Source organism: Leptosomus discolor, chromosome 17 (genome assembly GCF_034619465.1).
Source record: "Leptosomus discolor isolate bLepDis1 chromosome 17, bLepDis1.hap2, whole genome shotgun sequence".
Taxonomy (NCBI): domain Eukaryota; kingdom Metazoa; phylum Chordata; class Aves; order Leptosomiformes; family Leptosomidae; genus Leptosomus; species Leptosomus discolor.
Genome location: NC_141407.1, coordinates 16,085,936 through 16,227,068, shown reverse-complemented (window position 1 = coordinate 16,227,068; position 141,133 = coordinate 16,085,936). Strand labels below are relative to the sequence as shown.

The window sequence follows — 141,133 nt, the reverse complement described above, 5'->3', positions numbered from 1 at the left end:
GAATATATGGAGAGAGAGATTCTGCTCTATAATGGAGTATATTCTCCCCAGCGGGTACGGGATGACTTTGTACCCCTCCGAGCCTGAGTGGGCTAATTGCTTTAATTAATGATAGAGCAGAGCTGAGCAAACACTTTCTAGTCCCTTTGTGCAAGGACACCCCTTACACCCACATTTAGGGGCTGCTTTTGGAAGGATCAGCTCATTAAGCAGATAGCACCCGGGGGCACAGTGCTGCACCCATAGCAATGGGGGATGAATGGGGGCTTCGCTGGTTCAGGGGGGTCAGTCTCCCCGCGTGGATGTATTACAGTCTCCAGCAAAACATCTCCAGCTCTGCTCTTCATCCCAAAGCCAAATCCATTTCGCCCCAGAATGGTGCAGCGGGAGCAGCGCCGGTGGGACGGAGCAGCCAGGGGGGATTGGTGGAGCATCCAGTCTGGTTTCCCAGGACAAGGCCTGTCCTGGGTGTGTTGAGGAGAGGAAAATACATTTCATTTGTATTGATCAAGAAGCAGTAGTTTTAAAAGCAAGCAGATGGCAAGACCTGGGTAGATTTTCTTTTCGATTTTCCTCTCTTTGGAGCCTCTGAGTTGACTGCTACTCTCCTTACAGTTTGCTTTGGAGCAAGATTTCTGTGTTTTCCCTTTTTTTTTTAATAAACCTGGCTCTCTGGGCTCCATGTTACAGCTGGCAACTGGCTTTTGTTATCGGCCGGTTGCGTGTGCCGTTGGGAAACAGCCCTTCGTGTCACATTTTGTACTTGGCAGAAAGATCTGGAAGCCACCAAAGGCGGTGGAGCTGAAGGAGCTGCTGCCTCGGGACTCCACCAGCCCTCGTGGGACATCACAGATGGGTGATGGGGACAATGGGGCACCCCAATGCCCAGCCGGTGAGGCTTAACGCCGCTGCCAGATGCCCTCTGGGGATGCAACATCCCAGTGGCTTCAGGAATTTGGTCAATGGTGAGAAAGTCACCCAGCAGCCCCTTCCCCACCACCCTGCGCTGGAGCACGAAGCGATTCTCCTCCCGGGTGAGAAGACAGCGCTCGCTCCCGGCACGGCGGTAACATAGCGCTCCAGAGCCTGATCCTGCACCACTGAGGGGTTTGCTTCATTCTCCCTCTGTCGAGGACCTCTCGCTGCAGAGGAGGGGAGCGGGCACGACCTGTGCTCAGGCTCTGCCCTCCTCTTGCTCCTCCTGCGCTGCCTTTCGCCAGCTGGGTCGCTCGGTGCCAGGTTTGGGATTCAGGCAGCGTCCGCCCAGCGCAGGCAGCTGCTGCCACCTATGGATAAAAAATAGCCAAAATGTTCCCCCACCCCAGACGCTACATTAGGGCCACCTTCTCCTCTCTGCCTTTGCAGCCTCGCAGAGGTCAGAGCAAGAAACCAAACCCATGGTCGTGTGGTGGCCCAACGCAGATGCCTGGGCATCTTCCCCTTCCTCGGCTTTAAATCGGAAAAGGGGAGGTCCTGGAAATGCAAGGGGAGACTTGCCTTAAGCACAACACTTCAGCAGCCTGTTTGACCCGTCGGCTGGAAATTGTGCTCTGCTTTTCTGGGATATATGCAGCCGAGTGGCCCACGTGCCCCCTTAGCAGGAGAATAAACCCAAGTCGCCTCAGGGTGCGCACCAGTGTCCCCGCAGCGACGGGAGCGGCTCTGCTGTCCTCGCCTGCGGTTTGTGCCGAGGGGTGCAGGCCCCCGGGGCTGATTTCCCAAAAGGCTCATGGAACTGGCGTCAGGGCCCTTCAAAATTCCGAGTCTGGGCTGCAAATATGCACGTTGTGGAGAGAATGAGGTGGGAAGTCACAAACTGCCCGGTTTGCCTCTGCAAAAGGGATCCTGCAATTTGGAAAAAGCAAGGAAGAGAGACAACTGCTGCCTGCTGTAATCCAGAGGCTTTGGGTGAACTTGGTCCCACGAGACTTTTGGCCTGCTTGTTCCCCTGGGAGAACTGGAAAATCATCTTGTAGAAACCAGCAGTGGTGGTGAGCAGGATCCATCTCTCTACAGAAAACTCTTAGACCAGCATCTCCTTTGTGGGAGGAGATTTTGCTACCGTTCACTACCATCACATGCAAACAGATTCCTCACTAACGTGAATCCTTGGGCTTTGGTGGGGGTTGGTTCGGCAACAAATTTTCTCATCAAGTTCCCTCATCCTTGTTTCTCCCTCTGGATGCATCCAGAGCTCATGCTGTTAGCCAGAGATCTCCGTTAAGAGCCCTTCAACTAAAGCAATCAGAAGATATGGGCAGCCAGGGCTCTTTTCACTCGGTGGCCATGGTTTTTAATATGAAAAGCCATCCCCAGGATTAATTCAGGCTTTTCCTGACTCGGGGATGTGCACGGCTGCCAAAACAAACACATCAATCTGTTGTGGCTTGATACAGCACCAGACACCCTTGCTGTAAAACCAACGTGGTCCAGGAGCAACCCAGCATCCTGCAAACAGCATTAAACCACGGGGCAGAGGTGTTTCATCTCACCTGGGCTTGACCTCGATCAGGGTCTGGCCCTTCCTCGGCACATGGGGAGATTTACAGGATCAGCTTCTCGCAGCCCCCGCAGATGCTGCATCCAGGCGTCAGAAATATCAGGGTGGACCTGAAGAGATGCATTTGGAGTGGTGGTTTTCTCCTCCCCTGGAGTTAAAAAAAAAAAAAAGATTTAAAAATGTGTAAATGCCTGTCCTGGCTGCTTCCCAGGCAGACAGCAGCTCAGAAGGGCAGTTTTAGCCTCCCCAGCCTCCTTGCTGCCAGCAGCGTCTTGGAGAGCAGGAAGAAATAGAGTAGAAATATTAAAACAGCAGTGGGGAAGGGGAAGAGCAGTGCAGGAGTTAAAATCTTCAGAGAAAATCTGAGTTTAGGCGAGGAGCTGCTGTGTTTGACCTGGGGATGTGCACCCAAGGGTGTCTTATAACCCGTGGGGTGCTGCTGAGCTCAGAGAGGTGGCAGCCCCCGTCTCGACCCCGTAACTCAGCTGTTTGGTGGCAAATGAGGTTCTGGAGGAGCAAGCCCACAGCACGCCTGGACCCATGTGCTGCCACCCCTGCCCAGGGTGGATGGGGATGGTTTTGAAGGCCTGTAAGCATTGTCCCTTCAGCAGTCCTACCTCGGATCCCCTCGGGCACCTGATGGCTGTGGCCACGCTGAACCCCGTGGGGCAGGTCCCAGCAGAGTGAGCGTGATGGTGGGTCCTTGGGTGCGGGCTGGTGCAGCCCACCTCACAGCGCGCCGCTGTCCCATCAGGGGTGACACCAGACACCAGCTGGCCGGGTGGCTGGAGGGCTTGGGCATCTTGTTATCGCTCCCAAAGTTTATTTTTAAAACTCTGGCTCCAGTTTAAGGGTATCAGCAGCATGCACTGAGCGTCGGAGCTCAAAATACCCCCCTCCTCCTCCTTCCCCTCCCATCATTCTGTGCTCATCTCCCCTCTCCAGGTCTACAGCAGGAGCACGAGCTGAAAAACCTGCTTGTGTTAAAAGTTTCACAAAATCTCCTGTTTGGTGCCTTGGGCCAGGAGTGCTGCCAGGCAAACACAGAGAGAGAGGCCTGGAAAGGTTGCCCTCAAAGCGAACCCCACATAAACATGCTGTAGAAACCTCTGGGAGACGTAGCAGGGAATCCCATCCCGTCTTAATCCCGGTTAAGCTGGGGTTTAACTGACATGGGAATGCCTGGTTTATGTGCACCAGCACTGACGCTCAGGATTGCCATGGGATGGATGCTGTATAGACGAGGAGAGGATGGCCAATGTCTTGGTGTTTTGAGCTTGTCCACTTCCAGCAGGCGGTAAATGCTGAAACATCTGGGTGCAAATCCTCTGCGAAGCCTCCAAAACTCGTCTGGAAAGAGCTGGAAGCCTGACCACGGGAAGAAGGAAAGCAAACAGCATTCACCCCTTCCATAAAGCTGCCCTTTAGAGGACAAACCTCTGCCCTACATGCCTCTGGTCTGCTTTTCCGATGGCTGTTGCATGAGGCCCTGCATTTCTTCCTTTCAGGGAAAATATCTTTATGGCTTTGCATGGGAAGAAGGAAGAAAATAGCAGTTTATAGCCATTCCTGTGGCCAGCCCCAACTTTTTCCCTAGTGAGAGCAGGGCTTCTGGAGCGACATCAGGGCAAGCACCCTTGCTCTGCCTAGACCTGCACCTTAAAAGAAGACCTGATGCATTTTATAGCGACAAAACCACAAGTGCTCAGTTAGCTGAACGTGTTACTCACGGGAAGAAACACCCCCAGCGTGAAGGCAAATTCAGGCAGGCAGCCCGGGGTGTTTGCATCCCAGATACATACAAATTACCGGCACTGCGGATTATTCACTCTCCCAGTCACACCGCGCGGGGCCTCTTTGGGAAAACAAAAAAATCTCCATTATTCTGTCTGGGCAAATGGAAATTTTAACACGGCTTAAAGCATCAGATCCTAACCCTGGGGCTGGATGGGGTCGAGGTGATGATGAAGGGGGTGAGAGGTACCTGCCCCGCATGAGCGCAGCCTGCCCATCCCTTTGGGGGTGGCGTGTGTCTGTTTTCTTGAGTGACCCTAAATCATTTGGTGATGGTTTTTTGGGGAGGAGGAATCAAGCCTAAATAGGATGTACGGGAATTGTTTCAGCTGGGACCTGAATCTGAAGCCAGATGGATGGAGACGAGGCGCTGAACTTCAGCTGCCGTTGGATTTTGCCTGCTCAGGCCCCTCTTATTTTACATAGATGAACATTTAAAGACATTGCCACTATTTTCCGGGAGGGAAAACGGTTCCACTGGGGCGTGACGATCGTGCTTGATGGTTCACAGGGACCACACGTGTTTGGTGAAACCCTTTTCTCCAGGTGCTGGCTGGACCTGGGCACACAGCTGTGGCTTTAAGCTTCTCAGAGGCTGGGCGTAAGGTGGCTTAACCGAGCTGGGATTAGCCAGGTCTGACAGCCCTCTCTCCTGCTCGTGTCCTGTACTATTTATAGTCCGATGGGCTGTCAGGCTCTGTTTCACTGTAGAAGTAAAGCACAGTGCGCTGCCCAGTTCTCTTTTCCCTGCCTGGGAAAAGGGGTGAAAATTCAAATTCTCTTTCCTGGGAAAGGAACGGAGAGAGCAGAGCTCCATCACACACTCGCCTGGCCCGAGCGGCAGAGGGACCTGGGATTTACTCCATCTCTGTGAAGGCTGAAGTCTTCATTAGCAAATGCAGCCTCTGCCCTGCTGAGGGCAGTTCCCAGGCTGCCTGCAGCCCTCGTGTAAAAAAGGGGAGATTATTTCTTGTCAGAGCACTAAAATATGTATAGGAAGAATAAGGGATTTGTATACCCATCCCTCCTAGGAGTTATTGCACTTGGTGTCCATCCCTGGCACATCCAGACCCAGGGGTAACGCTGCTACTTCTATCCCAAAACAAGGCTGGGACAATCCCTTTAAATGCTGTCTTAGAGCCTTCCTCTTGGAAGTTTCTTTTTATTTTTTTTCTGGCACTCAGTGCATTTTGTGTTGTGTGAGGAATGATGCATAGAAGATGTCTTTCCTATCATATTTCTAAGAAAATACCAATGAACTATAACATTCATTAAAAAAATAGTCTCCCTTTAAGCATTAATGAGAGGTTAGTACCATTTTAATCTACATGACATGTAAGTTTTTAACCCTTAGACTATGAAGGTAAGAGTATCTTCAAAAGAATACCTAGGAGTACCTGATTTAGCTTTAAATTCACTGGAAAGATGGTCTGGGCTTGGCCTGGACTATTCCATAGCTTAATTCAACATTAGCTTTCTTTCGACCTATAGTTTTCTTTGGGACACAGAAAATTTTGCTTTAGCCTTGGGATTGCAGAAGTATAAATATTCTCACCACTACATGTTACTTTTTTTATGCAAAGAATGTTTCATGGTATTACCCAAGGAGATTACTTACGGTTTCCTTGTCCTCCTAGGACTTGAACCCCATCTCCCTTTCAATGACACGATGTTAATAAACCACAGATTCTTGAGCAGCCAACATACGTGTTGCAGGTGCAGAAATTTGTTTTGCTCTATTTGCCCCTTGCTTTGCTGTTGGCTCCTGAGCTAACGCGTTTCCACCGAGGCAGAAATGTGGGTCAGTGCCTGCAGGGCTCTGCCCAGGAACATGTTTGCCCCGTGTGCCGTGCAGCGACCCTTCTCCTCCCAGCACGTGTGGGAAAACAGCCCTTTTGCACCACTGGCCTCACTGGGGGCAGAGCAAGGGCTGTGGTACTCTGTGGCCCCCTCCAATTCCAGCCCTGTCCCTTCACCCTGAGGCTGCCCTAGGGGGTCCAAACCCTACTTGGCCCCCATCTACGCCACTCCCCTTGGACCAGCGTGTCCATCATTCCCCCTCTCTTCCAAAAAGCCCTTCCTTCCGCCTCCCTCTATCCCGCCATCTTCCTCCTATCCCTCTATCTCCAATCCCTCCATCTCCCCCGTCCCTCCATCTCCCTCTCATGCCTTCATCTTCCATCTCTCCATCTTTTATCCTTCCACCTTCCTCCCATCCCTCTATCCTCCATCCTCCTGTCTCCCTCCGACCTCTGCCTTCCGCCCTTCCACCTCCCCACCCCTCCCCATCTCCCACCGCTCCATCTCTCCCTCACCGCTCCGTTTCTCCCATCCCTCCTTTTCTCCCATCTTCCTCCCCTCCCTTTAGCACCCATCCTTCCACCTCCTTCCCATCCCCTCCATCTCCCACCCCTCCATCTCTCCCCCCACCTCTCCCTCCGCTTCTCCCATCTTCCTCCCCTCCCTTTAGCACCCATCCTTCCACCTCCTTCCCATCCCCTCCATCTCCCACCCCTCCATCTCTCCCCCCACCTCTCCCTCCGCTTCTCCCATCTTCCTCCCCTCCCTTTAGCACCCATCCTTCCACCTCCTTCCCATCCCCTCCATCTCCCACCCCTCCATCTCTCCCCCCACCTCTCCCTCCGCTTCTCCCATCTTCCTCCCCTCCCTTTAGCACCCATCCTTCCACCTCCTTCCCATCCCCTCCATCTCCCACCCCTCCATCTCTCCCCCACCTCTCCCTCCGCTTCTTCCATCTTCCTCCCCTCCCTTTAGCACCCATCCTTCCACCTCCTTCCCATCCCCTCCATCTCCCACCCCTCCATCTCTCCCCCCACCTCTCCCTCCGCTTCTCCCATCTTCCTCCCCCCCCCCCCCTTATCACCCATCCTTCCACCTCCTTCCCATCCCCTCCACCTTCCACCCCTCCATTCCTCCCATCCCTCCACCTTCCCTCTCTCCCAGCCCCGTCCCCCCGCCTCGCCCTCCTCCCTCCCTCCCTCCCTCCCTCCCTCCTCCTCCTCCTCCTCCTCCTCCTCCTCCTCCTCCTCCTCCTCCCCGCGGCGCGCCTCCTCCTCCCCCGCCCGGTACCGCATTGCCGTAGTGCGGGGGGGTCGCTGCATTGCGCTGCCGCCGTCAATAGGTGGGGGGCCCCTCCCGGGGAGATAAAGCCGCCGGAGCCCAAGCTGGCAGCCTCTGCCGCCCCGACCGCCGCTCCGGTAAGAGCTCCCGGGCCCCCCCCCCCGGGCCGCACCGGGATGGGGCCGCTGCGGGGGGCGGGCGGGGGGGAACTCAGGTTGTTGGGGTTTGGGTTTTTTGGGGTTTTTTTTTTTTTGGGTGTTGCTCTTCCCCAAGGGCTGCGGAGGTTCGGTACACACACCACACCACACCACCCCCCTCCGTGGGCTGGGGGTGCACGGGGTGCTGCTGGTCCCTGGGGTGGGGAGGGAGGACCCCCGGGGAGGGAGGGAGAGGATGGGGCTGGGCCATTCCTTCATCCCGCAGGTGCCTCTTCCCGCAGGTGGGGGGGGAAAAAAAACCCTTTCCCTCTTTCCCCCACCCCCAGCCTTTAGCTCTTTGGGGGGGAAAACCCAACCAACCAACCAACCCCCCCCAAAAAATGTTTCCCAAGCGACCCCGCATCTCCCATCCTGGGAGAGGGACCCGCACCCAGGGCTGGGCGCTGCCGGGGGCAGGAGCTGCAAAATGGCCAGATCCGGACTGGAGCTGTTCAAGGGCAGCGGAGGGACGGGGCCCGGAGAGGCTTTTCACGGGGGATGTGCTCGCCCGCATGACTGAATCGCTATTAGAGCGGCAAACTCCTCCTGACCTCCTTTACTTTTATGGGCAGATTCGTAAAATTGGATTTTATTAGACGTCAAATTAAAGCCCTTAATTGTGCCGGGATTGTGTAGCAGCTGCAGAGCCATGGTAACGCGGGGAGATGCCAGAACAGCTCCCTGGATATATCGACTTGCGTTTTTAGCCCTTTTCCCTCTGTTTCATCCAGATTCCCGGCAGCAAAATATAACGAACCCCCCCACTGCAGGCTCAGCCCGTGCCGCCGAGCTTTCGGCAGCCCCGCTATTTGCAGCCCTGCTCGGGGGAGCAGGCGAGGGCTATTTTTGTCCGTCCCGTTTTGCCGACACCATGTTGTCACCCAAACCGTGCACAGCTTGGGAGTGGCGAGGGCAGCCTGCAGGGACGGGCACCCACGGCTCCTCCCAGGGCACCCACAACATGGAGGAGATGCCCTCAGGTTTGGAAAGACCGAGAAGGCAGCGGGAGCAGCCAGCCCTGAGCTGGAGGAAGGTTTTCCGGGGAGGAAGGGCACCTTAGAGGCACCGATGACGTAGCCCTGGGAACTGGGGGTCTCCAGGAGGGTGGTGGAGGGCAAGACGCTGATAAATGCGATCTCTTGCTGAGACTTGGAGGCTGGACGTGGCGGCCAGAAATAGCCCGGCTGGCCTCCTCCTCCGAGGGCAAGCTGGCTCCGTCCCAGTGTGGGCAGAGCTGCCAGACAAAGCCGGGCACCTCCGGCTGGGATGGGGCGCGTGGTCCAGCAGGAAGGTGGGGCGAGGGGAGGAGAGCCATCCCCGACGGGCTGGGAGGGTGCTGTCACGGGGGGGTCTTTTGACACGCCTGCCTCTTCCCCTGCAGCCTCCCCAAAAACGCAGCTGCGTTCCCACAGCCCTCCCCATCGCCACCCACCCCGGCCAGCCCCACGTAGCCCACCAGCATGGGGAAGGAGAAGACGCATATCAACATCGTCGTCATTGGGCATGTGGACTCTGGGAAATCCACCACCACCGGGCACCTCATCTACAAATGCGGGGGCATTGACAAAAGGACCATTGAGAAATTTGAGAAGGAGGCTGCCGAGGTGAGGAGCCCGTCCCTCAGCGTGCCCCCCCACCCCACCCCACAATCCCACCCGCAGGGGTGCTCCACGCTGATGTCCCACCAGCGTCCCACGGGCAATATTTCCCTTTTCCTGGCACTGCCTTTCTCGTACCTTCTCTTTCTTCCTTTATTCCCATCTGTGTTTTTTTCCCTCTGCACCCCTGGGTCTTCCCGACTTCTCTGGCCTTGGGAAAATAGGCCATCTGGGCGCTCGCCACCCTCTTCTCTGGAGCTGGGGGACTCCCTTCCGTGGGCTGTTAATGAGGGCAGGGGCAGGGCGAGGACTGCAAGATGGGTTAGGGAACCGGCGGTCGTCACCAGAATTCTGGAAAGGCCTCAAACCGTGGTGCTTCAGGGCATGAAATTGCTTCTAAATATTGTGCATGAGGAGGAAAACCTGATAATCCCTCTCTGCCTAGTGCAGGGCGCTCTGAATTTCATTCTGAAGCATCTGCTTCCAGTGCCTGCTGGGGACAAGGTGCAGTATCAGCTGGATCACGCCTTTGATCCGGTTTGTTAGGAACCCCGATTCCCATTTTTCTCAGGCAGGTGGTCTGATGTGTAGCTTGATTGGTAGCCTTTAATATAGAAGAGCTGGCAAGAAGCATGAGCATTTAAGTTAAATTCTTTTGTTTAACTCCTATAATGGTGGCATTTATAGCAATTTAATGGTTCGTGTATTTAGCAGGCTGTCACACAGTAAAGTACCACCCAATAATGTGGCAAACACAGAGATTAAAGAGGAAGAAATAATCTTGCGAAGAAAAACGTGATTTGGAATCTCTCAGAATTTAATGATGGTAAATTCTAGAGAGGTGGGCGAGCCAGGAAAAGCCTGGCTGTGTTATTGATAGGGCAGATCTGGTCTCTCAGATGATGGCTTGTCGTCATCGTTCCAGGAATCTTTAATGCAGATATCCCTCCATTATTAATTTTTTTTTATTCTGGACAAGATCCCACATTTCAATGAGGGGAAATTAAAAAAAAAAAAAAGGTTTTCAGGACTGCCACTCTTGGTTAGATGCCTTGCTCTCTGTCTGTCTGTCGTAACCCTTTGAATTTGCTGGTTGCATCGAGCTAAACCGCCCATTTTCCTGCCTCGCTCTCGGCCCTTTTTTCCAGCCCTTCAGCGAAGAGCTTCTTCCTTCGTACAAAATGGTCTCTCCCCCCTCTTTTATCCCCAGCTCGTATCCCTCCATGTGTTTCCCCCCTTTACCTACAGCTCGGGTATGGCGTGAGTAGGTTATCGTCGATGCGATTGCGGCTATTTTAATTGAACAGCCACTTTCACTGACTTGCCAGAATACGCGGGGACTAGAAGCTGCTATTAATAGCCTATTGACTGAGCTTACAGCCTCCATTTTCTGGTGCAGGGCTGGGGAAGGGTTTTCTTCCATTAGGTGGCATTCGCAGGAAATGGAGGCCTGCGTGCACCCAAAAAGCCAACAAAAAAAAAAAAAAAACCCCAGGGTCTGATCATTTTTATTTTAAGAGAAAAGAGCGAGGATTTTTCTTTTTTTCTTTTGACTCGAGGTAATTGTAACAGTACCTCCAAAAGAAGAGTTGATCTATTTATTTTTCTTCTAAAAAAAATCAGCATTTGTGGTCTCCGAATAGAAAGCTGTCCCTCCGCTGGGGTTCGATCAAGGAAAATCAGGCTGTTTCTGGCGCTGAACAGGGAAGGTATTGTGCAAAGCTAGATAATACCCTGGGTTTTTTCAACAACAGCTCTGGGTAACAGAATATGCCCCGTGAAAGGAGGGAAACTGTTGGCTAAATAAAGGATCTCATTTGTCTTCAAGTTACATGTGATGCTGAGTTCTGGGGGGCGGGGGGGGGGTTTCACACGAGATGACTGGCTGTTTGTGTGCATGGACGTGGTCGCCTGCGATGAGGTGCCGATTCCCACTCAGCTCCCACAGGAGAGCCAGGGGGGGGTCTGCTCCGTGCCTCAGTTTCCCCATCCAGAAGTGAAGGAATAGGCTGCCGATGGGTGAAAGGCTGTGGGATGTGCTGATTGAGCTCCTGCCTAAGAACCAGCCGTTATTAATGCATGGCACAAAGCGCACCGTTCCTCGGTGTACCTTCACCGTTTCCAGCAGTAAATGGGCACGCCGTAACAACCCCCTCCTTTCTCCCCTGGCAAGAGAGGGCCTCAATGTGCGTGCTGGAAAGGGTTAACCTCTGAGCTCCTGCTCTGCCCCCCTCACTGAGCCAGATGCCAGGAGGATGCTTAGGAGCAGAGATTTGATTCTGGATTTTTCCACCCCACCACCCCCCCTCCCCACGACTGCCCTTCCTGCAGGCTCGAGAGCTCCCAGCGGGGATGGGGCATCGCCCTCTCGACCCAGCATCCCCTCCGAGGAGGGGGAGGCTTGCCCCTGGCTTTAGGATTGTGCCCCTAATCCTCCAGAGCGAGCTGCAAAGTCATCGCAGCGCTCGGCGGTTACGTAAAGGGGCCAGCACTGTTCATTCCTGGTGCCGGCCGGGTGCGGGGCTGGAGCGTGGGAGCGGGGGGGGGGGCAGAGCAGCCCCCAGGCATGGTGTGGGCAGGGCAGGTTCAGACGGGAGGTTGCCGTTGGCCTTCTTGGCGAGGAGCATCGCTGCCTGCAGTCGGGAAGCTCTTCCCCGGGGGCCAGTGACTTATAATTGGCCAGAATTAATTTTAGGCATTGATACTCCAGAAGAAACCACGGTTGCAGAGAACACCGGGATGGATGGAAGCGGGGTATCGCAGCTCCGTCCTTGCCCGGTGGTAGGAGCCCATTAAATCATCCACAAATGACCTAAATTCTGTTTTCCGTCTTAAAAACCCAACCCCTTGCATCTGAGGCCAAGAGCTGCCGATCAATGCCCATTAACCCTTTGCTTCAGCCAGGCTCCCCAGACTGCCCCAGCACACAGTGCGGTCAGCAAGGGGTGGTCTTGTCCTGGCCCATCTCCACATCAGCAGGATCCCAGCTCAAACTGGGAGGACCATCTCTGTGCTGGGGGGCGGGGGGGGGGGGGGGAAGTCCAGCTCTCCCTGACGGCATGATGTCAAAGGACACCGACCCAAAAGAGAAAGCGGTTCAGAAATGACGTTGTGGTTTTACCAAGGAATGTGCTTTATCACAGGGCGGAGAGATTTACTGTAGCTAATCTCACCCAGCATGATTTTATGCATTAAAATGTTGGCTGAGATTTTGGCCATTTGGCAACAACAGTTGGTCTGGCTGCAGCTCGCAGTAGCTTTTCGTGTGAATTCGCACACTGTGGCAAAAAAATCAATCACGTTTCTATTCTGCTCATAGCAACCATCTTGCATTTCATTTTCTTTTAACCCATTCCCCTCCTACACCCCATCGGTTATGGGCTCACTTGTGCACCAAAGCACGCTCTCACTAACCAGCTGCCTCACAGGTTCAGTTAATAGATGAAAATGCAACAGTAAGAAGATTTTCACTATTGCTCTGTAGTTCTGTAGCAGCATCGTTTCCTAGCAGTAGTGCAGGACTATGGCGTTCCATGGAGGAGACCTCGGAGGTCACTGGCTCCAGCTCCTGCCCATCCAGCCCCACTCACGCACTCCACAGCTCTTTTTCCAGCCTCTTCTCCATCCTGTTGAGGAATGTGTTGAGAGCAACATCTCCTTTCACCTGCATCTATTAGTAAATAGACCACGGCTGCCATTGAATTTAGGGAATTTTGCCTTCAATGTTTGCAATGTCACCCTCTGCCTACGTGAGCCTGGGATGTGCCCCGGAGGGTGGGTTACCAGCACCAGTGCTATGGGTTTGGGTTTCACACCAGCTCTTGCCTTTGTGTTGGCCAGATGGGGAAGGGGTCCTTCAAATACGCCTGGGTGCTGGACAAGCTGAAGGCCGAGCGTGAGCGTGGCATCACCATTGACATCTCGCTGTGGAAGTTTGAGACCACCAAGTACTACATCACCATCATTGACGCACCTGGCCACAGGGACTTCATCAAGAACATGATCACTGGGACCTCCCAGGTGAGAAATGGTGGCCAGGGGGTGGGGGGCTGCTGGAGGTGGGAAGCTGAAACTTGCTGAGAAGCCCAAGGTCACGTAGGTGCTGTTGGAGTCCTTTTGGAGGTGGGTGGTGGAGACAGCAGACATCAAGGAGCATTGAGAGGCTGGGTAGCACCAAGGAAGCCAGCACACTATGGTCCGGCACGTCCCTGGGTATCTGGGAGAAAGGGCCTCCTTGGGCACGAAAAGATGGTTTCTCCACCCTTTTTCCCCTGCTTGGAGGAGGTGAGGATGAATATGGCCTCCCTGGGAGGTGGGATGCTGTGAGCTACAGGACTCTGTGTGAGGATGTCTCCACATTATTTTAGCCTCAGCCAACTGAGGTATGCAAGACACTCCCAACAATCCCTTAGGCTTTATTGGCTAAAGGAAACTCCGTGGATATTTTCTCCTTCCTTTTTCTTGAAATAGCTGTCTTTGTCCCATAAACCACATCATATTGCCAAACTCAATGGTCTGCCCTTCCAGGGCGGTTTCCCCTCATGGCACTGCAGGACATTCCTGCGTCTCCCTGTGGTTGATGAGCCTCACTGCCTGCCCAGCAAGATTCCCGTTGTGATGCCAGTTGGGCTGGACACGGCTTTCTGTCAAACCCAGGCAGCTTCTGCTGTGCTCTGGGTACAGAAGTAATCTGGGGAACACAGTTTCCATGGCTGGAGTCTCACCCGTCTCCCAGGGAGATTATCTGCAAGACTTCAGTAGGGTTTTAGGTAAAGCCTTGTCTGTGCACCCCTGGATGATCAAGATGAGGTTCTAGTTAAGAGTCATGCAACCTGGAGGGATCCACCCTGGTTTCCAACCCATGCTGCAAACCCATACACAGTTGGGAAGTCTGAAATAACACAGTTAGGTCAGTTTTGAGGTAGATCAGCAGGGTTATGGGTAGCAGCTGGCAGGGATTCTGTCCAAGCCATGCTTATTCTGAGTAGTGTTCCTCTGGGACTTACTCGAAGCTCTCAGGGGTGTCACCAGGAGCAGCGCTCTCTGGGGCAGAAGCAGTTCATTAGCTCTCTCCTCCCAGGCTGACTGCGCCGTCCTGATTGTTGCGGCCGGCGTCGGTGAATTTGAAGCCGGCATCTCCAAGAACGGGCAGACCCGTGAGCACGCCCTGCTGGCTTACACCCTGGGGGTGAAGCAGCTCATCGTGGGCATCAACAAGATGGATTCCACAGAGCCCCCGTACAGTGAGAAACGCTACGATGAGATCGTCAAGGAGGTCAGCGCCTACATCAAGAAGATCGGCTACAACCCAGCCACAGTTCCCTTCGTGCCCATCTCAGGCTGGCATGGAGACAACATGCTGGAGCCCTCTCCCAATGTAAGTGTGTGTTGTGTTCGGCTTTTCCCGCCCCCATCCCGACTATCCTGATCCAAGTCGAAGCTGATCTCCGTGCTCTGAAAAGCGCGGGCACGTTTCATGCACCCGTTGGGCGTAACGCCCGGTGTTGCCAGCGCGGATGTGGTTGTCACGTAGCTCTGCTTTGCGCCGAGCCGGGATGAATGGGCACACTGTTCATGGGCACGCTGGTCGCTGTCCCATGGCCAGACACCCCAGCGGCTAAACACGAGCGTCTTCAGGAGATGGTCTATGTGGCTTTGCTTCAGGGATGTGATTTGAAGGTTTCACATCGTCAGACCCCGTGGTGGCGTTAGGGCCACTCGCGGCAATTGTCACTCTCAGCAGGGACATCATGTGTGGTTTTAGGGCGTTGTTTTCTGAGGGAAATAACACGATCTGGTCACAGAACGGCTCCCACCGCGCAGCCAGGCTCCCTCACGTTGGGTATCGGGTCCCCTTTCCCATTCGTGCTGTATGCCACTGTGGTGGCTGCACCTCTGGTTCCAGTGCTGGGATTTCACTCCTTAAGGTGACATTTTCTTGAGGAGGCACCAGGTTTCCCATGCCAAAACCATGGTTTCCTAGAGTATCCATTTGGGGCTGCCGCTTGTCCGGTTGATTTTTACAATGCCTCTCCCATCCGGTGATGGGGATGTCAGGGATACAAAGGCAGGGTGCTCTGGGTGAGCCCTTGCCGTTATTTCATATGACAGCAGGGGAGAAAGAAGAGCTTGAAGAAGGATGGGGGCTTCTTGGCAGACAGGCTGTCAGTAACGGTTGTTACTCCGACACTGGGTTTTTTGAAGAAAAAGCTACCCCATCTTTGGACATCTAAAGAAAGGATGAGCTGGGAAGTTTTGGCCAGAGGAAGGTCCCTGCTCTCCTGCTGGCTTCTGGGTGACCTTGAGCAAATCGCTCAGACCAGAACCCCCCAGCAATCTCTTGTGAAACCACTGGGAAATCTGATGCTTAAGGGGGCTTTAGGACTTCACCTGTGGATTATGGGTCAGGGCTCTACGACAAGGGAGGCAACGTCCGAGTATAGCAGCAACTGAGGGAGGTCAGGGATCACGAGCCTGAGCTAGAGGAGTGCTGCAACGCAAGCTCACACTGTCATGAAATGCAGCTCACCGCCTCGCACGGGAAAGGCAGCGCAATTGGGGCTGGCTTGGAAGGAAGGATTTTTTGGGGTGCTTGGGAGATTCCTGTCCCCTGCGGAGCAGAGCTGGGATAAAGGTCGGCTGCGGCCATGCCAAATAGTTCCTGGGTGCCTCAAATCAGACAGGCTCCAAATGTCAGCAGCTGCTGGGCTGGGAAGATGATCCCGAACAATCCTCCTATTAATAGGCTGCGGAGGGGAGGCACGGAGCGGGATGGGGCTTGCTGGTCCTCTTCCTCTGGATGGGTCTCAGAGCGTGTTCTCAGCATGATGCGCTGCCCGAGAGAAGGCAGGGGCCGACATGACTCATGCCTCTGCCATAAGGAGGCAGCTGGCACCAGGGTGGGTTCCCAGGAGCTGCCTGAGCTGGGGAATTGGGAAGAAAGTCTGGCCAGAGGTCTGGATCAGCATGAGGTTTGCTGGAGAGGGTGCAGGGCTCTCCCCATGCTGTGGTCCTCGGGAGGTCCCCATGCTGCCTTTGCCAGGACGCCGGCTTGGGACAGGATCCTCCTCCCCATATTGCAGCACATCTAGGAAACTCAAGCAGGAAGCTGGTGGAGATATCTCTCCTCTTGTTCCTCGCCCGAAAAAGCTCTGATTTTTTCCTTTGCAATTTCTGGCAGGGTTTCACTAAAGCACAAGGCAGTCAAGTGACTCGTCAGTCTGTCTGTCAGGGGACTTATCAGAAAGTGGGGGTTAGAGCCATGATGTCCCTGCAGCTCCTGTCACCTCCGAGCGAGAGGAGGTGCAGTTGTACATCAGGCTGGAGCCAGCTCTGAGTGGGAGACTCCAGCCCACGTCCCTGTTGCACAGCAGCCCAAGGCCAACTGCAAAAAATGACGCCTGGGCTGTGCTTGCCTCAAAGTTTGACATTTGAGAGCTTTTTGGCAAACGGGGTTTTACGAGAAGCCAGCTTCCTGTTGCTGCAGACGACAGAACTGGGCCATTCGCTGTGGTTTGGGAGACTTTCACCCCGTGGGGTGCTGCAACCCAAATGCACCTGATCTGCGGTGCAAGGGAGCGTGGTGGCCTGGGGCTGCAGCCTCGGTGTTGGGGTGTATGGGGTGAGCGTGTTGGGATGCTCACAGGCAGGTAAAGTGTTTTGCACTTGGGTTGCAAAAAAGTTGGAGCTCAGCTGTTATTTGTGGGGGCTTGAGGCTGCTGCTTGGCCTGTCTGGCTGCAGGGTTTGGTCGGATCCTGCTTTTGCCATAGGAGAGGTGGAATAGGAATTGCTTTTTGGGAAACGCCTTTGGGGAATACATAAGAGAGGTTTTACTTGGGTGGCCTTAGGAGGCAGCATAAACCAGGTTTTGCAGATGTTTCCCACCCTTGGGCCATGCCGAGGTTTCTCAGAGTGGGTTTGCTCCCGGAAGGTGTCAAAGTGCATCTTTATCTGATTCTTGGGATGTCAGAAGTTTTCTGGAGAAAGCATCAAAAGGAAAAAGGACGGCTCTGACAGCCAGGCATCACGGGGCAGAGGTTGCCGTATCTCCACGTCCCCAAGCCGTGCAGGGGCAGAGGGACGGGAGCTGCGGGCACATGGGTGGCCGTCACCCTCGAGAGCAGAGCCCGTGGGCAGGTGGCTGCCGGGGCAGCTGCTGACATGGGTGCCTGCCCGGCGTTTCAGGCCATGCGACAGCAGGCTGGAGGGAAGGTCTGAGTCATCCTGCGCATCACATGCGGCTCCGTCACCGGCTGGATGGATTTATCTTTTCGCCGAGCTGTTAGCCCAGTGCTGGGGCCGGCTGCCTAGCAATAGCTGCAGTGCCCTGGGAAGGATCCCTCTGCAAAAGTGTCCCCAGGCTTCTCCTGCCACTGTCACCAAGGAAGACAATTGGTGTCGGACGTGACTCTCCGAAGAAGAGACCTGAAGGTGTTCGATGCAGGCTGAGTTCCCTGGCTGGATCTGGCTCTTTCCCTCACTCCTTCCTGAAAGTGATGCAGACTGACAGATAGGAACGAGCCTTGGCATAGCCGTGTCCTCCAGGGATGGCTGTGAAACTGGGGGCACTTTGGGGGTCCTGTTTCACCTCTAGCCCCAGCCCCATACCAGTCACTGTGCCACTGGTGTTGGTGCCTAAGGGAAAAGCCACGTCCATAACGTCCGTGATGGAGCTGGGGGACACGGGCAGCGTTTTGCATCTGAGCAGGAAAATACAGTTTAAACCTCTCTGTGCAGAGGAAGGGGGAATGACCTTCCAGATTCTGATCTCTGTTGTATCAGGCTTGTTTCAGACCCAGGATTGATTTTTTTCTGGCCAGCAAACTCCAGGCGTTGCTACATCTTCCAGATGTACAGCATCACCCCAAGAAAGCACTGCAGTTCCCTGCATCAAAGCACAACCTCAGCTGAGCACATTTCCCTACCTCTCTGCCTCTTTTTTTCTGGACAATTTTAGCTTCAAAGGTCCTATCTGGGGCAGGAGCAGACAGCACCTGTGAAAAATGATCCTGCCCCTCAGCAGCCCTAGTGCAATCACTGGGTTTCCAGCATCCTCCCAACCCAGGGTTTAAAATCCAAACCCTGGAGGGGTGAGAGCAGGAGCGAGCGGGGAGGTGTCTGTCTGGGGCTTGCCTTGAAGAAACTTGGTTCCCAGGACTGAAGGTTGGGTGTTTTGTAGCTGGGACTTGGCTGGAGACCCTGTGGTCCCTGTGCTGGAGGCACCGTTGCTGGAGGGCAGGATCCAGGCAGCTGGTGTGGTATCCATGGGTTGGTGTTGGAAACGGGGGCCGTGAATTTGCTGGTTTTAACTGAATCCATCCTTTTCTGCTGTTAATGCATGTTTTCCACATTTCTAGAAGAGAGCAGGGAAGATTGAGCAAAGGGGTGCAGATAAGCCTGCAGGGCTGGTGGAGTGGAAAGAGCTCCCCAGCCCGCAGGTAAAGCCAGGACACGTTGGACTGACTCCATGAAGGTTGTCCGGGTGCGATGTCTCTCTAAGATCACCTCTGGGTGCTGAGGACAGGCACACTCAGCACATGTTCTTGCTGCTCTGTTTCCAGATGCCTTGGTTCAAAGGCTGGAAGGTGGAGCGTAAGGAAGGCAATGCCAGCGGGGTGTCCCTCTTGGAGGCCCTGGACACCATCCTGCCCCCGACCCGCCCCACAGATAAACCCCTGCGCCTGCCCCTCCAGGACGTCTACAAGATTGGAGGTGAGCAAAAGCCTTGCCACTGTCCCTCTTCCCTCTGCTTTAACCAGAGCCTTTGTTCCTTGGGAATTTGGGAATGACTTTTCCAGGTATCGGGAAACTGGAGGGATTGGACTCTTCAAACTGGAGATAATGTTGGGGATGAGGGTGGTAGCTCCAGGACAAAGAACCCATTTGAGACTGGGCCGTCTGGGGTGAGGGGAGACATGCCCAAAACTGCCCAGGGACTGGAGAGGAGCAGCAGGTTTGTGAGCGCTCCCCAGGGAACACGCGATGCCAAAATGGGTGCAAATTTGGGTGTCCCAGAGGTCACGGCTGGCAAGTCAAGTTGGAGGCAGCAAAAAACGTGCTGGGACCCAGATGAGGGACAAGACCAGCAGGGAGGGCCACTGGTGAGGCTGGTGTGCGTCAGCTTGGCCACCGTCTGCTCGTGCTTCCCAAATGCTGGTGTCCATCACCGGCACCTCCATCTGCCGAGCTGGACCGTGGTGCCAGCCATGTAGGGGGTGCAGCGGCTGGCGCGTCTCCCTTTCCCTCTGGAGCGGTGATGGGGACGCTTTTCTGAGCTATAAATACCCCGTGAGCTCTCTGACCTGCTGGCAGCAGCGGGCAGCCCTGCTGACTCACCCGGCTGCCGGATCAGGCAGGCACAGCCATTTCCAGCCCTTTTCCACACTTTTCCAAGGACACGTGCGCTGCACAAACCAGGCGGTGACTGAACATGCGTTTTAGCAGGCTTTTCAAAGCAGTCTTTTGTTTGCAATGGAGATGAAAGGTGGTGAGCAGGTCTGTGTCCTCCCCTAGCTCAGCTGGAGCAGAGAGATAAGGTTTTACCACGAGCCAGGTCCTCAGAGAGCAGAGACACTGTGGGAAGGGGGGGAGCTGGAGGCAGCAGGGTGGATGTGGAGGAGCAGATTGCTCCAGCCAACCTCCCCAACCTCTTTTCAAGGTTGTTTCTGTTAATGATTCTTCACCTGACTCCAAAGGTGAGTTTTCTCGAAGTTTCCTGATGACACAGGGTGTAAAAGGTCCCCTTCATTTAAGAAGCCACCCTCACTCCCTGGCACGGCTGGGCCTCATCCCATGCTGATGGTGTGGCCATCAGGGATGTGGAGTGTGTTGCTGCACGCGTGCTGTGATGTGCCCAGTCCTCCATACAGGAGATGCCACAGCTGCCACAAAGGAAGAGCTTTCAGGGCACGTGGATTGCTCAAGGCCTTCTGATTATGGTGTTACTCCTTTTTGACAAAATGTTGGGTAGAAAGGATGGACTCATGGTATTTTTGAAGACCCTAATATTGATCTTGCAGCTAAAACTTGGCTTTTTTGGGGCAAGAAGCAAATGTTGTTTTTGGTGAAAACCACTGGAGATATCTTGCTTTTGCTGCAGCCAGGCTCTGGCCCAGGGATATGCCAAGCAGGTTACGTTTTGCTCTGCTCTGTCCTTGTCCCTGCAGGAATCGGCACAGTCCCCGTGGGCCGGGTGGAGACCGGCATCCTGCGGCCTGGCATGGTGGTCACCTTTGCACCCGTGAACATCACCACCGAGGTGAAGTCCGTGGAGATGCACCACGAGGCCCTGAGTGAGGCTCTGCCTGGCGACAACGTTGGCTTCAACGTGAAGAACGTCTCCGTCAAGGACATCCGCCGTGGGAATGTCTGCGGGGACAGCAAGTCGGACCCGCCGCAGGAGGCGGCACAGTTCACATCCCAGGTCAGCAGAGCTGGTGGTGCCACCATACACGGTTTGCCACCGTCCACCAGCTCCCAGCCTTACCCTGACACCGCTCTGTCCCCCAGGTGATCATCCTGAACCACCCCGGCCAGATCAGCGCCGGCTACTCGCCCGTCATCGACTGCCACACCGCACACATCGCCTGCAAGTTCGCCGAGCTGAAGGAGAAGATCGACCGGCGCTCCGGCAAGAAGCTGGAGGACAACCCCAAGTCCCTGAAATCGGGTGATGCAGCCATCGTGGAGATGATCCCCGGCAAGCCGATGTGTGTGGAGAGCTTCTCCCAGTACCCACCCCTTGGTAAGGCAACAGCTCTTTGGAGGTCTCCTGTGGAGGAGCGTGAAAGCTCGATGAGTGTAGAGCTCACACCAGACGTACTGAGCCTCTCCCAGTATTGCCCCAGTTAGACTGGGGAGGGAGCTGAGGACATTTTATTGCTCCCTCATGTGCTGGGGGTGCAAAATGATGCACGAACTGTGTTAGGGGTGGGGTGGGCTTTCTGCTGAGCTGGATTTCCAAAGGCAGGGCTGGGTTTTCCCTCTGGGAGCAACGGGACCTTTCCTTCAAGGTTACTAAGCCCTGATAGTTTCTGAATGCAGAAACATTTTTCAGCTTCCCCATCTCTGCCCTAAAACACAACTGGTCAGGGGAAGAAAGAGAGGAATTTGCTCAGCAGAGGTCACTTTTCAATGCAGGGTAGGGCCGGGCTTTCCTTGGGTGATGTCGCACATCTGGAAGCTTTAGCAATGCCGGGAGCTTGCAGAGAGCAGATGTGATTTAAGTTTAATAAACAGTCATTTAAACAGAGAGGAGCATCAGGGCTAGCTTGGTGGTCAGAGCATGGGTTGATGGCTCAGGGCTTGTTCCTGCAAGAACCTGCTCCAAGGACGGGGGTACCACACGGCACCTCGAGTGGTGGGTGCAGATCCCACCGTCACCTCCCCAGGAGAGCTCAGCCTTAGGGAAGGCAAGGCGCCCGCGTTTCACTCACGTCCCCCTCCACTCTCCATCCCACAGGCCGCTTCGCTGTCCGTGACATGCGGCAGACCGTGGCCGTGGGCGTCATCAAGAACGTGGAGAAGAAAAGCGGCGGGGCCGGTAAAGTCACCAAGTCTGCCCAGAAGGCCCAGAAGGCTGGCAAATGAATCGTGGGCTCCCAGTGCATCGCGCAGAAACCATCCCTGACACCAGGACGCTGCCACCGTCTCCCCCGGGCGCATGTGTGCACATCAGCTTGTAAGAGTTTATATGTCAACGACTGGATGCTCACCATTAAGGTCCAGTGGAAATTCTTTAAAAGGAAAAGCATGTTCCAGCGTTTGTGAGGCTTCATGTTAATTTTACCAATAAAACTGGTACAACATCCACAGTGGAAAAAAACAAACAAACAAACAAAAAAGACAAAAAAACAAAACAAACCAACCAACCCAAAAGGTGTGGAGCTCTGTGTGTGCGTCTGTCATTAAGAAGGGCTGGTTTTGGTGGGGTTTGTGTAGTCCCACTTAGAGCAGGTGGTGCGGACGGGCACAGGCAGGGCTAGGATGGAAATTTGGAGGAAGGAGGAGAGCTTTGCACCTTCCCCAGCTCTCACCCCTCGACCGATGCAGGTGTCTCGTCTGATTCCCCCAGCCTAAAGCAGGGGCTGCTTTTACAGCAGTCTGGGTTTTTATACTCTCCTAAACCTGCTCAACCCTCTAATATCGATTTTTGGGGCCTTTATTATATTTTTTTCCATGCGTATTAAGCTTAAGTTAGCCCCCTAAAGTTATGCCATTTAAAGAGAGAAAATAGCATACCCCGTGCCTCCTGGAAGGGGCTTTTATTTTTTATAATACCCCACCATTTTGGGAGAAGTGGCCAAGGCTGCCTTCTCTCTACGCCTTTCTTTGCCTCACACATGGCGAAACCCCCAGCCCTTTCCAAACTACATGACAGGAATGTTTCTCCCCAGCTGAAGCCACGTGCTGGAGCCCAGACATGACTCCCCAAAAGCTCCCAAAAATCAGAGTCTTCACCCAGAATGGTGTCTTGGCTCGCATTGCAAACTTGCAGCCCGGGGCAAGGTCTGCGCCTCTCCCCACCCCACCCTGTGCCAGCTGCCCCGATCCAAAGGGTTGTGGTTGCCGAGTAGTTAGGACTGAGCAAAATCCAACAGCCAGGAGCTTTGATGGGGAAAGGGTGGGAGCACTGAGCGCGGGGAGGAGCAGGAGGTGGTACGGCGGGGCAGGGAGGTGGAGGGAGGAGGTGTGAGGGTGCTGCTCCCACCTCACCCCAGTGCTCTGGGGACATTTCCAAGGGACGTTTCCTCCTCGAAGGTGAGGTTCCCAGCGTGCTGGGGCATCCTGAGGTTGTCTGTGCTCATGACTTGGCTTTTAGGAGAAGCCACAGCGCTGGGAGCGGACGCCGTGCTCTGAAGGACAGCATCATGCAAGGTCCTTCCCAGGAGAGCTCCAGAGGCACAAGCCTCATTAGTGTTTGTGTTGCAGGAGCCTTTAATGATCCTAATTTACATGTGACACTCAGCAGTGCTGAGTGCCCCCAGGTAGAGCCTCAAGGAGCTGACAAGCTGAATTACAGACAGCACTGCGCCAAGCCGCTGCTGCCTGCTCCTCCAAAACTGCCCCCATCCCACGGCTTTGCCTGCTCCTCCAAAACTGCCCCCATCCCACGGCTTTGCCTGCTCCTCCAAAACTGCCCCCATCCCACGGCTTTGCCTGCTCCTCCAAAACTGCCCCCATCCCACGTCCCCGTCTGACGGCAGGCCCGGCTCACCGAGCCACGTTCCCCAAACCTGTGTGCGCTGGCCACCACTCCTCACCCCTCTTCACACCCCCAGCAGCCACCAGCTTCATCCGTAGAAATCGATTTGACGCCCAAGGTCTTTGGAGCATTTAGGCTTTATGAAGTGCCATGTCCTTGGCGCAGCCACAAATTGGAAAGGGACCTGGGGATCCCTCCAGGCACAGCATTGGAAGAGGCTGTTTTCCCACTGATAGTTTAATCTCATCTTGAGCTCCTGCTGCATTTCCCAGCTCCTGAGGCACGTTGTCCTTTAGCCAGCGTGGCAGACTTGTGCCTCTTCCTCGGTATTTCCAAGAGGGACAGGAGAACATCAGCATGTGCATGTTTTTCCTCCATCCTTAAAAGCAGCAGGAGCAGGATCCCCTGTGGGAACATCCCTCCCACGCCGTTCAGAAACCTCCAGCTCTCTGGTCCCCAATGGAAGCCAGTCCCTGGCACAGCAGGGGTGGGGACAACCTTGGGGTCAGGTGAGGGACAGAGGAGAGCAGGCACAAAACCCGCACCTGGTCCTCTACAGCTATTTTAAAAGCAAAAACAAGTTTGACAAAACCACAGCTACGTTTCCATAGAAATATGCCAGGGGAGCTGTGAAAGATGCTCGGGGAGCGATGCACAAGGGGTATGGTAATTACTGGTGTCGCTGCAGAAAAGGAAAAATATAAACCCCAGAGGATTTAACTCAAACTTGCTCATGGCTCACAGCAGGTCCAAATTTTCAGCCTGATTTCAGTGCAGTTAGTACCCCAGGTAAACTGCAGGATCAGAAAGAAGAGACAGGGCCTGAAGTGAGATGTCTGCAGCTGCAGCATCCCCCATTTGGGGAGGTTTGTGTTAGGCTCTGTAGAGAGCCAGAATAAACAGAAATGTTCAAATTTAGAACCACTTCAAAGCACGAGGTTCAAAAAAAAAAAATGAAAAACAAGTGTGCTGAACTTCTGGGGATCGCAAATCAAAATCCAATGGAGCCATAACCTGCTCCCACCCAAACCTTGGGCTTGGAGACTCATTGTGGACCCGGGTTTTGGTTCAAGGACCTGCCATGTGCAAATCGTTGTCTGACCCTGCAGGGCACAGAGGCACTCTGGAAACAATGCTTTGTTTGGGGTGGGTGACCCCTTTTGGGTTTCTACCAACATTTTAAGCAACCCCAACGTCACCCTGAACTGGGCCACAGATGGCTTTTGGCAAACCTTATAGCGAGCTCAAGATGATTCGAAAGCCACCAGCACCGTGGGAAAGGAGGTGGGTGTTGTGTAGCCCGTGGCAGATGATTTGTAGGGCTGTGCTGGTGAGATGCATTTTAAAACACCGACTTCTCCTCTAGTTCCTCCCTGCCATGGCCAGGTGTGCTGGGACCTCACAACCAAGAACTCAGATGCATTTTTTTTTTCCTAGCCGCTTCTTTTTTTTTTTTTTTTTTTTGGGGGGAGGCATTTTTCATCGCTGTCCTCCCTGCAGACGCCGCGGTGGATGCTTCCCCTCCATAGCAGTCTCAGCGATGCCATCTCGTGGAAACAAGGACAAAGTCCTTCTGGAGCAGCTGCCAAGGAGAGGAAACCCAGCCCCACGTCCCACCTCTGCAAAGCCTGGCCCTGGCAGGCAGCGAGTCCGTCGCGAAGCAAGGGGTACAGCCTCGGGAGCTGCAAAGTGCTTATTGTCATTTCTTTGGGGAACCAGAGTTTGCAAATGTGATTGTATTACCTGAAATTTAAAGCTCGTCGGGGAAAAATACTAGAGGTTGTAGGAAAGTCAAAAAGCATCAGGAATGGCTCTCCTGTACTGCTTGTATATCAGCTCTTCAAGAGGTTGTTTGAGAAATAAATGGAGCTGGGAAGAAGAGGGAAGGAGAGGGAGGGGTGGGTGTACGTGGGGGGCTGAACGTGGACCACATCCACTTGCCAAAAGGGGCATCATCTCCACAACGCAAGCACGCCCCCCACACAGTATAGCACTGGTGCCTTGTTGGGGGTTTCCTGATGGAGAAGGGAAGACCCCACGAATGGGGCCATCTTCCAAGGAGTGAACGGACACCTCTACCCATCCCCAGCCTGGTGCTGGCTGCTCTCCCGGCACCCACTGGAGAAGGAGGAATGAGTAACTTCTCCTTTCCCACCTCTACCCCATGGGCCTCGTGTCTGGCTATGTGCTGTTAATAATTTAAGGTAAGTTTCCTTAATCCACCGGAGCTGATTGGCCGACTCAGCAGGCACTTTGGGCTGCTTTAAAAAATTTATAAGGCTTTTGCAAGAGTGCAAGTGCAATCCATGCTGCAGATGCTGAGCTGGGTGAATTTGAGCCACCCGCTGCCCTTCCATGCTCGGAGACGAGTTAAAGCATCAGCCGCAACCACTCGTCTGCCTGGGCACATCCCTGCAGAGACCCGGCATGGGCAGCACGTCTCCAGGCAGGCTGCTGGTCCCCGGCATGCCGGTACGAAGCATCTCGTGGCAGCTTGGACGCGTGAGAAAGCCACTCCAGCCAAGGCAGGGCCTTTCCCATGGCTCCCTTCATCTGTCACCAGTCTCCCAGTATGTTTTGCTGAACCTTAACCCCACGTGGGCAGGGAGGTCCTGCCTGTCTCGTGTTGACTCAAAAGTCTTGATGACATCTGGAACGTTTCAATAGCATTTGAAAATGCACTCCACTATGGGGGAAGACCAAGCAGAGATCTCCTGACCCTCCATCCTATTCCTGCTACCTCAGAAGCCGATACCACTGAGTGCCAGGGTGGCCAAGGTACATTCCAGCCCCCTGAACACCAGCATCACCAGAGGGCATCACCCAAGTGGGTCCTGCCATTGCCTGCTGGTGACGGAGATGCTGAATCACCTATGGTGGAGTGGGATGATGCGTATGGAACGAGGAAGATGCCGCATGAAGCCCATGACTACGCAACCTCGGAAAGTGAGTTCACCACTGACCAACATCTTTGCCTGAGGGTTGTGTCCCAACAGCAGCCACTTGCCTTCTCCTTGGGCAGTTTCACAGCACATTTCGCCTTGCAAAGCCAGTGTGCAGCTCTCCATCCGCCATGGCCATAAATCCCTGCTGCTCCTCTCCCCAGCCCACGTTGCTGGGCTTGGCCTCTTTGCCGGAGCAGATCTGGACGGTGCTGAGCATCCAGGTCTGAGCAGATGGGGTTGAGGCTCCCAGCCTAGGCAGTGCCTGGCTCAGCAGGGCTAAGGAGAGCTGCAGGCAGGAGCTTTGTTCTCGCTGGGCTTTTCATCCTTGGGACTGGCTTTCTCTCCAGCAAGCTGGTAAAAACCCCCAGAGTAAACCTCCTCAGCAAACAGATGATGGGCCAGATCAGAAGAGGGGGGGAAAAGCTGATCAAGGCAGAGGAGAACCTCCCACAACTGTGTGGGTCTCGTCTCTCCATCCTGCTTCCCCTCTGCCCCATTCGCAAAGTGCACCAGCCGCCCTTGGCCAAATCCTGCCCTAGAGAGGTACAAATTCAGGGAGGAGGGTAACAAACCAGACTCCCCCCTAGCATTTTGGAACACGTCAAGGACCAAATCTGGGAGGTTTTTCCTCATTTCCTTTAACCACCTCCCTCTGCATCCCCCCACTTGAGATCCGCATTTTTGGTGAGAGTTCAAGGTGCGTTCGCGGCCGGGGGAGCACAAAGCAGCGGCTCTGGCCAGGGCGATGCACAGTGCCCCGTCCTCCTCTTGGCATGTGCGTTCACCCCTGTGCAAAGATATTGCTGATCTGAAGGAGAAAGCCAAGCTGTAACACAGCCCAGGGACAAGATCCCAGCCAGACACCCCCCTCCCGCCCGCCCGCCTCCGAGTGCTCGGGTATCATTTAGCCACAGCTACGCAGAGATACTGCAGCATCTTCAAATAGTTCATTTCAGCTCCGTTCACAAATACGCCTTCCATGTGTCAGGCTGCCTGCAAATTTAGGATGGCCTGCTTTTGCCTAGTCTAAATGATTTCTAATCACCCCTTTTCTGGTGCTATTTTCATGCCTTGTATCTGCTAAATGCTTTTTCGCAATCCCAGCCAGCCGCAGCGAGCGCCTGCCCGCTGAGCACTTAGGAGCGATGAGTCTGGAAGCAGCCAGCCGTTGGGATGGGGCTGCAAGAAGGGGAAAGAGTCAGGGGGGCTGATGCCCAGATATCATCTCTGCGGGGAGATGATGGGCGTGACAGCAGCCACTTAGCGAAGTCTGCAGGTTTCTGAGCCTGTGTTTTGGGGTGGAGTGGGTGTAACAGGGGGGTTCATGGTCTGTGCCAGCCCCTGGCACCGCTCACCCATCAGCAGGATGGATGGGAAGATCCTCTCTGATGTGTGCCAGCTCCAAGGGCACAGTGTGGACTTTTCCTCTGGCACCGACCTGCAGCATCGTGGTGATGAGCGAGGGGAGCCCGTGCCAGGCGGGAGGTGGCTGTGATTAACGGAGCTGCATCGGCATCTTGGATGCTCTGAGCGTTTCCCATTAAAGCAATTGCAGCGAGGGAAGCGTGCCACTGCAGGTCAATACGCTTTGGTGCCTCAGGACACCTCCGGCCATACATCTCCACGGGGACCCTGGGAAACCTGCGGGAGAGGGGGGACAGGGAGGAGTGGCTGAGGCTGACCGCATCTTCAGGTGGAGATGAAGTCGCTCTTGCAGGGTGGCCTGGGCAGCGGAGCCATTGCCAGCCGGCAGCTCGCTGTCAGGCTAGAAACACAGCTCATTTTTAAAACCGCCCTCCCCTGCTCTGCCCGTGCACACAGAGATGCTGAATGAGGTGTTTTGCGGGCACAGCCAGAACATCCGGATGCCCAAAGGACAGGAACGTCCTTTGGACCGACGTGAGCAAGACAAAGTTGCGAGAACAAAACAGGGGCTGCATGAAAATAAGGCTAGAAGCGAGGAAATGTCACCCTGCAGACACAGCATTGGCTTCACCGGCGGGAACCTGCCCCTCAGACTGGCTCCTGCCTGCCTTGTCAAATACCCAGGCACTGAGATACTTAGCAGAGGCTCGCTGCCCCTCCAGAGCTCCCCACATGGGATCCAAAAGGAGCCTACATTTTCATGAGCAGCAGAAACAGAGGGGAGGGGTCCCATTTTCCTTGAATCTGTGTTTTCAGAAGTCATGGGTGGGTTCTCTGATGGCCAATACAGCTGTGTGCATGCATCACCATCTCCCTCAGCAGGGAGGCTTCAGGGTTTCTGCTACAAGTGAAAATATGTGATCAGAGAGGGGATGATCTGAAATGTCGCCCATACCTTTAAGGAACCAAGACAAAAATTGCCCAAAAGCTCTGCAGTTAGGAAGGAGGGAAGAGAGAGGCAGATGCACATACATCAGCTTTCCTTAGGACCTCAGGTTAAAGATAAATAAATCATAAACTCTTGTCCCTTCATGTTCTCTTGATTTCCCGGGTGTCCAGGCTGAAAGACTGAAGCAAGCCTGCAGCAAAAGCTCACGGCACAGGGAAACTAAGGATTTAGTTACTTCGAGAATTTTTCTTTGCCTATGACACGCTATGCTGTGACAGAGGCAGGAGCATAGACACAACCGGGACAGCCTGGCAGTTCCCCAACAGAATACTTGCATTTTTTTAACCTGGAACATTGATCGAAAGCAACCCTGTTAATTAAAACCAAAACCTAATCTTCCCTTTAACAGTTTTGAAAAGAAGAAAAGCCACATGAAAAGATTGGAAAGCAGATTTTTACATTTAGAAGGTTTTTTAAAATCTCTCTTTCAATAATGAAGGGATAAAATCATTAGCCTTAAAGCTTTTCAGTATTTTAGTGATTGAGTTCCGCTGTCTTGCTTGACAAACCTGGAGATTTTGCCATTTCAGCAAGAAAAAAAAACCCCAAAACCAGAAAAAAAAAGTGTGCAACAAAACCAAGTATTTCCTCCATGCAGGTTTGGAGCTGCTGCATCTCTAAAGCCATAGGTACCGTTGCTCCCTATGCTGCCCCCCTCCTGCTTGCAGAGACCCTCCCCCGGGCAGTACATCACACCCCATTTCCCTACTCATCCCAGGGGCTGACCCACCCCTAGCTGCCCCTACCCCCGGGCCAGGATGGGCTCATCTCCTCCAAAGACCCCCCTGTGATCCAGCATAGCTCCCAAAATGCTGTACACCAGCAAAACAGATATCTCCCCACCTCCTGCACCAGCATCAGCTACCCTGCTCCCCAAAGCCCCTTTTATCCCCACAGCAGCCTGCCAAGGTGGAGCCCAGCTCTGGAAGGTCCCTCCCCTCCTAACCCAGGACACCTGGGACCATTTGGAGCTTCTTTATTTTAGTTGGTTCCCCTCACTCCCCCTGCCTGGAGCAGTCTAGTGTGCTCTTGTGCTGCTCAGCTCTTGGTTGTGTTGGAGGTGGTTTTTTTTGTTTTTTTTTTTTTTTTTGCTATTTCAGTATGGGCTTTTTCTTTCTGGTGCCAACCTCCAATCCCTAAATATTCATGCAGGTTTCAATTCAGCTTCAAAGTTTGTGGGAGGCAGGCACTTGAATGGGAACAAAGCACCTAGTGGGCTTTGTGGGACTGGGTCCCAGCCAGGATGCAGTTATGGTCCTGGGAGATGCTTTACTGGGAGCAGAGTCAATTCAGAGATGGACCCCAAGCTCCTGAGACCTGGCAAGACTGGAAGACCTCATCTGCAAAACCAGGTTAGTTTTATGGGTGTAAAGCTGTGCGTTGTAAAGAGCAAAGCACTGGTTTAGAGAAACTGGAAGGGGGCTGCTTATGGGAAATCTTTGAAGTCAATCCACATCTCTGAGGGGTCACCCCCAAAGAACTTGTGGTCATCCTAGGGGTGGGGGCATGAGGTTCTGGGGCAGCCTTGTCTCAGGGAATGAGGTCTAAGAGCACAGCAGCGGCAGCAGTTTGCAGTTTGAGTGGTCCTGCTTTGGTCCCTGCAGGTGCAGGAGGAGGCAGAAAAACCTAGGAGGTCCGGAGGAAGAACATGAGTGCTGGGAGACATGAGGAATGACTAAGAGAGCTAAATTTACAGAGTCTGGGAAAAGGGAGGCTCAGGGGCAACATGGTCACAGGCTAAAAATACCTTCAAGGTAACAATATAAATGAAGGAAGGGAATTGTGTGTGGTCTCCAAGGAGGCTAGGGCAAGAGGCAGAGCTGGAGGCTAATGAAGGAAGCATGTAGTGATGGGAAAGAAGACCTGGTCAGTGGGGAATTTGCCAGGGGAAGGGTCTGTGAGGGGCTGAGCAGGGCAGAAGCAGAGTGGTTGCAAGGTGCCAGGGGAAATGAGGTGGGTGCTGCTCCCTGTGTGACTAAGGGGCTTATTTTCAGCTTTATGGATGCTCTGAGTGTAACCCAGTTCAATTCAACAGAATTCACCCTAACTTTGCTTTATTTCCCCTTTCTTCTCCTTCTAAGTGGCCAGCTGAGAGGCTGTTCCTTCCAGTAACTGATTTCCTTTGCAGTCAGGCATCCACAACACAAACGAGTATTTTGCCCTCAGCAATTTTAATCACTCTTGGAAAGGACAAACATAAACTTTGTCATTGAGAAGGGGGTGTGTGCGTCTCCCTTCCAGGTTAATTCAATGTAACTTGGGGAGATTTCTGTTCGTGCAGTCAGACACTTCCAGCTGCAGCTGAAGCCAGCCTCATGCAGTGTGATTTGTCCTGGGTTTTGCTGGAGCCTCCAACGATGTAGGCGCTGTCTAAGAACAGGACAGGAAGATGGATGGTGGCACAGAAATTTTACATCCAGTAAATACGTAATATAAAATAAGTAGCTCTGTCAGCACCAGGAGGAAGGAAGCCTGGCTTCTTATCAGTGTTTTGCTTGCAAATTCTGATTGAAGTGTTTTAGTGGCTGGGAGGAGTAGTCTCCTCATGGGCATCTTCTCTGGTATCTAATAAAGATGAAATTGCACTTCAGGATCCACTTTGGAAGGGGAAGGAGGAGTCATTAGGAGTCATTAGCCTCTGCCTCTCTCTAAGCTTCTAGTTCTCAAGAAAATTGACACAAACTTAATTAGTGTTGAGGCTGATGACCATCAGCTTTGATTGAAACTGGACAACCATCTGGTGCATCTTCAGTTCAGGCTGGTAAAAAAAGAAGTTCGAAAAACCAGTGGCGATACTGTGGTTGAAACTGAGTGCCAAGAAAGGCCTTTGCTCTTTGCCTAGTGCCCAATATGAAAGCCTCTCGCTCTCGAGGTGGTCCTTCTGCACCAGTGTCTTTGTCTCTGGTCTTGGTTGCTGTAGCTTCAAGGACTGAAGTGACTGTCCCCTCCAGCGGCAGCAGGAGGCTGTAGACCCTGCCTTGCTCACAAGCAGGAGGCTCAAGCCAGGTCATGGGTAGCTCCAGGAAGGAGATTTTTCACATCAGTGGGGTAACACTGTTAACCCTGTGTCCTTGGCAGCTTCAGATACACGATGTGCTTTTAGTCCCTTCCTCAGACCCATAAACAGCGCCTGGGTGGTCAATCTAATTTAAGCTTATTCAGCTGATTTCTGTCTCTCACCAGTACCACATTTTTTATGGCTCGAACAACAGCAGTGGTAAGCATGCTCCCTTCGATTTACTTTCCATGCACTCAACTAAACAATTCCATACCTACCACCCTACAAGTTCTCTGCAGCTATGCCCAAATCTCCCCATCTCAAATGGCGAAGCCTTTGCTGAGCATTGCCAGAAGTACATATGCCCTTGTCATGCTCATAGTTCTCCTTTGGAAATCTGCAGATTTCTCCATTTATGCACAAGAATTTCTTTCTTATGGCATTTTCCCCTCTGGGCTCAAACCTTAATGCTGGAGAAGCATCACTTTCCGGGTTGAGTTCCTTGTATGAACAAACCTCTATCTTGGGTTGAGGCTCTCGGTTTCAAAACCAAAAATGGTTTGGCATGTGTTAGAAAGGGGCCCTGTTAGCCAAGCACTGAAGACGTGTCTAATGAACAACCAGCCTGGGGGCTGTTTGCTGCTCAGAGAGAGGACCGGGTGGTTAGAGGTGAGGGGTAGCTGAAGCAGAGGAGGGAGATGGGTGGACACTGGGTGCGGAAAGACGGAGCTGTTCACGCCTTTTCTCTTGGCAGGTTAGTTTTGCTGGGATGGTGTAGCCTCCTGTACCAGGGGAGATAAAGCCATCTGCTTTAGGTTTTGAAAATAGCTCTGGAAGAAAAGCTGTGAGTGACAAAACCCAGGCTACGGGTAGCACAGTTCACACAAACCACCAGCTGGGTGAGCGTGGAGAAAGGGCTCTGGTTCACTGTTCCAAACAGAAATATGTCCCTGGAGTCATTCTACATATTTCACACCAGTCATTTCTTGCTACGTCTCAAAAATTGCCAAGGGACAGAGCACGGACTTGCTGTATCTTAACATAGCTTGATAGATTTCATCTTACCTTCAGGGTCTAAGCTATCTGCCACGGTATTTGTGTTTTAAAGCCATCAGTAGTGTTGAAAGCAAAGAACAGGCTCAGTAATTGTTTGTTTGTGGAGACATAATGTCCTTGGATCAGATAAAAGCACCTTCCCAGTACTGCTTTTATATACCTCATTAATTCCCAGAGTGTTAGGGGCTGTGTCTTTTCTTCCGCCCCCCAGCAGAAGTAGCAACACAAGCGACTTCATCTTCGAAATCACCCGCTGCAGACTCCGTGGCAGGACATCGCAGCTTGATGAGCATTTATGTCCCGGTTGTTCCCAAGAGACCGCTGCTCCTCTCGGCGTTCCAACTCGCCAGGCACCGTGCCCGCTGGATCAAGGGAGAGCTCCCGGCATGCAGGAGAGGAAAGGGGGAAGCCACGTGCTCAGGGTCTCAGCGCGATTTGGTGGAGGGACCCCAGACCTGCTCTCCCGCCACCCGAGGCAAAGCCCTCTCCAAGGCGGCTTCTGAACACTCAGCTACAACTTGCAGTGCCGACCCATGAGAGGTTAGTCGTAGGGAAGGAGTTAGAGAAGGTTTAAGAGCCCAAGGTGAAGAGAATGGAGGGGTGAGGCTAGAGTGGCCCTTCATCCACAATTTCAGGCCTTTTCCACCTCCCAAGGACTGCTCTGGTCATGTAAGGAGACCATCCTTGGTGCCACTTGCTCACAAGGCCTTGCTTGCCTTTGCCGTTTTACCTCCCTCCCAAGTGAAGCAACAAGCCCTGACAGCTGTTACAACCACACCGTGTCTTTCCTCAGCTCATCCACGGCCTGGGAAAGATGAAACGCCATCCCTTCCCTTGGCCCACTCCTGTTTTTTGGTGGTCTCGGAGATACACGATACCCAAAGCTGTGCTGCAGTGTGACACAACAAACAACCAACTAATTAGGCGAAGAGGAGTGTGATGAATTTAGATTCTTCTTTAGGGCTCACAGACTATTAGTAATCTTGAATTTGTTAATTGAAAATTGCTTCCTCTGTTTGTTGTTGGCCTTTTTGTGGAGGGGGATATTTCCTGCTTTTGGACTGCGTTGCTGTATCTATAATAATGCACTTTGTACATTAGTGCCAGGCACATTTGTAATTGGCTACCCTATTAAAGAACACTAATGATCTTACAAATGTTCACAAATAATGAATAGAATGGCCCCTTGTTGAATTGAGTAATTTATTCACTGACATACTTGCAGATCTGTTTTTCCAGTATTTAACCCAGCTTTAGTTTTCTGCCTGCCTTGCAGAGATGACTTCTCTTTTAGCCACACGTTGGAGAGAGAATGTGGGTCACAGGAAACATACTGTTCATAAAAAATGTCGGGCTGCTCCATGCTGGTGGTTCTTTTAACATGCATGGTATGACTTGGAGAGTAAGTGGCATCAGTTTTGGTCACAATGCTTCTCTTGCCCATTAGTTGTTGGGATTCTCCTGAGGCATAAGAAGAGGAACAAAAGGCTGGGATTTGGGAAATGCTCTCTGGAAGGTTGGCTTTCTCATTTAAATATGAAATTCAGGAAAAGCCTATCAATAATGAAGAGTGGCAGGACTGGTTTTCCAACCGCTGCCTCTCCTTAGAGAGGGAACTGAAACACAGCCCTGCATAGCTCCTGCAGCCAGGAAACTTTGGGCAATCATTTTGCTGCTTCCCTGAAAACCACGCTGTGGCAAGGTACTTTGTGTTGAAAGCAGCAGCTCATCTGAGCTTGCAATTTTATTTACATACAAAAAGCCTTGTCCTGAAGCCTTGTTTACTTAGAAAGCACACGCAGAAGTGAGCAGTTCACAGATCATCCATGACTTGTTGAGTTGTAAGGGATAGAGAATTCACCATAGTAGGAGTTGATGATCCTGGGCTTGTTTTTGCTGTGTTGCAGGTCTTCCCACTGCAGTACAATGACCCTTTTCCATGGAGGGAATTGTGTGGGGCAGGTACCTCTGCTTCTGCAACTTGTGAAGGTGTAGCAGGAGGAAATACTGCTTGGGGCAGAAGGCATCTGGAGGTGGACTTTCTATGCTGGGAGCTTAGTGTCTGTGCAGCTTGGTGACCACATCACCGTGGAGTTCCAGTGCGTGAAGTAAGCTGAATTTGGTCTTCCAAGTGTTGAGATGACAGGTTGGACCTTGGGGAAGCATGGACAAAGGGAATGGCTTTGCCCAAGGGGATCCGTGGTGAGGCTGAGCAGGTCTGGGGGCCGAGTGAGCGTGTGGAGATGGGGCATGGACTTGGCTCCTGCCTGTGAACCTGCAGCGATGTCTGCGCCGGCTGCTTCTGGGACCCTGTTGAAGCCACGGGGATGAGCATCCCATGGCAAGCTGCTGCTCAGCCCTTCTCACGGGGCCTTCGCAGGAGGAGCCCACTCGCTGATGACTTTGTGGGAGAGGCCAGAGCCTGGTTTTTGGGTGTGTTTTTTTTTTTTTTTTTTTTGAGGGGACGCTGCACCCTGCTCCGGGGGCAGGGGGAAGAGGTCAGAACTTTTAGAGGAGGATGCTAGAGCCTGCATTTGGGGGCAGGGGGAAGACGTCAAAGCTTTTGGAGGGGACATTACACCCCGCTCTGGGGACAGGGGGAAGAGGTCAGAACTTTCAGAGGAGGATGCTGGAGCCTGCATTTGGGGGCAGGGGGAAAAGGTCAGAACTTTTGGAGGGGACACCGCACCCTGCTCTGGGGGTAGGGGGAAGAGGTCAGAACTTTCAGAGGAGGATGCCGGAGCCTGCCTTTGGGGTAAGATGCCAGATCCTGATTTTTTTGGAGGGTGGCAAACCCCGCTTTTTTTCCTTTTGGGGGCGTATGCGTGAGGTGGTGGTAAACCTGGATTTTTCCAGGGGTGTGTGGGGGAGTGCGAGAGCCTGCCCGTTGGAGGGGGGCGCCGAGGGAAGCCAAGGGTTAAGGGGGCGGGCGGCGGCGGGCGGGGCCGCGCTGGCGGAGCAGATTGCAGCCGGTTCCTGCGGCTTCGCCTGCGCCGGGCGCGGAGCAGCGGCGGGGAGCGCGGGCGGAGCCCCCCGCCGCCCCCGGCCCCTGCCCCGCCGCTTCCCCCCCCCCCCCCCCCCTTCCCTTCCCCTTCCCTCCCCTCCACCCCCGGTTGCCACCATGGTGCAGAAATCCCGCAACGGAGGCGTCTACCCGGGGCCCGCGGCTGAGAAGAAGCTCAAGGTGGGCTTCGTGGGGCTGGACCCGGGTGCCCCGGACTCCAGCCGGGACGGAGCTCTCCTCATCGCCGGTTCCGAGAGCACCAAGCGGGGTAGCATCCTCAGCAAGCCCCGCTCCGGGGTCTCGGGCAGCGGAAAGCCCCCCAAAAGGAATGCTTTTTACCGCAAGCTGCAGAATTTTCTCTACAATGTGCTGGAGAGACCGCGGGGATGGGCTTTCATTTACCACGCATACGTGTGAGTAAAAGGGTGGGGGGCAAACCTGACGGGAGAGCATCCCCCCACACTCGGTTCTGCGCTTCTCCATCCCCGCCCCCCCCCCCCCCCCCCCCCCCCCCCCCCCCCCAAATACATGCTGAAGAGGAAGGATGCTCCAGCTGCAGAGCGGGTGCAGGGAGGGGATGCCGGGTGCCAGGGCTGACTGAGGAGCCCGGGGAGGGGGGGGATGCTGAGGGGTGGGGGAGGCTGAGCCCACCCACACCTCCACCCCACCCCCCCCACCCCCCCCCCGGGAGGTGCATCCCTTGCCCGGTGCAGGGCGGCCGCGGTGCCCAGGCACACTGCGCCCGGGGACGGGGTGTGTGGCGATGCCGGAGGGGGGGGGTGGGGGGAGCGGTGGTGAAGGGAATATTGGGGGGGGGGGGGGCATGGGGAGGAGCTGCCCCTGCAGAGCTGGGGGGGTGGCTCCCCCGGAGAGGTGCAATGCACCGGCCCCCCGTGTCCCCGTCCCCGTCCCCCCGCCCCTTCCCGCTCCTGCTTGCGGGGGAAGGGGCTGCTCCTGCGGTCGGTGCAGGGGGCTGGAGCAGCGGGAGGGATGGGTAGGGACTGTTCCTCCGTCTTGCTTGAAATCACCATAGCAATGCTGTGAGCAGAGGAACAAAAAAGCTCCGCTCAAGCACTGTCTCGTCTTCCCCCAACCCCCACCCCAGCGCTCTTTCTCCCCCAGCCCCATTTTTTTTTTTTGGCTGCTGGGTGGCTGCAAAAGGTTTGAGGCCAGGGTCGGTTTTGTGGCTCTGCCCTGGGTTCTGGAGGTATTTCTTGTCCCCCTGTGGGAAGTGGCTGAATTGGAGATGTGTCTAGAAAGAAATGCTAATCAGCGTCTGGGGCTGCCTGACTGCACAGCGATGGAGCGGTAAACAAAGGAGCAGTCCCAGGGTGCCCATTTCCCCCGGTTTTTTAGCCCGAAATGGCCACATCTGCCCTGCTGTTTGGCAGAAGGGTGCCCATCTCTGAAGGCATTGCTGCATAGGGAGAGCAGATGACTTCCCGTTGTTCAGAGGATGGCAAAGGGAGGGTCAAGAGAAATTGCTGTGTTACTGCAACTCCCTTCCCTCTGGGACTTTCCACAGTCCCACCAGGCTCTTCTGCAGGCCTGGGCTCAGGCTGGGGTGCTCGTTCCGTGGGTGCCGATGGGTTTTGGGGTTTTTTTTTTGTTTGTTTGTGTGTTTTTCATCGTGGCTAGGGCCTCTGTCAGCCCCGAGGAGAGGATTTTTTGGGGCCTTTTTATGTTTTGTTTTGTTCCCCTCCATCCTTTTGCTGTTATGCTATTCTCGGATAAGGTGTTGGGATGTGCGTTCTGGTTCTCAGCCATTTTGTACATTGAGGCCTTCTAGGGAGGTGTTGGTAAGTCCGGTTGGAGAGATGAAATGCTGGCTTGGGGGGAAGAGGGAGCTTTGCTTTGCACTGCAGAGACTTGGGGTCTTTGCGGGACTCATCCCCCCAAGAAATAGGAGAGGAGAAGAGGGACCAGCTGTGGAGCTCAGTTGCAGCTACAAGGATGAGCGTGAAGTCCAGTGCTGGGAGTCCCGAGCATCCTCCACGCTCAGGGACGTCCTCTGGAGTTGTAGGTGGTTTGCGTCGCAAAATCCTCCAGAATTGTGTGGCTGGGCCAAGCGTTCACCTTGCGAGCTTGGGTGCTTGCCTGTGTGCGCGCCGAGGGTGGGGGCGATGTTGTGTGCAACATGCACTGAATGCTGTTAAATCCAGGTGACACCCCAGCTTGGCGACACTGGGGTGACAATGACAGAGATGGAAGGGGCCGAAAGCCAAATGGCAAGCAGCTGGGATAGCCCTGACTATGAGGGCTTTAGAAGCATCTTTGGCTTCTTCAGCTACTCTGTCTTAACTTCTGAGCTGTTTGGCGCTCTGCGGTGGCATTTGTTTGGGCAGCCAGTGATCTTCACGGGGCAGGAGCGGTGGCATCCCAAACTGACCTCCTGCCAAGGGCTTGCTTTCACGTGAACGCCCCGTCCCCACTGCCAGGCTGGAGTGCCCCTTGGCTCTCACCATGTAGCTGCCTCCCGCCTCAGCCGAAGCAGCTGCCTTTCTCCTGGGCTCATGACTCTGCTTGTACCTGCTGTGACACCCTGGGGAGCCGTGCCCTCCCGTTAGAAACCGCTGGCCTGCCATGTGCTGGGAGCTGAGCAGCCTCCCTAAATCCCCTTGGGGTGGATGCCTGAGCAGCCAGGAGATGTAACCGCTGCAAAACCACCCTTGTACTACCCCCACCCATGCACCCGTCGGGAAATGGAGGCTGAATTCAGGGCTGAGGTGGTAATTGCACCAATGCCTGTGAAGCATCAGTGATGTAATTAATTTTTTACGGTGTATCGGGAAGTTATATGGACTCCAGTCTTCTGAACTATAAGTTGGATAGGTTTAGACTTGGCAGTTTGCTAATATATTATTTAAGGAGCTGAAGGATATGGCGAACATCATACAAAGTCTCCAGGATAAGCCCATGCACCAGGCATCGCCTTTTGCTGCCCGGGTGAGCCTGGCATGGCCCGTGCCAGATCTGTATGTTTCTGAATGGGGCAGGGAGCAGATTTCCCGGATTTCTGTAACTAGAAGTCTGTTATCCAGACAAATGGGACAGATAAAGCTTAGTGGCTGCTTATTCAAAGACACGGGCAGATGAAGAGACTGGCTCAAGGTCATAAAGTTTGTTAGGAAGAGCTGGAGCCACCCCGATGGCTGGTGCATTGCCTCACCCGTGCTATTGGGGTCGCGCTGTCTCCTTCTGCCCCAAACCCCTTTTTGTGCCGAAGCCTTGGGCACAAAAGCACGTTTAGCCTTCATACCGCAGGAGTGGGAGTCCTGGAGCAGACAGGGGGAGCCCTGTCCTGCTGTGCCCAGCCCCTCCACCCCGACTCCATCTGCCAGCACCCCTATTTCTCTGCTCCCACTACTCACAGGGACTTTCTTGCATGAAGATTTAGGACTTATTTCCAGATTGAGTGAGTTTGTGACCCTGCAAGGTTGGGTTTTAGCTTGTAGAGGTGCTTATAAATCCAGCTGCATCTCTAGGCGTGGAGCGGCTCCGGGGCTGCTGTGCTGCGCAGGCAGCCTCCCTGCACCCAAATGCCAAGACGCAAACTGTAGAGACTCTTCCAGCATGGAGATGTTTTAATAAATATGAGAGGTGCCTCTACATAAGTACCTCTGAGAAATGCCTGTCTGCAGAGGCCCATCTCCCAGGCTGGCGTCGCACCGGGTGATTGATGCCCTGCCTTGAGATGCCCGTGCAAGTTGCATTTATTTCCAATGCTGCATCCTCCATCCGATCTATCTGATCTCTTTCCCCACCTTGTTGTTGCACATTTCCCTTGGCACCATTTAACGCGTAAGAAACCAGGGAAATTCAGAACGGCTCTCAGCCCCTCCAGCCCCAAACTCGTTAACGTGGTCTTATCTCAGACATTGCCTCTGTGAAAGTGATGTTACTCCATGAGCGAAAGCACTATATTATATTTCTGTGTTGAGATTCATTTTTATACTTAATAGCTCTTCCTACACTGACATAACTGGGTGAACTGCTGATGGGATCTCTGTGTGTGTATACAGATTGTATATAATATATGTATTTTGCATGGCCCCTTGGACAGCTGAGCCTGGTGCTTCCCATTTTTGAGCGTGGCTGGAGGTGGACTGTGGCTCCTGGAGGTCTGAGTCTCCCCTATCCCTCATCTTCTTCCACTATTTCTGCATCTTTCTTCTCTACTCCCCCCCTCCCCCCTTTTTTTCTTTTGACAGAGGCTTAGCAATGCAGCACGTGGCCTCATTCTGTTCAAGGTTGAGCTGAAACTTGAAAAGTTGAGCTGTGTCTAAATAGCAGGCCAGGCTTTTTGAGAGATGCAGCAGCGCTTAGATCTTGAGGTAATTCTCTGCACAGGGAGGCATTTTGCTTTCAAAATTCTTCCATTTTATTTCTTTCAAGAATTTAAATATATTTTTCTTTCTAATCCTTTTACCTTGGATATTGTAACCTGTCCTGGGCTCAGTGGTGCTGAGTTTGAAGGACTGTGATACTTGGAAGTGATTTTTGTCCCTACCTGCCATCTTATTTCAAGAGAGATCATGCTGTTCTGTGCCAGCCTAAGCAAGGTACTTGCACTGGGCACCCCCGTAGCCCGCTGCATCTGGAGACACATTTACTGAGCCCCTGGATGAGCTGCTCACGTTTGGTCCCTGAGCTGAAGAAGGGTGGGCTGAATTTGGGGTGGTAGCAAGAAAACAGCCTGTATTCAGACACTTTCAAAGCTGCGTGCTCAGGACCAACGTAATTCTCGCATTTCCTTTGAACTTACAACCCTAATGCGTCTTTTTAACTGTGTTAAAAATAGTTTGGGTGCATTTTTTTATCCGCATGCTGTGCACCGTACATTCAGTTAATTAAGTAAGTGCATGGACTTAAATTATAATAAGGAAGAACATTTTCTCCTTGTCTAATTCTATTAAAATTTCCTTGTGACATCCCCATCCCACTTGTTCCTCCCTTTTAACCCAGCCAGAAGCCACCTCTCTCTTCAGACAGTCTCCCATCTGCACTGCCCCCATGACCACAGCTGGCATGGTGGGAGGGTGGAGAGTTGATGCAGTTGCTTCCCTGAAGGTCCAGGGTTTCTCAGTGGAGAGGTGGCTTCTCTTGGGACTCCTTCCACACCTCAGGGACTGATGAAAACGTGGTTATTTATATAGATCCATTCCCAGGTAATCTTTTGTGTCAGATTGACTGACTCTGGGAACCCCTGGCCATTTTTCTGCTGCCTGGGTTGGGTTTTTAGGCAGCTCTCGTCTTTTGGTTTGCTTTCTGCTTACACTTTTTTTTTATACTTGCTTTATGACATTTGCTACTTAGGGGTAAATTTAGTTTATTCTCATTTATCCATCCCCAAGCACCAAGGGGTAGTGGTTCAGGGCAAGCCCTCACCCACAGGCAGGGATATGGCTGGCAGGCACGATGCCACCAGACTCAGCCCCTCCACCAGTGACATGCAGGGACCTCCGGGGTTCTCTTCCCCACCTCCTAGTTGAGTATGTGGGATGAAGGGACCAATACAGGTCTCCCATATGTGCTGAGTTTAATGGACCTGCTGGGCTTTGACCTCCGGCGCTGATGCCCTCGGCGGCGCGGTTGTGTCCGCCCTGGGGACCAGGGAGACATTCACGGTGTGATGCCTCACGAGCTTCTCTCCAGCTGCTTAGTCAGAGCTTGGTGGGAGCAACCTGATTTCAGTCGCTTTAATGTGTCACGTTCCAGTCATCACATTCACTCCACCCTGACATTAAGGAAATGAAAAACAAGCTGATCCTCCGGGTGACCTCCTTTTCGCGCTGCAACACACCTCAACCAGATGAGACTTGCTATGGCTCAATTTCTTATGAGAGGGAATAACCCAAAAAGCAAGCCCCAAATCCTGTGCTAAAGGGGAGATGGGCATTGCTTAAAAGCATGCAGTTAGCAAAAATCAGATTTCTTAATTTTTATTTATTTTTTTTGCATTGCAGCAGAGGGAAGGGGACATGAGCAGGGTGAGACGCTGCGATTCATTTGGCGAGGCAGGGTGAGCAGGGCAGAGGGTTTGCCTCTCAGGCATGGGGGGGGGGGGCATACCAGAATAAAAAGCACTTAAGTTTGGTGTTTGGCTTCTGGGATTTAAGCAGCAAAACCACTTATCCCTGCATAATCCCTTTTAAGGTAGCCCAAACGCTTAGCTGGTTTCTTTGTTCTTGAGGGACAGATTCCTCCTTAAATTGTGGTGGCAGGAAAATGTGCCAGTCCCTTCTTCTGCTCCGTAATATCCTGTAGAGTAGATACAGGAGAGCTGGGAAAGATGGAGAACGGTTCCTACAAAGGATTAAACTTTGTCTGTGGAATGCTTCTCAGGCGAACGTGAGCCTGTTTCTGTTGGTGTGGAATGTCCCCAGTTCCCAACGCATCGAAGAGAGAGGAGGTCTCCGGTGTGGAGATGCACGTTGCTGCAGACTAGTGCAACGCCTTGTAGTCCCCGACGGTCAAAAAGGAACCACGTTGCAAAAGCAGGTTATGGTGTGGTCTCAACTGAATTTCATGAACGTATTTAGATGGGAGCTGTGTTGCAAGGTGGTTTGACTAGCGAACACACGATGGCAAAACCAGGTAGCGTGGGACACTGGGCATAGTGGTTTGGCTGGTGCAGCTGGGTCCTTCATCAGCGTATGTTGAAATGGCTCTTGGTTGGGTTGCAAGCCAAAACCGCTTGGGTTACTCTGACACTCACCTATGGCAAAAGGGGGCCCCCACCAGGGCTGCAGGAGCAGGTATTTAAATGTGGTCCCTCGGCGGATGTGACCATCTGCCTGGATTAAAAGAAAAACGTCATTTTTCTCCGGTAAGAACAACTTGTGTGATACCGTCAGCTCACTGAAGCTGCGGGTGACCTCAGCAACCCACGCGGTTCTCCTGGCCTTATCCTGGATAAACCGCGGGTGCAGCCTCCTGCGGACTTACACTGAAGGTGTTTTGGGGGGGTCGTGTGCATTTGTTCTAAAGCACTGAATTAATTGTGTGGTTTGATGGGGAGTGACTCCCACAAATCACTGGCTGGGATGGCGAGAGCTGCTTTATTACAGCCTCGGGGCTGCTTGGCTGTCTGACTGCCAATAAATGAGGGAAACTGGAGCGTTCCTCCAGAGCGCTCTCTGGTCTGTCTTCAGCATCACTCTAGCCTCTTAGCTTTGGTGTCTGTAAGCATCCATCCAATGACTTTTTTTTGAGTGGATTGGGTGTTAAAGGGCAGCCTTTTCCAAGGCACAGGGACCAGAAAACCTGTGAGATCTTCTCGCTTCTCACTCTTATGGCTGTAGGGAGGTGATGTAGAGCTACTGGGACTGCTGGGTGCAGCAGCAGCCTTGGCTTCGCAAGGCCTGTGACTGAGCAGTCATTTGATTTGTTTCAGGACATACAATGTCCAGGCATTGCAGGTGGAGTGGGCTTTCAGCTTGACCTTGGTGATGCTCAGATACCTGCTGGGTTCCTCGCAGAAATCGCATAGGAGCCTCAGTGCAGGCTTAGATGGGCAGGTCTGCCTTCTGGAGATGCCCATTTCTCTCTGTTGATGACAGAGGGAGCCTAAGTTCTCTTGCATACCTTAGGAGGAAGCTCGGTGGGATGAGTCCAGGCAACGAGGAGAGAAGACTGAGCCTGGCACCATTTCAAACTGAAAACTGGTGTGAGTTGAGGCATCTCCCACCTCCTGCCATAGCCTGTAGGAACTGGGATGTTCAGAGCCAGAACTACGCTGTGGGTGCCTTCAAAGCTAAGGTCAAGGTGAGAGGTGGGGCTGATCCACATTGAAATGGGATGACCAGGATCCGAGATCCACGTCTACTCAGCCATGTTTGAGAAGTGGTTTTGAGAAAGGAACCTTTATAGCCAACCCTTATCAACTCTTGTGGACCTGCAGCCCAAGATGCAGGGGAAATCAGAAAATAATCAAACCTTATTAATAGTGATTATAGCTCCTAAGCAGCTACAGTTGTGTAGCTCAGAGGAGAGTGCCCGGTGGTCAGTGTCCCCCGGAGACCCTCCTTTCCCCCGGAGACCCTCCTTTCCCCCGGAGACCCTCCTTTCCCCCGGAGACCCTCCTTTCCCCCGGAGACCCTCCTTTCCCCCGGAGACCCTCCTTTCCCCCGGAGACCCTCCTTTCCCCCGGAGACCCTCCTTTCCCCCGGAGACCCTCCTTTCCCCCGGAGACCCTCCTTTCCCCCGGAGACCCTCCTTTCCCCCGGAGACCCTCCTTTCCCCCGGAGACCCTCCTTTCCCCCGGAGACCCTCCTTTCCCCCGGAGACCCTCCTTTCCCCCGGAGACCCTCCTTTCCCCCGGAGACCCTCCTTTCCCCCGGAGACCCTCCTTTCCCCCGGAGACCCTCCTTTCCCCCGGAGACCCTCCTTTCCCCCGGAGACCCTCCTTTCCCCCGGAGACCCTCCTTTCCCCCGGAGACCCTCCTTTCCCCCGGAGACCCTCCTTTCCCCCGGAGACCCTCCTTTCCCCCGGAGACCCTCCTTTCCCCCGGAGACCCTCCTTTCCCCCGGAGACCCTCCTTTCCCCCGGAGACCCTCCTTTCCCCCGGAGACCCTCCTTTCCCCCGGAGACCCTCCTTTCCCCCGGAGACCCTCCTTTCCCCCGGAGACCCTCCTTTCCCCCGGAGACCCTCCTTTCCCCCGGAGACCCTCCTTTCCCCCGGAGACCCTCCTTTCCCCCGGAGACCCTCCTTTCCCCCGGAGACCCTCCTTTCCCCCGGAGACCCTCCTTTCCCCCGGAGACCCTCCTTTTTTAATACCTCCCCTGGGAGGGTGGCACAGGGCAAAGAAACAAGAGGACAGGCAAGGTCAGAGGGAGTGGCTGCCCCTGCTTGGGTCAGGAGGTGACCGCTCTCCATCTGAGGAGCCCGGCAGTCTGTTGTGGCTGACACTGATCTCTTCAGGACGAGACTGAAAGAGGCAGAGATTTCTGCCTTCCGGAGGGTCTTTCCCAGGGATTCACAAATGCCTCATTTGTAAACAAACCCTGATCCGCCTGGAAGTCCTGCTTTCTCCTTTAGAGCTCTGCCAGCTCAGGGAGGTGACGGTGTCGAAGCAAAATACCGCTGGGGCGATAGCTGAGCTGCTGTTGCACGGTGCAGTGGGGCAGCAGGGCAGGCAATCCTAAGGCCGCTTCTACAGATACGCTGTCACTCTCTATAAAGTTATTATGGTGCCCGGGAAAAAAACCAAAGCTAGCAGAAATCCTGACTCAAGGGTGACTCGCGTACACCTCTTCTCTGTCTCTTGTGTGAACGCAGTAGCTTGTGGCTGGGTACCTGCTCTGTGTGTGTTTGTTGCAACTTTGGTTCGATATGGGGGGAAAATCTAAGGTGTGGTGCAAAAGAGAGAAGAAAAACTTCATTCAAGTAATAGTTACAATGAATACCAAGTGGAAGACAGTACTCCATTACTGTTACAGCGATGTGCAAGCACCCCTCGTGGAAGTAGAAGTCTACGAGCTTCTTTTCTGAACATCAAGCCAAAAAGAGCCAGGCCCTGCTGTAAAGACTTACTGTATTGAACAGACAAGACGGGTGAAAGGCGTAAAGCAGTTGTCGGGGCACTGCTGGTAAATGTAATCTTTGTTCCACTTTGCTTTTTGCCGGTGTTTGCCTGTTGTCTTGTTTGCTTTTGAATTGTGGGTTGGTTTCTATTCGTGCTCCTTGAGGTCACAAAAGAAAGTGGGGTTGACTTTGTGTAGAGCAGACTGTCAGAGACACGGGCCAGCCTAGCTTAGTGGGAAATGCCAGTCTGAGGACCTCAGCAGGGTTGACTTTGGGCTGGGAGGATGAAGACACATCTTCCCTGGGACGTGGATGACCCACACTGGGGCAGTTTGCCATGATTCTGCTGTTCATCACAAATGCAGCGTGCCGAGGGCCGTGAATTGGGTTTATCAGCTTTCTCCCTGTTCCAGTGTTATATGTGGCAGCGAAATGACAGCACTGGGAGACTTTTTCTCCTGCATGTTTATGGGCTTTTGCACAACTCGGAGTCTCGAAGTGGTCATTAGCTGAGTTTATGCTTGCTTGGAGGTTCGTTACCTGCTCTGAAGAACATACTAAGCACTCCATTTTTCACTCAGGAGAGCAAAGGAGTCAAATATAAATACCTGTATATTATAGCTGGACAAACAGGGTGTGAGGCTGTGTTGCCTTCAGGCCGTATGGTGGCTAAGCCTGAGTGCTACCAGAAGGGGCAGTGAAAAACAAAGCCTCTCCCCAGTAATAAGGACTACTCGTTGCTCTTGAAGCAGGTAGGCTGCACAAAGGGCTCAGGCTGGTGTGGCTGTTGGTTCAGTGTTGGACGTTGGTTCAATAATGCGGTTATTCATCCTTTCTCTTCTTCTGTGTCTGGCAAGGCTGGAAATGCCGTATCTTGTCCAGTTAACCTCTCTGAGCCTTCCTCCAAATTTCCTGGGCTTTATTAGCAATGATTTGTGCTTTAAGGACTAGTGAGATTCCTGAGTCATCTCCTTAGGCAGGGAGCTATTTATTTCAGTGTGTGTGTTACACTCCCAGGGAGTGGGTGTCTCTCTTCCGCTTTTGGATCCTGCCCTGACTCTATATAAAGCCTCCAGGCTTGAATGAGCAGCAAAACCAACCCTCAAACTGGCTCCACCGTTTGGAAGTTTCGTGGTGCTGATCCCATCTCCCCTGGGTGAAGAAGCGTGGCCGTTTGGAGCATGGGTAGGAGTTTGCATGGGACATTTGTCCATCTTGGGGTTGCACAGCTGCTAGGACAGCTCGCAGGGACGCAGCGTACTGCGTGTCCATGTCCAGGAGCAGTTCTGGCTCTACAGTGGCTCATCACCAAGGGGAAGCTTGGTTTATACCTCCCCTTCTCCCCTGAGGTTGATTTGCTGATGCTGTTGGGTTTTTGGGTGGTGGGTTTTCTGTTCTTTAGCAGAGATATTTCCAAGTGGCTGTAATTCTCCTTTTGGTGTCCGAGCAGGGACTGGAGGTGCCATGGGCAAAATGCAGATGGGCTCCTCTGAGACATTGCCAGAGCAGGAGCTGCCAGGTTTGGAGGAATTTCACTGTGTCATTTCTCCTGGGATGGCCCTTTGCAGACAATTCCCGTGCTTGCTTGGTGGCCTTGCAGAAAGCTGCCTCGCTGCTTATGAGTTTTGGGGGTGCAAGGAGAGCCCCTCACGTAACAGCTCTCTGGGGAGCTGCAAAGAAGCCAGCAAGCTAACGGCAATGTTCATCCAAAAGCTGACTTCACACCCAATTAAGCATCACCCTGAGCCAGAGGGACAAGTCCTCATGTCATTATGTCTTGAACTAAATTGCTGGCACTTCATGAGGGCTCTGTCTCCATAGCCTGAGGGACCGATGCGTTTAATCCATCAGCACTAGAGAAACTTTGTTAGTGTGACCTCATGGTTTGGTCCTTGTGGCTACTGGATGCACGTCGCTGTGGTTGTCTTTTTCTTAGTTATGGCTGTTCCTGTAAGGAAGGAAAAAGACCTAGAGAAAAGGAGAATTTTCTGAGCTCTTTGTCTGTGATTTGTCAGGCATGACATGCAGTCAGGGAATTTTGCTCTGAATTTTTCTTCTTTTCCAGGTTTTTGCCTTTAACATCTAGATGTTTTTAATGCTATTCTTAATTAGCAGCTTCTCTCTTACCGTACCAGCTAATGAGGGGTAGGAAGAATTTCTGCATTGACCTTTTGTTGCTGCTGATGTTTTTCTTTTCTGCAGCAGAAATCAGAGATAATTTGAAACCTTCTTGGAACTGATCCTTCAGGCCCTGAGCCTGCACTCCCCCGATGCATGTTTGTGGGTGGTGGGAGCATCTCGAGTCACGCTAAATGGCACAGAGTGAGCTGCTGAGGCTTAGGCTGTGAATCAGTACATCTCCCATCTAAGCCTGGGATAAATAATACCATGTAGGTCTGAAACTTGGTTTTAAGGTGACGATGGACTAACGTGCCTTAGTATGGGGGGAATGATTCAAGGTTGTGGGTACAGGGAAAGGTAATGAAAGTGCCTGAATAAGACAAGTGAATGGGACTTGAGAGATGTGTCTGTCCCACTGTTTCTACTGGGAAAGGGGGATGTAGACATCTACAAATAGGCCAGACATATCCCAACCTCAGATCTCCACCCTGCGCTTTGGAATAGCCAACTCTGGGACACCTGCTAGTAGGACAGGGCTTGATGTTGCCTGGGCTTGACCCATCCATAGGCAAGACCTTGGGCACCTGGGGAGCACCTTCATGGAATTTGCCATTTTTTGGCACCCCTCTTAATGCTCTGCAGAGCAAATAAGCCTGCCGTGGGCATGTGCTTGGCATAGGGCACCTGCCCGAGCCCCAGCTCCCTGCTGAGAAACGAGCTCCAGTCCTACCTAGCCTCGCTGTTCTGGCCCTTCTCCACATGGGAGCAGATGGCTATTAAAAACCCCAGAGAAATTCATTAAGCTAATGGATTGCCAGCCCCCATCTGTGGCTGGGGAGGCCCATCTACCCTGCAGCCGCATCCCTGTGGGATGTGAAACAAAGAGTGGCCAGAGCCAAGCCCGACCCTGCCACGGCATTCCCTGCCGGCTGCAGCGGGCTGGTGGGATGTGCACCCCATGTGTGAGACACGGGCGCTGCTAGAGCAGCCTGGGGAGGTAGCACAGACCCAATGGGGCAGCTTGTTCTTCATTTGCTAAAAGCACAGCAGAAATGAAGTGAAGATTAATTAAACCGTTTGTTTTTTTTTTTTCCCCCCCTCTTCTTCTCTGCTTCCTCTTGCTCTTTGCTGTTACTAGGGAAGACTGAGAAAATGTTCTAGAGAGGGAAGCTAAACTCTGAGCATCCTCTCATGAATGCAGAATGTGGCCCCCCACGGGACTGCAGAGAAAGGCCCTGTAATTATGGGGAACGTCCTGCGAGGCTGGGTTACACAACCAGGATGGAGAGCTGCTCCTGTTTTGGTGTAGCAGCAGGCTGATGATGCTGTAACTCAAAATACTACCTGGCTATTATCCATTCATTGCTTTTTGTCACTGTTGGTGTCCTCAACGCGCAGCACAGACCACTTCGCGAGGCTGCGAGCCAAGAAGGAGGTAGGGAGGAGCGCACGGGATCGTAAAAGGGCCATTTGATATTTACAGTGCCTGGTGACATAATTCCCAGACAGCCTGAGCATCTCTCGGAGCTGGCTGGCGAGTCGCCGCGGAGATCTTGCTACGATGCCACCAAGTGAAGGTGACTCCTTCCCAGCTCTGGCAGGAGCAGGATGCCCCGATGGAGAATTCGTGCTGCGGCGTCTGCTCGTGGGGCTCCGCGCCGGCTGCTGCCACCTGGGTGAAGAGCCAAGTTTAGTGGCTGGGAAAAGGGATTTTAGGGCTGTAGCGACTGCCTTGAGATGTCGTGTAGAAGAGGACTGACACCTCGGCTGCGGTGCTGGGCATGCCTCGGTGTCATGGGCTGGAGGACGTTGCTCTGGCGCGCTCCTGGGTGGCTTTGTGCTGTCATGTGAGATGCTGCTGTTGGCTCTGGTCCATGTGAGCCTTGGTTACTGGTGTGCTTTGCAGTGGTTTTGTGCCTGGCTTTATTCTACTCTAGAAGGATTTATTGGCTGCTGAGGGGCACGGGCATGTCTCGAGCTGTGCGTGGGCTTAACCTCAGCTGTGCCCCTGTGTGCTGCGGGGGATCATTACCCACCTTTTCCACTTTGGGAGCTGAGGTGCAGGGGAATTCAGCGACATGGGATGCCTGCGGCATAATCCAGCATCCCTGCTCCCCGTGCTGTAACCCTAGCCTCTCCCTCCTTCAGGAGTAATAACCATTTCCCATACAGATGAGGAGACTTCAGCATGTATCCTTGTCTGGTCAGGCCTTCTTAGGCTTTGAGTTATTAAATATTGTCTCTGATGTCCATTATAAATGTTGTTAGAGCACAGCTACTCATCAGAATAGAAAATACTATGTTTCCGTACTTTAGCAGTTGGCTTCATCTGCTTGTAGCATTTGCAATAAATGAGAAGAGTTAAAAAAAAAAAGGGCAAAAAAGTCTATCATGAGAGGCTGAGGTTGGAAGTAAGCACAGAGAAATAAAATCTTTGCAAGAGGATGTCCAGTTTTCTGTCCCAGTACCCCCATGGTTGCTGATCTGTAGCTTCCATCGAAACCAAAATCACACGCAAATTCGTGTTAATAGGCTGGGGAGCATTTGCTGCTGTGACTTCCACGGTGCTGGCTTACAGATTGTGCTTTTGGGGTGCTCCTTCCCACACCCCCATCGCCTTCCCCTCCATCGGCTGGCAGAGACCCCAGCAAAGCAGCCGGGCCGTGTTTCTGAGCAATGACTGTACGTTCGGCTTAGAGGGAGCAGCGAGAAGGTGCAGATGCAGAGAAGGAAACCTGGGGCCAGCTTTAGACTCCAGGCAGCCGATCTCCGTGGTGGGTTTATTGTTATTTCTGTGAGCCTGAAGCCTTGGCTGCAGGTCGCTGGGATTTCCAAGGTCAGATTTTTGGCTCGCTGCTTGTGAGAAATTGGGTGGTACCTGCTGCTTTGCAAGAGACTGGATTTGAGCAGCAGTAACCCAGGCCATGGCCCTGCTGTTGGTTATTCCCTTGCTGTAGAATTGTCTTGCCCCACAGCTGAGCATGTCTGTGCCTGGCCAGGCACTGGATGTACCGTGCACCTGAGCGGGGCTGCTTGATGTGACCCAGGCAGGTGATCCCCTGTTTTTCCCCGGGAATAAACCATGGAAACTGGCTTGAGAGAGAGCTGGAAATTGGAAGCAGGGTCTCTCTGCTGTCGGGCTGGGTCTGATTTTTCCTTTGGACCCCATGGGAGAGGCACCGTCCCCTTCTCCCGCTCCCAAGTTAAGCTGTGACAGCTCTCCCAGGCAGCAGTATGGCACGATGCTGCAGGGCTGGGGGAGCTGCCAGGGGCCTTGGATTGTGCCTGAGAAAAGGGGGTTAAAAGCAGGTTTTTGCAAGCCTTTGCCTGCCATTTTAAACGGGAAGGATGTTTCCCTGGCAACGAGATGGATGCTTCCCAGCAGAGCATATGGCTTCCATCGACTTTGATTTACCGGCGTGTTGAAATGGCAGCTAGATAATCTCTCTTCAGCTTTAATGTGTCCATGCCCTGTGTCCCTGTTACTTATGAGCTTTAAAAGACAGTGGGTCCAGCCCCCGCGGCGCTGGCCTTGCTCCTGTCCCAGGGCTGGAGCTGGTGAAGTCCCATGTCAGGGCTGGGTCTCGGGACCTTCTCAACGAGGGACTCGAGCATCGTCGCCTGGAGCGAGGGGCTGCAGGGTGGGCAGGAAAGCCTTCCCTGCCTCTGCTGCCTTTCACCAGCCAAACGGCTCCTCCTCCTCAGAGAGTATAATCCGCAGCCCTCTCTTCCTATTCTCCTCCCTGCTTTAAATCATTTTTAGATGTTTTCCACCTTTCCCCACACAATCATCTGCCTCCTGCAGCTTGCTATTTATTGTTGTGTTTACTGGCACGGGGAAATAAGGAGAGGGAACAAACCTGTCATTTGCTGAGCGGGGGAACTTGGGGGAGCTGGTTTCTGCAAGCTTGTGGCTCTCCCAGGCTCGCTGGTGTGTGCTGGCCCCACCGAGCTCGCACAGCCACCTCCAGCGAGGGGCAAAACCAGGGGGCTGTCCTCCTCATTGCTGCCCATCGCTGGCTCTTCATTCTTTGGCAAATTTGATGAAAATTGGCCAACAAGTCCAAAGGTTAGGCAGAGACAGCGAGGCAGCCAGACGGCGCTCGCGTGAGCCTTAGGAGCCGGGATAGCCGGAGAGGTTCGTTCACGCACCCGAGCGAGCCAGCCACGGGACTTGGGAACGGCTGGGTCGGGTGGTCTTAAATGAAATTAAAGAGTCGTGACCTGTGAACTGCTGCTCCGCAGGGACTCGGGGGGATGACTGCATCGTTCCTCCCCTCTTCCACTGATGGGGGTTTTTGGGGAGCTACGGGGGAGGCAATGCCACCTTCTTTGCAAGTAGCCAGGTGAGCCGCAAAGCCCCGTTCTGCACATGCTGGCGCTCAGCCCTGGTTGCAACAAGCCCCCCCGAAGCTGCCCAGCTTGAAAGGCTTTAAAAACGGGGCTCCCTTGTTAACTGAGGTTGCCTTTATTTCTTCTGGCAGCATCACAGCTTTCCCCTGCTCTCCGGGGTGTTGAGCTCTCCGGGCAGCCTCTCCCCCTGCAAAGGGCTCTTGATGATGGGGGGCTGCCCCCGATGCTCTGCCATCCACATCTGGCTCCCCACTTGCTGCGTTTGAGTTATGCTGGAGAAGAGATAATAGAAGTGATTAATTGCCCGTTGGTGCTGGGGATTAATTGATCAGGTGCAAGGAGAAGCTGCTCCCTGGCAGATCTGGTGCTCTCTGTGCAGGTGGGGCTGCCCCGCTCCCATCGGGGCTGGTGTCACGAGCTGGCTCTTCTCTGCTGTGAGCAAAGGAGACATCGGCGTGGGTGGTGGCAGGAGGATTTCCTCATCGCTCCTGGGGAGCAGCATGGCTGGGGAAAATCTGGCTGCAGCTCAGGGGAACTTTATTGCTGTAGGGGGAAGATTGGTGGAAAAGGACTTGGAATTCAGAGTTGCAGCTCCTAGAAAACCCAAAATATTCATGTTAGTGGTGAAGTTAAATGGAGCTTGATTGGCAGCTGTTGTGATGCTCTCCCCTCCCTGCAGGATAACTGGCTGTTTCAGCAATATTTTAGGGCTAAAGAGCACTGCTTTTTGTAAGCCTGAGCTCTCTGGAGCTCTGGGTTTGTTTTACATCCCTTCACCCTGAGCAGCTCCTCTGGGCCTGCCTGTCTGCATGGCCAAGGCACTGCTCCCGGCAGGAATGTTCCCATCCCAGCAGGAGCAGCTTCACGGTTGTGAAAAGCATCGGGGTTGTAATCTGCCGCCTTTGCCGTGGAGGAGCCATGCCAGCCTGCTGATGTGGGATGCAGCGCTCCAAAGCTGGCCACTGGCTTATTATTTCTTGTTGCTGGACCTAATCGTGTGTTTTTCTGCGGGCTGGACTCGGATGTCCCTTGGGCATCGCAGGGTTTGGACCTGGCTGAGCCAGACCCTCTCTCGTGGCAGTGCAGCCCCCCTGGCTTTTGGGGGATTATTCCTGATTTGCACTGGAGTCAGTGGGGGAGAGTTGCAGAGAAGGGAGCGTGGTCCTGCGGATGGCAGCGCTCCCGTTGTTCCTCTGGGTACGTTTATTTTTTTTACCCAGCTTGGGGGTCATCGTCTTCTGGGGACTAAAACCAAGAGGCTGTGAACCAGCTCTCCTGCTTCTTGGCTCAGAGCTCCTTCCTAATCACTAGCTGAGACAAGAGAAGTAAAATTAAACAGATGGTGAAATTACCAACTCTAAGACATATTATACGGGCGGTTTGCAAATACTTATTTCTTTTCCTAAAGACTCAGTTAATTAATCTGATGAGCAAATGAAATTAGTAGTGCTTTGGTAATGCCTTTTATGCTTCAGTGTTACCCGGTGTTATCGGTGCAAGCCACATTCCTGTCTTCTAATTATCGAGGCCCAAAGCCGGGGATGGACCCCGGGAAGTCGCTGAGGTATCCATGTGCCTTCAACACTCGTTGAAATCTCGGCCGTCCTTCTTTGCCGCTAGCTGAGAGGGAGCCTGAGCACACAGCTCTGGGGTCCTGCCTTGACAGAAGCATAAACCATGGGCTGAGGCATGGGGGAAGTGAGTTTTGTTTTGTTTTTTTTTTAAGTCAACATGAGGATTTTGAGCCATTTAGTTGCCTGCCGTGGGTCTGGGGTGGGTCATGAGGCTGCTGAGAGCTGCCCAGCCTCTGTGTCGGCAGCTCCCTGCGGATGCTCTCGGCGAGGATGCTCGGTTTTAAGGCGCTGTAATTCTCGGTGCTGTGAAACTAGTGCAAAGTCGGAGAGAGGGGAACGCAGGTAAAGGAGCTCAGAGAGACTGAGCTTGTCCTTTGTGGGCAGGAAACCTCGGGGCTCCAGCTGACTTGCTGCTTCTGGGACAGACCTTTGAAAAACCGGCTACTATTCCTGTCTGCAGCGGGAACCAGCCCTGCACTTTTTGAGGCAATCTTCCTATCTGCAATTAGACCAGAGCCTATTTTTGTATATCCCATTCCCTCGAGGAATGTTTAGATGAGATGCAGCATTACATTTTACAGGGACATCTTGCTTTTAACCCAGTTTTAGAGCTCAGTTAAGTCAGGTCGAGTGACTTGCCCAGGTCAGTCAAAGAAGCTTGACCTCTGCAAGAGCATTTTTCTATTCCTGCGTGCTCCAGCCATGCAGCACGGTCCTTGGCTGCTTAAATTTATTTCATACGTTTTTCCTGAGGTGTTGCAGAAAAGCAGGGCTTTGCCCTTAAACAGAAATAACTTGATCTTCCTATACAGATAAAGGTTCGATTAGGAAGGCTTGTATTCCTGTACTCACGAGTAATGATTTCTCAGAGGTAGGGAGGAAGCAGAGGCTCTTTTGGGGGAATACCCTGTGGGATGGAACAGAGGCAGTGCTCAGATTTCAATCTGAATAATACGGGTATTGCATGAGACAGCAACTTTCCCTCACATTGAAATCAATGAACATGCTTTGAGTAAATGTCTGCACAGATGTTTTAAGAATTACTTGAATGTCCAATATTTTATACTCTTTAATTTACCTCCCAATGCACTGTAATTGCACCGTGGTCTTTAGGATTCTCTCCTGTGAACCGTTTCTGCAGCTGCATGAATGTATTTCTCCCCACCAAGTTTTTAAAAGAAAACCTCAGGCCGGCAGCGCTGAATCGCAGCAGAGACAGACTCTTCTGGCAGGTGCATGGGCTTGATTAATACTTTGGGTTTTCCTCCAGACATCTGGCTCCTCTGAGGCTGCGTGTGCAGGGCGAGGAGAATACGCAGACAAGCGTTTCCTAGTGATTCATATTAGATGGGGACAATGAGGATCATTTGAGCTAGAACTTTGTATGCGGTGATTATTATTAATAAAGCTGTTATTCTGAGTTGAGTAAGTTAAATTATTAGACCCAGCCAGTAAAAAAACCCAACCCATTCCTTAAATTCATCCCCTTTTCCCACTGTAAATATTAAGATCTTGATCTCCGTTCCCTGTTGTTTCCAGATGGCTTTTGGTCTTTGAGGCTTCAATCCAGAAAAGCTCTTAAGCTCTCTCTTGCTTGTAAGCGTGGAGATACACAATCCTTTGCTGGACCGGGGACAAGATATGTCATGCAAAACCCATTTCTGCTCAAATTCCTGCAGCTCATGGGTTCAGGTCAGGACTCTGGCTCTGGGCATTTGGGGCAGATGGTGCCCTTTCTCCTCCCTGACTCTGCTATAAGCAAGAGGCAAGGGCTAGGGGAGCTCTTGGAGTGGGAGCTGGTTTCAAAAGTGGTGGGTATTGAAGGAGAAAATATACGTGAATCTGTATCCTGCTCTTTTTTTTTTTTTTTTTTTTCTCCCTGGGAAATGTGCTGCCTAAACAGAAGGAAGGCAGGCGAAGAGGAGTCCTTTCTGTGACTTGGTTGTGCCACTTTACCATGCTCACACAGTAAAGCTGTGACCAGCTCTTCCTTTTTCCTTCGTTTGCTGTGATGGATTTGTGAATGCTCCTTATCTGCCCACAAAGCAGAAAATTACTTTTCCCCCCAAAAACCACCTGATGTAAAGGAGATCTCCTCCCCCCTCCCTACTTCCCGGGGATGTGAATGTGCAGGTGTGTCTCAATAGCTGCGAGGGGAGCCGAGGCACAGGAGCTGAGCTCTGTGCTCAGCCAGCAGCGTTCCTGCTCCCGGCAGCTGGGGTCCAGCAAAGACCCCAGAAAACCCGATCTGCTGGAAAACCCCCTCCTGCTTTTTGCCGCGTTGCTGTCACACAGCGAGGAGAGCAGATTTGCTGCATCCCTGCGCAGGGGGTGGGGGGCACAGGTCCTGGGGGCTTGCAGGTGGTGGTTGTGGTGCAATAGGGCTGAGCGGGAAAGTAAACCCGCTCCTTTTCCTTCCCATCCCAGTGCTGCCCCTGTAACGTGGTTCGGGATCTCCAAGAACTGCTTCTCTGTAGCCTGATTAGTTCCCACCTCCCAGAGCACCATTTAATGCAGCCTTGCTGTCCACACCACAGCCTCCTCCGGGATGCTGCGGTGCTCCCCTGGAGATGCTCCGTTGCTCCATTTGCACTGCCCTTAGTAGACTTTATGGCTTTGTACAGACAGGGTGCTGCTTGTTGGGGCTGTTCAGCCGTCATCTCAGTGCACCGAGAGGGCACAGGAGCTGTTAACGTTGGCCAAGAGAGGCCTTTGCTGAGGATTTATTATAAAGTTTATGAACCATGAGAATCCCTACCTTGGAGCCAACCTGTGTGTTGCCCATAAACAATGTTTTCTACCCACGTGGGTGCCCAAGGAGCCTCCAGGCTCCTCCGAGGAACGAGATCTCGGCTGGACTCAGGTGAGAGGATGGGGCTGGACGTGGCTGAACCCACGGGGAAGGAGACACCATCGGGAGCTATTTTTGGAAAGGAGAGCATTTATTAAGGCACAGGAGCCAAAGGCAGGACTCCCCGCTTCAGTGTTCAGCTCTGCTAGTGACAGAAGTCGCCTTGGGAGATGATTTTGGCTGAGGCTGAGGGATGTGGAAGCCCAGAGTGAGGCATTTAAGCTCGCGTTTAACCTTGTAAGTGAATAGCCTGGTTGCAAATCACAGCAGGATTGCTTACATGAATAAAGATGATGGATGCTCCTGGCTAAGGGTAGGTGCAACATGAGGTCGTCTTTACCCCTGGAAGAGTCACGGCATTATCCTGTCTCTGATTGACTGGAGATTTCCATTGAGCTGTAAACACTCCCATTCTGGTTATGAGGCTCTCTGAGTGTTACAGGGCGTTTGACAATCTCTGGTTCTCTTCGGTCTCGACATTCTTTCACCTTGGTTTATTGTCATCGCTGCATTTTGATGGCCTTTGATTTACACTGAAGTTTTAGGTGCTTGAACGCCTGCGTTTTACAGAGACCACAGCCAATGGCTTGCTGGGATTACAGATGGATTGCCCATAAGCATTTTGGGTTTTATTTTAGTACAATCAATACCTTGTTTACATCCCCCAAGTAATTTTTAAATGTTTTAAGTCGTTTTCCATTGTGCAGCTCTCGAATGCTTGTAGTAAAATGTGCCTTCCCTTCCAGCTTTTCTCTTTCTAATTAAGCAAATCATTAATTCCCTTTCCCAATTCCAGGGAAAGCCAGCAAAGCATGGAGCAAGCACACTGGGTTGTTACAAGCTTGTGCCACCTCCTTGTATTGTGTGCATCTCCATCGCATCCAGGAATCAAGCTGCTAATTATTGGTGCTCCATCAGAGGAAGCCCAATGTTTTTGCCTGTCAGCGAATGTTATTTGAATACAAGTATTTCAGGAATAAATTTAAAGGTCTTTTTAAATTCTTATGTAAATGGATGTGTAGATTCCAAGGGGGTTTCTTTTGGAAGGCAAATTAGATGATTAACCTGAAAAGCTTTATGATGATTCTGTCATATGCTTTTACTGAGGGGAAAAAAAGGACAATCTTCCCTGTTTCAAGTCATTTTAAGTTGGTTTTTTGTTTTTTTTTTTTTTTCCTGAGGAGGAGTTCAATCATTTCTTTTTCTATTGCTAACCTGAAGCACCGTGGATATGCAGTCTGGATGTGCAGATTTTATGCTGGGATTTATAAATTGTAATAAGAAGCTTGCACAGGTGTTTTAAGTCAACATAACCTTTGGATGTAAAGCCAGACTTTGGAGGACTTTGGATTTATTAGTATTAGCAGCAGATTTGCACAGCTGAGTCTTGGCTGAGCTTAAAGGTCCAACCAACAGGCGTAGGGGATGCCGGAACAGCAGAAGGTACTGGGTGCCTTAGGAATGGGTGGTGGGTGAGAAGATGCAGTGACATGAGGTGTCCTTCTCCGGTGGCTCCAGGAGGCTGGAGCCGGCTTTCTCTGTGCCATCACTCTACGCAGGAGACAGTGGTCTGAACCCACACGCTGCCCTTTGCATCCTGGCGCCCCGGTTTGGGGGAAGCTGGTGCCGGCTCCAGCCGTGCATTGTGCAGGACCTAGCTCCTGTCTGCTCGGGAGGAGGAGGATACTGTCTTCTCCAACACTCTAAGCGGAATTGGCATCTTTAATGTAAAAATCATTAGATGGGACATAATTAACGTTCCTTATTGCACATTAACATTACCCAGAGTCAGGCTGCAGACATAATTTGCTTTGATTAGATATGTAGCTTTAAAAATTAGATTCATCCCAACTTCTACACTATTTATTGGCCTGTTTCCCTTTCCCTGACTATCCATTATTATCTGGAGTCCTTTCCTGCGCTGTCTGGGTAGATTAGGTGAAATTAAAGCAGAGTCAACCTTCCTGTTCCCCACTGCCCTCCCTCTGTGGGCGCTCAGAGTATACACACCATCTCCAGTGTGGACATGTCCCTCAGCTTTTCTTCCACCTCCTGTCCATAGGGAGTCTGCAAATCTTTCAAAGCCTCCCAGGAGCCATACGGACCCCAACCCTCGGAATTCTGTTTCCTTGCAAAAGGGTTTTAATTTTCTTTGTCTCCTTTTACAACCTCCCAGATGTTTGTGGACCACAGGGTCAGGCAGAGCAGCAGTGCATCACCGTGGAGCTATTTTGGGCTGGTTGGGCAGCTCACCCTGTGATGAGCCGGTGCCTGCATCCCTTGCTGGCAGGACCAGGCTGTTCATTATCCAGTGGCTGAATGTCCCCATCGTGACTGAGACGGGGGAGATTTTGGTCCAGGTAGGATTTGGCCATGGAGCTCCCATGCTTCGTCAAAGAAGCTGGCGCCTTGCCCGTTGCCTCCTGTGCTTGGCAGTTCTGTAATTAATGCTGGCCCTGCAAGTGTGATCTGCATCAGGTCTCCCTGGCAATGAGAGCCCTGGGGAGCGCAGAGCCAAAATTACAGCAGCACCGAGCTGGCCCTGGGGAGGTGAGGAGGATGGAGAGGCCGGGGATGAGGATGCAGCGATGCGCTAGGGAAGAAGCAGCACCCAGATCTGCCGCCCTGCCCCAGCAGCACCCGGAGCTGCCCCGGCTCTCCCCACATACCCACTGCTTGCACAATCCACCCTTGGGATTCGAAGTGATAAAGTGATTTCTTTTCCTTTCTTTTTTTTCTTGCCCATCAATATATGTCTAGTGACAAACTTAATGTACAGGAATCCTCTTTCTCGTGGCATTTGTCCCTGGCAGGACTCATCATTTGATCGTGGCTTCATTCTGGCTCTGTCTGAGGTGGTCACCTTAGCAAACACAGTGTGGAACTCTGCATTGATATTGGCATTTTGCTTTCCTCAGGCACTGTTCGTGATGTTGGGTCACAAAAATACAACCCACGTTCTACTTCTTTAATCAGAAAACATAGGATTTCCCCCCCCCCCCCCCCCCCATCCCTTTCCATTATCTGTTTTTGTTTTCTCTTTCTTCTTTCATCGATTATTCATTTGTTTTTTCACTCCAACATAAAAGTTTGCAGCAAAATCTGGGCCGCCCCAGGAGCGGGGCTGCCTGACCCAGTTGCAGCTCCTTCCCTCCAGCGGTTCAGGGCTCTGCTCCCCCCCTGCCACGGTGCAGCGGGGTCCCGTCTCCAGCTCCCAGGGCCTGGCCCAGGCAAGCTGGAGGGTGTAGGGGTGGATAGAGTCCCTTTGGCTGCAGGATAGGTTGTGGTAGGCTTGTTTATGGCAAGGGTTTTAAAAGACCAGCTTGGGGAGAAAAATCTTAGGTGAGACCCAGAGAAGGCTTTAAGGGACATCGTGAGTGGGATTGCAAGGGACGTTTTCTACTCTCTTGAGCTCATTTCAGGTCTCTGGGTACCAGACCTGGTGTGAGAAGAGGAAATTTGCAGTGAGAAATCGGGCAATTGTTCTTATCTTGTCTGTGCTGAATTAATCTTGTTGCTGACAAAGCTCAGCCTTCGCCGAGATGGCTCTGAAGGTCTCTTGCCTCCAGCAGGCAGGGATGTTTCAGCCTGTGGTTCAAATAAATACTGCAAATCCACCAATTTTTACTTGTTACTGTGACATTAATGGTCATTGCAAAGCCACAAGCACAACCTGGTGGTGAGAAACTCCTTTCCTTCATACAACGAAAACGAACAGCACCCACCAGCTGAACCGTGCCTTATAAATATTCAAAGTGCAGTTTGTAGGAATGTGAGACAAAGCCAGACAGATGAATTATTTAATGCTTTTAAAGAATGCAGCTTTTAGTTTCTCCTTGCGCTGGCCTACTTTGCTGTATCAGTAAATCGATCTTTAGTAAATTAATTTCCCTCCTTTTGTTTGAGCGAGCAGTGGGCGTCGTGGGCTGGTGGAAACCTTCTCCGCCCATGAGCAGATGCCAGGACATCTCTGTAGCTGCAGACTCAGGCGTCGAGTGTCAGAAGAGAGTCAAGCTCCTGTCATTCACTTGGTGCCTTTTGATTTGCATTAGTACATCCAGCATTGAGGGAAAGCACAGAGCAGGCAGTTTTGATGGGGACAGCCTGTGAATGACAGGCTGATGTGGCACTTCTGAGGTTGCTTTTGGGACAGCCCATGGAAAAAGATGTCAATGAGACCTGGACACATACCGTAGGGTTTTGAGATTCTTCTCTATTTCGTGGTAAATAAAAGAGACTGAGCGAGCTGCTATCAAAGCTGGGTCCCCTCCCAGCTCACGGCAGGATGGGGCTCCTTTGTGTCCCTGTAGGGCTGGGACAGAGAGGCCAGCCCAGCTCCCTCCCCGATGGCAGGGTGTCTCTGCCTTCGCACTAAGGTGCTAACAGCACTGAGATCACAGCCCTGGGACTGCATCAACCCCCTGCCACAGAAGAGCAGAGTAGCAACCATCCACCTCCCAGTGATGCTACAACCAATCTAAAAAGTCACCAACCTTTCCAGGCAGTACAGAGTTAACTGGGAGTACCTGCCTGAGAAAGGAACATTAAATCCACCCAAAAATGTTCTCCCCTGGCAAGGATGGGAAATGCAGTCCCACTCCTGGGTAAGCTTTTGTGGATGCATCAGTGGAGTTCTCTCTGCGTTGGTGTTCAGCCTGCGCTCCTGCTCCCCAGCCAGTCTGGTCTCCCGTTAGCACGTTAATAAATTTCCCTGCTTGTTTGCGTGCTTGTTGAAAGCACGTTGCAGTAAGAGCCGACAGTTCCTTGGGGAAATAATGTCAGAGGTGACCAGAGCCGCCAGCTGGGAGGGGAATTGGATTGGCACTGGCCAAACTGGGAACAGTCCAGTGGATCCATCCATACATAACCCTTCCAGTTGGTAAACCCAAGGATTTTTTTCCCTTTTTACATGGTGTCGTAGCAGAAGCACAGTAAATACTCCTAGAAAAATATGTCCAAAATACTCTCTGGATTGGTTTGATGAAGTGTGAAAAATCCCTGCTCTGAAGACTGACGTTCTCTCTCCCTCCCTCTCTCTCCCTCTCTCTCTCTCTCTTTTATTTTTTATTATTGTGTTTATTTATTATTTATTATAGTTTTCTACTAGTTTTCTCCTGCCTGGTGCTGTCTGTCTTTTCAACTATTGATGAGTACCAGAACAGCTCAGAAGGGGCCCTTTACATCCTGGTAAGTGGGGGGGTTGCAAATGAAGCTGTCAGTGAGCCGTTAAAACAAAGTCAAAAAACCACAGAAAAGCCCGAGGTTGAGGGTGTTTAACTGGGGCAAGAATTTAAACTGTTGCTTGTGAGAAGGGGACCACCGGGACTTGCAGGTAAGAAATAGGGAAAATGTTAAAAAAAAAAAAAAAAAAAGGAGAAATCGGTATCAGGAATAATCTGAACACAATATTTTTAAGGATCCTTTGAAAACCTTCTTCCTAAACTTTTTAATTTTTTTTTTCTGCATTTATCTTCAGTTGCAAAACACAGTAGCAAGACCAATCCCAGCTGAAAAGCAGTTTGATGTCCAATAGCCCCCAATATTTAAAACTGCGGATGCTCTGCATAGGGAGCAGCCGGCGTAGCTGCCGCCTCTCCCACACTACAACATCCCTGCAACTATTTGATCCATCATCAAGCTGCGGAGTTTTGTTCCTTAAATAGCCCAGCATCCCTCGCAATGACAAGGTGGCTTCTGTCAGCAAGAGCCAGCAGAGATCCTGCGCTCACCGCCACGTCGCGGGGCGGCTGGATTCCCGCGTCTCCTTTCCTTTTCTCTTTCTTCATTTTCCCCGCTCCTTGCCCAACATCGACATCCAAAGGTGCTGCCAACTAATTAGTCAGGTTTGACACACGAAGAAGCCGAGGCAAGCGCCGCTGGTGGAGGAATCGGAGGGAAGGGAGCGTGCACGGGGCATTTGGGTGGCGGGGGAAGAGCTGCGAAGCACAGCACCAGCGTGCTCGCTTGGCGTCAAGGGAGAGAGGGTCTCCACTGCCCCTGCACCAGGTAGCCCAGCACACAGAGACAAACCAGTCCGTTTTTTCTAAGGAAAATCTCAAATCTGCTGTGAAGAGTCCTAGGATGGAGTACCCAGTGATTCCCGTCTCTGTTCTTCCCCCGAGCTGCTCAGCATTAACTTAGTCAAGTCCTGGGGGCTAACGGTGGGGAGATAAGCAGGGACTCATCAGTCCTGTGATGAGGGACACAAACACAGTATGAGAAGGTGTAAAACTGTAGTTCGTGGCTATGATGTGCAGTACATCTCGCCACTCCAGGGGAGGGTGAGGGAAAACATGACAGCAAAGATCTGACAGTCTTTTGAGCCTGGGCTCTCCATTTAATGGTGTAGTCAGCCCCGTGATGTCTTTTCTGAGGTGTGTGGAGTGGAGGTTACGGGATTCTGGAGCATGCTGTCCATCGTGTTTCTTTCTCGACTAACGGCATTGTCTCCCTCGCAGGAAATAGTCACCATCGTGGTATTCGGGGTCGAATACTTTGTGAGGATCTGGGCAGCCGGCTGCTGCTGCCGATACCGGGGCTGGAGGGGAAGGTTGAAATTTGCCCGCAAGCCTTTCTGCGTCATCGGTAAGATGTGCCTCCCCCCGTGGGATTTCCTAAACCAAAATGGCTATTGCAAGCGCTTGCTTGCATGGTGCTCTGGTTTCTTGTATGCGTTTTGGGGCTTGATCCTCAGCTGCTTCATGGTCACCTTGAGAAGGGAAAGAGCACAAAGGCAAAAGTCTAATCCAAAGGCGTAGTTTTCCTTATTCTACATGAGGCCCACCACGTGTTCTGCAGACCTGGGAGCCGTCCCGTTGCCCTGTGTACCCCAGGCGTTGCTGACAGCAGCCCACAGCCATAGAAAAGGGGTTTCACTGGCAGAAGCTGAGCGCAGGAACTGGGATCCTGTGTCCACCTCGGGACCGAATTGCTCACAAGTCATTGAAACTCTCTGTGTCTCGCTTTGCCTTGCCTGGCGCTGATGAGCTGCCTCACAAGGGAGTTATGAGACTTAATTAATTCTTGTTTGTAAAGTACTCGGCGATGCTCTTGCGAAAGGGGCCATCTGTGCACAGCTGCTATTTTTAAAAGGGTAAGGAGTGGGCAGAGAGGCCACGCCATTCACTATGGAGCCTGCTTTCCGATGTCCAGGAGCCGGCAACGGTCATACGCAGGATTTTAGATATTCCACAGAAATGCACTCCTGTAAAATTTGCATAGAAAACCAGGGAAGAGGGGGGTTTTTAGGCTCCTCAAATCTGGGATATGTAGAGAACAGCTTTTTTTTTTTCTTGGCCTTTCTTTGTTTGTGAGCACCCTAGCGTTGCTATGGTGGACCTCTGGGTTTTCATTCCCTGTTTAGACGGGGGAATTCACACCTCTGGTCAGCACTGTGTAACAGGCAGCTGCGGCTGGTTAAAGAGGGGCATGCATTTTGCAAGGATTTAATCCCGTTTAGCAGTCTTAACGCTGAATCCTAACAGAATTGAGGCTTTGCAGTAGCTGACACACTTTCTATGGGAAGGATGAGCGTGGAGACGGAAACTAGGATGTTTCCATAAGGTGTGCAGTGGCTCTTTTCATCCACGTTAAGATTCCCGCTGTGTCCTTCCAGCACAAGCTACAACTGATACCAGGCCACTTTCATGCGCAGCCTCCTGCCGCCAGCGGCAGTTGGAGTGCCGTCGCGTTTGGTGGTGGTTCAGCAGCGTTTCTTCAGCTCTCAATGCCCTCTGTTCGTGCAGACATCATGGTGCTGATCGCGTCCATCGCCGTGCTGGCGGCGGGGTCCCAAGGGAACGTCTTTGCCACCTCGGCACTCAGGAGTTTGAGGTTCCTGCAGATCCTGCGCATGATCCGCATGGACCGGCGGGGCGGCACCTGGAAGCTCCTGGGCTCTGTGGTCTACGCCCACAGCAAGGTGAGCAAGCCCCAAGCAAGGACGTTGAGTTGCTCCTCATATTCCCCCTCACCAAAGACACTGCTTTGGTTCAGTTCTCCACCCCAAACATCTCCCAGGCCTGAGGAGACTGGAAAGGCACCGTACAGTAACGTGGGGAGCAACGCCAAGTCCAACACAAGGTCCGATGGAGCCCTCCAACCGGTAGAGAAAGGAGGGATGTTTAGATATTTGCAGGGAATTTCTTGAACGTAGTGACCACTGACGCAGGCCATTTCAAAGAGTTCGCGACTGGGCAGCACCTCGTTCAGCACCGGTGGGGTTGCTCTGTCAGGATGGATGCACGCTGCCAAGCGGCCGCCTTTCTGAAAGCGCACCCTGCGAGCAGCAGCCTCTCGCAGACGTGATTATTGCGCCGGGTTCCTCTTCCCAACGTGAGATCAGGGACCAGTCGCAGAGCCAGTCCCTGGTGTGAGGCACCTCGGCCTTTCTCTGGTTTGGGAAGAGTTTGTTGATCATTTATTTTGTTTGTTTCCTGCTGGCAAATTGTGAATTTAAATTTTCTCCTGTTTCCTGCATTTTTTCCATTGAAAACCTTAGCCAGCCTGTTCAGAGCTATGTAAAAACCATAGGGAATTCATGGGTCTCTTGTCATCCTTGTATTAACTTCATCCAAAACCTATCACTCCTATGAATTCTGAATTAAAACTTCCCTGAAATTGGAGGTTATTGTATCCAGACCCCAGTTAGTGGAAGGGACGTGCCCTAAGCAGAGTCCCCAGGGATTTGGGGGTTCCCATTTCAGTTTTAACTGCAATTCCCTGCGTGAACAGAGGAAATATTTTAATTTTTTTTTTGAGTCTCTGTTCCACACCTTGAAATAACGGAGCTGTTAACACCCCCTTCCCTTCTCTGTTTGCTGTATGTGTTTAGATGAACGGGTGTTCGGGACAGGGATGGCCCGGCGTGTGTGGCAGTGCCACCACCAGTACGTGGTCCCATCTCAAAAAGTGGCACTGCTGATCTCCGACCGAAGCCCCAAAGCCTAAACAAATGCAGGGAAAGTTCAGATGCAACCACAAGCAAGTAACTCAGCTTTTGGAGATGCGCACCAGGATTGCAATTATTCTCTTCTCTCCCTTAATGATCTTGCAGGAGCTGATTACTGCCTGGTATATTGGCTTCCTGTGCCTCATTCTGGCCTCTTTCCTCGTATACTTGGCCGAGAAAGGAGAAAATGAGCACTTTGATACATACGCAGATGCACTCTGGTGGGGTCTGGTAAGTAATTTTCATAGAACAGCTGCTGGTTATTAAAATAAAAAGTCCATTAACCCTCCATCTTCTATCACTTACGTGAGGAATCGACTTTCAGAGTGCTTAGTTAACATTTCTATTAAATGGCTTCGGGCGACTCCATTTAGCTCTTTTTCTTAAATAAATCTCGGAGAAAATGTTAGGGGATCGCATTTCTAGAATTAGCTGGAGCTGCAAGGAAACTGGGAACTCGTGTGCTCTCAATCATGGGATTTAGCTCTGTCGCGATAGCTACGAGGTGCTTTGATCATCGTTTTGACGAGTGTTGCCGCCTTTCGATTATTTAAAATCGTACTTGGGCGACGCGCTGTTAAACACGCTGGAATAAATTTTGTGAAATTAATAGGGTCTAAGTACCAGAAAGACTTCAGTGCTGGAAGCTGTGCCCTTTCACAGCTTTGCTGACAAAGGAGGAAAGGGCAATACTTTTAGTTTGCTCTGTGTGTGTGCGCGTGCATGTGAATTATTGGATTAGCCGATTAACAAAGAGAGAATTAATGACGTTCTAATCTTCTTGTGTTATTGTTCTTCTGCTCTGACACTGTGGTGCCAGTTTGGCCTTGATTACAAAGCATGTAATGAAAATCCCAGATCTGATCAAATCCCAATAACAGGCTTGGGGAGGAATCGGCTGATCAAGCAGCTCCTCTGTTCCAACAAAGGGAAAGAAGCAGTAAATGGCTTTTCAAGCCCCTTGGTTATGACAGAAAAATAAAAACAAAGCCCAATTTGACATAACTAGAAAATAAACAATGAAGAAAAAGTGACAGCCCAGATTAGAGCTCAGTCTGGGAAGAACAGTGTGCAGATTTACTCCTCCTGCTTCCCAGGCTGTGCAAGCCTTTGGCAGAGAATCAGCCCCCTCATTTCAGGACATGGGGGTGCACCAGACTGCTTTGCCACTTAGAAGCTCAGAGTAAAATTTGAGCTTCATTAACATAAACAGGTTTTGTCATTGACCAACTCACAGGTCCAGCACAGATGGGTGTTAAGAGATGGGCAAAATAAATCAAATTTCACATTCAGGAACTCATCCCTTGGTCTGATCTTAGTGGATCCAAGCCTTGTAGTTGTCCATATAAATTATAAAAAAATTGTAAACCCACTTTGCAGTGACTATGGTGAGAGCATTGCTTTGACTTTGTGTTTCAGTAAGGAATAGCCGTGTAGATGCATTTTTCTAACCGCTTTGTCAAAATGACATCTAATTGATAGGGCTTTTAGTGGGATTAATTAATTAAACAGCGCTTTGGGATCGTACTTCCATTTGTGTAAAAGTGATTTTATTCTAAGTCGAATGCGTGAGGTTTCCAAAGCCACATCAGCATGGTGTCAGCTCCAGTTCCTGGGCCCAGCTCTGTCCGAGGAGGCTGTGGGATGGGGACAACTTTCCACTTGTCCCAGGGACCGTTGGGGTCCATTGAGTAGAAGTCTCAAAGAAGATATTCCTAATCAGACCATCCCTACCTTGCCCTGCCCATCCCAGGCTCTCCAAATCCTCTCGAAAGCCTGAGGAGATACCAAACTTTTCCCACTAGTGATGTCCATGGACTGAAGCGGGAAAATGTGTCTTCTCCTGCTGTTTGGAGTTCAGGGGATTCTTTGGCTCCAAAAAATCTCTCGCCTCCTTCCCCAAAACACACACAGCAGCTTGCCAGCACTCTCTTGGTGCATTGCAATAGTACTGAGGAGGGGAAAAAACCATCCCTAAATTAGGTTGTGTGAAGCAGCCGTAATTCATCTTGTTGGACTAATAGGCTGTTTTTAAATAGGAAGGGAGACGGGCTGATAGGCACTGCTGGGAAGATTAGGGATAAACAGCATCAGATCTTTCTGCATTCAAATAGCCCTGCCTTTGTTCACGAAATTCTGAAAGGGTGTTTGGGGGAACTGTGCTGGTTCACTTCCCCTGGTGAAGGCGCAACCCCATCTCCCGGGGGAGGCTCCGAGCTGCCGCAAACCTCTGCACCAGCAGACATGGCAGCTCTCCGTATCAGCTGAAGGCAAGAAAATGCTCTCGACTGGCGTGGAAGCTCAGCACCTCGAGCAGGGAGGGTGGCAGCCCTGTCCTGGGTGTCTGGGCATTGCTGCTTCCCGCGGAGATGCCCATCCCAAGCAGCTGGGGGTCTTCCGAGCTGCCCCTCGACGTCATCAGCTCAGGGCATGGGGTGACCCTGGCTCCTCCACGTCTCGCTCTGGTGTCGCGGGAGTTTTGGACGTGTTGTTTTAGTTTTAAGGCTGTCTGACCAAGGGCTGTGCGGTGATCTTCTCCCTGCAGATCACTCTCACCACCATCGGCTACGGGGACAAGTACCCACAGACCTGGAATGGGCGGCTGCTGGCGGCTACGTTCACGCTCATCGGCGTCTCCTTCTTCGCCCTTCCTGCCGTAAGCGGAGGCTGCAGCGTCTCGCTGGGAGGGGAGCTGAGCTCTGCTGGGCTTTGTCCCCAGCTCCTGGAGCTGGTGGCAACACAACAGCCATGTCCAGCGGTGTGATGTACCCAGAGACCTCCCAAATGCGACTGCTCAGTGGCTGTTGAGTCAAAAAACAAGGGGAGAAGAGGGGAAACCCTGTCTGAACAGCCACAGCTCAGACACAATGCTTATGAGCGAACGGGATGGAAAGCCTAGATTTGGTTCTGCACAAATATTTATTGAAGTGAAACTATTTTTTTTCCTGCAAAGGGCTGTTCCTAGGGACGATTACACCATTTGAGCGAATTACCCCCGTCCCTCTTGCAGTGCGCTTCAGTGTGTCGCATGGATCTGATTTTCCTCTTTGGGGATAATCTGCTGAATGCCAGCACGGTGTGGTTATCTCGTATTTTGTGAGCTGGCTGAAGGTAGTTTGGGAAAAGCAGCAATTCCAGCAAGTGCCAGCAAAGTCTGCTGCCCCTTCATGGGGAGTGCGCCTGCCAGGGCTGCCTCAAATGGAGGCTTCTTCCTTCTCCTGTACTTTCGAAGCGAAAAACGACCCAGAACAAACCTTTGGAGGGAAAGTTGGCTGCAAGTTTTAAGTGAAAGCTTAGCTAATGCCCTGCTAACTGCAAAGTTTTTTCTCTTCCTCAGGGCATCTTGGGTTCGGGGTTTGCTCTGAAGGTTCAAGAGCAGCATCGACAAAAACACTTTGAGAAGAGGCGAAACCCAGCGGCAGGCCTGATTCAGGTGAGGATTATATCCAAGGAGCCTTGGGGTTACATTGTCCTGATTTTGAGGGGCTTAATAGACTATTAGAAGTTGGGGAGAAGATGGGCAGGTGAAAAATGGGGCTGTGTGTGTAAGGTGTGAGACAGCAGCTGGCGACTGGTCTTGTCTGAGAATAAATGCCAGGAAATCAGCCATGGGGAAAATAGCATATGTGGTAGGCAGTCTGGGGGAGAAAAGGAATGAAATCCAGCCCAGCGCAGCAAGACAAATGCGTTAGGACAGTCTGTTTTCACCAAACTTCCCCCCCACCCCAAGAGAATATTTATACTGATATAAAATTACAATTGGGAGCATTTTCTTCACGGTAACAGATGTCTGCGCAGAAGGTTGGCCTTGGTGTATGTCTTGGAGATTTGAAATCAGAATCATTTTACATTCTCTTGCTCCTCTCCAAATTTTTTAACTCCCTAATGGGCAACAACACCCGTTTGATACCTGACCTCGACCTGATAGTGAGTGCCTGGTACCCGCAGTATTTTCAGCCGGGCTCACCTAGTCAGGAATGCCATGGTACCACCCCGAATTTGTCACGGATCAAATCAAGGAAAAGGCAAAACGTTAGACCCATCCCACGGAAAACAGAGGAAGGACTCGGTGTCGGCTGAGATTTATAGAACCGAGGGTAGTGCTGGCCCTGCCTGGGTCCACAGTCCCACTGTGTCTCCTCTGCAGGCGGCTTGGAGATTTTATGCCACCAACCTGTCCCGGACGGACCTGCACTCCACCTGGCAGTACTACGAACGCACCGTCACCGTCCCCATGTACAGGTACCTCCTCCTCCGCCTCCCTCTTCCACTGCCTTCTTCGTGATGCCACTGTCTCCATATTTATTTTTGTTATCTGGATATAGAGTTTTGTTCATTTATTTACTTTTTTTGGATTGAAAAAGTTGATTTCAAGAGCTCTTAAGGGCTGGTATATGCTTTTTCTTTTGCAGTTTTTTTGCTTTGGGTTTTTTTTGTGTGTATTTCTTTTGACTTGATTTTAATTTCCCTGTGTGTTTGTTTTTTTTTTTTTTTCTTTCTCTTTTTGTGTCTGTGTATGTACGTGCTCTTCTTTTCACCTTTATTTCTCCACGTCCGCTGGTAGTTGCATTGTATTGTGACAGTTGCCGTGCCCAGGTGTGAAGACCTCCCTCCCGAGCTGCCCTGGATCGTAGGTAAACGCCGCCCTCCTTGTGCCCTTGCTTGGGCTCTTCTCACCGCTCCGACCGGTCTCTAATGGTCCTTCTGCCTTTCAGCAAACTTCTGTCCCTCCTTTGACTGGCCCAACTCTCTCCCCAGGTGCATTTGCCCTGGGTCCCCCTTTCCTTTCCTGTTTTTTTTTTTTCTCTAAGAGGAGAAAAAACAAACCAGGATTCGGTGAGCAGTTTCCCATTTCTTGCATTTCATTTATCCATCGCGGTCTGTTGACACGAGGAGGGGAGGAGGGCAGAGCCGGGATGGATGACCGATAAAGCACCGCTGTGTTTTAGCAGCATCCATCTGGCTTGCTTTAAGGAGAGGTAACTCATCAGCATACCCAGGCAGGATTTTCAGCTGAAACAGCACAGGTTTAGAGCAGTGCTGTGGGAATTCACAGCCTCTTGGGATTCGGAGCTTCACGGAGACCGGGGCGGACTCCCCTGCCATGCCTTGCTGCCCTCCGGGACGTGGGGAAGCACCGCATCCCCCGTGTCACTCTTGGGGTTGGTGCCATCAAAGAGGAGGAGGAGGCTTCCCCAGAAGCTAAAAAGCAAAACGTTGCTGTTCATTTTCCCCTCCGTGCTGCGCTGCATCCCGGGCAGGGCCAGGCATGCCTTTCTCACGTGTTTTTAGGGGCTAGCCTGATCTCTCGGGGTTAGGAGAGGAATCGGGCGTGTTTCTTACATATTCCTGTAGCTTCATGGGGTTGTTTTGAGGTGTGATGGAGCTCCCTGTGCCCCATCTCCCTGCTCCCTGTGGTCCAGCACCAGGTTGTGCCACTGCAGGTGTGAATGCCTTGGTGTTTTCCCGTGTTACTGGTGCCTTTTAGCCCTCAGGCAGACAATCTGCGTGTATTTCCTAGGGTAAGCATTAGCCTGTATTTGAAACGCAGCAGCCAGCCTGTTAAACCATCTTAAAAACCTGTTGGAAGTCACGTTGTCGTGGTCAGTAAGTTTTCATTGGATTCATTCCCAGTGTGTGTCTGATCGGTTACTTTTTCACTAGAGATTTATGAACTGACTTCAAGATTTTGCCTGAAAAGCCAACCCAACAAAACAGAACAAAACTGTTTTCCAATAGCATCAAACACACCCCCCATTGAAACTCTCCCTCCCGGTATTTGACCTTCTCGCTGTGCGTTTGCGGCACTGGCTGAGATCAGCTACTGGAGGGGGTGAGGACCGGAGCCTGCTCCAAAGTCCACTGCAAAACGCAGAAAGCTGATTTCAGTGGACTTTGCCAGGTTTTACTGCTCTTTGAAAGACTGAACTTACCACGCAGCCAGACATACAGTGACACCCTTTTGCGTGAGGACATACTGGGGTAATTACCTGCTCCTTAATCCGCTTGTTAAAACCGGTATTTCCCATGGAGCTAATACATAAGAAGAAAACTAAGCTAAGAGCTCCAGAAGAGGCTAAATAAAAACTTCAGAGTTGAGAAAGAGCAAAAAATGTAGTTTGGTGAAGAGCCCAGCTGTCTTGAATAACAAGCCAGGACAAAGTTGTAGCAGTTTTGGTGGCTGATGCTGCGGGTGCTGGTCCCAATACCAGCCCCATGCAGCCGTGTCACCCGGGGCTTCCCTGGGCACAGGTTTTTCTGCTCTCCCAGCTTCATCCTTAAATCCCAGCTCCTCTCTGTGCACGGGCAGTGAACATCACCTGGGAGAGTGAGCGGTGGGGGCACCGATGGACTCAGCTGTCAGTCAAATTGGATTTTTTTTACCAAGAAAGCAGTGAACCTCTTTTGAATACATTTTGGATGCAGTCAGATAAATTAATTGGGGAAAAAAAAAAAATAAAAAAAGAGGGGGTAACTGTATGTTGTGGCTGCAGCTTCCATCACTCACACTGTCCATCTATCCTTGTCTACCCACTTCACTAAGCCAGCTGGCGGGAGGTGACAGCCCTGCGCTGGTGCAGCCTCACAGCACGTCAAGCCCAGCGCCGCGTGAAGGCGATGGCTGCCGACGCGTGGCTGCAGCGCACACCGTGGTTAGGAAGTGGGTTGGAGGAACACAATGTCCCCGTCTCCCTTGGGGGTGCCTGGGGGTGATCTGCTGTCACTGCTACCTCGGCACCCTTTCTGCTCATCATTGGGCTGCTCATTCCTCATAGCAGGAGCCCTGTGGCTTGAGCTTACCCGTCTTCTTCCCAAGGCATCTCCAAAGAGACTGGCTGCTTGATATGAGAAAATTGTTACACATGCCTTGGAGGAGCTCACGTGTCTCCAGAACATCACTCAAATCACTGCAGTAGAGCTAGTCTCACTCGTTTGGGGAAAATACGGTGGCCTCCGAGAGAATCTCAGATTTAATCTTTGAATTCAAACCGTGGTAGAACCAAATCTGAAATCTGCACAAGGCTCCTGTACGTGCAGAGCTTGGGTTTGCAACGCAGGCACAGTTTGGTGCGCCCAGACCTCGTAACCTGTCACGCAGGAGCTGCTGGATTTGCTGGAAAAGAAAAAAAATCTGCTCTTCATTGTCACTCGTGAGAACAAGCCCTTGAGCTCAACTGCATCCGTATGTTGGTCTTCGCTAAAAAACCATCACGCCCAAGTCAGCAGCCCAGCGCAGGGAGTCCCTGGCTGATGGACCAAGGGCTGTGGATGTCTCATGAAAGGTCTCTCGGAGGCTCCCACATTTTCCCCGCTCTGTGGTGCCCGTTCGCTCTCGGAGCAAGGCGCCAGCTGCCTGTCCCCGAGGGTGACAGGGGCGCACAGTGGTTTCTGAGCAGCTGCAGCAGGAGTGAGCTCAGCCCACGCTGCCGTGCTCACCTGTAAGCCTGGTCACAGCGCATCTGCTCCCAGGGATACACTTCGTTCCTATGCTAATTTTCTTTATTCTGTTTCTTTTCCCCTTTCCTTCACCCCGCCTTTCCCCCCTGTTTTTCTTTCTCTTATCCCTTTGGTTTTCTTTGGTGAAAACACTTGAAAAGCACGCAAACGCAAACGTACGGTGCCTCCAGGTATGAAGTGCATGTGACTCTGAAACTGTGTGTCATGTCACTCCTTGTTCTTCGTTTGGGACTGTAACATGCAAAGCCTTTAATTAAAAAAAAAAAAAAAAAAAAAAAAAAAAGGAGAAACCTCTGAAGATCAGTTTTTTCAAAGGAACGAGTGAAAGCCCAAACCAGACTCCCCATCCTGCTGCCTACTGACTAACTCCATGCACCTCCATGTCATTTTAGCTATTGGTACACACAAGTGTTGGGAAACTGTCTGCCAAAATGATGATTTAAGGAAGGAGAATGGGAGAGAGCTTGATAAGCTTGCTTTTTAAAGGATGATTTCTTGATGGTCTTACCAACCCCCTTCAACTCATACAACGCTTACCAAGAAAACTTCCCCATTCATACTTCCATTTTCCCTCTGCCGTCACTCCTGTGTGTTCCCCTTTCCCCAGCCCTCTTTCCTCATCCTTCATGGTGTCGTTTATCTTCACGCTGTAGGAGCTGTGCCCCACCAGGTAACATTAGATTTGCTGAATTTGCTGGTGTGTTGGCACCTTGGGACTCATCAGGGGTAGCACAGAATAAAATCACAGTAGCGGCTGTGCCTGCTTTTGAGGACCACATCTGGAGGAGAGAGAGATCTGGGATGCTAAACTGAAGTGATTATTCATTTCCTCTAGTAATCCCATCTGATTTTTGGGAAAGGGATGTCCCATCTCAGCAGGACTTTTCCATTTCAGGTTTTTCTTCCAAGACTGACACATCTGGAGGAGAGAGAGATCTGGGATGCTAAACTGAAGTGATTATTCATTTCCTCTAGTAATCCCATCTGATTTTTGGGAAAGGGATGTCCCATCTCAGCAGGACTTTTCCATTTCAGGTTTTTCTTCCAAGACTGACCTAGAGCCGAGCAGTTATTAGCCCCAGTTACTCAATATGGGACTTAACCTTTTGGGATCAGTCCAAATGCAAAGACCTGTATGTGGCTGTGTAGGATGGATGATAAATAATATTAGCTCATGTTCTGCAGAAAAGTAGGTTTTCAAATCGCAAGCATATTTTATATGAGGTGGGTATCTGAAGGTGTAGTCGAGTCAATATTTTAAGATAGGGAATAAATGGTTTGCATTTCAAGACTGCGGGCCAAGCTCAGTTCTTAGAGCAGTTTAAATCCTCACTAGACGCATTAATTCTGTTAGAGCTGATGTGATTTAGGGTCTGATTTCCAAACCTGGTTCCAGTTTTCACAGATGCAAGTTTTACAGCCTTAGTAAATCACATTTACCACTTCGTGTGGTTAATTTACAGCAAACGGCATCAATGAATCGCAAGTGTAATGTTATGAATGCATTTTCCTGTTGCGCTGAGCAACAGTCTGTTTTGAAAATCAGACATTTTTCTATGGCTGGGACTAAAATAAGAATGTGCCACTACCACCCCATTTCGTAAAATATTTTATAAGATTCATAAATGTTCTCAGTTACAAAAAAATAGCTCAGGCTGGAGATATAAAGTCATGGTTAGGGTAAAAATTGGCTCCTCGTAGGAGCTCCGACACAGCACGGAGACTCCCTTAAGCCCCCATCCCATTCCAGCATCCATCTCCCTGTCACCCTCTTCCTAATTGTTCATACCGAGGCTGTTCCAAAAAAATCATCGTTGTCTCTGTGTGCGTGCGTGTCGTGGTGCGTGCGCGTTTTGGTGTGCGCTCCCACCCCCTGTTGTGTGCTGCTGCCCTCCTCGTGTTGTGGGGTCTTGATGATGTCCTAGCCGGAGGCATGATGTCCCTACTGTCCCCAGATGCTTGAGTGTTGTCTGTGCTACCAGGAATAGCAGATTCGCCTTCCCTTTGGATGGGGGGAGCTGGCACCTGGAGTTAGCGTGGTGTTTCTCTGCGCTGTACTGGGAGGGGTGATGGGAAGCAGCTGTAGGTACCGCTGGGTCCCCTGCAGCAGCCGGCGACTCCAAGTGTTGCTGCGGTGGGTAGCATGAGCTGTGTGTGTTCCCGCGGCGTGCAGATCTTCTCACCTAGCTCCCCTTTAACCGAAACACGCTTCCCTTGCTAACAAGTGACGTACGGACCAGGAGGAGAGAGAGAAAACATGAGATGCCCCAGCCGGAGGCCCTTTCTCCATGTCTCTGGGGGACGCAGTGGCACTCGTGTCGCCTGTCCCTTGGGCGCACGCAGCAGCGCAGGGTGCCCTCCAACCAGGGTTTTATAGCAAAGCTCAGCTGAAGGTGCTGTGCGGAGCCCTGCCTTTTCTTTGAGGTTCTGCTGAAATAGCGCAGTGGGGTAGCTGTTCCCCAAGCTGCTCTTGTAACGACAGGTTGGGCTGAGCTCTCAAATTGGATTAAATTTCAGGTCAAGTAAGTGGATGAGTTTACACCCATTTTTAATAATTATTGCTTCAGTAAAACATTGTTTTTTTCCACCACGTGTGTACCGGGCCCATCACCCTACCACAGAAACAGTGAATTTCTGTGTTTGCTTGTGTGTCTTGACCTTTGCGTGGAAGCATCTGCGGTGGCCCAAGAGATGGCCACCTTCAGCACGCTGCAGACCTTGTGTGATGGGCTGATGCAAAGGAAGGAGCTCCCCTGGGGATCCTGAATCCTTCAACCTAGTGAGCTAACGAGTTCTTCAGCTCTGAGACTTGCATCGCTGGGAGCCCTGGATTTGTGATCCCAGCTGGAGAAAGTGAGACTGTTGTCCTGTGTTCCGCTGAGTATGGACCTCCTGGAGGAACAAACTCCCCAAAGAACAGTTGTGCATCCTTCATCAATGGCTAAGTACTCTTTGTGCTTGATTTTGTGCACCAACTTCTCCTATTTTGGAACAAATCTGCAAAGCCTACAGTGGGTTTGAAGGGAAGTGACAGCCCCGCACTCGTGCACTGCTCCGCTGCACCAAGGTCAGCTTCATCCTGACGTCTTGAGTGAAGAGGATCATTAATTCATCAGATCAGGATGTGCTCTTCTCTGGATGGAAGCGAACAGAGCTGGACTGGGGAGCCGAGCCAAAATTTTCATGACTATTTTTATTCTTTTCTCCATCCTTAGGATTGGAAAATTTTCTGATTGCCTCAATCTTGTGAACACCAAACCTGCTCTGCTGAACAACTGTGTTTTAGAGGATGAGTTTTGTGCATGCGGAGGAAAGGCTTTTCCAGTGGGGTGTTTTTCAGTTAGAGGAAAACTGTGAAACTATTGGTCTCATAACGGCTGAAAAAATGCAGGCATAAGTATCTCTGCCTTTATTTTACAGTAAGCAAGAGCCCTATTTCTTACAGCACCTCAGCCAAGACCAGTCTGTTAGTCTGCAAGCACTTGCAACCCTTTCCTTCCAGTCCCAAGTTGTAGTTTTGGGACAGTTTGAGCAGGTCCTTCTTGCTTTCGTTAAAACCCACGTGGCTTCTTTTCCAGCGAAGCCGTAAGTATATGCTGCTTTGGGGTTGTGGCTCTTTGAGCTGTGGCCCCAACTGCACGGACGTGGGCAGCTGTTCCCAGCCCACCAGCAGCCCCTTGTCCTGCCCTTCATCCCTGCAACGATGCATCCTCCCGCTCGCTTGTCACAAGCGTGACCGGAGGCGGCTGCTGTGCTGACTTCTCACCCTGTGGACACAGCGATGGCATGTGGCACCGTGACAGTTTGACAAGGACGTGCTGATGGCCCAGAAAGGAGTTGGCAGCAAGTCATGGGATGAACCCCATCGGCCTTGACCCTGAATGCCGAGTCCCCAAGTGAGCTCTTAAGTAGATGCCGCTCTTCCCAACGGTGTGCAGCGTTCTCCATCCTCCCCCCCGACACCTCCAGCTCACATCTCTCCTGGTTGAAAACCTGGCTGTGAATATCAACATCAAATGTTGATGGACCAAACCCCAGTCTCCCGGAATCTGAGAGAAGAAACCAAAAGCGCATGTGGGAGCTAATTTGATGGCTTTTAGCACAAAGGGTGTTGGTTTTTTTAATTATTAACCAGGATTCCCATTGTCAGGTTCTTTTTCTTCCTGAGAAAAGAAGGAAACCCATGGTTCCTAGAAGGCAATGGTACATGGGTTTGCCTCATTTTGGGGCAAAACCTGACATGGACAGTAGGGAATTGGTTAAACTTGACCCTGGAGTGCCCTGCTGCTTCTCCTGGGATGCTCCCAACCTCAGCTCCTTGTTTTCTCTACAGTACCGCATAAGCTGCTCTTTCCCATGCTGCCCCACATTCCCAGGAGCAGCACGGTTGAGTTTTCCCATTTGCCTCCGAAACTGGAGCTTCTCTCCACTTAATACCCAGCCGAAGCGCTGATCTCCAAACAGAGCAGTGCCAACTGCTAAACTACCGGTGGTGGAACAGCTCTGCTGCCAAAACACCGCCGTACTGCTCAGAAACCCTGGCAGCCACTTGTTTTTTGGGAGGTTCAAAATCCGGTGGTGCAGACAAGTTTCTCTCTCTCTCTTGCTGTCACCCTCTCTCTCTTCCCCCACCGCTCTGCCTTAGGACGCTGTTGGAAGTAGCAGGCAAACCCCTCTCCATCCTTCCCGAGCTGTCCCCCAGTTGCAGTTGGTGGCACAAAGCTGGTTCTAGTTGAAAGGATGGGGCAGCAGGGGAAGTTTCCGAGACAGGAGGCTCTGAAATCAGCTCTGCCTGAATATTAATGGTCTTTATTTTCTCCCTCTAGACTAATCCCTCCTCTGAACCAGCTGGAGCTCCTGAGGAACCTGAAGAGCAAATCAGGACTGACATTCAGGTTAGCAGCAGACTTAAGAGAGCTTGGAAAGCACACACTTTGCAGCCTTTTTCTTTTGTTTTGGTTTTTTGGTTTTTCTTTTTTTTTCCTTTTTTCCTTTTTTTTTTTTTTCCTTCCTGCCTTTTGCATATGGACAGCCTTGAAGATGTGAGAGGTTTTGGCAGCTGGTCCCCCATGGGTCACTCAGCAACCTCCTCCCCATCCCTCTCCCATGCTGTACATGAATTTCATCAGCCTAACTTGGCTCTGGAGTAAAGTGACAGTGCTTGACTGAAAACACAAAGTCGAATTTTCAAAGGGTCTGATCGAGTTCCCAGTTTTCCTTTGACCTTTCTGCTCTTCACCACCCTCAGAGGAGACTCAGGCCCACGATGTATTAATTCATCCTCTGTCCCTCCAGCCTTCCCTCACCTCCCCCAGGAGCAGGCAAGGTTGTAGCGGTGAGATATTTTTGCAAAATTCGCTGTGGCAAGACACACGTGATTGCCCCAGAAGTCCTGCAGCTTAAGCCTGTGCTGGGGAGGAATAATTCTTGGGGTGTTTTTTTTTTTTTTAAGCAGGCGAGGTTGCCCCGTTTGGTGAGTGGGGAGTGTGCAGTGCAGACCCCAGGGGAGATGGAGAGAGGCTGGCCATGCTGGTGGGCACCGGGGCCAGCTGGGGAGACGTGGGATGTGTGTCTCTCCAGAGAGCAGAGATCTGTAGACCCATGGGTCAGACTGCAAACTTTAGGATGTAAGTCTTTGAGCTAGTGGCTGAGGCTGGGCTTCCAAGCTTGTCTGAGCAAGGGCCAGAGCGTGGAAGGGTATTTTTTTTTTAGGCTCTCCAGGCTGCTGCCTTCAGCCTAAGGGAGAGGGGTTGGGGTCTGTGCAGATCTCAGCGGTCACTGCTGGGTGGAGGCAGGGCCAGGGCTGCTCCAGCATCACGCTCAGAGGGAATCAAGCTCCTCCTGCCCAGATCTTCTCGCAGTCTGGTTTGTCCCTTAGACTGTCTGGTGTTAGGGGGAGGAGACCCTTATTTGCTGGGAAGCACTGTCTGCTCCCTCTCTTACGGGGCTGCAGGGGCAAGGCTGCTTCGAAGCCCCAGATTAAATGCAATTTCCCAGTGTGAGGAAGCTGCGAATCGCAGCAGTTGAGGGCAGAGCAGGTTTTCCTTATTGCTGGAGGGAAATGCCACCAAGATGCCTGGGCAGTGAATGTGAGGTTTATTTTTTTTTTCAGTGTGGCCTTAACTTGGCTTGCAGTGTGATGCCTACCCTTTTGCAGGCGTTCAGCTCGCTTTGTCAGTGATTTTTCAGGGCGATCAAGTGTTTTTGGGATCTCAGCAGGAAACCGCATACAAAAATTGTGGCGTCCCACTCCCTCGGTGTGGCCTTTGCCAGCTACTTCGGCGAAGTAGCTGCCAAAGGCTCGGGAGGCAGAAACCCCACCTGGGGTGTCAGGATGGCGGGGCAGGGGTCCATACTCCTTCTCACCGATGTCCCCCTCCTGGCAGCCCGCGTTAGCGCTGCGGCGTGAAGCCATGCAGCGGGAGATCTGACCTGAGCTCTCTCCCAACGGCCAGGAAGGAAAAGCAAATGCACCAGGGCCACGGGAGCTGTTCAAATCCTTCCCTCTGTGCAGAAACCACTCAGGGCGGTGCCTTTCCAAACGGAGGGGGTTGTTCTCTGAGCCCACAGAAGTCCTCCTGTGCTCACACGAATCACACGACCGTCGGGTGTCTCAGTCATGCGTAGGCACAAGGATGGGTTGGGATAAACTCTTCAACCCTGTGCGTTGTATGTGTCTTCTCTGAGGTTGTGTGAGTCTCCAGTGATCTTCTGTCCCGGCCAGAAACTCCAGGAATTAAGTGCTCCTTTCCCTTTCTTCTGTCCACAACTTCCACTTAGTTGTATTGTTTGGTATTGTCCTTTCGTTATGTTTTAACAGTGAAGCAGCAACATCTTTTGCCACCTGACACCATGCTAATGTACTATTGCTTCTGTTTAAAGGAAAGAGCAGCAGCCCGAACCATCGCCAAGGTCTGTATCACTGCCGGCACGCCATTCCCATGCATTACCTGTAGATTTCTATGTACGTGTGTGCGTGTGTGTACCATGTCGTGGCACCATCGAGGGAAGCATTCTAGGTATTACCGTGCTTTTTCTGTGCTGTGGCAGTCCAATGTATCTACGTGTATGCTGGACCTTAAATCATACCTTCCTTCCAGTCTGCCTCGGGCTGTAGCTGTGAGGATAGCGAGGCTGTGGGGGCTAGAGAGTAGCGGTGGGCAGCACGGGCAGAGCTGGCAGGCTCTTACCCGGGGTGACAGCAGGGCTTTGGTTTATGCTGCTTTTTTTTTTTTTTTTCCTTTTGTTGCTGGAGTCGTAGCTGAAACAGTATAAAGCGGGCTCAATGGGTGCTGATGGGTAGGTGATGCTTTGCCTATGTCTCCATCACCCAACGCCATGCCAGGCGGAGGTGACATGGGAACACGAAGCCATCACCGTGTCACGAGTGAGCAACTTCTCCCGAGCTCCTCTCGCCGCAGGGCATTGCTCGGGGCTGCGTGGACCTGCTGCTCCCTGGGACACAGGAGGGCTCTCTGACACGGCACGACATTGCATGGCAGAGACACCCTTTCTCTAGCCCGTTCCCTTTGGCCTCACAACCTCTGGATGAAGCACAGTCCCTGCTCCGCCTTCCCTCCACGCCTGGAGTCCACCGTGCAGAGCGTGCTCAGCCGGGCGCCCTCTGGGACGTGGCGAGCACCTTCCAAGGCCAACCCTAAGTCTTACCTGCGGGAGAGCTTTTCTCTATTCACACGTCCCAGGGAGAGCAACAGGGCTGGTATTTGGGATACTTCTAGGATACTTTCCATCCCCTTAGAAGTATTTAATTCTGTGATTTTTTTTTTTTTGGTCTTATTTATTCCCAGTTCTTTTAAGAAAAAATTCTGGGACTGAATCTCTTTTTTTTTTTTTTTTCCTTGGGAGGCGAGATGTAGAATTAATGACCTGTGGAGATCATCTGCTTGGCTTTCAGATCTTCCATCTCATATCTCAAAACATAGCTTACAGCCCAAACATTGTAAACACATAGTATGTTTTTCAGGAGTATGACTAGAGCCTGGCATTTTGCAGATGTAACTTTCTTCTGTGCCTTCGAGCTTATAAGAGGCCAGAAACTAATTTTTCCCTGGCATAAAATCCAACCAAAGATATCTGGGTAGATAAGGTGCTGACTAAACGGAGGAAAATTTAATCCTCTTCCTTTCCTCCCCGCAGCTCTTTTTTCTGTCTTTCATTTGAGCTTTTCTTTGCAATCATAACCTCCGGAGTACTCCCTCCACTTTCCTACCAAATAATCCAAATAACCAAGATCATGTTTCAACTATCCAGAATTTTTTTTTTTTTTTTCCTATGTGAGGTCTCAACCTGCGTAGCGAGAGCGAAGGCAGCCTCCATCCAGCTTGATTAAAGCAGGGAGCATTACATGGGAAGGGCTCTCTGGGAGCAGACCAAGGCTGAAATCTTGGCCCCCCGCCCGTGGCATCAGGAGGGACAGCATTTCATCCCAGGGGCCTGGCTGCTCTGCTGCCCTGTCTCAGCCAGTGACATCCTTTGGATGCATCAAAGGGTAAATCCATATTTCTCACAGGCATACGACTGTGCAGTGAGACAAAATCTCTGTTCAGCCCGATCAGGTCCGTAGCCGAGGAAATCTGAGGACCGACGGTTCCTCACAGGGTCACGCCAGCCAGCATCCCTGCGATTGCAGGCACTAGTCTTATTTCCGAGGCAGTGGTCCTGTTTCTAACTTTTGAATCTCAGTCCTGGCTTGCAGCGTTCATTTTCACCAGTTAAAACAGTAAGTTGGATTTATTTCTTCGTAGAGGTTGCAGGTTTTTCCCTGTTCTTTTTCTATGTTCCTTCCTTAATCTCATGCCATAGAAAGAAGTAAAAATAGCCTTTCACTGCCCTTTTCCAGAGTATTTTTTACTCTATATAGCTCCTTCGTCAGGGTCATTTCCAAATGCTGTTTCCTGCCTCTGTATCTGTTTGGCCGTACATGGCATTAGGGTCCTTTCCATATTGTTCACTTCAGCTGCCACAGCAGAACCAAAGCCCTTTCCTTCTGTGCTTTGATAGGGCAATATCACTTCTACCTGCTCCCGCTGCCCTTCTCCATCTGGTAATGGCTCAGACCTCAGGAAGGAATTTTGCACAGTAGTCCCTATACTCAGGGAGGCCCAAATCAACTGTTTTCCCAAGTAAAAGTTTCTGGATCTTTTACATTCACATCCCAAATCCCACACCCACTTTGTTTTTCCAGCAGCCTCCCAGTGCTGCTCAGTGTGTCATCCTGCCCTTAGAAGAGAAAACTCGTCCTGTTTCTCAGCCCACCCGACAGTTAATCATCCAGCCGTGGTCTGTCGCTGATGACTGTTTCACTTAGGAGACTCCTGGGGATGAATTGTCTCTCATAGCAGACCCCAGCACCACCCTTTCGTTGCTTCAGCTGGTAAAGGATTTACCACTTTGCACTTCCACTGATGTGAGGAAACTTACTGTCTCTCGTTTGGAGAGAGCTGGATCTTCCTCCCGTTGTAGTTAGGTGTAGGGAGTGGCTGATTTCCTATACCCCTCTTTCCATAACCGATACACCACAAAGTCCTTTACCACAAACAGAACAGAAACAGCTTTGTCACTGTTTTGCATCTTAATATATTTTAAAACAGAGGAGGGATGCTGGCACAGCTCGTGGGAACGTGCTGTGCAAGACAAGCATTGCCTTGCAAGGTCAGGGAGCATCCCAAGTGCCCCGCCAGTGCACGGGGCAGCTGTTGGGGTCCTGCCCACTCGCCAGCGGCGATGCTGCCCTCTGACTCCAGTGCTGCTGTAGCCGTGCTGATTTGTGCCCAGACAGCACTCGGGGAGCTGCTGCCCCGGGGTGGGAGGACGCGGCGAGGCGATGGGGTTAGCGTGGCCAAGACTTGGGGTCACCTGGAATTACTCAGGTGGCTTTTGATTTGGTCTTGTCTTAAAATGGGACAGTGGTTCTGAGAGACAGGTTACGTCCTTTCTCTGTCGTTTCTGTTTTGTTTTCCACCGCGAGCTTGTCTGCATCCATCTATGACTGAGTGCTGGGAAAGCCGTGTGATGACCTGCTCGGGGAGCCACGAGCTCACCTCCCTGTGACGTGGAGCCCAGGCTGTGATGAGCAGGAAAGACACTGGCCTTTTTTCTACGTGCTACCTACCTTTTCCTCCTTTTTATTTTCCTCCCTTGTAAAAAAAAACTGCTTACAGAGCCTCCTCTGTTGCCGGTCGCTTCGGGCGCTGTGTCCACCCTGCCATCTGCCTCGGCCGGGCGAAGTGGCCTCCTGCCCTTCCTCGGGCTGCTGCTGCAGGAGCTGTTAGCACTGATCACGCCTCCGGGATCATGCTGCTCTTGTGCAGGGTGCAAGTATGAGTCCTCTCTGCCTCATAACCCCAGGGAGCGAGGGCTGCTCTGGGGGGGGACTTTTCTCACCCCTTCTGCTGCAGAAAGCCCGCAAACCAGAGTGGTAACGGGGTTTGATTACTCCTATGTTAATCAGGCTGGAAATTCGCAGTGGCATCTCGTCTCTGTTTATTTTGTCTTCTGATTGTGATGTCAAAAAGACAAACATATGGTTAGCCAGGACTACGGAGGCTCCTGTGTGAAATGTGTGCTTCAGATGCTCTTTAACAGATGGTTTGATAAACATCTGAAGGCATCCATGACCACATTTCTTCCTCTTGTATTTTCCAAAATACGATTGGGTGAAAAGCTAAAAATTAATGAACCAAACGATCATCATAGTACATTAATATCAGAGAAAAAGAAACAGAAGGATTCCAGGGAACTGGGAAGCTAAAACTCAGATTACTTTGTCCAGCATGAGTTCAGTCCTGTAGGTAACGAGAGGAACCTCTTTGGACGGTTGTCCTCAGCTGTGGTTTGTCCTCGCCCCTGATGAACTCAGCAAGACCTTGGCTATTATCTTGAGTGAATGCTGGACTGGGCCACCTTGTAATGTGTATGTATATCTGTGCGTGTATCTATCTATATATCAGTGTATGTATATGTCTGTCTGAGATACACACTACATTAATATCTCTGTTCAGGGGTGTGATTAAGGCTTTCGTACGCACTGGAGGATGCCTTTGGTTGACTCAGTGGGCCCCTGCTCATCCAGCCTAGGGTGTCCGAGGTGTCACTAACCGCTACTGCCCGTGGAAACCCACGTCAATCACAGGAGCCCAATGGGCCGCATTAGCCTGGGCTGGCGTTTGACCTTCTAACCGATTAAACTGGTGTCAGAGACTCATGCTGGGACTGACAGTAATCTGGAAATAATCAGTTGCCTTTAGGGGAGCGGATTATTTGCACAGAAACGACTGCATCTTTCCGTAGGGACTGCAGAGGAGACTAAGAGGAGAGTAACCCATGTGTCTCCCTGAGGCTCTGCATGCTGAATATCCCACTCCCACGCCACGATGCTCAGACCCCAGCTCCAGAACAGCCCCGGTAGCACCATCGCTCCCCGGGGCTCCCTGGGGGTGCGGGGTCCCATTGGGGGTGCCTAAGGAGTCCCCAGGATGCAGAGAGTGAGCTTGCACGGGGATGCCGCGAAACAGAAAGAATTCCTGCAAATTCCTTCTGTGTGTGCCCGCGAGCTCCTCCGATTGCCAAGTGTCGAATGAGGTTGGGTTTTTGCACCCTTCAGCCTTTTCAGTCTGTCCATGAACTCGGCAAGCGGCGCCCGCTGGTGGCTGGTGGCCAGGTGGGGTGATGGGGGCCACGTCATTACCCTTCCGCAGGTAGAGGGCTGCTCCATGGCGTGGAGGACCCTGGTCGTGGTGGCGATCTCCTTGGCAGAGCAGTGGGCTGGGCTCAGGGGAGCTGTGGTGGTGCCTCAGCAAAGCCGGTAACTCCCCAGAAGTGGTAGGGCCCGTCTGAAAAAACGTTACAGAAAAACAGATGTTCAAATCCCTTCCCATAAGGGACTGCACCACAGCCTGGTTTTATCTATTTTTGTTTTTTTTTTTAAATGCCAGGCTTACTGTAATGCTATTTCCTATATGAGAAGCGCAAATAATTCACAGATTAACTAGCTCTCTCTGTGAGGTATTTTTTTGGGAAAAACAAAGAAGAAATTTGAACCTTTCAGATGTTGTTGGACAAAACAAGTTAAAGTTCTGGCTCTCCATGACTTAGACAATTAAAAAAAAAAAATCTTTTTTATCTGTTTAGAGGAAGAAGAAAGTACTTTTTTGTTTCCAATGCAGATAAAAAAATCTTCATGCAGGACTCAATCAATCGTAGATGAACTGACGCCACCAATTCTATGCAGAATGCATCGTTTCTAATAATGACATTTATTAACCACAGTGAGACAAATTTCAGAAACCCTCTTGATTTTTTTTTTATTTCTTTTTTTTTCCACTTAACGCTCAAACAGAAAAATCCTGTCATGAACCCGGCCCTCAAAACACCTGTCTTTTAAACCTAGAGTCAGTAATCAAAAGTTTCCTGTCTGGCATTTGCTTCCAGGTCTAATTTTTACTCTCCCCTCATTTCCAGTAAAAGCAAACCGTGCAGAGAGTCACTATGTGGATGCTGCTCAGGAAACTCTAGGTACCACGGGAAATGCGTCGCACGAAACTAATCAAAAGCTGCACGGCTCATTCTCCCTCTACCCTGCTACCACCCGTTCTGATCACTTCTCTGCTTAATAGAGGTACTAGATGAGTAAAAAAAAGGTGAAAGAGCCTCCCCGTTGCCCGCTCAGAAATTAGAGGCTTCCTTCTCTGCTATTCATGCAGAACATGTGAATCAAAGAGATGAGGATGGGGAATTTGGTCTGGGCTAGCAAGCCAGTGTCTGCTCAGGAAGGAGGCCAGGAACTGAAGTTTAACAAATGATGGAAAATTTAAAAAATAAGAATAATAAAAAAAAATTTAAAAAGACCCCTTCCTCCCTATGGCTCCATCCCTCCTCAAGATCCAGGGAATCCTTGCAAATTGAATTGCTCTGTACAGCAATATCAAGTTAGCAGCATGAGAAATACCAGCTTCCTACCTCTGCTCAGTCACCGTTCCTTTGGCTCTCTCAACACTACAAATTGACCTTTCCTAGACTTGTGGCCTTTGGAAGCCACGGCTTGCCTATCTAGCACCTCTACTACGCAGCTAGAGAAGGACTAATCTCAGCCTGTCCCACCAGACGTAGGGGATATGGGTTCCCCTTAGCGTTGACATTGGCATTGTGAATGGTTCCGTTTCTAGATCCCGTGGGGAACAGATAGCTAGAGCAGAGGGTTTCGTACGAGCAGTGTTTTCATCTTTTTCATCAAGCTGACAATTGTTAGGTGGCTTCAGAGAGTTCCCAATGAGCATCCCTTAGTGCACCCATCCGATGGCCATAGGGGTACACAGATAACTCGTATCTTATTGTACTTATGTATAAATATGTCTACTTCCACGCCTGCGCTGGAAGAGTCTCTTCCCCCCCGGCCCCAGACACTGCTTCTCAGCAGCAAACATGCACCTTCTTGAATTACCAACGCCCAGAGTTTGCATGCTGTGAATGCTGGTAGGTGAACCCCATCAGCTCTTCCCCCCGCAGCCAGGCAGGTGGAAAGCCCAGGAGTGGCAGGGCACTGAGTGATGCCGCATGTTTGTGAACTCGGATTTTTGCATGCTCTTTTTTGGAGTCCGTTTTAATTCTCAAAATCACCAGTCTCTGTCTCCCTCAGAAAGCCAACAAGCTACAGTTTTAAAAGCATAAAACTACAGTTTTAAAAGTATATGTATCTCTGATTTTCTCCATTAACTGTTCCAACTTGTATATTTTCTTTTCTTGCTATTTTTTTCCCCGCTGGCTATTTTTATTATCTGTCAGTCTGGAGGCTAGGACTCACGCCTGAGACTTGCGTGTACCAGAAGCTCAGAAGTAGTGTGGTAAATCCCATCTCTGAATGGGTAACAAAAAGGAAGGGGGCATGATCTAGGTTTCATAATAAGCAGTTCTCCATGGTAGGAAGTTCCCTGTGCCTGGATAAACAGCCTGAATCTTTGAGACAGCCTCCTGCTATGTGTTTTGGCAGTACTGTGGCCTTCCTTGAAGTTTATCCTTGAAAGGAGGGGTTTAAATATTGGGTGATCATCAGTTGCACAGACAGCGTTTCAATGCATTTCCAAATGGCAAAGATTTGGTCAATAGTCTAGCTGAAAAAATGATGACTTCTGTAGTGTTTCCATTTGCCAGGTGAAGTTGTTTTATCCGTGGAGGTGGAGGCGTAGTGCAATCAGGGACGCCTCCCCAGAGAAAGGCTTAATGTTGAGGTTGGTTTTGGCAGAGATTAAAACAAGCAGGGCTATTCGTAACGCTGTCCTCTCACCTGTCCATGTCCAGTTCTGTTTTCTGGAAAATCAGCCACTCTGATCTTAGGGTCTTCCTTGCATGTCTTCCTAGGCATGGATTTTTAATTGGGAAAGCTGGTATCATTTTTTTCTGTTTCCTACTGAATTCCTTCCCACTGTGGTCCTCATTTCATCTCCCCCATCTTGAGTTCTGCAAGGGAAAGGGAGGATGAAACAAATTATAATGTCAAGATCTTCTTAATCCATTGGAGACCCTGAGAAGGAGGATTACAGACTGTTGTTCCTTCAGTCAAAAAGGAGTCTTGAACTCTGCAATAGCTACAAGGGCATCTTTGTTTCCTGCATCCATCCTGAATGTAGTGTTAGACACACTATGCTTTAGCAAAATGATAGGTTAACTGTGAAGGGACTTAAAAATAATGTCTTGTTTTCCTGGACCCTTGGGCTGCCTGCCTGCGGTCCCCCACTGCACAAACTCTTAGGGGCAGGTGCCAGCCAGCACTTTGATGCATCTAAGGCTGAGTGCTAAAAGCCTTCATCTAGGATGTGTACAACGAAATAACAGTAATCAATGAGGCAATCATGGAAAACTCAATGTAGTTAAATTAATAGAAAACTCCTTAGAAGCCGTGGTTTCTTAATGTACCAAATCAATGATCTCTAGTCAATAAATGCAATAATGCATGCATTTTTAGACAGTAATGTAACTACACAAAGCCAGATTATCAGGTCTATCATATTGTGCTTTGAAAGAAACTTTCCTGGCATCTACTCAGAGGGATGAAGGCACCACAGAGACCTGACAGTGGGAAGAAATGGCACACAGACCAGCAAAGGAAAGGTGTTTGCAGAGCCCTTGACTGGCCTGCAGGTTTGGGTTTAGCGTGTTTCTTCAAGTCTTGTTTAGGAATAATCACCTCGAAGATGCAATCTAGCTATTTCGCTTTGCTCCTGAGATGCAAAAGAGCTGAGCTGGCAAGCAGAAAAAGGTCGTGAGAAGACGCAGGGTATGTCTGATGTGGTGTTTGACGGCGCTCAGCATCAGTTTGGGGGGAAAAAGGCTGTGTGTCAGGAAGAGAGGGGTGATTATAACAGCAGTGCTGCAAAACACCAAAGGCCAAGATTGAAGACGTGTGTCTGGCTCCAGTGTCTGGCTCCAGTGTCCCTTCGCCCACCCGAGGCCCCACGCTCGGCCAGGCTTACGCGATGGCTGCAGGGATGGTGCAACTCTGGTCTTTCCCGTCATGATTTCAGTGACTCCCTTCAGCCCAAGTCTCACACCGTGGTTGTGAATGAGGAAGAGAAGAGGGTTTACTCACCGTGACATTGATCATTGTCTGACCTTTTGTTTCCCTTGTGCCCAGGTTGCTCTGCTTCTAGAAACTCCATTCTCTGGGCTGAAATCACCTTTGCAATGGCTTTTCTGAAATCACTGGAGTCAAACCAGGCTTGAGCCTGATCCTCCCTTGATTTCTGCTCAAGTCATGGCGAGTTTTGCACATACAGTTGTATTTTCCTTTCCTCCATGTCTCCAGTAATTGTTTTCTGCCCCTTATTCACACCTGCAACCAGACTGGAGCCCAGTGGTAGCCACAAAGGCTGTCATTCACTCCTGCCTGGTTTTAACAAGCCGTTCTCATATGCCATGAGCTCAGCACAAACTCTGGATTAAAAACCAGTCTAATTTCCTAACAGGAGATAACCTCTTTCTCCTGGCCATAGCTTCTCAGAAGAATGAACACTGTTACTGGTTGAGTTTATACGCAGAGATGGATCTCAGTCCATGCTGGTCCAACCCAGTTTGACCCACGTTGCCTGCGTGCAGAACGAAAGGAGAAAGTTAAACAATTGTTCAAGCGTAGTTTAAAATCAATGACAAGATGCTACAAGCGATACTTTTTATTGATCCAAAATTACTGCTAACGTAATGAGTCCACATTTTTTAGAAGGGCTGATCTAATACTATAGAGTCCCAAACCAGAGGGTTTCCAACAGGAGCTCAAACCCCCAGCATCCTAAGGAGGCTGATGGCAGCTCGTTTGAAGGTTAGTTCTCGTGCATTTTGCTGCTGAGTGCTGGGCTGTTGGACCTAAATGAGCCTAAATGCAAAGGCCACTGAAGCAGTGAGCGTCTTTCTAGCAGCTGTGGGACCGTGCATGGGTCCTTACGTGTTCATCCAGCGTGGGCTCTCATTTTCTGACTGGCAGCAGGGAAAAATCAACTCAGTTTCTATCATTTGTTAAATTCAAGTCAAAAGCTCAAAGTTTTGTAAACCTTCCCCAAAGTCAGCCTGGAAACAAAATTGGTTTATTATCGAATGTGTTTTTAATAGATGCCGACCGAAGGTGGTTATGAGGACCTAGGAACTAAAACTCGCCCTATTACAGTGTTTCGGCTTCCCGTAATCTTTGTCTCCGGTTGCAAAGCCACAGTTTTCTTTCCCTTCCCTTCCCCCCTGGCACGAGCCGGGCGCCCGCCCCGTGCTCGCGCCGCTCTGAGCTCTCACGGTTGCAAGCTTCGGTTCATGGTGTTGTGTGTGGCTGGATTAACCGCTTTCCTCATGGTCATGTCAGCGACCACGTACGCGTTCAGCTGAACGGAGGCTCATTTACCATCTCCCCGAGTGACATCTAAGTGCCATTTCGCCGAGACACTCTGCGTCACTCTGCATGACTTTCTGGTTGAATGAGAACATGATCTTGGGTTAACTGGCAACATACAGCTCTCTATATGTCTGTATTTCTTTTGTACTCTTTCCTACCAGCTCCTGCAGACCCCAACAGCATTCTCCTCTGCAGGGATTGTACTTGCATGTGATTCCCGGTGTCGTTTCCAATGAGAGAATTGCATGGCAGAAGGAAAAATTCAGTTAATGTTCACGTTGTCTCATGTTGTCCGTGTTAAAACAAAGAAGTTACATCAGGTGTTGGGCTTTTTTCTGAGCAGTGAGTGCTCAGGAACAAAACCCAGCCAGATCTTAATTGTTCATCAAATTTCTACGACATTTTTTAATGTGTAAGTGTGGCACCTCATGCTGTCAGGCTTGAAACTCTTCGCTCATATTCCTCACCGAGTTCAACGCTTTCTTTTGGGCCTTTTGTGATTCCTGCAAACATTTGCAGCACATTGACTGAGGGAACGGAAAAGGGGCCCCAAAAAAAGGCCCTGCTTTACTCAGTGATAGTGGTTTTACGCTGAGATTCGTGATGGGAGCAACTCAGCAGAGGATGAGGCACGAAGAGATGGCTTTGAATTCTGAATATCGATGTGCTGCTGATTCGTTTTTATAAAGCTTGTTTTTAAAAATGACCAGGTAGTTCAAAGTCTTAGTACTACTGAAACGCAGTAGATTCCAGGAATATTCTGTAAAATCAACTAAAATAAAGAAAAAAAAATACAATTGGCCTATTTAGGATAAAAGGGCAAATAAAATTTCAATCTGGTGTCTAATCCAAGAAACACGGAATAAGAATTGCTTTTAAACCTTTGGCTCGTTATGTATGATGATTTCGGTAGCATTAGTGGCTAAAGCTTACATCCAGAAAGGTATTTAGGCACATGCTTGTTCCTAGTTTCCTGTGTGGATTTGTACCTCTGATCTGATTTTCAGCTCTGCTGAACATCTGTGGGTCCCATGGCTTTCAGACAGACCCTGCAGGTGGGCAGCACACTGGAAATGAAATCTCCAGTACTTACCTGAATTAAAGATGCATCATTAATTGGAAGAATTCTGCCTTTTGTAACTTGGTCACGAACAATTTTCATTTTCCCTCAAACGTATTTTTCAATGTGAAGCTGTTGCCCAGATGGCCCCAGATAACCCTGCCCTGCAGCCCAGGAGATGCTCTCCCCGTTCCCTGGGCGTTGCAGCGGTGCCTCCCCGGGATCACGCTCTGCAACTCCGGGAAATGCTGCCTAAGCACCTTTCTCTCCCTGTAAACGTTCGATGTCTCGCAATGTAAAGTGACTTTGTAAAAATAGCACCTTCTTACTCAACAAATCTGCTCCCTGTGTGTCTTCGAGTCACATCTTCTTCCTTTACTGACAAAAACGAGTGTCTGTTCCCGTCAGCACAGTACAGCTGATACGGCTGGGGAAAAGGGAGCTGCATTTTGCTTTCCTTCAAATATCCGCAGCCAAGTTCTGATTGAAGAACCTCGTGCCAGTTTTGAAGGCAAAGGAGGACTGTTTGGCTCTGAGTTTTAAGGTGGCGTTGCTGAGAGACAGAAAAAAACCCAGATCTTTGGTTGGTGATCTGGAAATCTGCTGGGGAAATCAAAATTCCTGCAATGTTCTTCCCACAAATTGAGTCAGAGCATTTGCAGCAAAATGATAAGTGGCTACTGCAATGGTACAGAGTGTTGGGAATTAAATCCAGGTTTTTACTCTGGTTTGATTTACCTCTGTATAAAATATTGGCTATATGTGCAAGTGCCTTGCAGTGGTTGTCTAACCTCAGTTAGTGTATTTTAATAACCGATTGCTGTTCAGAAAATATCAAAATATCCAAAACTATTTGCAGTTTGGTTTCCCCAACGCTGTCTCTGTAAAGTTTGCCCTTTCGGAAAGATTCACAAAATCTTTTTGTTTTGCAATTTTCATATGAAAATTCATCATCTTCATTTGGGTGAAAGTTTTTAATTACAAATTTCAGAATTTGGAAAATAATTAGAGCTGGCTGCTCAGCAGACTATTTCTCAGTGAGATCATCTCTTTTTCTGGAGAGATCTTCTTTTCAAACCGTAATTACAAGGTTTTCAAGAAATGGGATTCTGATAGAAAAACAGCAACAAAATGCCATATTCTGAAGTTCTAAAATTTTGCTTTGCATGTTTATAAGGCCTGTAGCAGACCTGCAGACAGATGTTAGCCAGCTTTTAGATTGAATCTTTATAGGATACAAAGGAGCTGCATATTTAAGTGTTTGTATTTCAGTACTTAAATATACGTCTGGAAAAAGAGGAACTCTTCAGAATATATAAAAGGGGCAGATTGTCTTTTAAGACGGAGGAAATACAGGAACTGAAGAAAGGAAAAGGACAGGTCTAAGCACCAGAACTGAAGTGTGTCCAAGAAAGTTAAAAGTTTAAGCTAAAGGATTTTTTTTTATTGGTATTTTCTTCTTAGATACAGGGTTTTGGAAGGCAGTTGTGAAAGAAAAGCTTCCTCGCTCGTGATCAGAGCCAATCGGTGATTTAAGGAATCATTACCTCATTGTTTAACGTCATTCTGTCCCGCCAGCCCTGGCATCCCACGAGGGGCTTCTGTTTTAAGTCCTCATTATTTTCTCTCTCTTAATAATCATTCCCATTTCACTCATTATGGCGGAAACATGTCTACAATGCTTTCTTTAAAAACAATCAAAAAAAAACAACCAACAACAAAATTAAATGAAAAAAAGAAAAGCCAACAGCAAAACTACATCTCACTGCTGCTTGGAAGTGCTCTTGGTTTCTAATGGCTGGTGGGGAAGGACTGCGTGGTTTCCAGAATGACTCCTCCTGCTGTCTCCTTTTTGTCTTTGTTTCAACGTGTTTCTCTGAACAGTCAGAAGGTCAGTTTGAAAGATCGTGTCTTCTCCAGTCCCCGCGGTGCTGGCACCAAAGGGAAAGGCTCTCCACAGGCTCAGGGCATCCGGAGGTCCCCCAGCGCTGACCAGAGCATCGAGGACAGCCCAAGCAAAGTGCCCAAGAGCTGGAGCTTCGGAGACCGCAGTCGAGCCCGGCAAGCTTTCCGCATCAAGGGAGCGGCGTCACGGCAAAACTCAGAAGGTGAGGGCTTGGGGTGCTGTGCCGGACCCCAAAATCCTCAGCTGGCCCTGCCATCCTCTCCTTCCCCACCTAAGAAGGGCAGAGCTGCCAGCCAGGGTGCTGACACAGGTCTCCTTCCCCTTCCAGCCCTTTAGCTTGGAGTCTAATCAGAGATAAGAACCCCCCTGCTGACACCCATGATAACGTATATATTTATGTAGGGATGGGGGAAGGAGGAAGAGTCAGGCATCTCGGGATGGATGAGAGCTGCAGTTGGCATTGCTGGATGTCGCCTTAACATGGCTTGGGAAATGCTCTGATTTGGATGCTCAGCAAAGCTGCCTCTGGTGCTTCCCCTGGGGTTGCTGTTCGCCATCTGACTAGTCTTCCCTTGCGTGGCACCAGCGCGGGGAAATAGTAACGCGTTGTCTTTATTCCTCCCTCTCCCAAACCCAGAAGCCAGCCTCCCCGGAGAAGACATTCCTGATGAGAACAAAAGCTGCAACTGCGAGTTTGTGACTGAAGATTTGACACCAGGACTGAAAGTCAGCATCAGGGCAGTGTGGTAAGAGAGGGAGAGGGGGGAAGAGATCCGGAAAAATAAATAATAGGGGGGGAAAAAAAAAAAAAGAAATTTGAAATCCAAGCAGAGGGAGCAAATGCTGAAATGTCTGTGCTGCAGGCTGGTTTTCCCCTGGGTGGCCTGCCCTCCTTTACAGAAAATTCTGCCAGAAAGGGCAATTTTTGCTGAGGGAAGGAATAAATGGAGAAACAGGAAAATCCCCTGCAGGGATGCATCCAAATGATCGTTCTCACCAGCTCTGAGATTTAATGCTGACATTTGTAAAAGCGGCGCAGGGAGGACGCTCGCACAGCTGACAGTCCAAGGGGAATCGAGGACCCCCTGTTGCAGGCAGGGCTTCAGCCACGCGCCCCCGCAATCCCCTTCCCCTCTCCTATTGCCACAACCTCTCCCAAACCCACAGGGTTGGGATTTATTCCATTTTCCTTCCAAAGCAGCACCCTGCGGTGGTTTTTTATCTGCAACTAAGCAGGTCAGGCTGCAGGCCAGGGACTATATTTTGCCTTTCCTCTCCATCTCTTGCAGCATTATGAGATTTCTCGTCTCCAAGCGCAAGTTTAAAGAGAGCCTTCGGCCCTACGACGTGATGGATGTCATCGAGCAGTATTCAGCTGGTCACCTGGACATGCTCTCCCGGATTAAAAACCTTCAGGCCAGGCAAGAGACCCCTCTCTTTGCTTCATTTTGCCAGTGTTTTTTGGTCGTTGTGGAGGTATTGCCAGGAAAGAGACAGTTTCCTTTGCAGCTACAACTTATTCTTTTCCTTCCTAAGAGAAAGCCTCACGGAAAATATCTATGCTTGTGGCTGGAACCCGCAGGGATGAGCAGGACAGGGACTGCCACCAGTGGTGTTATGCCACTAAAACTGCCTTAGTGCCCACCCCAGGACAGACAGACACCCAAAAATCACGGCTTATCCTTCTCCTTCACTTTGGGAGTTTCTGTCATTGTAGTCTATCCCACAGGAAAGGCAGGTGCCTGTCTCTGTTGTCCTCCTGGCAGGATAGCAAAGGTTTAGTGCCCCAGTCTTAAGGCTGATGTGGCTAATTTGGTACCTTTCTGGGAGCGATACGGAATAAAATCTGGCGTGCTCGTTGTGACCCTGCTGCTACGGGCAGACGGGGCAGCGAGGAAGCAGCGGCTTCCTCCTGCTGTTCGGATGCTAAGCCGTTGTGGGCGGAATCCCTCCTCGGATGGCACAGTCTGCTGACAATACGTGCAGATGAGGATTTCTCATCCAAGCCCACCGACGCAGGTGTGGTTTAGCCGGGCTGCATTTCAGCTTCTGCGCTCAAATCTTAGGGGGAGATGAGTTGTATAGTGGAAGAAATGTGAAAAAGGGACAAATAGAACCGAGAAGGGCATTTAAAACTTCATTTTCTCCAGGGAAAAAAAAACCCAGATGAATTTGGTCCCCTGAACAGAGGATCTGAGCTAAAAGCTTTTTGTCTGACTGCTCCTCCCTCAGCCCTGATGTCCTACCTTGAAAATGAGACCCCAAAACCCCAACATCCCCTGGCTGTGTTGGCTCAGCAGAAGCAGCCCCAGTTCTGCTGAGCTCGAAGGACACCCAGAACAGAGGCAGGGCTTGGCCATAGGCTATCTCCAGTCAAAACAATATACCATTTGCTTTTACACTTGGAGAATTAAAGTATTTCCCTTGATGGCTGTGGCAGCCCAGCCTCCTCTGGAAGCCATTGGGGGAGGTTTTCTTTAATTTCAAACCCATCTAGGTCCCTGGTGGAGTCCTAAAATGTGCAAAAAAATGTATTCGGTTATGCAAACAGCTAATTTGAACCCCAGGAATGGAAGAGGAAAATTGTCTTAGTAAAAAGAGGAATCTCTCTTCTGCCATTTATCTCTCAGAGACCATTTTAACTCTGCTATTTTTGATGTTCAGGCAGCAACTTTCTCAGCGTTGCTGCGTGCTGTGCATTTCCCATTTCCAGATATGCAGCCAGAAGGTAAATTCTCCCTTGCGATGGAGACTGAAATATCCTGGAGAATTTCCTCTCTTTGAGCCTCTCACCCCCGTTCAGTCTGAATTCAGTGATTATAGATCCAAGACGCGTAGCTGAATCCGGAGAGGAAAGAGGAGGAGGAGGGGATTGGTATTTCCTAACTTTAATAACCTGAAATGAGAGGCTTCCAGTCTGCCTCCGCAGCGGGTAGTGAGCTGTTGGGGTTGTCATCTTCACTGGCTCCAGGTGGGACACCCAAGTTCTCAACAGCCAAAGCTGTTGTGGCAGATTGCCTCACCATCCGCCCAAGACTCCCATTGCCAGTCCTTCAAGGTGATGTGCTGCAAAGACAAAGTAGTTTGGTTGGCTGGTTTATTTTGGAGGGATTGCAGCTTTTGGAGACCAAACTGAGCTGTACCCATGGGACTGCAAGGCTGAGGTTGCTGAGGCTGGACTAGGCTAGGGGCTACTATCTACCCCATTTCAGGGAAGTCAGGAGGACCAGGAGCTGCTTCGAAAGGGTGAAGTACCTGGATTTGGGATCCAGGGCTACCAGGCAGCTTCACTGGTTTCACTGTCCCCACCGAGAAGATCAGTGATGGTGATGGGAGCAGACCCCCTTGGGGTCATCCTTCGAAGCCCTCATCATCATAGCCCGATGGGCACCAAGAGGTCCCATGGCCGGTCACCTGCCCAGTACAACTGGACGGGGCACCCAGTAGACGAGGTGTGTGCCTGGGATGGCTGTGGCCAATACTGGGGCATAACCAACTGGCACTAGAAGTACAGTGCACCCGTATGGTGGAGCCCAGGGAGGTTGTCACGGGGCACCTTGGAGAACAGATATTTTTATGTCCTTTCCTTCAGCAATCAAGCACCATGTTCCCCCTGCCAGCTCAGCTCGGCAGGGCTGGCTGCGACCTCCCGTAGCCAGGGCTTTGGTGCATTAAAGCTGCATTCAAGGAAATTTCTGGGGTTTATACATGCACTTTCCTCTTTAATCATTAATGCCTCTGTCACTGTGTCTGTTATGTGCTCTTTTCAGTGTTGTGTTCTCACTGTCTCGTGTCTCATCCTGACACCTTGCCAACCATGGATGTCTCCCATTCATCGAGTTATACAATCCCCCAGCGTATCTCGCTGACTCCCAAGGGCTCATGCTTTTCTGAACTAGCTGAGGGTGTGTTATCTAGCTCTGGAACTGAAAGGAGAATGAATATATGTTGTTTCATATCCAACCACCTCAAAGGGATATTGCTACACATATGCAAATATATTCCAGAGGGGGTAAAGCATGTTGCCTATTAGATCTGGGGCGGGGGGATCTCCTAACGGTGTTTCAGTGGTGCCTAAATCTCCAAATCTTAACCCGGAGTGGCCCGGTAAGACTCTGGCTTGCACTGACAACCAGGTGGTAGGAGAGGGCCTTCTGTTTCCAGTGGAATATATTTTCAAATTCTCTCTCTTTCTCTCTGTCGTTCTGTTTTTCAGTTGTTTCTTTCTGCAACTTTTCTGACCAACTTTTCTCTACGTGTTGCTTCATTATGCATTTTGCTGGTGTCTTTTTTCTTATTTACTTTGCCAGGATAGATATGATTGTGGGTCCCCCACCCCCTTCAACTCCCCGGCATAAGAAGTATCCAACCAAAGGACCCATGTATTCTTCCAAAGAATCTCCCCAATACTCGCCTAGGTTAGGATTCACCAAAATGCCGCTTTCTCTGGATTTTTCATTTGCTTAATGTCAAACCCCTTTCATGCCAGTTATATGACGGCATTTATCACTTAGCAGTGCAGCTTGCTAAATCATGACTCGGAAGGGCTTGCTACTCTGGGTATGCTCTGATTTACTCTCAGTAATGAGCTTTCACACTAGGCAAGCCAAAGGGGAAAAAAAAAAAAAAGGGACATTCATACAGTCATCGATAACCATCAGTTTCTTCAGCTAGTGTATTTTCTATTTCCAGTCTTCTTCTAGTGGTAGAAAGCAAAATTATATCTTTTAAAAATCTCATATTTTATCAGGCTGTCTTCAAATGTAAAAGGTGGAATATTTACCCCCAGAGCCAATACGAGCTGAACAATCTACTTTCTAAAAGATGAAACACTCCACACACAAGCAAAGGAGCCTCTGCAGCTCTTTGTGCTAGGAAATGAGTTTCCTTTGGTGGGCAAAGTAAGAATGAAGTGTTTCCTATCCGATGAACACAGTGGTCTCTTTTTCTTGCCGATGAAACTCCACTGACCATGGAGGAAAAAATTGTGCTCAAGAATTACAGCCACGGGACTCATATTAAAAAAAAAAAAAAAAAGATCCTGATTGTGAGAGCAAAAATAAGAGCAGGAGTCAAACCCAACCCTGAGTCACCCAGCGAGATTTTTCTCATTGCCTTTATTAAGTTCTCTCCTTAGGTAAAACCGTACCTGAAGCTGATGCCATGAGGAACCTATTCTCACTGAAATTCCCATTTTAGGGCATTCTGAGGTCTGGTCAGCAGGGCCATGAGCTGAGCTGTATTTTCACCTTGAATTGAGACCACTGGAGCCCAAGGCAGGTATAAATATTTGCCAGAAAGTCATTTTCCATGTACAAATAGTAGGTGATTTTTAAATGAAGCAAGCTTAGCCTCATTTTTTTTTTCTAAAGATACTTGCCCTCTCCAAGAGAAAATATGTGACAAATCTCTTGATTTTTATTTAAGCTGCTCTGAGTAATCTTCACTAGAGGAATGTGAATAAAAGGAATATTGAAAGCTTACCTTTTCCCACTCAGCTAGCTCAAAGATTAAAAAAAATAAGAGAATTTTCCAGAAGCCCCAAGCTTTATGCTTGGAAAAAAGATGCTTTCAGAAAAGCATTTTTCCTGTTTCTCCTCCCTGCCAAATATGAGGCCCAAAACTAGTCTTTAAAAATGAAATAACTTTCTTAGCTGCAGAAACATTTTGGTTTAAAAATAAAAATACATATTCAAATGGATTTTGTTGTATTTAACCTCTAAGATTAGGTGTGCAACAAGCCTTCACTTAGAGGCAAGATTTTCATGTGAAAGCTTGTGCCTTGCACACAGAAAAGGTGATCGATGGATGCTAGGGGAGAAGGCCTCAAACTGGGATATTTATTTTATTAAATCCAAGCCTGTTACCTTATCAGCTTAATGTTAATGACTTTTTTCCCCCTGTGTTTACAGTTTCTAATACTGATGGCCAGATTAAAAATCTTTTCACACATGCCCACTAGGCTTCTGGGCTATTAAGACTTTTTTTAATAATTGCTCCCTTTTAAAATGAATTTTCTCGTTTCTTCTTTATTGAGCTGTGGCTGAGAGGCTCCAGAAAGCAGCAGAGTGCAGAAGGCAGCCAAAATCGCTGCTCCCACCCATGAAAAGGCTTATGCTGTTCTTAGTTTTTGACAGCTGCCTCCTCCCACAGACACCAGTGGGACTTGTGAGGTGCTCGAGGTGCCCGGTGGATGGGAACCAGAGCTCTGAGCAGCCCCGAGCCCAAATCAAAAAACTCGGGGTCAGGCTTTGCTGCTGCCATCGCCTTCATCATCTCAGCACCACGTGGGGCCGTGCCATGGGGAGACGTGCTGTGGGGTGCCCATGGGCTGCACCAGCCTCTCCTTTTTAGCCTGCACCCCCCTGTTTTAGCCAAGTGCTGCGCAGAGAAACAAAACCAAGTGATGTCCCATGAGCTGTCTCGACTCCGTGGATTGCATTGTGGTGCCTCGGTGACCAGGGCCCAGTTCAGCCAAAAGATTTCCGCAGGTAGCTCCCAGCAAAGGCAGCTGGATGCTAGTGGCTGTCCACGGCTGTTGTTCAGCTGAACGTGTTTGCTCCATGCTGTACACACAGACCATTTGGGTTAAATTCCCTTAAATTACAGCTGGTTTAACACAGAATAGGTACAACCTCAGCTGTAATTTTTAGACAACAGATACTGGTCAAAAAATGTCTTAGAGCAAACTTTATTGCCAAATGAGAAGGTAAGTAGCCAGTCCTGTGACATGGATGAAGGGGGTTTGGCTGCAATGCCTGGATTGTGTACAAAAAACTATAAGAGATAAAGAAAAAAAAAAAAAAGAAAAGAATTGAATATATATTCCCAAACACTTCATTTTTATCTCATTTGAGCCGTTTGACCTTTTGATGTCTGCTTCTGGCCCAAGGGTGACATATTACACCTCTTTGCATGCACTGTTAGCATGAAGCATAATGAAGCATGAGAAAACCTGCACTGTGGCTGATGCAAGACTTTACATTTTTTTTTTTTGGTATCATTAGAAAGAAGGAAAGATATCAAAGTTCACTTTAAAGAGCAAGCCCCTGTCTCTCTCCCTCCCAAACCAAGACACAGCAGAGCCTATCAAGGACAGCAGATGGCACAGTTTGTCGTGTATTGTTAGAAATCTCTGAATCCTCTTCTGCCACAAAGGGAAAAACACGGGGCTGATTCTTCCAGTGCCTCAGCTGAATCCTTCCCTCTGCACGTGTGTATTTGACACAGCCAAAATAAGCGTTGGGAGGACACAAGGCTCCCCACAGGACGTGGTGCAGAAGCGGGGTTTGGCATCTCAAAAGATTCGTGGTCCTGTATCACGCAGTAGGAACATGCACTATCCCTCTCTGCTTGCAAAGGTGGAATATCTTCTCTCTCCTTCATCTTTTGAGCTTTGCTGCCTGATTTGGACAAAACCTCAAGCTCTTTTATGGTGGCTAAGAGGATCCCTTCCTCTTCGCAGTGCTCAGCTAGGTGCAGGTGGGTTGGGAGCTCAGGAGGAAATTCTGCTCTTGTATCAGATAAGACACAAATGGATTATCTGCACTTTACTGAAGGTAGGAGTGCTCTCCTCTGGTCTGACTTCTGCCGTGGGAAGCAAAGGGGTGGAAGACCTCGAGCCTGGTTTCTCCCCTCAAGAGAGAAGGACTTGGTTCACCACCTTCTGCCCTCTCTGCACTGAAGTCAGTGGCCCACAGCTGCCCCCCGCACCGTCCTCAGTGCAGACCCTGCCTCCAGGGCAAGATCTGTCTCTCTGGTTTCTCAGAGCTGTGGAAGATGACTGCCTCAGGAATCAGGACTATGTTAAAGTATGGACACGAAGGGAATGAATCAAGCAGGAGTTCTCCTGGGCTCTGGTATCGATGGTATATGGGCAGGGACTTCTGAATACTTTATGGATGAGCTCTGTGAAGGGCTTCAGTCCTGCTTTTAAATCACAGCAGGTCCAGCCTGAAGGTGATGGAAGAAGCCCGTGCTCTTCTGTATGTTACCAGTGATTGCTCCAGCTGTGAAGTGCCAGCTGGCCTTCTGTCCTTCACATGGGTCATGTGAGGTTCACTTGCTGGATAGCTCTTCTCTTAAGGACATGGAAGAGAGCAAAGTCCTTCCTTAATTTTTGCAAGATTAGAAATAGGGTTACCCAAGACTTATCTCCGCTGTTACGATACACCATAGCATGGCAATGTTCCGTTTTCCTCTGTGTTAGTCTGTCTTGCCTCCCTGCTCTACTCAGAACTGTTGAAGGACATCTCGTTTCCATTAGTGGGCACATTTCAGTGTTAGTGCTGTGCCAGACGGGACATGAGGACAGAGCACCCTGATTGTTCTTGGCCTTCCACAATATTCAGTAGCGTTTAGACTTTGGGCCCCTTTAAACACATGTCCATTGTTTTACTAGTCTACTTGCTTGTGCATACAGGAGAGGAGGTCGTACAGTGGCTGTACTACGCCTTGACTTGTGATTCCAAACCAAGGTAGCCCGAGGTATCCGACTTAGTACCTCTTTGCTTAAATGGTAACAACATTGTCATAGGATTTCTTGTGCTGTATGTTATGTCAGTAATTGCATCCCTTGTGGGGAGTTCCTGTACATGTCAGCAATTTCCTTCTCCCATTACAAGAGAGAAATAAGGCATGCATATTCCTCACACTTGTAATTATAGCACTTGGTGCTCCTTGTACTCCTGTGCTTATATTGCTAAGCGAAGGATCAAATACGACTTTTTAAACAGAACGGTATTCTGTCACATCCCTGCCCAAATGAAGTATCTTCTGGGGTCAAAGATAAACTCTAAAATAATTGTTTGCTTATATTTTCTGTCTTTGGTGTGATGTGCTCATCCACTTCATCTCTTGGAGCCAGATCTTCTGGTGCTGTAAGCTGCTGTTGCTCTAATATAAGCCAAGGGAGCCACGCTGGTCCGTACCCGCTGATATCTGTCCCTTAATGTCAACAGCCAACATATGCATTAAGTCCCTGTCAAATGCAAAGAAAGCAGATGGCTCTTGTGTTGGAAATAGCCTCACGTCTCATTCCTTTCCTCGGTTTTTGTTTGTTCATTTTCCCCTGTCTGTCTGTGTTCAGCTCCTTCCTTTTCCTCCTCCTGCTGCATGGACCCATGGCCCACACGGCAGAACTGCGTAAGAAGCATTTTGAGTTTTCCGCTCAAGATACCTCAACTTGGTTTCAGTCAGATTAATTAACCCTTCTTTTCCCCCGCCACCCTTACCTTTGGTGCATTATGCGAGAGTAAAGTTTGCCTGGCCTACAGTTCGGCTATAAACTGGGCTGCCATTAAGAAGTTATTCCAAAACTGAATTGCTCCCCGGACTTTGAGGGATCAAGAAGCTCTGGTGTTTGCTCTCTAGAAAATTTATATTTGATGCCTCGAATAAAATTGACTTCCAGCTTCCAAACTGGCTCTACCCTTCCTCTTCCTCAGCTTACGGAGCTATATATCAACCCAGGTGTTTCTATACTGGGAACAAGGAGCTGCAAATGTAACATGTGTAAAGAAGTTAGTGCCAAACAACATGCCCAGTAGCTTTAGCTGCTGATTTGGCAGGAGCGTCCTCTGCTGTTACCGGCTTGGAGCCCTGCTAATAGAAATCATCTAATGATACAGGTGTGAATTGCAGTAGCATTGAGATGGAGACAATTTGGTAACGTTTGGTGAGTTATGATCAAATTCAGCCTTGATGTAATTCCACAAAAACAGCACTACACCTGTTTGTCTGGATCTTAGGGCAAGTGGCTTATTTTTGTGGACATGAGAATTACACACTTACATTTGCATCGAGGAGAGGAAACTGCTGCAAAGACTGAAAAAAAATCTCATTGGCGCATGCTAGACAGAAAACTTGATCTTCTCCCAAAATAATAATTTCTCAGTACAAATAAGAAGTTAATTGATTTGGAAGAAAGCCAGTTAAAGAAATTCTATGCAGTGGGTAAATTTACTGTGCATAATGTGCCAGGTTTTATCTGTATAAACAGAAATGGATAATTTCAAACTCTGCTAATACTGCTCTGAATTTTGCATCTGAATTAACACTTCAGTGCCACTGCGTGTCTGTGAGTAATTTGGAGTGTTAGTTGGGAGAGAAGCTGTTGTTTTGTCCCACGGAGGCGCGACAAGCGGAGCCCTCCTCGCCTGCTGCCTTCAACTGACTCCAGGTCCTTTTCCGGGGGCGGGGGGATTTTCTGATCCCGGTAGAGTTGACCAGATCGTTGGGAGAGGATCCTCCATGACTGACAAGGATCGGACCAAAGGGCCAGCGGAGGGGGAGCTACCTGAAGACCCCAGCATGATGGGCAGGCTTGGAAAAGTAGAAAAACAGGTATATTGGGTCAGGAGGGTCTTCTTATCAGAGAGTGTGGCATGCATTGTGTTGGTTGTTTCTTACCTTATTTTTCCCCAGTGGGACATTACCATTGAGAAAAAAGAGTAAGTGCTAAGAATATTTTGAAAAAGAAACAAGGTGGATGTTATGAAAGGGCACTAAGTGTCTTAGGTGCCCAAGTACTACTTTCAAAACAGGCACTTTGGAGTCTGTGACGTACAGTCTTTCTGTTTTATTGAGTTTACCAGAAGTCTACATTATTTTTTTAAAATGGCACATTGGTTTCTTTGCCACCGTACTAGATGTGTTTCAAATGTGTCCCTGAGCCTGGCTGCTGTAGTTTCTGGCCTTGCTGAAGACGAAAGTCTTCCTAGAGGATAAGGGTCAGAAATCCCCATGGCCATCTGAGCCCAGGCAAGTGCCAAATGCAGTAAGAATCTGAAAGGATGCGAGTGTGCTCCAGCTTTCCTGGAATTTCATGTCAAAAAGATTATAGAACCTTAAGGAAAACCCTGAAACTAGGTGGAGAATTAAACACTTCCGAATAGGACAACTAAATACTTACTAAAAGTTTCAGTTTGGTGTAGGCAGAGGTTGTCTATGAAGCCCAGCTCCACGCTCGCACCTAGATGGGTGGGAAGTTGCTTGTACAGGCTATTAGTGTGCTTCAACCTGCGTGCAGCCTGTAGCACTGGAACTGTGGTGTTTTACAGGTTCAGTCGATGGAGAAGAAGCTGGACTTCCTGGTGAACATTTACATGCAGCGGATGGGCATCCCACCAACAGAGACGGAGGCTTATTTTGGGTCCAAAGAACCAGACCCAGCACCTCCTTACCACAGCCCCGAAGACAGCAGGGAGCACATTGACAAGAACGGCTGCATCATCAAGATCATCCGGTCCACCAGCTCCATGGGTCAGAAGAACTTCTCTGCCCCGCCAGCCCCGACCAACACATGCCCGCCCTCGACGTCGTGCCAGCAGCAGGTCTACCAGCGGCAAAGCCACGGCTCCTCGCCCGTCGGAGACCCCGGCTCGCTGGTCCGCATCCCGCCTCCGCCCTCCCACGAGCGCTCCTTGTCAGCGTACAGCGGCGGGCACAGGGCACAGAGCGCAGAGTACCTGAGGAACGAAGACATTACAACCAAACACCACGAGAGTGCCATGAGAGACAGCGACACGTCCATCTCCATCCCCTCGGTAGACCACGAGGAACTGGAGCGCTCTTTCAGCGGCTTTAGCATTTCCCAGTCCAAAGAGAATTTGGACATCCTTAACAACGGTTGCTATGCAGCCGTGGCCAAAATCAGACCCTACATTGCAGAAGGGGAATCAGACACCGATTCTGACCTCTGCACGCCCTGCGGTCCTCCTCCCAGGTCGGCCACGGGCGAGGGACCCTTCAGTGACATGGGCTGGTCAGCCCCCAGGCAGTGAAGCCTTCTCGCAGCCGCTGAGCCACGTCTGAGCGCTGGCAGCTGCCCGGTCCAGCTGTCCACGCGTTGAACTTCTCAAGGAGGTTGACAGCTAAGGTTTTCCTCCTTCTAGGACATCCTTAGCTGGCAGATACTTTCTTGCAGCTTACTCTGGGGGGGGGAACGAGCAGGTCCGAGCCTGCGTTTGTGGAAGAGGTCACGGTGGTGAGCAAACTGGAGCTGTGAAGTCCAGATTTCTTTCATACTCTCTTTCTAAGATCATTAGGTGAAATTATTTCACGGTGCAGGGTAGGCAATTTGCATTTCTTGGGAATCCTCAGAAGTGCAAGGCAGGAATAAATCACCTGGCCAGGGCTTTTGGAGGTCACAGTAACTGGTGGCTGACAAGTGTTAGGTGGGAATTGCCACATCATGGCACTGGTGATGACACCCGTAGGTATTTTGGCGTTGTGGAATGAACACTTGTCTGTTTCTGGCTTAGATTTCATGTCACGTGTAATTACAGGGCGGGGGATGGTTGTTACTCTGTGGTTCCTCATTATCCGTCAGGAAGGTGGTATAATTCCAATATAATACATGGAAATGTTGTGTAGGCCCCTGGAGGAGAGGGGTTGTGGCTGGAATATTTGCATGAACAGAAGACACGGTCTTAAAGTGGGACAGGTTAGGATACCACTCTGAACCAGAATGGTTTGGAAATTACCCTGTCTTAGGAAACTGAAAAACTCAGAAATATGAGCTTGAGTGCAAGAAGAGAGACAACCCAGAGGGCAGAGAAATGAGGCAGAGAAGGAGGACAAGAGACTACGGGGCTGGAATTTTGTGGTTTAAACCATGTATTATATTTAATTATCTCTCCTTCTGTTGGCAACGGACCTGGAGGTGCTTTGGAAGCAAAGGCAAACCAAAGGCAACCCCTCTGGAGGGCTGCCACAGCGTGAAGCCATTCTCGTGGCCAGCAGTGCTGTTGTGAAAAGGCAGAGCCACCAGGCCAAAGGGAGAGGGTGGATATGCAAGATGCTGTGGTCCCTGCGTTGCTGCGAGTTAAGTGCTGAGCTCCATCCTTTTGAAGCCCTGTTGGTCAGAGCGGGCACTTTTCTTACAGTTTGCATTGTGCCTGAACACTTTTGCACACACTATGCCCTGTGAAAATCTTCCCTTTCTTCTTCTGCCCTGCCAAGAATCTCACACCCGTGTTCTCGGGACATCCTTCAGTTTTGTTTGAATCCCTGAAGCTGAGTTAAGAGGTGCTTCTTCGTTTCTTCATGGTCTTTCAGAAGCCTCTTACCTGTGCTTGCCCACAAGTTGTGCCAACCCAAGTCTGCCCCGTTTCATTGTTGTTAAAAGTACTTTCTCTTGAAATGATCATTGTGTCACTACCAGGAACCTCAGCAGCGCATTCAGCTGGGGGAAGGCAAGGGGAAAAGTGATGCTCAAAGTTTCATTTGGGACCAAAACGAAGTCACGAAGTGATCCTTTACATGGATAGGTTGGTGGAGGTTTTTTGGAAGGAGGTGGATCAGGAAAAGTTGTGTTTGGGATCCATCTCCAGGGCTGGCACACCACGGCCAGCATTGTGCCTCTGAACCCTCCCATGCATCTACAGCCCAAATCCTGTGTGTGTTTTCTGCTGGGGCTGTGTCTGTGGTTTCAAACCCCATCTCTCCACGTTTTTGCTGTGTCACATCAAGATCCTGTTAAGGATGTTTAGGTGACAACTTTGTTTCTGTGTGGCCTTTGAGAGGTTGAATATTGACTTGCTTGGGGTGAAGGGAGGATCACAGCCTTTTTCTCTCTTCCTGTTTGCTTGACCAGAGGCAGCAATCGGGGGAGACCCAGGACTATTTTGGCCTTGGGGAAGATGTGGGTGGAGTCTGACAGCTTGCAGATAGGGAATAAAACCGTCCTTTCACTAGTGCTCAGGACCAACACGGGGGTCTTCACATGGGACTAAGGAGTGGTGAAACGCTCTGCACAGGTTTTCCTGCCATTTTTCACCATTCAGGAAGGGAAAACATTTTTGTTAGAGGTAGCCTAGGCTTCCAGCCATGCTATTTCCTTTCTTTCCCATTTGATCAATTTTTTCTTTTGGTTGCCTCCTGCAATTTTTCCCTCTCTGCTGCTGCTCCCAAACTCCTTTGGGCTCCAGATTTCTTTGTACAAAGTGAACTCAGTGATGCCCTTGGCTTCCATACAGAGAAATCTTTGAATGCAAAAAATGGCTGCAAATTGTGCAGATTTGCCCCTGGCATGTTGCAAAATGAGATGCCTTCTGGTAGAGCAAGAAATGTCAGTAGGTCCCAAATCAGACTTGGTGGCGCGTGTTTTCTAGTGACCACAAGAGTGGAAATTGCATTGGGTGAGGCAAAAGTCAACGTTACTTTTTGAGGCCTGCTGGAAATTTGGCACAAAGGGTATGATATAAAGGCAGGAACTCCAGATGAGGATGAGGGTGATGTCATGTGGTCCTATTGCAGCCCATTACATGAATGGTCTTTAATACAGGAGGCAAAGTCAACAGGACTTCAAGGCACCATTTTTGTGGGATGTAATTTTCATCATGTCCTAATTTCAAAGCCCTATTGGCTCTAGTTTGAATGTCCATTGCCTATTTCTTATTGCAAAATCCCTTTCACCTGCCTAGATGATGTTACACCCTTGAAAGCAGATGCTGCCAGTGTGTCCCGAGAAGATGCAGGTCCACTGTGTCCTCTGGGTTTTCTGCAGGCTGAAATCTGGCAGTCTTTTATCCCCTTTAGGGCCTGCATAGAAGGACTTGTGTTTTCACTCTTCAAGTTACTACACCAGAGTTTATAAACATCTTCTGACTTGTAGCTTTAAAAGGTGTTGGATTTGTCCCACAATCACTGATTACAGAAAACTGGTTTTATATACACGCAGCACAGATTGTATCTTGCTGCTACAAATTTCACACAGAATTTTTTTGGAAGGTGTAAGAAATATTCATCCTTTATTGGTGGCATCGTTGCAAAGAAATTCTGACACATGCCTCCATCCACAACCATGCCATAAAACATCTCTTCTCATTCATCCAGGCAAGAAGACCTGGATTTTTGGGTTAGCTTACACCAGAATCGACTGCAAATAATGCTTCTTATTTCCGTGAAATGATTTATGCTTGTGTAAACGAGGTAACAGAACCTGCTCGTTGCCTATTGACATAAATAATTTCGTCACTGTCCTAAGTCATAGTCCAATACTCCCTGTAAAGTCCTCACTTTCAGTCCCTCAATTCCCCCACGCCTGTATCACACACTCCTGGTGGCAATCTCCCTCAAGATGTCTTAACTACTAGATTAAAAGAAAATAAATGGGATTTGTTTTGCTAATAAGGTAGTCCCAATGACAAAGACCTTTGAAAGGATGGACAGGCAAACTTTGTCCCTCTGCTGAGCCTCTGTCAGGCTGGTCTTTGCTCCCCTGTTCCTTCCAAGTCTGGTTCTGTATTTTTTTGGAGGACAGAAAAAAATTTTAGACAATGCCAAATGTGGACAGAGGAGACCAAGGAGAGCTGAAGAAGATGTGAGAGCCAAATTTCCAGCAGGCCATCTTGAACTGCTCCGGGGGGTGCCTGTGCCCATGTGCAGTTGTGTGCACAGAGCCTGGTTTCAAGGTGCATCTGTGTTGAATGTGAAGCCATGGCCTTGGACCAGAGCCTGGGATCTGGTCTCCAAGTCCACCAAGAAACTTTTGGGCTTCTTTTTTTTAATGAATCTGGGTCTAGGTCGGGAGAGAAACACTGCAAATGGCCCCACTCGTTGGGTGCTTCAGGTCCAAGTGTGAGTTCAAGTTGTCTGAGGAGTTCATGTCTCCAAAGAGGAGACGTGGCTGGAGATGTTGCAGTCTCTGTGCAGGTGGCCTTCCATAATGTGACCTCGAGACATAGGAACAGAGCACTAGCCATAAGTCAAATTTCCCAATATTTGGGAAGGGACTTTGAGGTTACTCAAGTGCAGATTTTGTATGTGAATTTCCTTGTTGACTCATTTTCTTAGTAATAATTTTTAAAACAAAAAATGTTAAGGAACTCACTGAAAACAAACCTCTTGTCCAGCTCAGAAAGCCATTGTATTTCTTTAGACAGACTATGTGATAGATCAGATTTTTCTAAAAATGTGTTTTGTTTCAAATGCTGCTTAATAGATCCAAATAAATTCTGCAGGGCCATTGCTATTTACAGAAAAATAGGTATATTTTTACATTTTTAATTGATTTTTAAGGTTTTAAATTATGTGAATTTTTAGAACAAGTTTGTATAATCTACCTGAGAAGCCAGAGCATCACCTCAGATACAAATGCTCCCCCTCCTAACAGTCACTCAAGAGAAAAGAAAAACACGTTTACTCGTATTTTTCTCAAGAGGGAGCTACTGCAAACCTCATTTCCCTTATATCCTCAGACCACTGTGGTCACAGCAACATTATTGCTAAAAACAAAATGAAAATATTCAGAGAGAAACCAAAATTCCTAAGGAATTTGCCCAAGAGTTTACCCGTATAAAGAACCTTAGCAGTGAGTATTTTATTGGGGATGTTAAAAAGCCCGGGAAGCAGGCTAAGGATTTCTATTTCTCCATCCACGCTCGTGTGAACCCTCAGGTTGAGCGAGCCCTCGGCCTCCATCTCTTTCTCCCTAGCATGCCTGTGGTCCTCTGACCCACGCCTGCATCCTCTCTCACCCGCTCTCCATCGTGGGTCAGCACCTTCTGTTTTCATCAGCTCCCTTTCCATGAACCAGAAACAAGGAAATCGGATACAAAAGCTCCTTCACCTGCACGTAACATCGAGGCTGCGATGCAGAGGGCCGTGGCACAGGGCTGAGGGCAGCAGCCCCCTCTGAGCCCCGCGTGGGTCACTGCTGCTCAGCGGTGTAAAAGCAAACTCTTGCTTTTGGCACACAAACACCCCAACTTTTCTGCGTCACAGAGCAAAATCTGCTTAGAGCACGGGTGGGGGTTCGTTGGGTTTTTTTTTAACAATAACAATAGGGGTTTTTTAATGATAAGGATAATAATAATGCATAGGAATCTTCTTTAGTCTATCTTAGTGTTTGATGCCCCAGTGACACAATACTGCTTGCCTTACGTTAGTGTCTAGAGGGAGAGGGATTGCACATGTTTTGATACAGTATTAATCACGCTTATAATTTAGGTAGCAGCAAGGGAGCGGCTGCTGCAGGGGGAGCAGCCGGGTCCTTTTTAACATATGAATGTGCTTTCCGGACTATCTCACTGACTGTACTCTCAATTTTGCCTGCTACTGCATGCAGCCTGAGACGAGTAGACAGCAATATGCTCCAGCTGTATCTGCACTCCCAGATTGCTGTAGTACCTGACGAGGTAACATTGCCAAAAGCACCGTTTTGGGGAGAGGCCGTCCTCCCAGTGACCCATCCCGTAGGGTGCTGCGGTGCTTCTGTAGGTAACACTGATATACCAAGTGTCTTTCATGCTGCAGCTGATCATTGCCCCATCCCTCTGGTACAGCATGCACAAACTCCACTTCTACTGCTTGTAACTAAGGGGTAAAACCCCACGTTTGTACCTGTGGTTCCTTGAAACGTGTACATGGGGAGGAAAAAATACGAATCGTGTTGACTGTGTGTGACAACCTCTTTTCCGTCCAGATGCCTCTGAAGAAGAGAGTTGCAGGTACCCCTTTCTGCGGGTTTGGAGGAGCAGGCAGGACAAGGCAGGCAGTGCCAGGGATGGAGGCCTGGTCTTCATTTAGGAGATGCCATTTGAACCCACGTGTGTGGGACTTGCCATATGTCTGTTTGAATTCCCATAGGGTTCTCTCGCCTGCATCCAGCTCTGGTGTTCATGTGTGTGTGTGCCTGCAGCCCAGCCCGAGGGGCAGGGGAGAATATGACTCCCAAACTTTGGAAGCCCCTCTTTGGAAATTTCATCCACCCTTGGGTACAGCCCGTGGGGGTCTCGGGGACCCTGCAGCTGCGCCATATCCATTCCTTGTGGAAGCATCCCTTACTCTCCTTATGGAGAGATGCTGGGCTACCTTCGTATCTCCGTAAATGTTTTGCCACAGTTCTCCCCGCTGTAATACCAGACCGTCATGAGGCCTTCAGGGTTTGCCTGCCTTGCTGGTGTTTGCAGCCTCTTCTGTCTCTTCGTGCTGCTGCCATAATCTAGTTTGACACTGGTCCCGTGTCCTCACCTTCCTTGTCCAGACTGTATACAAGTGAAGATGTAATGCCAGAACTCTGCTCTAAGACTTGCTTTTGGCCTGGCATCACTAGGTGCACCAGAGAGCCTTCGTGTTTTGTTAGCATGACAGTTTTGCTTTTTATTGGCAATTTATTTGCTTCCTCATTGAACCACCGTGGCCTCAGCGCATCCCTGGTTTGTTCTGCTGGAGCCTTTCAGCACAGGGATGGAGTCTATTTTGCCCTTCTGTACAGCACCCTGTAGGGATTTGTCCCCTTGGCTTTAGGTGATTGCGGTGAAACAGGGATGAGGGTTTGGTTCAGGTTTTCTTGTCAAGCTGAACATCTCAGAGAAGAGCTCACAGACTCTAATGGTGTTGATGCTTTTGCTCCCTGAAGCAAGAGCTGCTCTCAAGACCCCTGTCCCCTTCAGCAGTCCATGCATACGGTTTTCCATGCCAGGCTCCAGCTCAATAATGGGGAGGAATGGAAAGCAGCCGGTCCAAGCTGTGCTGTTTCCAAAGCTGCCAGTGAACCTGGAAGCATCTTGCACTCTCCTAATTCCTGTAAATACAGCTGCAGATGAGTTGTTCAAGCAGCATCTATTTGCCTAGTCCTGAGAAACTTGAGCTAACCACAAAGCTTTCCAAAATTCAGTGCCAAGCTCAGGCTAGATTTCACCTGCAGCTACACCTATAATTTTAGGGCAGGGTTAATGGTTTCAGGTAGAAGCCATGCCAAAATCTCCTGTTTGAATGGTTCTGGCCCAAAACCAAGGCTGAACGTCATGCTGCCAGTGAAGCCTCCCCTGGAATTTTAGCTCCATTTGGCACGGATGACTGTGGACCTGGGGAGATGCTCTCTCCTGCCCACTCCACGCAAAACCAGGTTGGCACAAGCCTTGCAAGCCAAGATGAGGAAATGCCTCCTTATTTTAGCATGCCGTGGGCACCTCACATTAAAAGTAGAAGCAGCGTTTCGTGGTAATCCCTTAAACCGGACCAACACAGTGGCCATGACCCAGTGTTTCACATGTGCAGTGAAGGAATTTATTTCGGACGTGGATACAGAGGGCTCAGTCCTCTAGCATCTGTGTAGACACCATGTTCAGCCTTGGTGATGACCTGAGGAGAAGACATCAAAGATGGTGACAGGTCTTTTCTGTCCTGCCTGGTTATTCACACTGGTCCGGCATCTTCCCTGGAGCTGAAGGCACCCTGTGCTCCTGTCAGCAGGCAGGATGGGGACCCTTCTGTGTTGGTTACTCTTCCCCATCACCTAAACCCAAATTCTAAAATTTGAAGTTTCTTCACTTTTTCTTGGAAAAATTCATGCACGGGGTAGAAAGCCTGAGACTTTCAGGAACATCAAGCAGAACAAGTTATAGCTGATAAATTACAGAGATTTTGGTATTTTAAATCCAGAGCAGATTTTAAACGTAGTTGCAGTTGCTGCGTGGTATATCAAATGCTTTAGGAGATTCAATAAATTATTCTTATAAATGTTTTATTCTTTTATCAGTAATTCGTATAGGTGGGTGCCACTGTTCTTATACAGCAACGCTCCACACACTAAAACTATATTCCTGTTTCTCCAGTATGGACATTGTATTTATGAAATTTATCTTGCTTAGTGTCACCTTGGCACACTATCCACATATTCTGCACACAGATTGCACATTACATGCCAATTGCTGATAGGTATCACTACGTGTAATAAGCCTCAGTGCGTCGAACAGGCACCAAACAAAGTGTTACCTGCCTGGTTCGTGTTGTGACTCAACATAACTGGGAAAAGAGAAAAAATAGGATCCTGTTTTAAGAAATACACTGCATTCGAATGCTTCTTTCAACAGATTTTACCAGGAAGCTAAAATAAGTGAGATTGCCTCTGCAATGTTACTTAAAAAATACCTGAACAAAACACACACAGCCCAAAAATACTTAACAACTACTGTATTTCTAGATATTCTTCATTGCTGTTCATCTGAACTGTAAATTCTGTACAGATTGAATGAAGTTCACAGTTTATTTTTGTCGTAACCTGCAAGGTAAAAGGACAACACAACTTTGGCTGCAAAAGCGTGTGCGTGTTGTTTGCGTACATGCCTGTACGTGTGGCTGTACGTGCGAGTGTATACAAACACGTGCACACACACACACTTGAAAAAAGATAAAGCCGCACCTGAGATGTGTAGGGGAAAAAAAAAAATCTTTTTTTAGAGGTGGGAGAGTGGGTAAAACAAAACCAAAAGACTGTTTCAATAACGTATGCCTATCAAAAAGGAAGATTTACATAGGGGATTGATGTGTATCTGCCATCCCAAGGAGAAATCCCACTTCTGAAGGCAGCACAGGCCAAGGAACAGAGTGATGCAGTTTCTTTAAACGATAATTTCTTTGGCTTCCTTTCAAACAAACAAACAAAAGAATATAGCGGCCAGTGCCATTTCCAAGTCCAAAGCAAAAAGCCCATTCCCAGGACATGTGGCCAAACAGTTGTCCTATGCCGTCGGAGAGCCAAGGGCAAAGGTTTTATGTGCTGGGACAGGCTGACCCCGATGGCAGCAGGGCTGGCTGATGGGCAGTGCCGTGGTCCTGGCATCGCCCCGGTATGAGCTACTGCCAGTATGAGGATCCTTCTGCCCTGTGGGTCCTGCTCTTACCTTTGCCTATGTGTTTAAAAAAGCTACTAGTTAAGAGGCATTTAAGAAAAGAGTCACCAAACACCCCTTTTTTATCTTAGAGTTATGAAGGAAATTACAAGTTAGAATCAATAAATCTGATTTTCCAAGCAGGTCAGCCCGCAGACTCCTGTTGCCCCTATTCATCAGATGAAACATCCTCTAGGCTTTAATTTTGCCCATATTTTCCCAGATAAAAGATCTATATCAGGTAGAACTTACCCTTCAGTGTTCAATCGAAATGAACAAAGGCACGAAGTTCTTTTCCAGTTAAATACTGGTGGATGCCATTGAAAAAATAGTCATCAGATTTTTGCATTGGCCTGAAATTCATCTCTAGGTCCAAAGTTATCAGCTGTAAGAGCCACTTCAGTTCCAAATCTGTTTCTAGGCAAAGGGTACATCCATTGCTGGAGTATGTTGCCGTTTCCCTGAGGTACCTTGGAGCTATCATGGTTTATAACAGCATCTGGCCCATTTGGCCTTAACTCGGCTAAAAACGGTTCGTGCATTTGTTCTGACGGTGAGCTAAGAGGTGAATTTCACGCCGGGACAGGCCGTTCTCGCTTGGCGCGAGTGCAGGTGCTGCACGCCCTCGCCTCCCGCTCGTAAAAATCTGGGGCTCAGTTGAGCACGAAAGGTTGGTTGTCCTTTAGAAAGCAAAGACAGCTGCTGCTTTGCTTCCTTTAATTTGCTCTGTTGCCTTGGCTTTTTTGCACTTTCGTTTCATCTCCAAAGAATCTCTCATAATGCCTTTGGTACTTACGTACAATTTTAAAACATTTTGTATGTATTGAATGGTAACACACTTTCTCTTGTAAAATAGCGGTCGGACTTTTTTTTTCTTTTTCTTTTTCTTTTTTTTTTTTGTGAATGTGTAATTTTCTCTGTACATTTCAATCATGACTTTGTGCAATGTACATTTTATAGGGACAGATGCCAAGGAAATGACCTGTAGTTTTCTAAGGGAGTAGCTAAAAGCCGAACGACACAGTCACAGATGGTTTTACATTAGCACCGCGGAAGAGCAACATAGCCCAGACTTTTACAGCGAAGTGTTGAGCGTGATACAGCGTGTACCTTCACATGAATGACTGTGGCAGCTGCAAAACTGTATATGTGTGATATTAAAAACAACAGTGATGGTTGCAATTGGAAGGGAAATGGAGGGAAATTAAATAATCACAATCATTAATTTAAGCCTCAAAGCATCAGAATGGAAAATTTGCATTCAGTAAAAATACCAGAGATTTAACCTTCATGAGATGAAATACACATTTATTTTTCTTTGCACTTCTGTTCACTTTGCTTGTTTATTTCTGGTGATTTCATGGTGCTTTGGGGACATATTTAGTGGTTGATGAAGAGGACTAAGATGGTGACTGAGGGCCTGACCTTTCCTGTCATCAAACCTTCACACATCCCTTTGTTATTTCTAATGTTAGACAACATTTTTCTTTCAAGCTCAGAAATCTCAAGTGCCCTCAGTTACAAGGACACTGGCCCTTCACAGTCCTTCAATAATATTGATTTTCTTTAAGTTAGACATCAGCCACATCCTGACAGATAAAGGATGGTCACTGGAGCTCTTCACCCCCACCATGCCAGCTCATTAGCACCGTGCTAGAAATTGAGGCTGGTGTCATCAAAGGGGGCTCAGAGCCAAGGAACGGCACAGGGACCTTTATCTATCCCACGAGTTATCTTGCTCACCAGGCATCAGTCCTAAATGAAGGAAGTGCATGCTGGATTTTGGAGAGCTCTTTAGGAGCAAAGTGGATGGACTGATAGTATTTTCCATAGCAAGGTTGGCTGATGAAACAGCAGTTCCTTTTTGCAAGAGAGAAGGAAAAAGTAAAATCCTTCCCTCCACACTGATACTTTTCTCAGAAAGATGAAGTGTGAGAATCTAGATGAACCAGTGCCTGGATTTTAAAAAGCCTGCCAGTCATTGGGACAAGGCAGTGAAAGAGGCTTGGCAGAATAAACAGTTTGCTTGAGGCACAGCAGCCCCCTGGTTGTACCAGATGACTTGGCTCGAAGCCTTCAGCAGCTCCCATCCTCCCCAAAGAAGGCCAGGTGCAAGCCTTTCCAGATGGATACAGCACATTAAGGTGTACTTAAATAACGTCGTTATATTTTATCTCGTTACGTTTCACACCAGTGAGATAAGCAGGAAAATTCTCAGCTTGCTAAATCACATTCCCCTGTCATCTGAACAGGCTCGTGCATTGGCATGGGCTGCATCCAAACATGGTCCTGCAGCTGCCCGAACAGGGATGCTGGTGGAGCCAGACGTGGTACCCGCTGCGCCAGAGCAGAGCCGAGCTGCCCAGCAGACCTGGAGTCCTTGCTCACACCTTCACCGGGCCAACCGGGGAGACCACGCAGGAGGAGGCGTTGCTTTTTCTTGGCGATTGGTCTCCAGTGCCCTGATAGTCTGGTCCGGAGGAAAAATCAGGAGGACCCTTTTCCCTGCAGTGGTAAATGTCCCTTTTTGCGGTGCAGAAGTAAATGCTGGAGCTTTAGAAGGAAGTCCTATGAATACAAGCTGTCCAAATTCCTTTGGATTGCAATTGCCCTGGCTGTCACAGGAACATATCTACCTGGTCTTCTCACAGCTAAAGCTCCTCAAGGGAATATGGTTGTTATTCAAATTCTTTGGGCAGGGATGTTTTACCCTCGGTGCTTTTTACCATGTGGTCTATGAGGATGCCAGGAACCGGGTCCTGAGGAAGTGCGGGAACACGATGACGTTGCGGTAACTGGGGGACACTCCCGTGCAAGTTTACAGCCCGCTGACCCTAACTAGGCCAAAGCAGCTGGTTTAAGCAGTTAAGCAAAAGCTCTTTTCCCAAAGGAGCACGCTTATTGGGGATTGTAGATGCAGTGACAAGGTATGAACTTCCACAGGATCAACTCATTGCCAAAACCTCTGCCAAGCTCTGTTCCTAAGCAGAATCCCAGTCTGGGTATTTCTGTGCCTTGTTCGCTGACTAATTAAACCACATACTATCCTTGAAAATTAAACAAACATTTCTTCCTTATTCACTGGAGGCATAAGCAGGAGTTGTTCCAAGAGGAAGACTCAGGCTGTAAAATCTCAGTCCTGCTTTTGGGAATCCCATTTGAGACACCTGAAGCTTCTCAGTCCAAGGTGAAAGCAAGCCGGCTCCAGCTTTTGAGCCCAATAATGCCTGACTCCAGAATTTGGGTGGACAGAAACCTCTTCCCTTTCTAAAACTGTGCAATAACTCAGTGGCAGAACCGCGAATGAAATCTCTCTGATCCGTTGAACACTGCTCCAGCACTGCTCTGGAGTATCACTTACCCTTATTACATTCTTGGCAGCTCTCTCCTGTTTCCATCAATAGTAACCTAATCGTGTTTGGGGCATAAAGTATCTTACTGGAAAGAGAAACCTTTTTCAGCAAGGTGGTCGCACTCTTTTTATGTAAGGAAGTTGATAACACATAGCTAAACAGAAAGGCAGACCTAAAAGGAGGTGGAAGGAAGAGGGAGAGGGCACGGGACACACTTTAAAAGATTACGTCGTTTGGCATGGATAAAGAATTCGGTGAATAAGGGAACATGAGATTTTTCACACAAAATTCATGAGCAAATTTTTAATCTCCCTGCCCTTGAAGGACTGTTAACAGGAGGCAAGTCAGAGATGGAGAGAGGAGATTTTCGGATACAACTGAAAAGCCAGTAAGATTACGCTTTAAACCATTGAACTTAGGTGCTAAATAAAACAAACGAAAGCCCACGAGTTCCTCTTGCCACTTTGGCTTGCAGAGATTTCTCAGCTTCAGTTGAGTCAGCCCCAGCACCCCCCCGTGACCAGACCTGCCAATTACACATTTTCCGATGATTTACTGGACAAATGTTTTACATGCCCTGGTGCATTTTATCACTCTGACTTTCTAGTGCCAAAAAGGAGTTGAAATCCTTGCTGTTTCATGTTCTCCCTCTGCCCCTGGTCAGCACTGATGTGAGGCTCTTGTTGAGCTGGCACGTCTTTAATTTTTGTAGCTTTCTGCTCAGTTCCTTTTTAATTACAAAAGCTGTGTGTAGGTTTGGGGCTGGTGCTCTCCGCTAAGGTACAAACACAGTCTCTGTGTCTCTTCAGGTCCTGATTTCTTCTTTAGAAGAGAAATGCTAAAGTCTGGTTTTATTCTTTGCCTTTTCCTGACTCAGCTGAAGCTTCTCCTGAAATCAGAGCATGAAGGAGCCAGTGAATATAAATTAATTAAGGCAGTTTTAATTAAGTGGTTAAACCAAATGGCAGCACACACTGAGGCGTGATAGATTAACTGGGGGAGCTGGTGCACCACATAACCCCAGCTCCCTCCTATACAAACAGGGCTTTGCTGGAGCAAACACACAGAGGCACATTTTCCTTGGGTGGAAAGGGCTTGAAATAATAAATTAAAAAGCAACCTCAGACAAAACAGCTCCTGCTCAGCAGTGATGTGACCAAGGGAGGTGGGGTACCTCCGTACCTCCCTCTCCCAAAGATCCAGCCTCTAGAGGGCCTCGAAGGTGACATTTCCTCTCCAGTCCATCCTGCAGAAAAGTCAGAGCTCCTCTTCACGAGGAAGGCAGGCTTGCTGGAGGTGTGCAGCCCGCCACGGAGCCTGGACCCTAGATGGCAGAGCGAACACGCTGCCGAGCACCACGCTGGAAACCCTCCTGCTGCCGCAGAGCGTCACCTAAATGGGAGCAGAGTCGCTTGCTCCCTTTTCCAGCTGGTCCTTCAGGGTCCAGAAAGCCACCTACCTGCTCGGTAATTATAGTGAAGCACCAACTGGACAAACACAGTGGAGTTTCTGGGGAGCGCCAGGGAAACACCCCTTACAACCAGCTGCCTCGGAGCTATTTGCGCTGGGGAAAAGCAGGAGATCGCTCCCGAAATCAGGCACATGCCTGGGTTGTGCCCGCAACCCCAGCTCAGCAGTGCAAAGCCTCTGGATTTCATTTCTCCTGAGTAAGGGAAGAACACAAGCGAAGAACACAAGCGAAGTTTGGGGTCCTCCCTGGTTTGAGGGGTTCTCCCTTAGGATGCCTCACCTGTGCTGTTTGTAGAATGGAAACAGCATTGTTGGCAAAAAATAGGGGGATTCGGTGAGACTGGTTTCCTAAGTGGGGCAAAACATGTGTTCTTGTAAGGAATGGGGTATTCCACGAAGTGTGCAAAGCTGCTGGGTAGGCAACTACCAAAGACTCAATATTAATGTCCCCTGTCCTCTTGCCCTTCAAGCTGAGGGTGGTAGGAGAAGAAGAAACATTTTGGGTTTATTCCATGATTTATTGATAGCTTTGAATATATATTATTCAAAGCTTCTTTCTCATCTGGGGTCTGTAGGTTTTCTCGTTCAGCGTGGCGGGAAGGGCTGGGGTGTGGGGAGATCCTGTCTCATCTCCACCAGCTGAGTTTTACACCTGGATTTGCTGTGGGTACCTCAATGCCCCTGGTCATCCCGCAGGTCCATCGGTGAATTGGGGAGGTGCACCAGTCCAGGGAGGGGGTACTGCAGCAGGGACTCAGGTCTGGGGTGTGCTCAGGTCTGTCCTGGTTTTCATTCTTAGATAAAATAACAATTTTTTTTTTCTAGTATCAGGAAGGAAAAGATTAGAATTTAATAAAGTTGGTTGTTTCTAAATTGAAAGATGAAGGGCTCCTGGCATGTGTCAGGGGTGATGTGAGGGCCACCTGCACGTCAGTTCTTCCCTTACTCCAGGGTGTTTGTCTGCTGGTGGCACATGGTGAAGACAAGCGTCTGCAGGGATCTGAGTTGGCCTGTGAACGCCTCGGGAGCAGCAGACCTGGGCACACACACGTCTGCCCGTCACTACAATGAACTCTCAGACGTCCCATTTGCACTGGTCCTCGCTTGCACTTGAGTGGGGAGGTTTGAAGAAAGGAAGGAAGGGGAAAAAAAATCTGGGCTCTCTGTCCTCAAAATAAGGGAGAAGTAAAGGAGAGGTGAAGCAGCATGGTCCCAGTTCCTCCCATCTGACCTATGGTGCCTCTTCGGGCATGTGGACCCCTCTGACCCTGCAAGGGCAGCTCAGCCACAGCCCTGCTGGTATTTCACTGGTAAAATAAGCATTTTAAAAATCTGTGGAAGGACAGTGTCCGACGAGGACAGTGTGGGCGTGCCAGGCTGTGCCACTGCGACCCTCTCCCCAGCAGAGGGTGCAGGAGCTTTATTTCCAGAGTCGATAGTGCATCATTTGGTTAATTTGGGATTCTTATTAGTGCAGCGGCGGTAATCTAGTCCTGCCTTCTCTCACTTGCATTGTGTCCTGCAGATTACAGGGGCCGTGCTCCTCTCGTAAGTATTGAAAGACCCATGACACTGTCCTGAGAAGAGGGAATGAAGCACCTGCGTAAATTCTGTTGTGTTTCGGATGGAGGAAAATGTGTACAATTTTTCCCCATCTTGCGAAATCGCCTGCTTTCCTGTGTTCCACGGTGCTATTTAGCTAATGGGCCCACAGCTCTTTGAAGATGTATGGCACTTTGTAAAGTCTTAGTATGATTACTCTGCATTACTCATAAAAGGCAATGGCGCAATTCATCTTCTACTACAGCGTGGAAGCCTTCGGGACCAGCCGGAGAGCTGATTTACTTTGTCTCTTCCTAATGGACAGGCTGAAGCTGGTCTTTGAAGGAGACGCTGTGTGATGGATATTGGTAGGGTGTTTGATACAGAAATGGGATGGCTGAGAGAAGAATAGTGGTGGCTTATTTTTCAAACCAAATTTCTGGAGGTTTCTAGGGTACAAAGTGGGCAAGGTGGTTTTATCCAAAATGCAAAAGAAGCTGTTTTTAACGGGTTGGAGTTTTGCGAAGGTGGGAGTAAATACCACTGGTTCTGCAGAAATGTGAGCTCTTCAGCAGTCCCGTTTCCCCACTACATCTCACACAGCCTCCTCCGACAGCAGGGCACCCTGTGCACTCACACGGAGGCACAGGGACGCACAGGGATGTGGGGGAGGCTCCTACTGCCGCCCAGCATCTGAGGTTTATCTCAGAGAAGGGAGGAAAAAGAGCCAAGCACTGGATCAAGTTCAGCAGCATTTGGGAATTTTATCTGCCACATTATGGGGTTTTTTTTAAGAGTAAATCTTAAATAGGATCTTCACCGCATTGCCTGCAAAATGGGAAATTTGATCAAACTGGCTGAATCTCAAAGCTGCACCTCAGTCATAGCGGGTAAATGAGGCAGGGGGCAGGGAAGAAAAAAGCAAGCGAGCACCTTTTCCATTCCTTTCTTTTCCAAGATTTCCAGTAACCAGAAACTGCCTGTTCTAGCTGGTGGGATGAAAGCTCAGTCCTGTGCCATGCAAGGAGAAAATTCCTTTGAAATGTAGGGGAATGGATGTGCCAGGCGCTGAGCTTTATTCACCACGCACCGTCTTGCTGTACTGGGAAGAAAGGAGAGACACTGAAAGGAAGGAGCTGGCTGAAGAATGAAAGAGAAGCCGAACTTGGCCTGTGATGATAAATCCTGCTCCTTGATAAAACACTGCTGGGGAGCATCACGTTCTTGCCCTGCTTCCAAGCAGACAAGTTTTGCTTCCCAAAGTCCATTTTCTCCTTCAATCTCCACAGATATCGATCTGTATAAAAATGGATTTTTGAAAAAGGAGGGGAGAAAACAGCCCCATGACCTTCACATTTATTTAACGCTCAGAGTCCCTTGAAAAATATCTTGAAAATATCTGGCTGCCCCAGAGCAGAAAGGCAGGGCAGCTGATGTAGGCAGGAGGGCAACACAAGCAGCAGAACTTGCCTCTGTAATCTGAAGAAAAACTTATTCCAGAGGGCACGCAGTGATTTCTTTGTCCTGTTCAGTGCTTTGGACAAAGAGTTCAGCTCGCTGGTTTTGCCTGAACGTGGCTCTCAGTTGTCTGCGGGCCGATGGGTGCACCACCCTTGGAACTGCTTGCTGAGGAGCTGATGAGGTCCCCCACTACCCTTGCCCAGATTCGTTCCTCTAATCCACATGGTGCAGGATGCCCGGCATCCTTCTCAGGAGTCACACGGCTGGGTTTTGCCCAGGGACACACTCTTCGTGCTGGGTGTGGCTTGTGGGACAGCAACAAAGATGCTCCCAAGCGCTGTTCACACCCCACTAAGGAAACGAGGTACATCCTTCATCCTTAGTGGAACATGACGGGCATCACAAGACATGTGCGTGGAGTGGTGATCCGGTGGCCATGACTGAGCATGAACATAGTTTGCGGGCTCCTACATGAAGGCGTTTGACGCAGCCAGAGTCTACTGAAGGCAACACACAGACTTTTGCTCACACGGTTCTGGAAAAAGTCTTAAAACTTTTCTGATTATGGACGTTGTATTAACGTGTAGTCAGAGAAATTTCCAGGCAGCTCATGGCTGTGGTGGCTAATGAGATTGGTGTCTGATTTCTGGAAGTTCTTGTTCTTGTGAGTTCTTGCACTCTCATTTTCAGTTTTGTGCAAGGCACTATTTGTGCTAGGCAAAAAAATTTAAATAAAATAGAGCAATTTCTACAGAGGAAAAAAAGAGATTCTGTTCTCTTGCCTTTGGCTAAAGTATCTTTAGTATTGTTGGCAAAATAGAAGGGAAAAAAAAGCTTTGTTTTTCATGGGCAGGTGGGCAGACAGCCAGAGGGCTTGTGAAGAACGCTCCAAACTGACTCATGACCTCTCCCTTCTAGGCACAGAGATTTTCGCCTTGGCTGGGGGTTGTTTTCTTTGCAAGAATTCTTAAAAGCATTTAATGAGTTCCCCATTCGGAAATCAAAAGCATCAGAGCCTGCACTTCACCTCTGAAGGATACCATCTCCAGTGTACCTCCCTCTCCGGAGCAGTAAAGGCAGACATAGAAAATAAATAAATATCCTAAATAGCTGTTAGTCCTAGGAGCGCCAGCCGCCAGCTGTATGCACAGTTGAGCAAGCTTTCCTTGGGGTCTACACAGGGACAACTGCTGAAAGAAATACTTTGCTGGCGATGCTCTCATTAATTCCCCACGTAGACAAGACATAGAGAAACTCTAATAGCTTCTTCAGATGTCGAGAACTCCAATTTTGTGCCCGCTGTAGAGCTGCAGATGCAGAGCCCTGGCTGATCTCTGTCATGCTAGTACTTGCTGAGTGAATTAAGTCTGCGCTTATCGTGGGCACACAAAACAAGTGTTATCTCTGTAATTAGACTGTTAAACCACTGCATGAGCCACAATTCCTCATGATAATAAAATAGTCCATTAGCATAAGTCCATCAAGAGCAGATTTTAAAAATAATTGGTTTAGATTTTGAGCTAACATCTGCTTTGGTTATTAGCTCTTGGACACTTTGTTTTTAATTGGACAATTTAAAGAAAATGTTATCCAGTGCCTCCGGGCTTTCTTCAACAGAATTTTTTTTTTTTAAAGAAGAGTTCTGTGAAAGTTTGCCTTTCTGTAAAGAAACATGTGCGGGTAAAAATGTACACAATAACAACAGTTACAGCTGTTATTAACTGTAATAGTGGCCAAGGTGCAAACCTAAAAGAAACAGAAATCAGCATTTTTGAAAGGTTTCAATCCCATCCTCCGGATCTAAGCATAGTGTCTTGGAGGAACCAAGCATCTCATCGTTTCTTCATGTTCTGGAGATGCTGTTCCACTTGGGGTTGTATTTTTTAAGGTGGCACCCAGGGACCTCCTGTGGGATCCCAGCCCACGCACTCAGCGCAGCCGCTATGCAGCAGCCCACACTGATGGCAGAAGAAAACTCATCATCTCCTGCACAGCCAAGTGACAGAGGGACAGAGAGAAAGAGGGAGCTGCTAGAGATGGCCCATGAAGATTTCTGTTACAGAAAATGGATCACGTGGACAGAACTTCAATTTGGAGAGCTGGAAATACACACCAGATGGAAGAGACCCGTTTGTGCCAGAGCAGAACTTGGCAAGTGATGGCTGAAACTGTTGAGATAACATCAGCTTCTGATTCATTTGAAAGCTGTGTTTATTTTTCTTTTTAACCTGAAATCCTGTTTCAAAAAAAAATTGAGAGCAGAAAAGATTTTGCAGCACGTGAGGAAGAAGTATCAGGTCACAAGCTGAGACAAGGCCCTTGAACCCTCCTCTTCCAAAGCAACGTGAATCCTAGCCCACCCTTGGTGCTTGTCCTCCTGTTTTTCAAGCCACAGCCTTCTGGCCTTGCCAGACATCTCCTCTTCTCCTACTGCTTTTCAGCAAGTCTGTAGCCAGTTCTCAAATCATCTTCTTACTCTCTCTATAAGCTTGGACCATCCTTCGTTCACTTCTGCTGTTGCAATCCTTCTTTGGGACCCCCTGTCCTCCCCGTAAAGGCCTCTCATGGGAGATCAGAGCTCCCCCAGGTCGCTGCTCCCATGGAAATGATGACAGACCCTTTCCAGACAACTTTTCCCTTCCCAGTCCAGATTTCTGGAAATAGCAGCCTGCCCACATTTGGACACCTTGCCTGAAATGAGGCAGATGAAGCCTGTAAAACTCTTTCCCTGACATTCAGAGCTGCTAATTTTTAATGCAAACTGTTGCCTTGGTATTTGCATTTGAAATGAGTTTGCATTTCCTTAACTCTGTTGCCACCCCCTCTGCAGCTATATAGACTCTGTGCTTTTATAGGAGCATTCGAGATACCAGGTTGTCCCTGGGAGCTTTGACCATGTCCCCAAGATGTGGAGTTCTTGAAACACCTCAGTCAAAGGATGATGCTGTGCTCCTCAGTGCTGCCAAGTTTCATCCCGACAAGAAAACCCCAGTTTCCATAAACTAGTGGCTGGGCAAAAGGACCATTTCTGGCACACTCTGTATTCCTAATGCCTTTTTTTTCTTCCTGGTTTTGTGGCTTGGGAGCTCTAATCAAACCATTTTGGTTTCTCAAAGAGATGTAAGAACAGCTGGTCATTCAGTGTGAATTAGCTTCTACCAGCATTATATCCAGCAGTAAGACTAAGATGTAGTGTAGATGATCAGAGACATTGTCTCTCTTGCTTGAAAACAGAACAACGTGAGAACTAAGCAGAAATGAAAGATAATATATCAGGTTCTTCCAACATTTTTTAAAAACTTGGAATTCTAATCAAATTAGTGACATGTTAGGGAGGGTGGGTGCTGTTACCAGCTATTATAAATGTATTTGTGCAGAAAACTCCGGTCGATTTTGGAAGTTTAGGTTAAAGCCAGGAAAATAAAGTGACATGAAATTCAGCGTGGAAATATCCTGGAGTGTGAAGTTCTCAAAGGGACAGTCTATCTCCAGATTTATATACACCAGCATTTGCTTGAAAGCAGAATCCAGTTTATATGGGAAAATAAGGATTTGATTATACGTAGCCTACCATGTTTGCTCATAGTATGATGACAGATTTGGAGGGTGGAAAGTTAAAGGGTATTTCATCACTCTCTTTTGTAAGGGTGTTTACTGCAATAACTCATTGTAGCTACCAGGTCCCTCTGTTACTACAAACCTACACAGAGACTCACATAAAAAAAAAAAGTTGGAAAAAACCCCAAATTTTGCATGTGGGTGTTCAGTGCAGATTGAAAGAGAAGTGAAAGGATTTAGTGCCAAGCATGAGCACACTCCTCATGAAAATGAATCAATTCCAATATACTTAGGGTGAAGAAGGAATTTCACGCTTTGGTAACTTTTCCTGACATTGTAATTTATATGGGACCTGTCTGGGTGGCCACTGAGGTGCTGAAATAAGTGTTTTTCCAGAGGAAAACACAGTTCATTTCCCCCATGTGACACCAGACAGAGTCGCTGAAGATGGAGGAAACCTCTGAATGACTCCTGCTCCAGCACCTCTCCCCGAGCAGGGAGGACTATGACGTTAGACCTAGCTTTGAAGTCAGACCAGGTTGCTCAGGCCCTTTTGCAATCGATTTTTGAGTGTCTCCAAGGCTGGAGGCTTCACAGCCTGCCTGGGCAGCCCTGGGGCTCTGCAGGGGAAACCTGCAGCTGAACAGCCGAAGGGTAGAGACAAAGTTGAGTCTCTGCTGATGACCCAGTGGTGGCTGCTCTTACCCAAATAGAGACAGCACTCGATTATCTAAACTGCATAGACCCATGTGCAAGTGCTATACTCTCCCTTTTCAGTTTTCCTGCCAAATCACATAAGCACATAATCAAATGGAATCAAGTTATGGCATGACAAGTTTAAGCTCACCAGATGACTGGAGTAGAAAACCTTATACATGCTTTTATCCCTGAAGACAGAGAAATGTATTTGCTTAAGCTTCTCTCATTAAGTCAATCTAACGTGATCATATTAGCTGGCACCCTGGCCCAGTCCATGCTGGTACGGAGGCTGGGATTATGGAAACAAACCAGCAGTCTCCCTTCAGTCCTTCCCTTTTCCTCTCTACACAAGATAAGACAAGGCAAATAATGCAAAAATGAATGCAGTTTTGTCAGGTGTCTGGATTGTGGGAAAAGATGCTTTTACAGGGTGATAAGCACTGACTATGGCAGTAGGAGTCTGTGGGCAGTAAGCAGTTTTAATTTAGTGTTTTTTGCAACAGCACAGTCTGATCTAGTATGATAGCATCTGGACACAAATAATGTAATTTGTCCAGACAGCTAGTGGAAGGAGATACTTTTACTGTCATGAAAACCACAATATGGTGTGATTTCAGACTATGTTAATGAACACACCATTATTTTGTCACACCTAGAGTGATTGCATTCAAGTCCTTTTGCAGCATTACAGCTGACAGATCTGGTCTCAGTGGGAATCCCAAGGAACTGAGTCAAAAGCCAGAGATCATCCCCTGTGGGTAGAGGAGAAAAACTTTTGACAGACAAAAAAATAATAATAACTATCTTGATAATATCCAGCCCTAAAATGTCCAAATGTCACCAATGCACTGACACTTCAGCTCTGCAGGCACTGGCTGCTGGGATTGACACAGCATCCACAGTGTTACAGCTGACCAAAAGAGTCCAGAAATGTCTCAGGTGTCTAAGGTCCTGGTTTCTCAACCTAAAACACAGTACTGTGACTCCTTCTGTTAACTCAGAATCCTAGACTTAATTTTTAAATTAAAAGAGGAGGCTGTCTGCTTCCATCTATGAGCTTGTCCCTTGTGAGCTTTCTGCCCCATCCATCCATCCATCCACCCAGCCGTGCAGTCTTTCCAGACCCCTTAAACAGTACCTTCAGGTGTCAGGCTGCAGAGCTGCCTTACAAGTTAAACACCAAGGATATTTCTTCTGATGCAATCCAGACATGAATTTCAGGAGACATAGTTTTATTCACCTAACTGCTCTGTTTTAAAACTAGTGGAATTCAGGGTGTGCTAACTTTGTAAGTAATCACCAAATTATAGCAGTGTTGGCTGGAAAAGGCTTCTGGAAGTCTCTAATCCAACCTCGAGCTTGAAGCAGGACTATTGCCAACACCTGATTTTGCCAGTCATGGCCTTAAATCCCTGACCTCATGGGTTTTTATCCCTGCCTTCACATGGTCCTGTTTTCCCATATTTTTCTCACTTGGTTAGTATTTGTATTATTCTGCATCCAAGAACCTGTAACCGACAACATGCACCACTGTGCAAAAAGATGCACAGATTAGATAATAGATGTGATTTGCCTGAAAATTGTCTAAGTGAGCAAGAACCAGCACTATATTTTGCAGTTGGAGACACATGGAGGTACAGATCCATACATTAAATGCCTTAGGGCAATGAAGGGCAAAGGGACAAAAGAAAGAAGAATGTGAAAAACAAGAGATTGAGTTTGTGTCTCAGGACACGGACATGCTGGTGGGTGTGATGGACTGGGAGAGCGCAGAGCAAAGTGTCAAGACCTCGACAGCCTGATGCCTGGAACAAATTGGCTCATCAGAGTCCAAAATGATTGGTACCGCTCAAGACTCATCTATTGCTGTTTTTTGTCTTCGAGACTCTAGCCCAACTTCAATCCAAAGCAAGAAAATCCCACTGGCCTACTCACTTCCTACCACAAGAGCATCCTCAGCAGGGGCAGTTCTCGCTGGTCTTCAGAGTTCTGTCTTCTTGCAGCAGGTCGTAATTCTCTGTAATGATTCACCAAGAGCACCTCAGAATCAGGGGCTGCAGGACCTGGGCGTGTGCTCTATTCTGGGAAAGGAATCCATCTTCATTAGCTCTGTAAGCAGCCATGTGCATCCAGAGCCCTACGTTAATAATAACAACCAGCCCCGCACTTGATTAAAACGAAGGCACAAGACCAACGCTCATTAAATGCAAGGGTCCAAATCCCATAAACATTCCTGGTGCCTTAATTACCATAGAACAGAGAGCAGAGAGCAGATAGTCATGTACTTCTTGACAGACAGTTGCTCTGTATTACAAGGGCATAGGGAATACAGACCTTATTTGAATGCATCAAGAAACAGCAGCCCTCAGAAGAGCCTGAAGAAAATGTCTACCATATTTTAATGATTTTTTCCGGCTAATTTTCCACTTAAACAAGGGAGCAGTATCAGTTTACAATCAGCTGAGACTCTGACACTAGCTTCCAGTGCTTCCTTATCACATTTACTATAGCTCTTTTTACGGCTTGGTTGGAATTAGCATTCAGGACCAGCAGCAATGCAGGCTACCAAGCCAAGCACCTGTATACGATAGGAAATTAAAATCAGGAGCCAGAACTGAAAGGCAGATCTTGCATAAAAGCAACCTAAATCTCCAGAGATGTAGTATAGACTGGAGGATTTCATGCTGCATTGAGCATGAATGTAGCCTGATTTCTAGGTCCAAATCTGTTCTTATTAAAGGCATACAGAGAAAGAATAAGCCACAAGGTAGGATTTGGGGTTGGGGACTCTGCTTTGCCACAGATGTTTCTTGATCAATCACTTTGCTTCTCTGCCCCTCAGTTCCCTGTAATGTGAAAATGGCAGGTTTTCTCCATCTTCCCTTCAGGCTGTGAGGTGCTGGGATCTTCTGGGTGGGAAAGGGCTGAGGAAGAAGGCAGCAGAGTTGCTTGGGTGTCCAAATGCCAAATACTTATTTGAGTGGAAAATATAAAAATCCTACTAAAAAATAGGGGCGGGGGGGCAAAAAAGCACACAGATTTCTCATTCACCCATTAAAATGCAAGTTTATGGAAGAGGAAACCTGCCTGCATTGAGAGCTTGAAGAAAGTCACTGTCTGAGATCGCTGCTTTCTCTTTTTCTGAATGTGCATTAAGTTACCTGAATACAAAGCCTCTACATTTATCCTCTAAGCCTTGTCTGGTCACGCAGAGCAATCTCGCGGAACAGTTATCTGTTGCAGGCAGGCAGCTCACGATGGCTCCCAGGTCTGTGCGCCTGTTCCTCCCTCTATTTGGAGGAATGATGTTGATCTCCCTCATCGAGCCTGTGATCACCGACAGCTCCCATCAAGAGCAGCTCTCCAAATCGGGCTCCGCTATCACCAGGCTCCAGCTGCAGTTGGTGCCTCTCCATCTCTCCCACCTACGCTGCCCCACCTCAGACACCAGGCTGCTGCCACCACCCCTTACACCTTTTCTAAAACCCATGCTGAAAAGCCAAAAAGGCAAATTTTTTAAATTCACAGCCGTTTTTACAATGTCATAGACCATGAGAAAGTAAAGACCATCTCCACCTTGTAAACAGACCCAGGGGCAAGGTACCTGTCTTATTGCACTCTGTCCTGACCCAGAGCAGCTTTCTCTCCTCTTAGAGGTAGGGACCACTTGGTCCCAGCGTTTTAGCTGGGCACATCCCTCTGGCAGAGCAGGAGGCTGCAGCTATTCTCCCAAGGGGCCCAAATCACTGAGCTGTAGGTTGCTCTGTGCCCTGAGAAAGGAGCTCACAGGCCTTTGTCCACACAATGTCTTTTTTTTTTTGGCATCCAGTCTTTCCAACCTGAGGTTACACGCTGTTGGACCCCAGGTCCTAGACAGCAAAGCCTTGTTGTGGAGGAGCTACTTCGTGGATCTGGGCTGTGTATCCGAGATGCCTGCTTCCACCATAGTCACCACAACCAAGGGGAAAGAGGATGGGGTGTGGTTACTGCATTCAAGTCATGGCACTTGAGTCCTGACTGTTCAAATTGGCCCAAAGGAAGCCTGTGACGAGCTGGTGGAGGTCAGACTTTCAGTTACTCAGGGGTTACAGTCACTCACGGAGTTGAGAAGTGTTTTGTAGCACAAAGACACAAACCCTGTCTGAGAAAAGTCAAGCAGAACCTATCTTAGGACTGAAAGACAGACGTATTAATCTTCTTCTCACACCTTCCCAAGCAGGGTTGAAATGTTTGCCAGTCCTTAGTTTATACGAGGTAGATAAGAGTCTGGAAAAACAAGATTATATTCACTGAACACTTCAAAGAGAAGTGGCAACAGTTTAATGCAGCAAACCCAGCTCTGCCTTCCCTGCACGTGCAGCCAGAGCCCATTGGGAGGGGAAGCGAGATCTGCCTCTGCCAAAAGCAGCAAAGGGGCTGTCCCCGTCCTTGTCCCCATCCCTATCCCCAGGACAGCCCCGCCTGGCAACCCCTGCCATCGCACACTCTGCCACTTCCACTGCAAGCGCTGCAGCGGCTTTCTCCTTCAGCAATATTAAATCTGCATTTCGCTTCTCCCTGGCATTTTCTTTTCATTCCAGATGGCACGTGATTAGAGTCCTAATCAGCTACTAGCTCATCAACTCCAGCCCTAAGTACTGACCAATTCATAATAAGAAAAAGGCAAAAGGGAAGAGAAAAACATTCCGTGGATTGGCTCATTTAGCTCATAAGGGTTTGCATGAAGCAATTAACTGGAATCCTCTTGATTGGTATTTTGTAGCGAAGGGTGCCCCTGTTGACACCTTGGAGGAAAAGTCGTTATGGGAAGGAGAGTTACCATGTGAGTGGAAAAAATATTGAAAATAATTAGGGTACATTCTTCCATCTTAAGCAAAGAAAACAAAGGAAAACAGGCATTTTATTTGCTCCCAACTGCTCTTCCCACCTCCACAGGCTCTGAATCACTCTGACATGCACAATCTAAGGTGTATCAAAACCTCGTTGGACTCCAGCAAGATCTTTCAGTCGCATCCACAGGTTGTCGAAAAGCAAACGAATTTCGTCGTTTTCACTGGAATGATGCTGGTTTGTGTCTCTTTGATGATCTGGCCCTACCTGTGGTAGGTGTGACACAGAGAGGGGTTGGAGCAGTTGAGGTGATCAAAATGATCCTTCAAGAGCATTGGAAGCCAGTTAAGACAGCAAAATAGGGTGAGAAGCTAATGAGGCATTTAGGGAGGCAGAGGAGAGGGAGAGCATCCTAACCTGAAGGGATATGAAGGAAGGAGCTGAATCACTGAGTCAGATATAAACCTGGTTTGGATGTGCCTCATTCGGTGGTGGGAAAAAGAATCCCATTAAAATAAAATACAGAAACTTGTTCAATGCTTGGAGCAAGGAGCACCCCTGGATGCATGACATCCGTCAGCGTTACGATGAGCAGTGCTTCTTCCCTCAAATGTTACTTTCAAGTTAAATTCAGGAGTGAGCTCAAGTCCTTTCAGAAACGGGAGCAACCTGCCTTGAGCTATATTTAGGTTGGGAAGTGAAATGGAGAAAATATGCCTCTTTTCTCATCATGGGTTTGTCTCTTCTCCTCCACCTCACCATAAATTTGGGGCAGTTCATGTTCCCAAATGTGCTGTGGACTTTTTCCAGGCACTGCTGCTCTGCTGATGTGCTCCAGCATGACAGTGCCGTGTGTGGGAACACGCAGGTTCTCCTTTCTGGAGGCAACTCTGCAAGGATAAACACTTCCCCTTACCAATTATTTCCTCTTCATCACAACTTGGAAATCTATTTATTGCCAAATTGTCCATCTTCAGCTGGGCCGCATTTAGAATCACTCATTGCCTCCCTTTTCTAAATATAAAATCACTCCTGCTATAGTTAGAAATGTATTTAATTTTCCTGTATTACAGGAACTAATCTAAAATTCGGTGCAATCTGAGGATTCTCCCTATCTCTCCTCTTGTTGGGTCTTGTTAAAATTAAAAAAAAAAAAAAAAAAGAAAAGAAAGTAAGTTAAATCTCAGGCTACTTTTGAAAGAGATAATTGATTCATGTAACCTGGATCCTTTGAAGCACCAATGGAAGCTCTTTATTATACATAGCTGACTGGTTTCTCGGTATGTCAGACAAATCAGATCAAGCTCTACAGGTAGAATGAATGTATTCATGTGATATTTTATTCATACATGACTGCACGGACGCAGCACTAATACGGCATCGCTCAGCAGGCGCTGAAGGGGTGAGAGATGACACTGCTTGGCTTAGGTCTCTCTGACAATGTCCCAGGGGGCTCAGACTTTTGCACAGCCTCTTCTGGGCAGGCTCTGCCCTCAGCCTCGACCAGGCAAGGTTCACGTTTCATTTGCTACCAGAACAGTCCTATAAATAGGATCCTCAGCTAACTCTTCAGATGGCTGATCCTGGCCTCTTTCCCAGCCCTTGTAACTTCCCGAGCATCTCTAGATCAGAAATAGGTACTAGCCTGTCCCTGAAGGAGGTTGTTGGGCCATTTATGCCAGGAGAGAAAATTTAGGGTTGGAGCTATGAGATCTTCCACATTTTAGACAGCCTGGGAAGCTGGTTTCCTCACTGTAATCTGCTTATTACATGTGATTATATCTATAATGCTGAATTACCTGTAATTAAGAAGAAGTGCAGTGAGGTGGCAAAGTGACTTCCCTTCCCCTGCCCCATTTCCCACGGCCCTTTCAAGGCACAACCTGACAAGTCTGCAGTCAGGGATCCTTGCCACTATGGCTTGGGTTGTGTACTGAAAAACAGCTCTTTGGCATTTAAAGGGAGGAGAGGTTTGTGAATCTCCTGTGAAAGGAGAAAGACGGCTGAGGGACTGAGGAGGTAATGGTAAATGGTAAAATTTTTTCTTTCCTGGAGACAGGATGAAGACTTTCACCCATGCTTAAACTCAGGTCTTCCTCTACTGAAATCAAGAGGAATTGTTTGCGCTGGATGGAAGGTTTTGCTGGGGAGGATTGCCTGCTTTGGCGAATCCCATACACTTTAAAAAAAAACAATTCTAGAATTAAATGAAGGTAGTGGGAGATCCCAGTGAGAAACTAATTGGGCTGCTCAACAAGAAGAGCACAACAAAGGAGAACGTGTTCTGTGTGGGGATGAAACCTCAGATGAAGGTCCGTGGTTTTCATATCAGCAAACCCTGGATTTTCCGTGTTGCAGGAAACAAGTGTTGAGTTTTGATTAAGCGAAATTTCACCAAACCTCCCCCTTCTCTACAGTAACTTTGTGGTGAAATTCCATGCTGAGCCCATTCCAGGCTCAGCGTGCGCTTTGTATTGACAACTCCCGTTAGCAAAAAAAGGAGGAAGAAAGGAATAATCTGAACTGAAAGGCTTTGTATGAAACACTATTAATGTTTGATTGCTGGTGCCCAGAAGGAGGATGTAATGGTGTCCTATTGCTGAAGGCTCTGCACAGCCTGGAGAGGAGGACATCGGTGTGACAGCTAAAGCAGGGAGGCACAAGTGTGAGAACCAAAACTGGAGACATCCACCAGTATGTTTCTATCATACCATCCACACTCAAAACCAAAATCATGACCGAGACTGTGAAGATATCTGGTACAACTTAACTCGATGCAGATGTGATGACCTGTTCTGTTATGTGCATTTCCTTTATAGAAGGTGACATCTCCAGGAGCACTGCTATCCCCCATGACTACATTAATGTGTTTAGTGCAAACATCACCTTCCAGAAAATACGGCAAAAAAAGGCCTGTCCTGTTAAGCTCTGCGTTTGTGATACTAGTTAAATACATATTAACGAGCAGGATGGGTCCATCTAGCTCTGCCCACCTTGTAAATAAATCCACTCAACAGGCCAATGCCATGCCAGGAGGGAGGAAGGTTGGATGTATAGTCCCTGCTCCTTTTTGAGGATGTTCCTTAAAAATATTTAGTCTATTTAAGTGTGAAACCTAAAGTAAGAGACCATGATCTTTCTCTTTCACTGGCTAAAAAGCTAACCAAATATAAGATGAGATGTGTTATAGAATCTTAAATGAGAATCACCCAAGGAAAAGCGTATGACCTTAAATTTAAAAATATGTCTAATCAGTGCTGGCTGCTAAGAAGGGCATTATTACATTCTATAAGAAACTGCCAGTGTCAGTGCATTATTCTCTTCTCCAGCAAGACTGACAGTGCCTCTGGTCAATGCCATTAGACTTAGGCTCCTGGAAGTCTTTGAAATGTTTTTCTTCCAGAATGAAAGGGAATGAGTCAGATCAAAGTTGAATAATGCAGGCTAAAAAGCCTCTCTTTTCCTCTTCCACTTCCTAATTAAGATTAGTGTGTAATCTCCATGAAGACAGAGGTTCAGCAAAACCAAGAAATGGAAGTGCTACAAATACAGGGCCAGAACATTTCTTCGCTAATTGAAGCTTTTCAAGTAGCCTCCACAAGCCATGAAGAGACAAATTACCCTTCAGGACTGGGTGAGTAAGAAGAGGAGGATTGCTAAAGACAAAAGCAGGAGGAGGAGGAAGGGGAAAGAAAATATTCTGAATCATATTTTTGATGGGATTTCCAATTCACTTTATCAGCCTGTACATACTTTCTGGCTCTACGTGGCCTGAGATTGGTGACATTCACCCAAATCATCATCCTGAACATCAAACCCAGCCATTTCCAGTGCATGGCTTTAGAGCAGCCTTTGAAAGAAATAACACTGTCATTTTGGAACAGTTTAGTGCTTTTCAATATGAATATGATAATTCCTTCCAGAACAAACTCAGTGCTGTTAAAATTGAGCAGCTGAAGAGGCAGAAGGCCTTAGCTGCTGCCTTTTTTTGCAGGCAGAATTTAGGGAGCAGAGGCAATGTCGGGCGCTGTGGACCTGCCTGGCTCTGGCTGAAGGGTTTGCCTGTTTGCTCTCTGCTTTCTTGGCAGAACAACTCGTCGCAGCAAACCAGAGCATCCCAGGGACGGCTCAAAACTGTGCCAGGGTCAGCCTGGCCTCTGCCCAGCTCAGGGTACACACAAGCAGGAAAACTGTGGTTTGCAGTAGTTCACTGAAGTAGGGATTTAGTTCTTTTGTCCTGCTGTCTCAAATCGTTGCTTCTGCGCCGTATTGCATCCCTTGCACAAAAAGTGACCCCGACTCCTCTGCTCCTAGCATCTGGCCAGTATTAAGCGGTGGCCTCGTGGAAGGGAGGTGAGCTAAGAGGATAAATAATTATCCTTTGGTGTGGTGAGATGGGCTGGGGGAAGGGAGGAGAAGATTAAAATAATCTTTTTGGAAAATGGATCAAAAAGCTCTAAGCGGAGATTATCCACAACCCAAGCCATGCCCAACGCTATACCTTAAATAAATAAAAACCCCACACTACTAAAATGGAAAGTCAGAAGATTGACATAAACCCCACGGAAATTCATGGCTAGCTCACTCCCTGGCTGTTTAGACCTAACAGCAGCAGCAGAATGACAACAGACAGCTTAAACTCAGCAGGGAGCCTTTTGAATCTGTTCCACTAATCGCCTCCTCCCACGGGCTTATTATTATCTTGTGTGGGTAAAATCAGCTTGTTCCCAGTATTTCCCCATACAGGGCTACCAGGAAACTCTAGTAGGGCTTTTCCCCTTTTCCTACTGGTGGCAGATTACGGCAATCCATCTTCGAAGGATGCCAAGAGCGCAGAAGTTGCACAGAAGATAATTAGTAGACGGTTTGATGATTTTCAAATTCACAACAACAGGGAGTTCTGCTACTTCTTTTAGCATAAGAGAAAAAATACACGGAGAAAGTGGGCAATTACTAGTCTCCAGAACTGATGCTGGGGAACCCCAGCAAAGCCAGCAAGGCACGTGGGGACACAGAGACGGGCAGGGTGAATTCGTGGGACTTTTGTGTCACCAAGAGCATCATCAGGGGAGACTCCCATGCCCTTGTTCCTCGAAGAAATCCCAGTATCTGTAAAGTGAGGCTGCACCTATCACTGCTGGTCACTCCTAGGCAGCTCTCATCCCAATGAGAGTGAAGGGGGCAGTTCAGAGACTTGGAGGTGGAAGAGAAACACAAGAATGACATGTTTTACCTTCAGTTTCTAGTTTCCCCAAAAAAGGATAAATACTTTATGACTTCTTTTGCTTAAAATAAAGTGCTGTGAATCAGAGAGAAACTGGCAGCCAGTTCAAGCAGGCAATGTTGAAAGATGCAGCTGGTTGTCTTCAAGGTAAAATGCCAAAGCATAAAGTGACTGATAAAGGATGCTGGAGTCAAGGTGACATGTGACCATCCAATAACACTTGGGTGAAAGCTCAAAATGCCCAGATTTCTTTTTATAATGGGATTGTGCTTCAAGTTACACAAAGGGAATGGGCCAACCCCTAGGAACTGCTTTGCATGCACGTGGTGGGCGAGAGCAATAGAGGGGCTGTATGTCATCCAGCCTCTGGTTCATCCAGGCAGAGGGAAACAAAGCCGAAAGTTCATTTTATGTTGTTGGATCATTTCTCTTCCTTCTCATGTCCCTGCCTCACCGCTGTTTTCATTTGCTACCATCAGATTGTCCTCTAGGCACGGATTCAGTCCAAAGCCTAGGCAGCTCATCTGCATCCCTCTTTCATTTGAGGAGTAAATACAGCCCTTCTCCCCCAGCAGTGCTGAGTCATTATTTTGGCATAAAGGACAGTCTGTTCTGCAAAAGGAAAACAGGTCTCAGAGGGGCATTTTTCTATGCTTTGTCAGGCGCGGAATTTGTATAGACATGCGTGTAAACAGAAAGTCAGCGTAGGTCCCAGCAGGGGTGAGGAGGGAGCAGAACAAAAGCTCAGACGTCAGAAAGGGTTTAGAGTGATTGGGAAACGAAAGGAAGGACAATTTGAGATGGGGAGAGGGAAAGGGAGATGAGAGAGCAGAGCAAATATGGGGGAAGATGGAGAAAAAAAATGAAAGGGAAAAGAAGAGGGGGGAGGGCAAGAGAAAATGAGATTGCAAAGTGATGAAGACCAAACAGGCAAAAGGCTGTGTTAGGGGGTTGAGAGGACGCAGCGTTTCAGGGGTGCAGCAAGGTGCCCTCCCTCCCTGGGGCTCACAGCAGGGCTGGAAGAAAACCCTTTGGGGCAGCTGAGCCCCCTCTGCCCTCAGGAGTGACAGGAGGTTTATTTTACACAGGAGACTTTTTCCCTGCATGTTTTCACAGTGCCTAGGACAGCTAAGCCCTGTCTTTCAGCTCTTGAGACATAAATAAATGGATAGAGGCGTTTCTTCCTCACCTGCGTGTTCCCAAGTACCCTGCAATAGACTTACCACCTGCCTCAGCCCCTGTTACATTATGCAGCAGCATAAAACCGTTATTTTGTACTGAATTAAAATGAGATTCCTGGATTATGTATGAAAAGGTATCTTAAAGGTAAGAGCCTGGATGAATAGCGGGGGAAGAGGGAAGGCTGTGTGCCGCTCACAAGGTGAGGTGTTAGGCTCAAGGTCAGTAAATCAATCACCATCCAGGAGACAGAAAAGAAATTGGACAACGCAGAGTCTCTCTGACATGAAGATCCTAAACACAGTCTTCTGGCGTGGCTCCAGCGGCACAAATAAAGGGTTTCATTCCCTGCGGCCCTCCGGATGTTTCTTCTTTCAGCACCTGGGCAATTCTTCTTCCCACAGTCGAGGCAGATTTCATAATCCATCATTACACTTACCCGAACTTCTTGCCCATCCATCACACATGTCAGCACTCATGGTAACGTGGACCTCACACTTGACATCCCTCAGATGTGTCCTTCCCCTTGCAGGGCTTACTTGCCCTCAGGTTTCTGTCCATGGCATGTCAGCACCATAAATTATTATTATTATTATTTGCCAAGCAAAAACTTGAGGCTGCTGAGATAGCCCAGCAGCTCTCTCTTCCACTCTTTAGCTGCAGTGTTGTAGAATTCTAACTTTCATCTGACAGCTAAAAAAATAATAATCTACTGCTGCCTTTTGTTTGTTGCCAAGACTGAAGTTGAAATATTTGATTGACATGAATTCTGCCTAATGTGTATTTATTTAAAATCCCAGCCTGCCTGCCCTCTGCTAAGAATAGCTCCCGTTGACATCAGCCCTGCTAATTGTATGTGCAAATGAATCCAAATGTCCCCTCAAAATATTAAAAAATCAGTGAGTACAGTGTTTGTGTGGACATGTAGAGCCAGCCAGGTAAAGTACGTGGGGGATTTATTGTCCAAATGCATGTTGTTATATAAAACTGGTGCAACTCCTTCATATCCCGTGGGAACATGATTCATAAGACCGTATCACTGCACCAAGGCTCAAACGTGTCATACAATTAAATGTGATTAACCATCTTCCCCAAATCAGTTCAGTCATTTCAACTCATTTTAGCCATTTTTCAGCATGACCGTAGGAAAAAAAAAAAACCACCCTTATTTTAAGGAATGGCTAACCATGGGGGAAGAGGAAGAAATATCTTGGTTTGTTGTCAGAACAAATTAACTGCTCAATAGATGGCGAAGCCTCAGCTGGGCATTGATGCCGTCTGACACCTGCGGTCAGGACACAGCCAACTCTCCGACTGCTGTGACCAAGCGGGGTTTTGCCGGTCACGCAGCAGTGTTAGAGAAGGGGATGCTGACCTGCGGCGAGCATCGCTTCAAACAAAGCCAAGGGGGTCCTGCGCAGGCTGCTTCAGGGTTTGGTTGGGTTTTGCCTTCTCCACTTCTCCCATTACCTTGGTTTCTCTCTGTCCGAAGGAAAAACGAACCTTTTTATCCTACTGACAAGATGACAAGTGCAAAGCTTGTGCCATTCCAGAGGACATGGAAAGATTGTTGTTCCAGCAAACCCCATGCTGGTTTGCTGCCTCAGGGTGAGAGCCAGAGATCAGGCCCAAAGAAACGAAAACCCTAACTGCATTTCCAGCTAGAACAGCAGCTTGCTCTGCTTCCCTATTTTGTTTGCCCTTGATCAAAGTCAAGTTCTTGTTAAGAAAAAAATCTTGCCAACCACTAAGACGTGACTATCTGAGAGCTACCACAGCCTTTATTTTCCAAGGTGAAAAATGATAAGTGATGAATATTTGACTAAGGGACAACTTACTTCAGAATACTGGGGGTTTTTTTAAGCTATTAAGCAAAAAGTATATTTGCAATGAGCTTAACAGTGCCCTCCTCTGCAATTCCAGGAGGGAAACCCTGGACAAGTTTGTACCATTAGGTCTAAAAAAGTGACATAAGAGTAATATGAAAATAGGGATCCAGCAGTCCTCTGGGTGTGCAAGAAATCCTAAGTGTTGCTGTGCAGAGAAAGAGCTCCCTTCCCACTTGCCTGTTCATTGTCATGTGCAGATGCTCAGAAGAACATGGGGGAGATCAGCGACCTGCACATCGTAAGGAAGAGCAGATCTGGGGTTGCTTCCTCACTCTTCATGCACATGCTCCTCTTCTCCATGCCTCCTCAAATGAATCCTTAAGCCAGTGGTAACTTGCCGGTGCTCAAACACTGTTAGAAAGGTTTGGAAATAGAAAACCTGCTGCACTCCCTCCTCCCCTCCTCCACTCCTGCACATCTTGAAAGCCAACATGGCATAAATTGCAAGCAAAAGTAGCTTGGAGAGCATGCAAGCCACATCTAATGACACCACTCAGCCCCTAAATGGTTGTCACTCCCGTTACAGAATTAGTCCTGACAAGGAGTCATTATCCCTGCAGTAAACACACGCAGAGTGTGCAGCAGGCTGTCAGGGCTGAGCGATGCTCCCAACTTCATTCCTTTGATGGTGCTGCTGAAAAGCAGGCTGATGTTTGCCGCCTTGATGAGGTGCAGCAAAAGCAATAGTAATTTTCTGTTTGGGTTAGCAACCCCCCGATTCTAACTTCATGCTGAGCCACGAGCACAGGGGTTCAGAATCTGTTCTTTCCTGCCACAAATTCGCCCATTTCTTTGAAGTAGGACCAAATCTTTTTCGTGCAGCCCCTCCCTATAAACTTCAGTGCTTTCTCCTTGGTGCTCATCCCTCCTCCGTGGCTTCAGGCTGTACTGACCCCATCGGAGAAGAGGCACCTGCAGCTCTGTGAATCAGCTTTCTCTTTGTTTTATTTGTAACAAACAGGTAATATTTGGGAAGACAGGTTTTAGGGAGAAAAGCTTGCGGAAAAGAAAAGGCAGAATCTTCTGACTAGGTGCTTTCAACTAGGGACTTAGAAGGTCTACAATGCTACATGAAATTTCCATTCTCTAGTCTTATTCTTTCTCTTTTTTTCTTAAGTGGAAAGTTAAAAGAAAGAGAATAGAGCTAGGTCTGATAGGAAGCTCAGCTTGATCTTCTACCTGACTCTTGAGTAAATTAAAATGAATATATGCCAAGAAAAGATTTAAAATAGCCAATTTATTAATTTATTAATTTTATCTTATTTAAAAAGATTTAAAATAGCCAATATTTACCCTTGCTTGTAAAGACAGCTTTTCTCTATCAGCAACCATTCCCTTCCACAGTTACCTCATTAATATTAACTCATGCTCGTCAAGTGCCTTCCTATAAGGGCTCAGTGCCCAGCCTGTATCTGCCCTTTTGCATTATGCAGGCCAAGTTCACCTGGAGAGGAAGCTGTTGTTTTCCTGGCTTTTCCTACTTGGTGAGTGACCAGCAGTTTGGTTGTAATTTTTTTCTTTCTGAATAACAGAAAAAATGAAGTAATTGGATTGTTTCTTCCTTACCTCAGTCACTGAGGAATCAGCAGGCTGAATATTTCATGGATGTTCTCTGAAAGTGTATGGGTGCTGGGAAAACCTCTCCCTGCTGTAGGCGAGGCTTTCTCCTAGCCTGTAGGCTGTGTGTTATTGCAATTTGTTTCTCTCTGCTCTTCTTTTGTGCCCTGTGCTCAGCATTGCTGAATGGAGCAACAGTAAAACCCCACTGGAATGTCCTGGCATGCTGCTGGGGCAGGGCTGGAGGAGCAACCTTGGGATCTCAGCATAGCTACTCATGATTTCCCTGTGTCTGTGACTAGATGTAATCATAGCAATGTACTGTGTATGAACAGAAGGCTTACATCGAGCAAACCAAAATTCCAGCCAAATTTTAAGAATCCTGTCATGAGAAGGCCTGTCCAGACTTCAGCACTTAGTCAGAAAGCCATGCCTTAGTGTTGAGAGTTATTCTAAAAGATTTCAGCTAACAGCATTGTCATGTGGATGGTAAGCAGTAGGTGCTCTAGTCTAACAGTCAATTTAAAGGATATATGGTCCCCTCCTGGGGTGATTGTTCCCAGTACTTTCTGGGAAGTTTCTTCATCTCACAGCCTGAGCTGAAGCTTATTTTATGAAGTTAAAAGTGAGGCAGTCCCTGGAATAAAAATACAGTATTTTAAAGGAGAGGAGTGAGTGGAAGCAACTCCTTGCGATGCTGTTGTTGCATGTGAGGGGATGGCTGATGAGCTATGTGAAATGGCCCATTCCTGCAGGGCAAGGTTATCTCCCTGCTGCGCTGACCCTCCAGCCTCAGCAAATTCGTCTACTGAAGACTGAGCCAACGGTGTCACTTAACTGGGACACAACAGGAGGAAGAATTAGGAATCCTCTTCCTCTCAGCCTGAACAAACAGCTCAAATCTGAGTGTGGTCCTCTCTGAAATGCTACAGGCTTTCTGAACAAATACTCACAACGTACAGAAATCAGGGTTCTCTGATGCACAATAATCCCAACCAAGCAGCTATTAGGGTTAATAACCCTAACAATCTCGTTCTCTCCATGCACATAAGAGTATGAAGCTTTGTCCTATTCACACAGACCTCACAGTTTGCATAGGTTCAATGAAATCCTTCTTGCTAAAGCCTTTCCAGTCTCCTGTTTCCTGATTAAGTAGGTGAATTACTCTCAGACTCCTCTGCAGCAGATCCTGTGAAGAGATGATCCATTTGTGAGGAAGGTCTCACGTTTCTCAAGACTTTAAATCCGTTCCAGACTAAGTGTGGATATGGATTTATTCAGGCAGAGGCTGTCAAGTATTTCTGCTAATTATTGTCA

The 141,133-nt window shown here is 49.3% G+C and overlaps 2 protein-coding genes across 10 annotated transcripts; both read left to right on the top strand.

Annotated features, from left to right (window-relative positions):
- The first annotated feature begins 9,032 nt into the window (after positions 1–9,032).
- Positions 9,033–21,759, top strand: EEF1A2 (eukaryotic translation elongation factor 1 alpha 2). Its single transcript, XM_009952466.2, has 7 exons — positions 9,033–9,176; positions 13,011–13,190; positions 14,251–14,547; positions 18,732–18,882; positions 20,337–20,593; positions 20,680–20,914; positions 21,632–21,759. Exons 1-7 carry the CDS (start codon positions 9,033–9,035, stop codon positions 21,757–21,759), a joined length of 1,392 nt encoding a protein of 463 aa, XP_009950768.1.
- A 14,109-nt stretch (positions 21,760–35,868) lies between these two features.
- Positions 35,869–104,219, top strand: KCNQ2 (potassium voltage-gated channel subfamily Q member 2). Of its 9 annotated transcripts, none has more exons than XM_086474920.1 (17): positions 35,869–36,164; positions 61,274–61,364; positions 62,636–62,762; positions 63,923–64,098; positions 65,233–65,358; positions 67,673–67,783; positions 68,465–68,560; positions 69,275–69,369; positions 72,726–72,755; positions 77,412–77,480; positions 79,468–79,497; positions 92,415–92,638; positions 93,074–93,182; positions 93,726–93,857; positions 96,747–96,854; positions 102,657–102,780; positions 103,497–104,219. In XM_086474920.1, the coding sequence occupies exons 1-17, from the start codon at positions 35,869–35,871 to the stop codon at positions 104,217–104,219; spliced, it is 2,667 nt and encodes an 888-aa protein (XP_086331046.1). The 9 variants fall into 9 exon arrangements, with proteins under 9 accessions (XP_086331046.1, XP_086331047.1, XP_086331048.1 ...); XM_086474921.1 differs by lacking the exon at positions 96,747–96,854 and adding an exon at positions 85,066–85,119; XM_086474922.1 differs by lacking the exons at positions 79,468–79,497; positions 96,747–96,854 and adding an exon at positions 85,066–85,119.
- Positions 104,220–141,133: the final 36,914 nt, after the last annotated feature.

Coding starts and splice junctions, on each gene's coding strand:
- EEF1A2 (XM_009952466.2), top strand. CDS start 9,033: ATGGGGAAGGAGAAGACGCATATCAACATCGTCGTCATTGGGCATGTG. Junction 14,548..18,731: donor TGCTGGAGCCCTCTCCCAAT/GTAAGTGTGTGT, acceptor CTCTGTTTCCAG/ATGCCTTGGTTCAAAGGCTG. Junction 18,883..20,336: donor GGACGTCTACAAGATTGGAG/GTGAGCAAAAGC, acceptor TTGTCCCTGCAG/GAATCGGCACAGTCCCCGTG.
- KCNQ2 (XM_086474920.1), top strand. CDS start 35,869: ATGGTGCAGAAATCCCGCAACGGAGGCGTCTACCCGGGGCCCGCGGCT. Junction 61,365..62,635: donor AAGGGGCCCTTTACATCCTG/GTAAGTGGGGGG, acceptor TCTCCCTCGCAG/GAAATAGTCACCATCGTGGT. Junction 77,481..79,467: donor AAATCAGGACTGACATTCAG/GTTAGCAGCAGA, acceptor TTCTGTTTAAAG/GAAAGAGCAGCAGCCCGAAC.